At 43.2% G+C, this 144,179-nt stretch overlaps 1 protein-coding gene across 1 annotated transcript; it reads right to left on the reverse strand.

Moving 5' to 3' along the window:
- Positions 1–29,812: 29,812 nt before the first annotated feature.
- LOC132569104 (uncharacterized protein K02A2.6-like) lies at positions 29,813–117,376 on the reverse strand. Its single transcript, XM_060235285.1, has 6 exons — positions 116,909–117,376; positions 74,832–75,935; positions 73,755–74,498; positions 43,528–43,818; positions 30,762–30,989; positions 29,813–29,893 (listed from the first exon to the last, which is right to left on the reverse strand). Exons 1-6 carry the CDS (start codon positions 117,374–117,376, stop codon positions 29,813–29,815), a joined length of 2,916 nt encoding a protein of 971 aa, XP_060091268.1.
- Positions 117,377–144,179: the final 26,803 nt, after the last annotated feature.

Here is a 144,179-nt window from a genome sequence, read left to right on the forward strand (position 1 = left end):
AAAATCAAGTCAGATTTCCTTGTTAGCGCTTTTTAAAAATGTGATCTGCGTTCATCAATAACAAAATTAAGTCAAGTTGTATTAAGTTGTGTTAAGAAATCAGCCCATAATAATTTCAGTTGGGTTCAATGGTTCATCCCTCAATTGGGATGAAACTCTCAAGTGATTGATTTTTTTTTCCAAAGGGATCCTTCCTCCCAAATTTAAGATTTCTCATTATATAGATTGAATGATGCTGTTGATCTTTGCCTCCTAAACCCACCTCACAGAACTACAGTTCTTATGTTTTGCAGCTAAGAGTAGAGTTACCAGGTTCCCACTGGATGTGGAAGATCTCCCACCCTCAACTTCCATTTCTTGCCACTGCTTAGTGGGTGCCCCCCTCCAAAAAAAGCTTTTGCAAGAGGGGGGCTCACAAGTGTCATCTCAGACACAATGAGGTTGCTTCTGGCATGAACCAGAAGTGATATCATCATGCTGTCAATATGCTAGCATTCACCCAAAACTGTGCCTGACAACCTTAGGTTACAGAGATTGATGAATTCGATTCTGGTTTAATTTGTTAAATTTTAAAGCATATTAAATAACTTGAAACAGATGATGATGGTGGTGGTGTGGTGGAGGTGACATCGACGATGATAGTGGTGGTGGTAAAGTCTTTCTTTTCCATGCATGTTTGGCAGCACAGACTTTTTGGAGGCTTGTGTTTCATTATCTCTGTGGCATTCACAATTCATCTCTAAGTTGTGTAATACTACTTTCAAGGTGGGGTGGGAAGCATGCATAGTGGAAAACCCCTGTGAGGTACTTTTCAGCACCTTTTCAGAATATGGCAAACAAGTTACAAAGACAACATTTTTTTATGGAAGAAAGCTAATCACCAAGGAATGCCTGTTTTTTTTTCCTTCTTTGACTTCTTGTCCCTCTCCCCCCCACCTCTTAGTTCTATTGCATGAGCATTAGACCATCTTATGAAACAATTTATGGGATCCAACACATAGCATCCATGTGCCTGAGCTAATTTTAAACCCTATTGGGTTAATCTCTTAAAATCCTACAGCTAAAACATTTGCCAGCTTTTCTTCAATAGTTTCTGAAGCCACAGGAGATTCTCATGCCTCATTTCTTTCACAATTGATAAATCTTGGCAAAGCTGGGAAGCTTTGTGAAGGAAACTCTTTGGGAGTCAAAACTAATCGGGGCAATCTTTCTCTTTTATTCCATGTTCTTGATAGAAAGCAGATATGTCCAAAAGTTTTGTCACTTGTCTAAAATGATTGCAGAAGTTTTATGAGAAGAATAATAGCATATATTCTGACTACACAATTTGTCAGTATATGACATCTCCATGTGGCTATTTTAAATAAAACAATAAATAGTAACTTCTATATTATGTGACATTCTAAGAATACATTGGACAGCTCTTACTGGCTGAGAGATGAGCTATGAAGGATCTTTCCAGCCCAGAAAGAAAAGCCTTTCTACCTTTTCATCTTCTGAAGCTGGAACATATAAGCATTGTGACTTTCCATTGCTTGGAAGCAAGTATGACACTACAAAAGCTAGTAGATTAAATCAGGGGGGGGTTTGTATCAGGAACTTTTTTGCATATTAGGCCACGTACCCCTGATGTAGCCAATCCTCCATGAGCTTACAGGGCTCTTAGTACAGGGCCTACTGTAAGCTCCAGGAAGATTGGCTATATCAGGGGTGTGTGCCTTAATATGCAAAGGAATTCCCGCTATGAAAAAAAGCCCTGGATAAAAGAAGACCGCTTTAAATTATAACTGTGTGTAGTAAAATTATGTTATTGAATTTTTTTTACTTCCTGATATGAAATTCTGTAAACGACTATCAATAATCTGAAAAAAATATTGAGATACAAAATCTCTTTTTTTGGTCTAGTTTATAAATAAACTTGGCTGCATTCCAAGCTGCTCTCTCTTCATACCATTATATTTTTCCAAAATTCACCTTTCAGCAACAGTGGCAAGAAATCACTAACAGACCCCAAAGTTTTACCAACAGAAACCTCCCAAGATAGAGATCTGGACAGCAGCATAGTATATTGATTAGAGTGTCAGATTGGGATCTGGTTGACATTTGTCCTGACTTTGGGCTTTTCTATATGCTTGATTTACTCCTGATTTTCTTGGCAGTCAATCTACAAGGACCAGCATCAGCTTAGGCATGGTTCTTCTATACATCTACCCTCTCTCTACATGTTCATAGTTGTGGAGTCAGTTTATTTTCTTCCATACATTACTCAAATAATTATGATTTTCAAGGGAGGCTGCTGTCATCATCAGTGGTGCCATGGGTGGCATCACAGCACCCTTCTTTTTTTGAGCATATGTAGATGATGATCGGTTAGATGGCTACATCTTTTTTAAAAAATTGAAATAATACATTAAGGAGCCCCATGGCGCAGAGTGGTAAAGCTGCAGTTCAGCAGTCCAAGCTCTCTGCTCATGACCTGAGTTTGATTCTAGCGGAAGTTGGTTCAGGTAGCTGACTCAAGGTTGACACAGCCTTCCATCCTTCTGAGGTTGGTAAAATGAGTACCCGCTAGGGGGGGGGGGGAGTGTAGATGACTGAGAAACCCAATGGCAAGCCACCCCATAAAAAATCTGCCGTGAAAACATCATGATGCGATAGAACCCCAGGGTCGGAAATGATTGGTGCTTGCACAGGGGACTACCTTTTTTTTTAACCTAATAATATATTGATATATAAATATACTGCTGCAATTATAGTTCAAGCAGATTCTCTGAATTCACTGCTTTCATTTTTTAAAAGTCTCTTATCCCATCCCTTGCAGTGGTGTGCCCTTTTCCTTGTATCACATGAGCGATGGAGATGGAGATTTACTTTTTTAAAATGAAAGTTTGGTATCTGCTTGAACTCTCATTACAGCAGTACATTGATATATCAATATCTTAGTGCCTTAAAAATAACAAAAAATGATACCATGACTTCAGGGCATAAGGTGGAGAAGGAATGGTTTGACAATGATGACAATTCAGTCACTAAAAAGTGGGCTGAAGATGTGTGGGAGTGGGACAAAGAAAACTGACTGATTACACAGTAGAAAAAAGGCCACTCAGAATCAGCTTCTGTGGGGAAAAAATTAGGGTAAAAGTGGTGTCAAAGGGAATAGAAAAAACCTGGAGGAGGGGGGACCAAAACGAAAGGCACAAAAATGTATGTGAAAAAGCCATGTAGAACCCCCACCTATTCATCCCTGGTGGTTTCAGAGCTGTTTTTGGAATTAGGGATGTGCATTTGGTTTGGCTGAACTGAATACAACCCTGAATTCCAGCTGATTCAGCTGCATTTGGTGCCACATACAGCCAAATCAGAATCTCTGATGCTATTTAGGTGCTGAATACAGCCATTCAAATGGCATCAAATAAGTATCTGGTGGTATTCAGGGCTCCTGAATAGTGGCAGGAAAGGGGGTTTAAAAGTTAAAGGGAGTGCATTTACGTCCTTTCCTGCTGTTTCTGGGCTTTTCCTGCCACTTCCTTTGCTTCTCTAGGATAAGGAGGGAGGGGTTCCCAATAGCCAATCACAGCCATCTGGTATTACTGCCAGCTATGCCAGACAGCTTGGCAAGTTGGGAACTCAGCAAGTTGGGAACTCAGCATTAGGCAGGTGGTACAGATAATTCCAGGAGTTAAAGAAGAAGAAGAAGAAGATATTGGATTTATATCCCGCCCTCCACTCCGAAGAGTCTCAGAGCGGCTCACAATCTCCTTTACCTTCCTCCCCCACAACAAACACCCTGTGAGGTGGGTGGGGCTGGAGAGGGCTCTCACAACAGCTGCCCTTTCAAGGACAACCTCTGCCAGAGCTATGGCTGACCCAAGGCCATGCTAGCAGGTGCAAGTGGAGGAGTGGGGAATCAAACCCGGTTCTCCCAGATAAGAGTCCATGCACTTAACCACTACACCAAACTCGCTCTCCAGAAGCACCAACAGCACTGCAGTGCACAGGGGCTTCTCCCCCCCTGCAGTATCTCAGGAACAGGGCGCCTTGCAAGGCCACAGCTGAGAACAGGGGGCGCTGTAAGGCCACAACTGAGGGGACTGGGGAGGGAACCCCCTGGAACAGCAGGCTAGAGCTGCAGGGGGTGCCAGAGATGCAACAAAGCAGGAAAAAGACCAAAATGGCTCTAGCAGGGACAGACCCAGTTGAAACCCACAGCAGAAGGTTGGGGGATTGGCCATCAGCTTAGCCCAAGGACCCCAAAATCCAGGGGAGAGAGAAGGGGAAAGTGGATAAAGGAAGCATGATAGGTCCATAGTCCTCCCTTGGTCCCTGGAAGTTGAATGGGGGGTGGATTTTCTCAGTCCAGGAGAAGCTCCTTGGGGGTATCAGGCCAACCCAGCACCATGGGCCCACACCTCAAAAATCCATGGATCCACAGTACCAGAGTAGGTGGTCAGGGGAAGAATAAAGCTCCCACTTTCAGGGAGCCAGAGGGTACCCCCAAGCTCTCTAGAGACACCTCCAGTTAAAACCCACACCCGCAAACCGCAAGAATCCACACAGAAGACAGCAAAGCTGGGGATTCAGTAAGGAGGGTTGGCTACCTGAAGGGGTTCCTTGAGAGTAGTGAGTGCAGTGGCAGGGGGACTCAGAGGGAAACCCCACAAAAGAACGGAGTCTGGAGACACCCCCCCCCACCCTCCCCAAGCAGGCAGTGCTGCAGAAGGAGTCTGATCTTTTTGAAACTTGGGAATTCTCTTGGGGAGAGGCTCCTGCAGCTATACTGAAAAATTAGTCCCTCTCCTTCAAACCCTTTCTCCCTCAGCCCCTACTACATTACACCCTATGTTTTGCCATTGACTTCAATAGCCAATATGGTATAATGGGGCCATATATTCAGGAATAACCAAATATATTCTGAATCAAATATGGTGGCACCAAATATGATATTCAGGGATCTTTGCCCCTAAATACCCCAACATCTGAATTTTACTCTTTTTTTTTTTTTTTGTACACCGCTATTTGCAATCCCTCCTTTTCCAAGTAAAAATAAGTAAAGCTTTCTTGAAAGGACAGCCTGGAAAACTTTGCTCCCCATCAATCAAGTGCAAGGAGCAAGCAAACTTGTAAGCTGCTTCCTAATAATGATATTTGATGTTCAGGGCTGCCTGCCCACCCAGCCATCCATCCCTTTACCTTGGCTTGGTGAGAACAGGCTGCCACTTTGGGGACAAGCAGGGGTTTTGGGGACTCTTCCAGATTGGCTAAGAATTCTTTTTTACCTGCTTTACTTTGCCTTTCAGGTTGTTCTAATTAGGCCTGGTTAAGACTGGTTAGGCCTACTGGGGTGGGCTGAAGCAGTTCAGGCTTTTAATTTGGCAAGCACACTGAAGCATCTGATGATAAAGGGAGGCTCCTTAATCTGGCCTATCATGGTTTGTTAGCTGGGGGATTGGCGAGGCTCCTCCCTTGGGGTTATGGCTTCACAACTTCAAACCTCAGTGTTCGCCAGCATGGGAGAGAGGTTGGCAAAGAAACAGCTCCTCTCAGCATATCATAATATGTAGGCCATTAATAGTGATTAGCAGAGTAATGTCATCTTGCACTTGGAGCTGTGATGGGATTGCCCATTAATACAGGCATGCCCCCAGTGGGCCCAAAGATTGATTGCCTGCACTGAGGGTTGGGTATTAATAAAGCTCAGATCAGTTTAGATAAATAAATCCCAGTAGAGCACATTTATTGTTTGTGGAATTTTTATTTGGGGATGGTGGGGCAAGTGCTATTGCTTTTATCTATCTGTTTTTTAAAAAAGTTCCCAATAGGGATCAATCAGCAGGGTCCACCATGACTTTCAGGTGCAGACATTTGCACCCACCCACACACACAAAAAAATATAACGTCCCCAAATATATATCCAGACACAATATAAAACATCTAATTGCATATTTCCATAGAACAACCAGGGCTACTTGGAAGAATAATCCATCATATCATTGACATTATGATCATTTTAAACAATATTAACAGTCAGGTATTTTTTCCAATAACTTGCTAGAATAGTTAATTTGATTTTAAGATTTCAGATTATATTGTTCTTTCTCATGAATTGTTAAATTGCTTTTTGTTTTATTTTCAGAACTAATTCCATTTATTTCATTCTTGCCTGCATTTACACCAGTATACTTATATATATCTATACATGCACACATCTGGAAGAATGCAGAATGCTGGAGAATACATTGCATTGTTGAAAAGTTCACAAAGCAGCACTAATATCCATTCACTTGTTACATATTGGAAGCAGTGTAGATCCTGCTCACATTTGGACTGTGCCAAGTTGTCAACATTCAGTGGTCACAGTGATCTTTCTGTTCAATGAGTATGTTAAAATGACCCACTTAAACTGTAGCAATCTTGCTTAATACTAATGTCCTTTCCTCAAGGGTATTATCACAGCAACTCATTTGTCTCAATTTCCTTCAAGCTAAAGTTCTTAAGCAACACTGTGAAAACAGCACCTTGTACTTTACCTTAGCAAAACCGGGCGTTTATATTCTTTTTTGGCTGTTAGCATTCATAGCTGTAATGCCACTTCTTTCTGGAAGTATTCCATGTTAAGTAGGCTGCATGTTTGTATGATGATGATGATGAATAGAGTTTTTTATACCCTAATCTTCACTTCCTGAAGCATTCTTAGAGCCTTCCTCCCCCCACAACAGACACTCTGTGAGGTAGATTGGGCTGAAGGAGTTCTGAATGAATGATGACTGACCTAAAGTCACCCAGCTGGCTTCATGTGGAGAAGTGGGGAATCAAGCCCAGTTCTCCAGATTAGAGTCCACTGCTCTTAACCACAACACAAAGCTGGCATAATGCATTTTCATATTTTTCTCTACCAACAGTAAACACACAAAGATAGTTAATGAATTTTATGCAGGAGGAAAGTCAACTCATTTGAGCTGTGCTGTTGAAGAAGCTGCTGCACATTCCTTGGACAGCAAAGGAGGCAAACATGCAGAGGTCCATCAGTGGCTATTAGCCACAGTGTGTGTGTATATATAAAATTTTTTTTGCCACTGTGTGACACAGAGTGTTGGATTGGATGGGCCATTGGCCTGATCTAACATGGCTTCTCTCTCTCTCTTATTGGAGCACATAAAACCAGACATGCCATTGGAAGGAAAAATCACAAAACTGCAACTTACTTATTTTGGCCATGTCATGTGGAAGAACTCACTGCAAAAAAGCAATTATGTTTGGATATGTTAGTGGCAAAAGGACGCTATGGCTAGAAACCATGGAAGTTAACACCAGCCTGAACATGGAACAACTCAAACAGTACAAGATTGGAAAACATGGGGAGAGCAGGCCCATAGAATCACCAAGAGTCGAACATGACTGAGAGGTTAACAACAACACACTTTGTCTGTGATTCATTTTCTTCAATTTGTTAACGCTCATTTTTTTTACTATAACTTTAAATGCTTTGTGAGTTGTGAGTTGCTTTGTGAGTTGCTCTTGGAGAGGTGGCATATGCATTTTCTAAATAAATAAATTGGGGGGAAGGGAATTATAGCTTGCTAAATCAGATCATTTTAACTGCTTTTTGTAATCATGATTGATGTAAATAAATATTAGGCAGTTTTTATAAACTATTAAATAATGCTATAATTAATATATATTCTTACATAATTCAAGATGTAATGACTTTATATATTTCTCATTGTAATATTTTGAATTATCTTCCAGCATCATCTATTGTGGGCATGTTGCATAAAGGGCTTTGGCTTAGTGGTAGACTATCCACTTTGCAAAGATCCATATTCAGTTTCTGGTATTTCCAGTTAGACAGATGACATAGTAGTTAATGTGAAAGACCTCTGCCTAAAACCTTGGAGCCTGCTGTCAGTCAGAGTAGACAATACTGACCTTGATAGGCCAAGGCAAACTTTGTGTGTATGTGTGTGTGTTCATGTATTTAAACGCTTTCTATTACTGACTCTTCAATAAAGTCACTAAGGGGTTTTCAACATTCTCAGTTTCCTTGTTTGTGTGTTCCTTTTGCTTCAGGGTATTTTTTCTGTTCCACACATTTTTGCTCCCTCCAGTGAAAAGAGCAATTCTATATTACACTATTGCCCCCCCAGTCGGAATGAAGAAGCAGACACAAATGTTGGGTTTTAAACCGGGCCGCTTTATTAAACTTAATTACTGAGAACTGGCAGGGGTGAAAACCTAAACCAGACAAGCCCTGGGGTCAACCCCGGACCCCGCCTTGTCCAAAGGGCGAGCCACCCTGCCCCCAGCACAAGCCCGCCGTATTCGGGTTGTAGCTGAGCGGCCAGGCCTCCAGCCATACACCACCTGGGCAGCATCAATCCCCATGGAAAGATCCGCCCCAGGTGAGGCTCCCTGTGATCTGCATTCCCCGCACTGAGCCGTGTAGCCCATCTACGGTTCATACAGACCACCGCACCAACGGTGCTAGGCCATAGGTGCTCCCCTGAAAACCTGTGGCCAAACCACCTCCAGCCTGCAACCATAACAAATACCAATAACAAACCTAACACTACTAGGCAGTACAAGGTAGGCGAAAAAACACCCCCACATGGACCAATTATGTGGAAGTGGAAAAATTCCTACCTGGCCCCTAATAAGGCGACCAGCAGATGCCTGTACTGCCAAAGGGAGGGTGGGCGGGCAGAGAGCCAAAGGAGACTGCATGAGAAGGGGCGGGGAGCCGGGGCTTATATAGCCCCGACTCCCGCCCAAACTAAACACCCGTATATCGGGTGATGCAGCTCCTCCCTCCTTCCGGGGAGGCAAAAGCGGCCCCCAGCTCGAGCGCCGCGAGCCGGCTTGGCTGGGAGGGGCCGAACCTTTTATGTCCAGCATAAAACCCCTGCAGTTTATATCCAAAGGGAGAAAGGCCAGACAATGCAATATCAAATTGACTACTAGAGGGAGCAACACATGCACAACAGGGAAACAAACAACTCCACAAAGCAACAGGAACACACAAGTGAGGAAAATAAGAATGTGAAAAGCCCCTAGAGAACAGTGTGAGTCCCCTGAATAAACCATCTTGACAAATGAGACTTTATGCAACAATACTGTTTTATGTTTCATCTATTATGGAAGTTCATTTTTCAACTCATTCCAAAGGAAGACACTAATAGGAATGGGCATGAATTGGCTCATGAAGTAAAGTTCTTCACAAATTTGGGCCAATTCATGGTTTGCAAAGCAATGTTCATGGAAGGGTGCCTGGCACAAACATTCCACAAACACTGGTGTTTTTCATAGTGGTTTGTGGCAGTTGGTGAATGGGCACTGTTTCTGCTCAATTAAACTGCTTACAAAACTCCAAGGGAACAGCAGAGAGGAACTTCAAAGCAACAAGGTGGGTGGAATTCTCCAGCCTTTGACTGCTTCCTTTTCTGTCTTGAGTTTCTATCAGTTTCCTGGCTGCTGTTGTCAATTATAACTCCCCTTGTCCTTTGTCGGCTTCTATTTGACAAGCACTCTGTGAATCCATTCATCACCAAACTTGGCAGGCAGGCAGAGGAAAGTCAGCTAGAAATTCCCTGTGAATTTGGTATCTCTAGCACACCAGAGTGTGTATGTTCTACTGCACTTCATGAACTGGTTCAGTGGAATCTCTCCGGCCCCAGAGATTCCAGGCATAGAATGTGTTGGCCTGATGTGGGATGTTGGGGAGGGGTTGGCGATCTGGCTGGTGTACCGACCGCCTAACGCACCAGCCAGCGCCTTACCATCCCTGGTGGAGGCCGCAGCGGGCTGGGTGTTGGAGCACCCAAGGCTTTTGGTCTTGGGTGACTTCAATGTCCATGCTGACGACGTGGCCTCCAGCCAGGCGACGGACCTGGTGTCAGCCATGGCGACACTAGGACTCTCCCAGGTTATTACAACGCCCACTCATCAGGCGGGACACATGTTGGACCTGGTCTTTGCGGCCGGAATATCAGTGACTGATATTGCAATGGAAGCAGTGCCATGGTCAGATCACTTTGCCCTTAAGGCTCGTATGGGGGTGTCACCCAAAACCTGTTTAGGGGGAGAGCGAATTTTAGCTCACCCGCAGAGCCTGATGGACCCGAAATGGTTCCTAACGGCTCTTCGGGACACCTGGCCTACTGGCGACTCCCTGGATGATCTGGTAGAGTCCTGGAACGATGGGCTCTCCAGGGCCATTGAGGAGGTCGCACCCAAGCGCCCTCTGCGTCCCCGCTCGAAGCCGTCGCCCTGGTTCAACCAGGAGCTGCGGCAACAAAAGCGGGGACTCAGACGACTGGAGAGGCAATGGCGGCGTACTCGAGACGAAGTGACCCGAGCATTTTATAGAGAGAATTTGAAGGCCTATGAGATGGCAATCAAAGCCGCAAAGAAAGCGTTCTTTGCGGCTAAGATTGCATCCGCAACTTCGCGCCCGGCACAATTGTTTGATATAATTAGAGGATTTACAATGCTGCCGCAAGGCAGACTAAATTCTATTGAATTGGAAATAGGCTGTGAGGCTTTTGCGAATTTTTTTGTGGACAAAATCGCGTCACTCCGCCCCGACCCCCCTGCCAATTTTGAGACAGTTAGCGAAATCGAGGCCCCGAGCCTGTCTTTGGATTATACGCTGGGTGGTTTCGACCCCCTCAGCCTGGAGGAAGTTGACAGGATTCTCTCATCTGCTCGCCCAACTACTTGTAAATTGGACCCATGCCCTTCCTGGCTTATTAAATCCTGCCAGGGTGACCTTAGATATCCTATACGGGATATCATAAACAGATCCCTGACGGAAGGGCATTTTCCAACGCCGCTCAAAGAGGCAGTGGTCCGTCCCCTCTTAAAGAAACCATCTTTAGATCCGGCCCAATTGGCACACTATCGGCCGGTCTCAAATTTGCCCTTTTTGGGCAAACTTATTGAGAGGGCAGTGGCGATGCAGCTACAGACTTTCCTGGAGGATGCTTCCGTCCTTGACCCATTTCAGTCCGGCTTTCACCCGGGACATGGGACGGAGACGGTGCTGGTCGCCCTAGTAGATGACCTTCAACGGCATCTGGATCGGGGCGGCTCGGCGGTGCTGATGCTGTTAGACCTGTCGGCAGCGTTCGACACGGTCGACCATCGGCTACTGAAGGGCCGCCTCGCCGACGCAGGGATTCAGGGGTTGGCCTTACAGTGGCTCTCCTCTTTCCTGGAAGGTCGGGGACAAAGGGTCGCAGTTGGGGGGGAGCTGTCCCAGAGATGCACACTCGACTGTGGTGTACCCCAAGGGGCGGTCCTCCCCTGATGTTATTTAACATCTATATGCGGCCTCTTGCCCAGATTGCCCGAAGGCATGGGCTAGAGTGTCACCAGTACGCTGATGACACCCAGCTCTACCTACTGATGGTCGGCCAGCCGACCTGCGCCCCGGAAAATCTAGATCGGGCATTACATGCCGTGGCTGAGTGGCTCAGGCTGAGCGGGCTGAAGCTTAATCCTGCGAAGACAGAGGTCCTTTGCTTGGGCCGCCGTGGCCCGGGAGGGGGAATCCCCCTACCAGCCTTTGATGGTGCACCGCTGGTAGCGGCGGACAGGGTCAGGAGCTTGGGGGTGCTATTGGAGCCGTCCTTAAAGATGGAGGCTCAGATAGCAGCCACTGCCAAGTCCGCGTTTTTTCACCTTAGGCGGGCAAGGCAGTTGCCCCCCTTCCTGGAGCGCGATGACCTAGCAACAGTGATCCATGCTACGGTAACCTCGAGGTTGGACTACTGTAATGCCCTCTACATTGGGCTGCCCCTGTCACAAACTCGGAAATTGCAGCTGGTGCAGAATGCCGCGACCCGGCTGTTACTGGGTCTCCCAAAGTGGGGACACATTCAGCTGGGTCTTCGGACCCTGCACTGGCTTCCAGTGATATACCGAGTCCGGTACAAGGTGCTGGTTATCACCTTTAAAGCCCTATATGGCTTGGGGCCTGTCTACCTGAAGGACCGTCTTTCCCCGCATGTTCCCCAGAGAGTACTGAGGTCGGGAACACAAAATCTCCTTACTGTCCCTGGGCCGAAAGAAGCCCGCTTGAAATCCACCAGAGAAAGGGCTTTTTCTATTATGGCCCCTACATGGTGGAATCAGTTGCCAGAAGAGGTGAGGGCCCTGCGGGACCTTGTTCAGTTCCGCAGGGCCTGTAAGACGACCCTCTTCCGGCTAGCCTTTACCTAGCTTGAGAACTTAATGTAACTTGCCAGATTTCTTTTATATATATTTCGAATATTTATTAATATTATGGTTTTATCTGTTTTATCTGTTTTAAATGTTTATTCCCTTATATGTTTAAATATTGCTTAATTTTATGCTGGATCTATTGTTGGAAGCCGCCCTGAGCCACCCGTGGGAAGGGCGGGATATAAATTCTAAATAAATAAAAATAAATAAAATAAATAAATATGAAGCCTTTATAGTTTGTGATGGTTCATGGTTTGGTCTGCCACAAACCATGACTGAACTGCATTATCCTGGTTTGTGCCCATCTCTAGTCACTATGATTGGGTTAAATCAAGGCTTTATTAATTATTTTAGGAAGTTTATTTGCAATAGGTAAACAATTTACCTGAAAAGTTCACCAGTATTTTGGCAATCTTATTGGTTCTAAGTAGCTTTTCTTCATGTCTTTTCAGGCATAACAAAACTGTACCAAGAGATATTGCTTGTCAAGGCCATTCTACTATGCCAGTCAACATGAATTTTCATGTATTAATTAGCAGTAATGAGATAGTTTCTCCCCAAGCACTGTTACCAGACAGCCTAATGTGCCTGGTTACTTCTCCCTATCCTAAGATACCTCAGAGTTCTTGCCAATCTAATTAACATAATGAGCCCTCTCTAGAAATGCCATCTTAGTTAGGACCTTATCATTATCCTCTGACCAAGCCTATTCAATTCTAAACTCTTCCCAACCATACAGTATGAATCAAATTATTTAAAAAACAACAGAATGACTAAAGTCCAATTGGTTGATTTAAATGAACTTAGGCTAGAGTAGATCCCAGTAGGCAGCTTTGTTGGTCTGAAGCAATAGAACAAAGCAGTAGACAAGTTCACCTTTAAGACCAACTAAGTTTTATTCAGAATGTAAGAATGTAAGCGCATACGAAAGCTTACATTCTGAATAAAACTTAGTTGGTCTTAAAGGTGCACTTGTCTACTGCTTTGTTCTTAGGCTAGAGTAATTGTGTGTAAGTGAATAAGCTGCTGGTTTTAAAGGGACCCCTTTATTGATTTTAATGTGAATTACAATGCTATAATTATAATCATCATTTTAGCTAAGATTAAACATCTGCTTCTGGGCTCAAGTCCCCTAAAGCAGGGGTCCCCAACCCCCAGGCTGCGGACCACTACTGGGCTGCAGCCTGTTAGCAACTGGGCCACCACTCCATCCTCCGCCCCCCTGCCGCTGCCCCCCCCACATGCCTTTTGCAAAATGGCACCATGCACTATCCCCCACACACAATAATCCACCATGGCTTGCCCCCTTCCCTCCCTTCTCCAGCTCTACGCTGCCTCCCTCCTCCACGAGCAGAGGAGCGAGGAGGCTTGGAGTTAGCCCTACCTGTTTCAGCAGGGCCCAGGCTGATCCTAAGTTGTTTGAAGAGCAGGCTGGAGGAGGAGGAGTTTTGCCCCCTCCCTCACTTCTGGAAGTGAGGTGGGGGGGGGGAGAAGGCTCCTTCAGCACACTATTCAAATAACTTAGAATCAGCCCAGCCCTGCCAAAGCTGCCCAAGCCTCGTCACAGCGCCCCTCTGATTGCATGGGGTGGGGATGAAGCTTGGCTCTGCCACTTTGGCAGGGCCCGGGCTAATTCTAAGTTATTTGAATAGTGTGCTAAAGGAGCCTTCTCCCTCCTCCTCACTTCCAGAAGTGAGGGAGGGGTGAAATTCCTCCTCTTCCAGCATGCTCGTCAAACAACTTAGGATCAGTCTGGGCCCTGCTGAAGTGGATAGGGCTAACTCCAAGCCTTCTCTGCTCGCATGGGCAGGGTGGAACACAGCACAGGCACTGGGGAAGGGAGGGAAGGGGTGGGCTAGGGTTGCCAATCCCTAGGTGGGAACAAGAGATCCCCCGGATTGGAGGCCCTCTCCCTGCTTCAGGGTCATCAGAAGGGGGGGGGATGTCTGCTGGGCATTCCATTATTCCCTATAGAAACTTATTCCGACATTATGGAGAATTGATGCATGGGTGTCTGGGGCTCTGGAGGGGCTGTTATTTGAGGTAGAGGCATCAAATCATCAGCTTAGCATTAAGTACCTCTCCCCAAAATACCCCCCAAGTTTCAAAAAGTTTGGTCCAGGGAGTCCAATTCTATGAGCCCCAAAAGGAGGTGCCCCTATCCTTCATTATTTCCTCTGGAAGGAAGGCATTTAAAAAGTGTGCTGTCCCTTTTATGTGTTGGCCAGAACTCCCTCTGGAGTTCAATTATGCTTGTCACACCCTTGCTCCTGGCTCCACCCCCAAAGTATCCTGGCTCCACCCCCAAAGTCCCCAGATATTTTTTAATTGGACTTGGCAACCCTAGGGTGGGCTGTGGTGGTGGCAGTGGCAGCAAAACCGGTCCCTGGTGCCAAAAAGTTTGGGGACTACTGCTCTAAAGCCCTAAACTACTTGGGGCTAGAGTACCTGAAGAAGCTTCTTATCCTTTCATTTAAGATGCCTCTCTCTCAAGCCCATAAGAGGTAGAGGGAAGTGACCAGAGACAGGTATGTTCTGTGGTGGCATCTCTCTTTTGGAACATTCTCATCTCTGAGGCTCACCTGGTGCCTTCTTTACTTTCTTTTAGGTGCCAGGCCACATCTTTTAATTAGGGGGTTTTATCACCTTTTCAGTAGCCTCCTTCTGTTTTATGGATAGTTTTTTTTATGCTGCATATGCCCATTGACTTGTTTTAATCAATTTTAAAGTATTGTGATGTGATGTTAATTGTAAGACTCTTTGAACAAGATTCTAAAGTGGCAGCATAGAAATATTCTAAAGTTGGAAAAATCAATCCGTTGGCAAATAAGATGATATATTCTTAAAGAAACATTTTTTGTTTGTTCTGACATCCTGATTCTGTGCTCTATCATCCAGACATGGTGACTTAAAAGTATGTGAAATGTCTCCAGAGCTTTTAAAAAGAAAGAAAAGCCAACAAATATATTAAATAAATGCCTTTTGACATCTGGGGGACACCATAAGGCATGGGCACCAATGGTTCCTTTGCCTGTATCATCCATGGCATTATCTGATTAAGAGACTGAGAACAGTTCCACCATCTTGGACTTTACACATTTGTTGTAAATAATAACACAATTACATTTTTGAACTACAGTTCAGAATAGACTATCCCCCCACCCCCCGGTAACTGGAACATTTTTGCCCTGATCCAATTAAAGTTAGTCATGATTAAAGTCTCATTAACTAAGAAAAATTATTTGGCACTATTCATTGAATGAATACAATGAGCAGCTGAGCTGAACATAATTTGCTTCTTTAGTTTCAAAATTGTCTTTCCTTCAAAGAGCAGAATACTTCTTCCAAGAGAAGAGGGGTACATTTAAATATTGCTCTTATACCTTCCCTGTCTCTTTCAACCTCCCACCCTAGTTCCAGTGTACCAGATACAATTCAGGCAACAAAAGCCCAGTTTCTGAAATTCAGTTATTAATAGCAATTCACCTTGGCACATGCGGTTCAAGAGGGATGTTTGAAATATGCTGAACATATTTTGAAGAGTTTATTAGCAAATTATAAAACCAGCAGCAGACTATTTGGCTTCAACAACTGAAAGTTTAATCAATCTACATTATCCAGGTTAAATTGTTCCTTTTCCAGGGACAAAAATTAAGAAATAGTTATCTGTAATTATCAATAGCATATGTTTCTCACTATGTTTATGTACCTTTCTATAATGTTGTTTATCACAAATGAATCTGCCAAAAATGAAACTAATGACATATGAAAATAGGTAGGTAGCAAATAGCATTTTCATTCAATTAATCTGTTGGGTAATAAACTGATCATTGTTCTCAGGTAATAAACTGATCATTGTCGTCAGGAGACTTGTGGCTGAAAGGCAGAACTGCAGACGTAAGGTTTAAAAAAAACCCAGTATGGACAAGACTCCAGTGAAACAATTATTGGATATGTACATCACAGTGCAGGCCATTTAAAGACAATTTTCATATATTTCTAAATATCTGCAATGTGGGCATACATAATACAAATAGGACTGAGAAAAAGGCAACATTTTTCATTCACTTCAGTGATGTCTCCATGGCCTTTCTTTTCTCTGTTGTCTGTTCTATAAGGTAAAAATAACCTCATTTGATCAGACACAGGATCTGTCTAGCCCAGCATCCTGATGTGAGGGACATAAAAGTAGGGTAGAAAGGCAATAGTGTTCTCCTACTGTTTTCTCCCCAGAATCCTGTACTCAGACATGTACACTCTCTCTAATGGAGATTCCATTTCACTATAATGGCTAAAAGCTTAATTTATCAACATTCATGAATTCATCTAATTTCCTGAAAGATGTGTAGGAGTGAATTTCATAAATTAATTATGTAAGAAGTACTTTCTTTTGCCAGTCCTAGGATCTGTTGCAAATCAATTTCATTGGTTGACCTTGAGTTCTAGTATTACAAGATAAGAAAAGAAAATTCTTTTCTTGATATCACAAATCATACTATAAGCCTTTATTGTGTAAGCCAAAATGCCCTCAAAACCAAGTTGGGGAATTAGTCAGGTGGGCACCTGGCTCACTCAGGATCTTTTACCTGTGTATACAAGATTAACCGTCCAGAAAAGTAATGCTTAAGAATATTAGGGACTCTAATTTAGTAAAATCAATTAAAATTTATTAAGAAAAATATAAGCTTCTATGCAAGATAAAATACTCATAAAATCACACATTCAGTCCTAAGATAGACAGACAGACAGACAGACAGACAGACAGACAGACAGACAGACAGACAGACAGACAGACAGACAGACAGATAGATAGATAGATAGATAGATAGATAGATAGATAGATAGATAGATAGATAGATAGATAGATAGATAGATAGATAGATAGATAGATAGATAGAGGAACACATGGGTAGACAAACAGGGCAATATTTACCTATAGTCTTCAAGGAAGGCTCCAATGGCGACAAGCGAGGAAGTGGGAGAAGGACCCGAAACTGATCAGGAATCGGGGATGGATCTATGCAGCGGAAGTTGGGATACTGCTAGAAGCACACCTGTGGGTAGCTAGTCCACAGATTATAAGGACTCTCTTGAGCCCTTAGGGGATGGGAGGTACGAGGGAGGAGAAAGGTGGTCAGCTGGTGCGTGACCTCACTAAAAGGGGAGGTTTCGCAGTGACCATAAGGGCTGGACTACTGTGACAACCAATAGAAAGTTCATTGGTGGCACCTAATTGGGTGCTTGCTCTTGACCAATGGACTTGCCTGGATCCTGGATACCTGAGTGAACTTTCAGGTTGAAATGGACCAAGGGGAGGCTCCAAAGTGACAGTTGGGAAGAATAATAGAAGTGAATACTGGGTGGGGAATACTTAAGACTATTAAACATCTAAAAGGGTGACAATAGTCAAATCATGGCCTAGGTAACACGCAGTTTACACAAAGGAGCTTGGCTCTGGCTGAAGATGGTCTTCCTCTTCTTCTGTCTTCTCCTGGGCACCAGTTTTTGTCTAGAGTTTCGTTAAACAAAGAAAGTGGTGGTTGGACGATTAATCACTCCAGGGGTGGGTAGGTTGCTTGTAGGCCAAAGGTGACATCTGGTGTGTACATGAGCCATCCGCTTTGCTGGAATGGAGTCGAGCCTGGTAGGAAGATGGCTGCATGGTGTTAGCCCTCCACAGTGGATTCCATGGTCAGAACTTCATAACCGTTCGCCTGGATAGCTCCTGGCGGCACAGTTTCCTTCGCTCCAATGCTGGGATGGATGTCATACGGAACGACGGGAAGCCTTCCGTTCTCCTGGTGGGCACTCTTGTACCGGTCTAGAGTGCCTTTGTAGTGTTATGGCTGCTAGTACTGCATAAGTCCCTTTTGCCCCTGGATAGGTTTACCCACACTCTCTGGCCAGACGTGCACGAGTCACTTCTCCAGGTGCTCTGGCAACCAAGCTGGTAATCACGATGTTCTGTAAGGGGGCTTTTCCTCACAATTGCTGCTTTCTAATAATCTTATTTTTTACAATAAACAGAATAAATACCTAAATCTTCCTCATAGAGAAAGTGCTCCAACCTTGTAATCCTTTCAGTTGCCCCTTTTGCCATCTTTTCCAGCTCTGTGATGTGAGACAGGACAACCAGGACTGTATATAATATTCCACACCATTCATTTATTTATATACACCTCATATAGAGTGATTTCAACTCACTTTACCCATCACCCCTAACACTGAATTTGCCTTTTTTTTAGTGCTGCTACAAGTTGATGTCTTCATTGACATGTTCTGCACAACCTAAAGCAACCTTTCCCAGAAAGTCACTGCTAGATCAGATCCCATCAGTCTATATACTGAACTGGGATTTTCTACCTCTATGTTTTGCACTTGCTTAAATTTAACCTCTTCACTTCGTCTGGAGAACACTTCACTGGGTTATCTTCCGCAACCATGAGATTGATTGATTGATTGATTGATTGATTGATTGATTTCCCTTCCCTCCTTTTTTCTATTTTAGATTTTTTTTTTAAATGAGCATGTGTGTGTGTGCATGTATGCACACCTGGAAGTCATGGTGACCTCTGGTGACTGACCCCTACAGGGGCCTGGAGGATATTCAGGAAGGTTGCTGAAGAAAACCTTCCCCCGCATTCAGATTTCTGGAATTCCAAGGAGGTTTCCCATCCAAGTACTTGCTAGAGTTGACCCTGCTTAGCTTCTGAGATATGACAAGATTGGGCTTGTTGCCTGGGCTATCCAGGCCAGAGCTAACCTTTAAAAGTCTTTCCAAGATACTTTCACTTTCTGCTTTCACAGTCTGCTTAGGTTTTCAGAATCTTGAACGACTTGGTGTCATTCACAAATTTGGCAGTTGTACTCATTTCTGAATCTAGATCACTTCTAATAAGCTTTATCTTACTTTGTGTGCAGCTCTCCTCATGTAATCTCATACACTTCAATTGTCAAAACACAAAAAAATTAACCTTGGTTTAGCTATAGACAAATCAACATATCCCAGGAGTGGAGAATGGTTAAATAGCAATCAAATGAGCATGCCAATCAGGGCTTTTTTTGTAGCAAAAACTCCTTTGCATATTAGGCCAATCTTCCTGGAGCTTACAGAAGGCCCCATACTAAGAGCCCTGTAAGCTCTTGGAGGATTGGCTACATTGGGGGGGGGGAGGTGGCTTAATATGCAACGGAGTTCCTGCTACAAAAAAGCCCTGATGCCGATTACTTTTGTGTTATTATTTTCAGTTCTGTAATTCTAACCCCACTACATTGTTTTGTTTATTAAATATCCTTGCTGTTTGGTTTTTTAAATTTTGTAATTGGCCTTGCATCTCAGTGAAAGAGGTGGGCTATAAATGAAGATAATAATAACAACAAATTATAATTGCTTGATAATGTAATTAGAAATGTAGGATTCAATTGTATTTCATAGGAAACAATTGCAGGCATAAAAGAGCCAGTTTGGAGCAGTGGTTAAGTGTGTGGATTCTAATCTAGGAAAACCAGGTTTGATTCCCCATTATTTCACGTGCACCTCCTGAGTGACCTTGAGTCAGTTGCAGTTCTTGAAAGAGCTTCTCTCTCAAGATCAGTTCTCAAGGAAGCTTTCTCAACCCCAAGTACCTCACAGGGTGTCTGTTGTTGGGAAAGCAAGGGAAAGGAGATTGTAAACTACTCTGAGTGAAGGGTGGGATGTACATTGAATCTCTTCTTCATCTTCTAAGGGTGGGAGGTCTTGTAATTGTAAATCACCTCACAGCTTGCAGTCTTTATATCATTGGCTACCCGTCAACAGCCTGAATTATTTGGTCGTCTGTGTCTATAACATAAATGAACATATAATAAAATACAGTGGATAATTCTTTGAACAAAACTTTGAATCTTCAGTGATATTGGTCTAGCTCAAACGAGTTGTTATGTAATAGCCATTTGGGTTATCTCTTCAGCTTTTCTCTATGGACAATCAAGAGACAGAATCCAAACAATTGCTCCCACTGATTATCAAGCATAATCATTTCTTTTCCCCTGCATGGAATAATAAATAATTATTCAGTTGTAGGTATTGTAACTTGGAGGCAATGTGATGTAACAATGGAACCAGAACTTTTCACCCTTCTTACACTCAGACAAGGGCTACAAAGTAGCCTTCAGGTGAAAGTTTTAAGTTACAAAAGTAATACCAGTATGTATAGCAAGGTGGCTTTGTTTTGTTCTGCTGCAAAATTGCATCAGACATTTCATTCGTGAGAATTCTATTGCATTATGTTTTCTATGTTGATCCGTTTAAAGTTTCTCAGTCTGCACTGCCTTTATCAAGTGAAAGTTGAGATTCTAATTATGAGATTTCATGGCTTTGCATTTCCATTTTCACTTACCAGAATCCATGTCCTTCTACTTTTATACATTTGTAAAATGCCATTACAAGGATAAAGTAAAGGCTTGATACATCTGTTTTCATTGTGAATCATGACAATAGTCTTCTGTCATTTGGCCAAGGAGGTTTTTTCCCCTTTAAAAAAGACACACACACACTTTTAGTCTCAGGTAAACTTTTAACTCTTAAGGATATCTTTACACAATTATCTTCTGTTTTGACATAATTATTGTTTTACTGTCCCCCCCTTTAATTAAATCTAGGCCTCATTTTTGGCAGGAGCTCATGGGAGTGGAGCTCCAGAACCTCTATATTTTATTGTGTTCTTTGTTACTCCCCTCCCCCAAATACTTACTTCTGGACCCCATTATTCAAACCCCCTGTGAGAATTTTGCTGAACTCTAAGTTTTGACAAGCTTTCTAGTATTTTTCCCCACAAAAAGGAAGGAAAAGAACCAAAACATATAAAGCAGACAGATTGAAATCTTAATCATGCCACTGTGGCCACATAGGAGAAAGTAATTTAAAAAGTATGATGGAAGTAAGGTTTTGTTATGACAATTATAATACAAGAAACATTTTAAGGTAGATGCTGAGTTGATGTAATTTTGTAGGACTGGTGTCAGTTACTCACCTGATTAGCTCACAATGTGTTCTCCAGTTGCTATCAACATGGCTGAAGTTTTGACAAATCGTTCAATGAGGGTTTAATAATTTGGACATTTCCAGTTATGCTAAAAATGGACACATTTACCTTTCCTGCAACTTCCCCCCTTCCACCTCCAGAATTATCTCAGTGTGTAAGGGTGAGGTACTTGTGAATTTCCTGCATTGTGCAGGAGGTTGGACTAGATGACCCTGGAGGCACCTTCCAACTCTATGATTCTATTATTCTTTCTGTTGCACTGTTTAGAGTTTAAATACCCTTTCCATGGCATTCTTGCATGTTTCCCCTCTCTGCATCTTACCACACACTTTAATGTTAAGATACAGTTTTGGCACTAGGCTTCTGTTCTGTGTCTATTCCCTGGAAGGTATAAGATACTTCATAAGGCATAATCATAGTCATGGACTTTAAGTGCAAACCTGAGTTCATCCCCATTTAGCTTTAAAATTTACTAGGTGACATTGGAGTCACTTCCTCATAACCAAACATATCTCACAGGAATTCTGTGATAATGAAAGGGAAGGGACATTTAATTTTTTTGAGGCTGAGTGGTTGGAAATGTGATAATATGAATCTAACTACTTAGTATACAGTTCACTTATGAAAACAAACATTGTAGGCCACAATACATCACACAACCGCTGAGCCAAACTGACTCCACCCCCCACCTTTTTGTTAATTCTTCCACTAGGTTAGTGACTTAAAGTCCTTATCAACATTAACTATCACAGAGTCATTCAGAATAATCTATATTTATACATTTTGTAGTTGTGATGGCATGAACATTTTTATCTGTTCATCTATCTAGCTCTGTCTGTCTTACTCCTGGAGAATTACTGAATGACCTTTGAGTATATTAGGAAAAATGAGTACTCTCCCTAAGCCAATATGAATTGTCACTGTTGAAACACTGTGCTCTCAGCTGTGAAAATATTATCACAGGTATTGCACTTTTCTGAATGTTGATGTGACATACTCTATGCCCTTAATACCATTTCAGAGACATAAATACCATTTGTGAGAGATTCACATTCAGTTATATGGGGTTTTTTTAAAAAAAAATGTTTCTTGGAGTTCAACAGAATTGGTAAAGAATTTTGGATTCTGTCTGATATAGTAATACAGTTGTCTCAAGGAGCTTGAATAAACTCAGCTGAACTAAGGATGAGCAAAGCCAGTGCCTTTATTTCAGTGAACTTCTCTGCTTCCGATTTTTATTTAAATATTTACATCCCACCTTTCCCTTTTAGCTCAAAGTAGTTTTTAATTCCAAAGTTTAAATAATACAAAACTCAAATATACAATGGCCTTACAGCTCTTAAAGCACTTATATTCTTTAAGATTCACACAAAATCTGTAGAATGTTTTGGCTTTCCAGACCTACTCCAGAATATGAGTTCATGACTTTGTAAAAGATAAGACAATATGACTATTTTTGTTTATTTTTTCCTGTTGGCATTACTATCAATTTCAAGGGGTTTTTTTTGCTATTGATTACTCTTTTTGTGGTTTTTTATGTCATATATTCACAATGAACATAAAAATAAATTTAGAAATGGTGTTGATTTTAATAGAGGGAAATTGTGTGAGAAATGACAGTGAAATTAAGTATGCACAGATAAATTTGTTACAAGAGAGAAACCAAAATCACATGCTAATTTTCAAATCCAACCATATAGCTTTTAAAATGTGGTCTAATCTTTAATTTTTCCCTTCATGAAATATCAAATGAATATGAATTATTTAGGTAGATAGCATTTGCCTTTTGAATAGTTGTAGATTGAATGCACACTGGATTGTGTATATCTGCATATTAGGCCATGCCCCCTGATGTAGCCAATCATCCTGGAGCTTACAATAGGCCTTGTACTAAGAGCCCTCTAAGCTCTTGCGGAATTGGTTACATCAGGGGGCATGGCCTATTATGCAGAGGAGCTCCTGCTAGAAAAAGAGCCCTGTGCACACTAATGCAAGGCTGACATATTAGTCCTCAGATTCACAATCTAGTGTACTTTTTGATATGCATTCAACCTCTATTTCTCTCTTACTACCTAGATTGCAGAACATTTTCCCTATTGAACGACTAGTTTGTTTTTATCTGGAATAAAAAGTAAATGAGATAGGTGTGGGGTGATAGGCCATACCAGTGAAGCAATGGTAGCGACATCAGAAACCAAACCTGACATATTACCATGACATTCCTGTATTGAACCATTGCACACTAGTGCAGAGTTCAAGTGTTATGCCCACGCTTGTTCTGATTTGTTGGTTCCAATGCTTGGAGAGCTTGTATGCCAAAATACATTAGAAACAGTATCAAGTGGCAACATGTTGGACCAGACCCATACTGTATCAGGGGACCACTGTTGCAGAGTCTTGAAATCCTTCAAGACCTTGGCCAACAAGGAGTCAGCCGTCCTAGCGCCCAGATCGCTTTCACCCAAATGTACAACCACGATCCAGGGAGCTGCTCCCATCGAGAGATAGGCATGGATGAGGGGCAACAGCTGGCCCCAGCGCATTCCACACTTTCCAAGCCATATAATTATGGTGCTATCTCCAATGCTTAGCTGGGCACCAATGCTGGAGCTGCCGGCCCTTCTGCCTGCCCAATACACGATGGAATGCCCACAAATCAATATACTGGTGTTCTTCGTCCTTGTGCCACATCCTGCAAGGAAACCCGGAATCAGCTGTTACTGTTTCCTCACATAAACCTGATATGCCTGGGACCTCCATGGGGCTAAACCCCAGCCTGGCAGCTGTAGAAGCTGCTCCGATATGAAAGAAGTGGGTACCAAAGTTCCTTGCAGCCAGACCAGACAAGCTTAAGGCCCATCATACCACCGCCCAGAACTGGTACTGTGTCAGCGGAAGGCCACTCTCATGTTGAAACAGCAGAACCGACCTCCGGTCCATCACCCGCAGCCAATGCTCAAGCTTGCACACTGGGCATAGCCTCTCCTTCGTGTTCCTGTGAAAGGTAACTGTCTGCCCCACCCCTCTCTGGCCCGTCTTGGACCGACGTACCCTCAGTGCGACTGTGTCCACCCCCAGCCTCACATCCATTATCAATAAGGCCCTGTCTCTGTTGTCCCACCGTGACCTTACCACCAGCTCACTTATTCACAGTGCCCCAAAGAACGCCATCAATTTGGCCACCTTAAACAGTTCAGCCTCCCACTGTGATGTACAAATGTTCCCAAATAACTGCAGCTGTGTTTGTATAATCTCTGGGGTAAAGGGCTGCCTGTTTTCTGGCACTGGTGATGCTTCCCTGACCCAGCCTTCTAGCATACATCTCAACCTGAAGTCCAAGCACCTGGCTTTTGATTGAAAGGCTATTGCTGCCAGATGACCCTTAATGGTTCAGACAGCCAGGCCCCAGTTCTGCAAGAAAACCACAAACTGCATCAAATGTTCCACCAGCACTGGCCACTGCAGCCCAAGCCCTTGACTATTTCAGAATCCCTTAAAGGCATCCTGATACCCCTTGTATGTCACTTTTGTACCTGGGGCTAGCGATGCTGCAACCGCCCTTTTGACTTTATCCTGCCAAGACTTCACAATTCCTCTGACATTGACTCTGGGTCCTTGTTTGCATTTGGGGCCAGCTGCCTGATCCGTTCCCCCTGAAAGTAAGACAAGGCATCAGCGATGTTGTTATGAATGCCTGGCACATGCTCAGCCACAAACAGGATATTAAACTGTAGGCAGCGCAACACAAATGCTCTTACCAGTCTCATGACCGAGGTGAGCTTGTTAACCACCTGCACCACTGCCTGGTTGTCGCACCAGAACTTAACCACCTTGTTCTGAATTTGGATATGCCATAAGTCTACCACTACCACCATGGGGAAGAATTCAAGAAAAGTCAAATCCCTTGTGTGACCAGATACTGCCCAGTTTTGTGGCCAGCGCCATGCACACCAGCTTCCTTGGAAAAAGACACCGAACCTCAGGCTACTTGAGGCATCTGAGGATATCTGCAGGGAGGCCTCAAGCAGTGCAGATCTGTGCCAAAAAGTCACCCCATTGTACCATTTAAGAAAGCTGAGCCACATGTATAGGTTGGCCTTGATCCCTCCAGAGTCTCGCACTCTGTGCTGAGGGTTAGAGACCCCTTTTAGGGCATTGCATGCTCTCCGCATGAATGCCCGCCCTGAAGCCACTACTCTGCAGGCAAAATTCAAATGGCCAAGCAGCACCTGCCATTCCCTAAGGGTCATGCTCTTCTTTGAACAAGCCTGTTCAAGCAGTGTCACCAGCCTTGCCGCCTTGTCTTCCAGCAAGGCGCAGAGCTCCCTTTCAGAGTCGATTAAAATGCCCAGGAAGGACAATCTAGTGGCAGGTCCTTCATTCTTCTCCTTATTTATTTATTTATTACGTTCGACTTATATCCCGCCCTCTCCGCAAGCGGACTCAGGGGGGCACCCCCAACTCCATGCAAGGGGGCACCCCCAACTCCGTGGCCATGTTCTAAAAAATATCCATGAAACTGGAACATTGATTAGCACCCCCCCTCCCCCCCATGAACAAGAAATCATCCAAAAAGTGCGTGACCAGGTTGTTACCTACCCTGCGGTTGAAAGCCCATTCTAGGAATGAGCTAAATTTCTCAAATGCTGCACAAGAGATTGAGCATCCCATGGGCAGGACCATGTCATAGAAGAATTGCTCCCCAAAGGCAAAACCCAACAGTTAAAAGTTCCCTGGAACGCCGATTTGATATCATATTTTCCCATTAGTACGTCCCCCCCACACCGTGTCATCATTGCCACTGTACTATCAAATGATGTGTAGTACACTGCAATCAGGTCTTCTGGGATCCCATCATTCACTGAGCTCCCATGTGGGTGACATAAGTGATGAATCAGCCCATATTCCCCTGGGGATTTCTTAGGCACCAGCCCAAGGGGAGATATGCGCAGCATAGCCATAGGCAGTTCTGCGAAGGGGCCAGCCACCCTACCTTCCAGAACCTTTTTATCTATTTTCTGTTGTACAATGTGTTCCAACCCTCTTACAGACCGTAAGTTCTTAGCCATATAGTGTTTACTTTCCCCTTCAAGAGGGATATGGAACCCCACCCAGAACCCTCTTCCAGGTAAACGGCATCCTTCCTCCAGGGGTACTCTGGTAGCCAGTTTTGTAAAACCTCAAACTTGATTGGGCTGCATGCCCTTCCCAGCAGGGCCCCATTTTGCCTTCCTGGAGCCACCATCATTGCCCTTGCTGGCTTGTCGGCCCTCCCAGTTTCTGCATGAAGCCGCTGGGTGATAGCCCCCAAAGGTGCTGCAGTTGTGCCAGTTTGGTGTAGTGGTTAAGTGTGCGGACTCTTATCTGGGAGAACCGGGTTTGATTCCCCACTCCTCCATTTGCACCTGCTGGAATGGCCTTGGGTCAGCCATAGCTCTGGCAGAGGTTGTCCTTGAAAGGGCAGCTGTTGTGAGAGCCCTCTCCAGCCCCACCCACCTCACAGGGTGTCTGTTGTGGGGGAGGAAGGTAAAGGAGATTGTGAGCCACTCTGAGACTCTTTGGAGTGGAGGGCGGGATATAAATCCAATATCTTCTTCTTCTTCTTGTGCTTAAATTTTAATGACTTTCTAGAGCACTTTGTGGCATTGAAGTCCCAACAGACGAGGCAGGGTTGAACCCATGACTTATTGCCAGCTCCTCGCCCCACGTCAACATGTGACCATGCTACTAGGTGTCCGCTATCAGCGTATCTGCCCTGCACCGCTGCTGCAGGGCCCAGGCATTGGGACCAGAGCTGCTGGTGCTCCCTGCCCCAAGGGAGGGCAGGGTTCATTGCTGCATGTGAACGGAACATTTCATCATATCATATCCAAGCTGCCCTGGAGTATTCTCTGTATGCCCTGTGGATGAGGTCCTGATATTTCACCAACATGGGCCCCAGGTTGGGGTAGGCCTCCAACACCACCCCTATGTAGATGGTATAAGCCGAGAGCCAATTGTCAAAGTTCTTGTCAATCTGCATGTTTTTAAACTTCTTGAGCTCCCTCGGATCGTCCTTGACACTTGTCTTCAGCTCCACATCCCTGAATAATAGTGTGAAAATCTCCACATATTCCCCCCTCCAAATCTTAGCTCTCATCTCAGGTTGCAGATGACCCCCCAGGGGAAGCAAGTGTTCCATATAGACGTAGGGTTGATATCCAGCCAGGTTATGTGGTGGCTTGTCCTGCTCTGGCAATGGGCCTCGCCACACACTCCCCACTGATCCGTCTCTTGCTGCCCCTGCCGCAGTACTGATCAACCCTGTAGCAGGTTGACCTTGTCCCCACCCCATTGGAAGCCCCCTAGGTGTGAGTGCTGCCAAGGCCGGTGGGGGTCCACCTGCCTCACCCACCCCCAAGGACTCACTGCTTTGTGTCTGTTTTCCTGTTGCTGCTCCTGCATCTGTTGTCTCCTTAACCGCCTCGTCCTCTGACTCCTGCAGCTGGGCCAACCTGGCATAGAAGGCTTTCAGCTCCCGCTTGCGTGCCATAGACCTGGTGCGCTTATCAGGGGCCAGCATCACCCCCCTTATGCTTCTCATCCTTGGCTCTTTCCATTGCCTCAATCTTGGCTGCTAGGTCCCACAATGAGGGCCCTTCCTCATCCTCTGAGGAGGAAAGGGCTACTGGCACCCATCTGGGAGTCCTCTTCGCCAGGCCACCCTTTTTCTGTACTGCCTTCTTGGCTGGCATTCTGCGTCCGATGGGAAAAAAGGGGGGTGGCCAAAATTAATAAAGCATAATACGCAGTAAGCCATCAGGTCCTGGTCCCCTGCCCCAGGAATAGCCCCCTCACACACATCAGTAGTCCGGCACTTTAGCCAGTGCTGTAAGACTGCCCCGGCAGCCCTAACAACACAAGTCCAGTTGTAGGGATGCTGGGTCCATGCTGGGAAATTACCTGGGGACCAGTGCTCCCTCTAAGCTGAGTAAGCATGAGCTAGTTTTAATTCTTATTCGCATTCTTATTCTCATTCTCCTTTTTAGCATTATTATTTAGCCTTCTGCTATGCCTTTATCATAGCTCAGGAAGGGTGAACCCAGAGCACAATAATTTATGCAGTAGCTCGCGACTTCACTGCCAGCGACTCACAACTTTAATACTAGTAACTCACAAAGTAGAATTTTGCTCATAAGACTCTACAGCTTGGAGGGAACGTTGCTGGGGACTTATGGGGTAAATGCAGGAGCGGGCGGGGTTTGTGGAAGTGAGGGTCCTTGACCGGGTACCATTCTCCAAGGTCCCCCCAACAAAGCATCCAGCTTCTCCAGCAGAGCCAACCCTTGCCAGTTGGTGCATAGTTGTAAAAGTGGGCAATCTCCCCGCCACCCCTGGAGGTTGCCACCCCTCACTGTGATAGTGCCGAGATGCCCTGTATGAGCCTGGGATCCTCTTTGACGGCTGTCAGAGCACTGCCACTGATCCCAAACCCACGGGAGGAATAGATCTCTGCCATCTGGTTAAAAGTGTGAGATCTCCAGGCCCCACCTGGAGGTTGGCAACCGCAGCTGCGGCCATGTCCAGGGGCCTAATGCTGAGCCAGACCTTTAGCCCTTCTAGGTGGTATTTCTCCTCCTGTAGCCCCCTTCCTGTCAGCCTCTTTGTTACTGAACTGAAGATGCCTCAGAGCACCCACCAGCACCTGCAGCAAAAGTTTTTGGCTCCCCCCACTTCTTCAGACTCCTGTTAACGCAGGATTGCTCCTGCTCAGCCACAGCTGCAGAGTTAGGTGGCTGCTGAAATGTGCTTTCTTCTGCCTGTGACTTCAGCTTCCAGTTGGCCCCTGGGCAAGCTGGAGGGTGGGGAGGATGACGTTCATCTTTGGGAAGCAGACAAGTGCACCTTTAAGACCAACTAAGTTTTATTCAGAATGTAAGCTTTCGTATGCTCTTAAGCAGACTTTTCTCCTGCTTTGTTCTATTGCTTCAGACCAACACGGCTGCCTACTGGGATCTATTCTTTGGCAAGCGTATTCTTCCCTCTGCTCGGCTTCCCCCGGTAGGGAAAAGCTCACTCCCCTTTCATGAAATAGCATCCCTGCCTCAAGTCCCAGCTGCTCAAGAGAACGTGCTCTCCAGCTCACACAGTTCCTGTATGCTAAAAGTGCAAGGATTTTGTGAAATGACTGTGGAAAGGCTGGGGGGGGGGGGGCAGGAAGAGATAGAGGCACTGGCTCCAGCTGCTTTTCCCCTTGCCTGCGCTCCAACTCCACACGCAGCACTTTGTGGCTGCTTTGTCACGGGCGCACCTGCCTCCTTGGCTGCCAGACTCTTCATGGGGAAGGGGGCTACCATATGCTTCATTCGCCCCTGCTTCTCCCCCACCCCCGGCACCACTGCAGCGGCCGCGCCTGCTGGACAAGGTTCCCCTAAGGGAGGTCACCTTGTCGCCTGCAGCAGCGTAGCAACCGAGTGGGAGGGAAGGAGAAAGTGCCGCCATTTGCCTTACACCAGTGGCAACCTCGAGACCCCTCATGAGGAAGTGGGTGCTCGCTGCCAGTCTCCCTCCTCCCCTGCTTGCCCTGGCTATGTCCCGCCTGAGCGCCCTGTCACCATTGCTGCAAACTGAGGGCCCGAAAGTGCCTGCCGCCTGTAGAGGTGGAGAGACTGGGAAGGAAAAGGGGTCCCTTAAGCCTCACTCATGCTCTGGCACCCACTTTGGCTGACTTTCCTGTAGGCAAGTGCCTTTGGCGAGAGACTACCTTGCGCGAAATCCATGGCAAAGAAAAACCACTCCCAAGGCTGCCCCTCTCCCCCTGCAAAGGTTGCCGAGCTTCCCTCGGGACCTTTCCCCGAAGTCTCTCCAACTTCGCAAATCCACTGGAATAACACCACGTGGCCCGACAAGAGTTCTGTCCACAATGTGGACGTCTGTTTCCAAGCTTGCTTCGGGAAAGACTGATCTGGTAATGGTGTTTGCTGCCCTACCTGGCCAGCCAGTCACCTCCCGGATTGGCTAGATCTCCCGTGCCATATCTGAATAGGCTCATTCAACCCCTCGTGGTTTCATTTGAGGAAATGGGGTGTAGTCAATCTCCGCGGCTGCTCTATGACACCCACCGGTTTTTAGCGGGTTTTTTTTTTTTTAAATATTTTTATTAAGATAAATTCCAAGCAACACCACCACAAAATAGCTAGAAAAAATATATATACAGCATTATATAAAATAATCATATCAACCTAAACTATTCTAATACATCTATTACTATAGGAGCTAATAGTAGAAAAAGAAAACTAAAAATATATAATTTGTCTGTATATCAATCGACATTAGAGGGGGTTTTTTTCCCTGGAGTGTTGACTTCTTTGGTCAGTACAATGCTCTCTCTCTTCCCCCTGGATTGGTCATAGCTCCAACATTTATGCTACCTCCCTGCCCCACCTCACCCTGCCCTCCTATGACCTGAGCAATTATGTGGGCCAGAGGTTGGAACATCACATCCTGAGTCTGCTGCCCCATCTTTGCTGGTCTTACTCCTTTCACTAGGATGACTTCCATCATGCCCTCCCTGGCTGGCTGCTCCCAGGATCTTTCTTCGTTGGGTGCCACCCTTGCTCTGTCCATGCCATCACAGTTTGGATTCTGCTGGTCACCTCCATGCTTGGCCAGCTGGCTCAATAGCTTCTGAGGCTTGCTCTTTCCCAGCATCATCTGTGTTATCCAGTGCCAGATGATGATGTCATCAACTGGAGGCCTGAAGCTCTGGAGGCCAGGAGGCAGGTGGCAAGACCTATGTCCAGTTTCTGCAGCTTCTTGCTGATCAGGATCCCATCCTGGGTGTTCTAGCTGAGTCAACAGTGGCTGACTGAATATGAGGCTCTTGCAGTATCAGGGAAATCTCCAGGCTGCTGCAGGCATCTCAGCCAAGTACAGGACAGGCGCTCACCCTGGACACCAGGTTTAAGTTCTGAATAATTAAGTGAATAAGGAAGCAATCCTATGAAGTTTTATGTGGAAGTAAATTCAATTTTATTCAATGTGACTTACTCTCAGGAAAATGTTCCTGGAGTCTTAAACAGAAATAATCTAATGCCTAGATGATAACAGTGAAGGCACCAGACAAAATTGAGAAGGGAGTTCCATTATGAGGCTGCCACCACAAAATGACCATTTGTTTAATAAGTATCCTCTGAATCTCAAATGATGGGAGCACTCTAGGGCTGCCAGGTCTCCCACTTCAATTAAACCATAGAGTTTCAGTGCAACCCTAGATTTTCATTCTGATGCAATGATGTTACTTCTGAACTTGTGCCAGAATTGGGAAATTTGCATATACCTCATGTCAGCTTTCTACTGCTGGATGCTAGGGGTGAGTTGGCAAATTTAGAAACATACAAAGAAATGCTTCAGCACATAACGTTAATTGCAGAGCAGGTATACATAATACCCAGACCATGTACCTATTTTGTTTTTAGTATTTAGTGTACTTTATGTAGCATCTAATTATAGATCTGGTAATCCTTAATCAGGTTAACATTAGTTAATGTGCTATAGAAGTTCAGGTACTTTTTTCTGTAAATTTGTGAAAATTAAGTTTAAATCACTGGAAGGAAAAATAGATAAGAGGAGAAAGTCTTTGTTTCATATGCAGACAAATTATGGTGCAGCAGAAAAGAAACTGATATTCAATTGATCCCATTTGTTGTGTGAGAGTTTAGAATTATCTTTATCAGCTTTATTTTGCATCTTTTGAGGACAAAGTTCTATTTCTTAATCAAAATCTAAATTAAATCTTTGGTCTGTATTTTTTTTTCAAGAACAGTATTGGGTATAGCACGTATTAAACCTTGATTGGTTAGTTTATGTGAATTTTACATTACAGTGGCAGGTGAAGTTCATTACTGCATGAAAATTAATTTCTTCTTAAGGTAGTGGTAATCTATCCTAGTAGTACACCAGTGGCTGATTGTAATTACCATATGATAAAAAATATACTCTGCTAATGTATTGATATGGTTTTCATGGGGACATGATGCAATTTTTAAACCAGGTTAATGTTTTAAAGAACAAAATCACAGTAACAAATATTAATACACTGTCATGTAGGTGATGGACCTGGACTTACTTAGGACTGTTTTGCAGCCAAAGGGTGAGGATTGCAGCCAAGGAAAGAGGTTCTGCTTCTCCAGCTGTCACAGTGGCTCAGAGTTTTGTGGCCGTGAATGGGATCTCCTGGGTGGACCTGGTAGAAGCCTCAGATGTCCAGGTAATCACTAACCACCTTAGTCAGCCTGGAGTTGAGGTTTCCCTCTGGTCCACCCCTATGCTTTATTAGACCACACAGCTTCAGCTATCAAGGGAGGAGGATAAGCTGAGAGCAGCAAGAATAATTGGCGGTGAAGAACAGTTGCAGCAAGTTTGGAAGTGGCTTCCCACAGTTCACAGAGGCAATAGTGTGGATTGGTGACAAGCAATGGCATGGACTGATGGCATGCATAACAGGATTTGGAAGTGGCTCAAGAGGTGGTTCAGGATGTGGGTGGCTGTGGCTTGAGAACTTGGAGAGGAAGCTACAGAGTCCATGAGGTTTACTTTCAGCAGCTCAGTGCAATGGCTTTCCCACCCGAAAAAGCTGAAATCTTGCTGGGCCTGAATAAACCACCCCACCATTTTTCTGCCCCCCTCCTTTTCTGTTACTCAAATTAGTTGTCTCTTATTTAATTGGGGAAATTTAACTCAATAGAGACACAGCAAGAGGGGGTAACTGGAAATCGCCACTTATGTATAGCAGGATCTTTCTCTTAGAGAACTCTAAAAATCAATCAATCAGGTGCTCGACTGGAAGATATTTTATTGAAAAATAACAGAGCAAAATACAAACAACACACACTAAGAGCTAGCTGAGAGGAAATCAGTGAAAAGTGAGGAGAGCAAGGGAGTTTCAAGGAGGTGATATTAACCATTCTAGGAGATTGAGGTCCATGAAAAAGTCTGTGAAACAACCAGCATTTCATGGAATAAAGATGAGAGGAGGCCCATGAGTGTATGGTAGAGAACACACACATACTACCATGCCGTGTTCTTCTGGGTGATGTCATCACACCACAGGTACTTTGCATATGCAAAAAAGATCCCCTGCTGGGAGCCAGGTAAGACCTGGCAACCCTAGCCTGTTACCACAGCAAAGGAAAGGAATGCCATTTAACAGAGCAGAAAAGCTACTGACTTCACTGTCCTATCTAACTGTCTTCTTGTTGTCCCCTGCAGGATCTTCTTTGTATACCAGACATTGCCTATTTCAACAGTTTCAACCATGGTTTTCAAATCCCCTTTACTGGGCCCCACATTTCAATGGAGTCTGGCAACTTAAAATCTGCTCATGACATACCCAGTGTTGTGGCTGCCAAGTTGGCCAAAGTCTGCACTGTAGGCCAGATGTGTGCATTTATTTATACCCCACACTCTCCCACCACAGTGGATTCAGGGCAGTTTACAACATTTAAAAATACAATAAATATAAATAAATGATGGCAATAAACAAAACATCAACACTAATTAAAATACTGACCCTTCAGATCCCCTCCATCCTAATCTTAGGATTTCACCACTGATGTGGTCCCCAAGAAGGCTACAGGAAAGTTCAGACCAGTGTTCCCTCTAAGCTGAATTAGTGTGAGCTAGATCACAGATTTTTAGCCGCCAGCTCACACATTTTTGTCTTAGCTCAGGAAGGATGACCCCCAGAGCACAATAATTTATGCAGTAGCTCACAACTTTAATGCTAGTAGCTCACAAAGTAGAATTTTTGCTCACAAGGCTCTGCAGCTTAGAGGGAACATTGGTTCAGACTAATCCATCATGTATCATACTCCAGGGATTCTTCCATCAATGAAGCTATCTCACAAAAGTTCTTTTCTAAATATTATGCCTTTGACCATGCTGTAAGCCTAGTCTGGCCCCATGGCCTTGGACCCCTCAAAGCCCAATGCAACATTCAATCAGCCATCTGCTTGTCTGTCTGTCTGTCCACCCCAGAGTTTTCTGACTTTGGGGTTCTAAACTAAATGACCAGTGTTATGTGGACAAGGCCATGTCCATGGGCTTGGTAGTTTGTGCTGTCTTTGGATCCTTGAGCACCTTCCTGGATTGAATAGTCAAAGACTGTATCTGGTTGCCCCACATCACACACTACCTTGACAATGCCCTGTTCACTTGTGTGATGGGCAACACTGCCTATGCCACCCACCTAGTCACCTTCAGGCCCTGGTGAAGATGCTAGGTGCTGCTGTCTCACAGCAAAACAGAGGGCCCCTGCATACAGCTGGTGTAGCAGGGAAATCTCTGACTCTGTTGGAGCCAAGCTGCCTGCCCTTTAGGCCCTCATAACCTCTAACACAGAAAGTGCACATTGAGGGAGCTTCAGGCATTCCTAGGGCATCTTATCTTCACCTGCAGGGTTGTGTCCCCTGGATGGATCTTCTGTGCTGGCCACCTAAGTTGGCTTGGAGGGATGAGGCCAGAAGAGGACCTGAAAAACAGAGTCTTCCTTCTACTATGCCCCTCTCCCTTCCCTTTTTTTTTGTATTTGTGTACCTGCCTACAAGCTATGGTGACTTCCAGTGACCCCTACTGGAACATGGAGGACATTTAGAGAAGTGGCTTGATACAGCCTGCCTCTGCCTCCCAGTCCTGGTATTCCAAGAAAGTCTACCACTCAAGGACTTTCTAGGGTCAGCTCTGCTTAGCTTCTGAGATATGATGAAATCAGGCTTGCCTGGGCTATCCAGATCAGGGCTGCATGCTCCTCTCCTTTATTAGGTCAAGCAGCCAGCAGGCCCTTACTCTCCATTCCTGCCTCCATACCTTGGTTGTATGTTTGGTAGCATGGTTATTGAACTTGTTGTGTTTTATGTTTTATCATAGCTTGACAGTGTTTTAAGGAAATATGTCAGATGCATTTGGGGGAGGCTGCACCTGTATACCTGTCTCCTCCAAGGGGTCTTGGGGGTGGGTGGAGCCATACAACATCAGGCCCAGCTTGGGGGCTTTTGACTGGATCCCAGGTAGCAGAGGCTTGCATCTGTGTGGAATCACAGGACTTGTCATTCCTGGTTTGTCCCCAGCAAGCAATTGGGGAAAGATTCCAATGGCTGACAGGTGGCTTGACCAATGCCTGCATCTATACCCTATGCCACACCAATGCTCCCATGACTGTAATCAATAAAGCTGTGGCCTGGTTCTATCCCAATTTGGTTGCTGGTCTCTCCCCCCCTTCCCTCTCCCCCATGCTCTTAAGACTATAAAAGCATATACTGTAAGCAGTCTGAAGGATATGACAAATATTAATTCCTACTATATTGTGGGGTTACTCAAATAAAATAGTTGTTCATTATCATTATTTAATAGCATAAGATATAATAATGATTATTTATATACTACAATGTATAAATTGGGAATTAATTTTTCTTTTTACCCTTATATATGGTTGCATTGCCTTAGAAGTGAGGATAACATGATATATAGAATACTGATTATGCTTGTTCTCCTTTTCCTTTAACTAAAATAGCCATTCTGACTTATTTCATCTCCCCCGCCCTGCACCCTGCATATGCAAATACAGTTGTAAGCAAACAACAATAAAATTCTGTGCAAAATTATGTTGTAAATGTAACTAGAAGTACCATTTCACTGAAATGGCATCCAACAGCCTCTAGCATTTCAGATTCAATTTTCAGAGATGGCTAACATCATAGTTGGCTAAAGGTAATTATCCTAGCAGATATAATTTTGTTGCTTCTGTCTGATCAGTGATTAACTATTCTTATTACCTGAATGTTCTTTGTTAGTTTTGGTTTTGTAAACATTTCTGATGCTGTGGACTTGCAAGGGTGACTATACAGATGCTGCATTAAACACTTTAAAAATGTTATGCTGAAAGGAAAACATCATTTCTATTATAATATTGCTGTCCTCTATTTTCTCTTTGGTGTGGAAAGCCTTCTTTTTCAAATATTATTACCATATTTCTTTTTATCATTGCTGCAGAGTGGGATCACATCCTCCAATACAACAGTTCAGAAATAGTCTTCTTCAATAAATACTTTATGGTCAACTTGAGATTTAGGGCTTTTCTACCCAGTCATTCAGAGAGTCACAACCACATTTTACCCTTTGCGAAATAGTCCCTTTGAGATATTTGACGCACTATCCATCTCCGTATATTGAATGGGGGTAAGGAACCGATAAAGGATTTCTCTTTAAAAAAGGAGTTTTATCATTTGTCAGTTATAGCCATATGGCCTGTTTTTCTGTCTTTATTCTTTTTTAAAATGTGTGATGGATGGGTATTCTTGCAGTGGAGGTATTAATAGGTTTTATTTTCTCCAACATTTGTACGGATTACATTTATTTTGTACTATAGAACTTAACAAAGCCACTGAGAGCCTTACTCCTAGTTGTATACCCTGCCCTGGATTCTGCTCCTTGTAGTTTCAGATGAGCTATTTCACATTTTAAACCATCACTGGTTGTGGGCCCAGCGTTCATGGTGGGAAGAGGGAAGGGAAAGGCTAAGGGAACATTCAGGTCATTAAAAACCAGAGTTATAATCACCTTTTAGATTAAAATTTACCACAGCTTTATTGGTCACAGCTGTAAAGGGCCTTGGCACAGCAAGGGTTAAATGGATCCTGGCATAGACTGACCCACCTGCCAATCGATGAACTCCAGTCCTCTCCATCTTGCCTCCTGATGGGAGGGGGGGCGGTGGGATGTCAGGATCCTGGATTCCACAAGGACAACCACCACTGTGTGGTGTCCCCTACCACTTTGGAGTGTAGGTAACCCTAACAGCCCCACACTGGACATGTCCCTTAAAAGCCCTCACCCCAAAACATCCTTTAAGGAGATCCCCAGAAGCAGGGGAAATGGCATACAAGTTGTTTTTTCCTAAAATGGATCCAGCCCCATGCGGATACCACTATCAGAACTGGGCAGGGTCCAGTCTGGCTTCTGCCAATGCTCCTACAGCTGCAACCAAGCTGCCAGGAGATGACTACCCCTGTGTAGCCAAATGTCCTGACACCAACTGACAGGTGAACCCCATCATAAGAACATAAGAGAAGCCATGTTGGATCAAGCCAATGGCCCATCCAGTCCAACACTCTGTGTCACAAAGTGGCCAAATACATACATACATACACACACACACACACACACACACACACACTGTGGCTAATAGCCACTGATGAACCTCTGCTCCATATTTTTATCTTGAAGCTGGCTATGCTTGTAGCTGCCACCACCTCCTGTGGCAGTAAATTTCACATGTTAATCACCCTTTGGGTGAAGAAGTACTTCCTTCTATCCGTTTTAACCTGACAGCTCAGCAATTTCATTGAATGCCGAGTTCTTGTATTGTGAGAAAGGGAGAAAAATACTTCTTTCTCTACTTTCTCCATCCCATGCATTATCTTGTACACCTCTATCATGTCACCCCGCAGTCGATGTTCCTCCAAGCTAAAGAGTCCCAAGCGTTTCAACCTTTCTTCATAGGGAAAGTGTTCCAAACCCTTAATCATTCTAGTTGCCCTTTTCTGCACTTTTTCCAATGCTATAACATCCTTTTTGAGGTGTGGTGCCCAGAATTGTACACAGTATTCCAAATGAGACCGCACCATCGATTTATACAGGGGCATTATGATACTGGCTGATTTGTTCTCAATTCCCTTCCTAATAATTCCCAGCATGGCGTTGGCCTTTTTTATTGCAATCGCACACTGTCTTGACATTTTCAGTGAGTTATCAACCACGACCCCAAGATCTCTTTCTTGGTCAGTCTCTGCCAGTTCACAACCCATCAACTTGTATTTGTAGCTGGGATTCTTGGCCCCAATGTGCATTACTTTGCACTTGGCCACATTGAACCTCATCTACCACTTTGACGCTCACTCACCCAGCTTCAACAGATCCTTTTGGAGTGCCTCACAATCCTCTCTGGTTCTCACCACCCTGGACATTTAATGTCATTTGCAAACTTGGCCACTTCACTGCTTACTCCAAACTCCAGATCATTTATGAACAAGTTAAAGAGCATGGGACCATCTGTGTGGAATAACTCTTCCAAGCACTATGAAATGTCTGGATGTTGAATCCTGCGTCCCCACCATGACCTCCACATCCTTGCCCAGCCTGTCATCTTCCAAGTGGAAACACAAGAAAAAGATTGTGATAGCTACTTGCACTAAGTCATACTTATCAAAATCCCACTTGTGTTTCTACTTGTGCAAGATCTTCTACAACTAATATCTAGATACTAGAACATATAGGAATCAAAAACACTAGATGTTACCTTGCACAAGCAAAGCTTGTCTGTTTATGCTTCCACTTGCACATTGCAAGATTCAAGACAGTTTTTAATTGAGTGTTCTAAACTGGCTCACTTTTTTATATGTTTGTATTTAAATTTACCTCTTGGCAATTGTAATGTAGGTGCAGGGAGAAACAGACCACTAGCAAAAAAGCTTTGGTGGAATTATTAAAATTACTAGTGTATCTTTAAAAAAAAAAAGCAACAAGGTTGGTTGTTGCTTCTTTTAATCAGCTGATCAGTTTGTTGTTAAAGGGCATTTTTCCTCAAATAATCAGACCAGAAGAGATTTCTGCTCTTCCCACTCCATGTTTACATGATTCATGTAGTGCCCTTGGGATGTATGTGACTTTGCAGCCTTGATTTGATTGCTGGTCTTGACATATTGCTTTCAGCAATTAGGATAGCAAAGTGAGTCCTATTAAGGGATTAAAATAATATATTTCTGAGCATGACCAATGGCAGCTACTGTACTGGTCCAGCTACTCTGATGAATGACAACAATGAAGGCAAAAAAATCACATACATTTGATGTGTCTTATTTTAACTGTCAATTGTGTAATAATTTAATCACCAAAGAGTTCACATTTTAATAAAATTGAGCATTATGAACATGGGACATTTGGATTACAAGCCAACTATAATGTCTTTCAGTGAATAACAGAATCCCAGGAAATGGTGTACGTATATGTATGTACTATAAAAATTTAGATATATTTCCCAGTGTGCTGCTTTGTAGCCAATACACAGTTAAGTGCAGAAAAATATTAGTCTCATTGAATACCTCTTAAACTTTTATTGATACAGTGCAAAACATCTTAATTCTATACCTCAATTTATTTTTAGAACATATCACAGCAATCTGTCATTTAGCTAGAAAGCAATTTGTGGTACCACTATTTGATCTTTTATGATTATAAGGAAGATTTATCTTATGATACTTTTTTTCTTCTATGGTGATTAAAAATTAATGCAGTGTCCTCCCCCCAAGGAATTAGCAATTAATACAGCACTTCCCTTTTCTTGTTAGGATTCATATCATTTGTACAATAATTTATAATTAATCTTGATAAAATATTTATTTAATAAAATGTTTCTAAGGCTGCCTTTATTCCAGCTGTCATGGGACCCAAAGTGGTAACAACATTAAAAGATATATCAAAACAATAAAATGACAATAACAATTCAAAAGGATATCTAGTATGTTCCCACCTTACAACAACTAGTACATCAGATGCATGAACTGTCCAAGATAAATTACTTAGTTTGCTCCCAATGCTTAGCTGAATAATTTGGTCTTCCAGCTCTTCTAGAAATTTGGCTATGTTTTATCTTTCTTTACATCTTTTGGGAGGCTATTGCAAAGCAGAATGTTCAGGAGACAAATGATTATACCCTAGCCAAGTTGATCATCTTGGTGTGGGGGGGGGGGAGAGATAATCCATAGCAAACATAGCAAATTGCATTTATCCATACATGGACTAATAGATCCACTCTGAATTACAGGCTTCATAATTACCTAGATCTAAGCAGATGCTTGTAGATTATATTTATATTGTCAATAGGGGTGTGCACAAAAAATGACTTTTTTCTTATTTGGGTCCATTGGACCTAAAAAAATATTGCTATTTCCTGATATTCCCAAATCTTAATATCAGTATGAGAAATCTGAATGTATTCAGCATGTAAGAATGTCTTCCCTTCACTCTCTAGTGTCACACTGTCTCAGTGGCACACTTCTACAAGTGAAGTGTGAAATGTCTTCCCTTCACTTGTGGAGGCATTATGCTGAGGTGGCATGACTCCAGAGAGTGAAGGGAAGGCCATGCCGCTGAGGTAGCTTGACTCCAGAGACTCACTCACTCTCTGGAGTCACGCTCCAAGGTGGCACAACTCCACAAGTGAAGCGAAGGCATTTAATTTTAAATGCCTTCCCTTCACTTGTGGAGGCATGCCACCAAAAGGTTGTGATACTGGAGAGCAGTGTCAGCAGCATGCCTCCATGACTAAAGGGAATGCCTTCTGCAAACTGCACCACTGTGGTTGTAGCAGTGTGACCTGTTGATGTAGTTGGTCTGAATATAAGCCAAATAATATCATCTTTTATTCAGGCCAGCTATATCAGTAGCTGAATCAGATTGTCTAATCAGCATTCAGCTGAATAAATACATGAAAAAAAGACAAATAAGGTATTTTAGGGGTATTTATTTGGTTTGGTTTATACCAGATGCACATCCCTAGTTATCAATTAGAGGTCATGGAAATCTTGTTTAAATTCATTCATTTTTCCATTCCAAAGAAATCGTAAAGCGCAACCCACTGAGCAAAACAAACTATAATAAACATTTTAAAAATAATGAAATCATGACATCTTTCCAGCTATCTGACGGATTAACCTCAACTTTCAAAAAACATTCTATGTGAAGCCCTTAGGAGAAATCATTTGTAGCTTTGGAGTTGGATGTTGTCAATATATGGTTAAAACCAGTCTTATATATCCTTATCCAAATCCCCTAGTGATGTGGTAGAGGCCATGAATCACTGCCAGGCTGCTGTGCTAAATTGGCTAAGAGTGAACAAACTGAAACTAAACCCTGAAAAGATAGAGGTAATGCTCGTTGGGAAAGCAGAGATCTTAAAGGACATGGAATTCAGCTGATGCTTGCTGACTCAGTTAAAAGCTTGCTAAAAGTTCAGTTAAAAGCTCAGTTAAAAATTGTGGTTATACTGGATTACAGGAGAAGCAAGTTAATGCAGCTGCAAAAAAAGAAAGAAAAAAAAAGAGGCTTTCTTCCAACTCAGCCTAGCTTGAAAGATGGATGCTTACCTTACAGCTAATCTGGCCACCACCTGGATCCTGGTCACAATAACATCACAACTAGCCTACTGTAACGCACTGTACATTGGTCTCTTTAATCCAGTTTTTTCAATGCCCTGCTAATGTAATTTAACCACAGTCCTATCTCTTCTCTGCAATAAAGTAAAACAATACTAATAGAAACAGAAATAATGTAGCAACGTGACCAGCCCCTAGCCTAAAGACCGACTCTACCCACAAATAACATTGTTCATCAATTATGGTTCCACATCATGCAGGAAATTCACAATAGTGAAAGTAAAATATCCTTTCTGGCTCAGCCATACAATCCAGACTAAGGAAGGTAATTATACATTTTATGGAGTCTCAGGTTCAATCCATGAATGTGATGTTTCAGTAGAAAAGAGCTATAGTGTGTACCTGAGAGAGTAGAACAATAGCCTCTTTTGAGTAATTGCATGAGACTGCCAGGAACCTTTGTAATTTTGTCCAATATAATTCAACTTGTACATATTTGTTTGATAAATTTTTCCAGGAGGCCTTACTCCATTAATGTCCTATCCATTTTTTGCTTATTTCAATGAACTTTCTGGATCCACCTTGGGTGCTGTTTCTGCAGTAGTGGGAAAAGATACAGATCCTAAACTCTGGTGAGGTATTGTGGAAAAAACTAGCACTCTCCCACTGTCTTTACCATCATGAAGAAAACTGGGCAAGCTGAAAGGAGAATATGGTTGTTGTCATAAACATTACTTAGAGGGAAATCAGCCTGTTCATGTTTGCTCCTTGAACTGGTGGTGCCATGATGCTGCATGTCACAACATAGCATAACAGTAGTGTGGATACTCAATCACAAATGTAGGGCTGATATGACCTCTAAACTGACATAATGTACAGATGCAATTGCAATGTAAAATGTATATTTGACTTTAATCATGCCATTTTTGCATATCATCCATGTAGTCTAATACGATATCCAGAATGATCAGATGTTCCAACACTGATTGTTCTTATTTGCATCCTGTAGATACAGCTTACATACTTGGAATATATTCTCACATCTACTAATTGTAGAGTGCAAATAACAGGGGAGGTCGAGTCTAAGTTGCAAGTAATTACCAGAACTTCAATACAAAACTCACTAGAGAGCTGTGAGCAGCAAACAAGTTTCTGAATATTGTTGCCTTAAGTGAAGAAAAACTAACAAATCTGAAAGATTTCATCAAGTCATTGCTAACATATTGAGCTGGCATACAATGGAATAGTAATCAGCTGGCCATATCAACTCTTAGTTCTACCAGTCTACCTTCCATTTGTTATGAAACTGAATAGTTGTTTGTGTGTGTATCATGGTACCTGAAATGGAGGTTGGAGGGAACAAAGGAGGAGAAAACGTTAACGATGTCTAGAATCCCACCTCTAATATTTAATGATGTCTAGAATCCCACCTCTAATATTAAGACATTATAATCTTAAACTATGGTGCTGTCTATGCTGCATAATGTACTCATCGTTGCAGCATCCACATAATGGACAGCAGCAACACATTTTAGAGTTAAAAATCTGTTTGCCCTGTGTGGAGATTATGGATGGATGATTTCAAATTGACATCAGGAGGAAACAAAATCCCTTGAATGAATAGTAAATGGGCAGATTTATGCTATATTAATGCAAGATAGTGTCCTGCATAGAAAAGCTCTTTGTTTAAATAGTATATTTCATTAAGTGAGATGGAGTATATATTGAAAGTACAGCTTAAATAGTTCCTTCTTTATTATACTGTGAATTCAGCCATTATCCTAGTTCATGAACAGCACATATTCAGCTAATACCAGGGCCAGATTTAGGGAGGGGCAGAAGGGTTAGCTTGCCCTGGGCGCCGCAAGAAGGAGGGCAGCAGCAGCTGCAAGGCATGTGACACACATTTGCCCACCAGGTAAACCTCCGAGCTTCAGAAAAGTTGAGCAGGCTGCAGCCCAGCTGAGCCATCTGCCCAATTGTGTCTCCTCCTGACTCTTTCCCCCTCTCCATCTCTCACATGGCCGCAGGCCTGGGGGGCGACTCCACATGACTGCTCACTGAAGTTCCTGGCTGACCCACTGCTCTGTGCTCACATGCGCTGCTCCCACCCCCATCATTCTCTTTGCCCACGCAAACAGCAGCACTGCAGTTATGGTGAGAGCACATGCGCTGCTGCTGTTGCCTTCGCCTCTGACCATGTCTGTCGCCAGGTCAGGTATCGACCAGTCCTCTGTCCCCTTGTCTGCCAGCCTCAGTCTGTAGGGCGCCTCCACCCCTTCATGCCCCTGCCTGGTGATCGAGTGGGCAGAGATCTGCTGGCAGAAGCAGTGGCTCCAGGAGTCAAGGGGCAGGGAGCCGGCGGAGCTCGGCAGGAGAAGGAGAATCTGGCAGAAGGAGGAGGCAGGGAGCAAGGCAGGAGGAGAATGATTTTCGTTCTTTTAGAGCTGCTTATTTCTGTCTAGGGAAAAGAACGGGGGATAAAGATTAGCTGTGGCTTCTTTCCCCCAATGCAGGAAGTAGTGGTGAAAGGAGCAGCCAGGTTCAAAACTAGATGTGTGTGAGAAAAAAAGGCAAGAGAGTTGGAAGTTTTGGTTTATTAAAAAAAAATCTGACAGAGGACTTGGGATTTTCACCTCTCTGCCACCCGCTTCCTTAAATACCCGCCCCCACATCAAGACAGGAACCCCTTAGGCATCTCTCTGTGTTTTAGGCTTCAGTAGTAAGAGGAAGAAGAATGAGACACCACTGGCTTCTCATCCTCTCCTCCCTCTCACAGGTTCTTGCCTTTTTGTTTGCAGGGATATTTGGATGTTAAGAAACCAACCGGGGCTGTCACTTCTTTCTTTGGTCGCTTATTAGGGTAAACAATCCCCTCCTCCTCCTTCCCCACAATCTCTACTTGAAATGTTGAATTTTAATGATCTCCCCTCCCTTCCCTTCTCTGTGAGGGAAGCAAAATAATCCTGACATTCCCAGTCTGGAGCTTCTTCAAGTCTCCATTTCCATAGGGAAAGCCAGGTAGCAAACAGAACAGAGTATTGTTGTGGAGCTTTATCTTTCTCTCTCCCTTCTCATAGAAGTCATTTTCAGCCAAGCCTCTCAAAACACCAGGGTATTCCAAATGTATCTATTATTTTAAACTTTTGTCAGTTTCCTTCCTTCTCCTTTTTTTTTTGTCTTTTTACTCTTGGGTGGTTTGTGGAGGACAGGGAAGAACTTCAGCATCTACTTTGGATGTTGATGTGTTTATATAATTGGCTGGCATTTGAAATGGCAATTGTCTTCTTGGGCAGCTTTTGCACAAAGGGTACTGTGTTGGGTATGTCTCCTTGATGCAAAAACTGCTGTTTACATTTTTATCCCCTTCCTTTTCAGGAAGCTGGCTCTCATAATCAGGACAGTCTCACACTTTGTAGGGCTGGTGCTGTTTAGCAGTTATTAGTTGACAATCTGTGGCTCAGTTATTTCCTTGGCTTTCATGATATCTGATTGTGCAGCCCTAAGGCAAGCCACTTTCAATCCCCCTCCCATATCATATGGGATCAGTGGTGGTGGAATGCACAGTCAAGTCACAGTTGATTTATAGTGACCCTCTGGGTTTACAAGGCAGGAGACATTCAGAGGTGGTTTGCCATTGCCTGCACCTGCAGAGCAACTCTGGACGTCCTTGGTGGTCTCCTATCTGAATACTAACCAGAGCTGGCCCTGCTTAGTTTCCAATATATTCCAATTTTGGGCATCAGAAACTTGCCTTGGTTAACCAATGCTGTTTTTCTAGAATAAATAATTTGAATGTGGACATAACTAAGAACAATAGTATTAACCTAAGAGATTGGGGCTTGAAGGACGCTCATGAGTTCACCAATACGAGACCCAGCCCGACACATATTTCTTGTAGACATAAAACAGCATCCCGCTTAGATTATATAATTTTGGAAAAAAATAATAATATGGTGGTTAAAGAGATCAAGACCCATCCAATTTTGATTTCTGACCATGCCCCTCTAAGTATTGAATTAGAGTTAAATCTTCCCTCGAAAAATAGACCTTGGAGGTATAACAACTTGGTAATGACAAAAGAAGAGGATAGGGAATACTTAATGACACAGTTAAAATTATATTTTAAGGAAAATAGAGGAACTGTGTCAACTAATATATTGTGGGACGCTGCTAAAGCGGTAATAAGGGGCCATTTGGTTAGGAAGGAAAAAGACATAAAAAGTGAATGGTATTAAAAAAGGCAAACAAAACTTAAGGAATTGGAGGAGTTACAAAAAGAAATAGTGGGAAAGTGTAATCCTAGTTTACAGATTAGAATTAAAGAGATTCAAAAACAGTTGGAGGCCCTAGATATGGCAACAATGTGGAAAAAGGAAATAATGGTTAAGAACGACTTCCAGAGGAATAGCATTAATACAGCAAAAAGATTAGCTAATTATTTGAAAGTTAAAAAGGCAAAACAATCAATTAGAACTATTAAAATTAATAATAGTACAACTCAAAACTCTAAGGAAATCACTAAGGCATTTGAAGACTTCTATAAAAATTTATATATGAAAAAGAATATAACGGAGGTGTGGGACGCACCTAAGCTAATTATAGAGGAGGAAGCAAAAGCCTCACTGGGTGCTGAGATTACACTCCAAGAGATAAAGGAAGTAATAAAAGCGCTCAAAAAGGGTAAATCACCAGGGCTGGATGGCTTTACTTCTGACTTTTATAAAGAAATGGTAGAAATTATAGCACCTGAATTGCAGGTAGTTTTTAACGAAGTCTTGGAAGGAAAGCCCCGGACTCATGGAAGGAAACAGAAATAATTTTGATATTAAAGCCCCAGAAAGATCCGGAAGAAGTAGGTTCATATAGGCCCATTAGTTTACTAAATCAAGATTATAAGATTTTTGCTAAGGTTTTAGCAAATAGACTTAAGAGAGTTATCCCGTCAATCATAAAAGGGGACCAATACGGTTTTATTGAGGGTAGATCTATTGCCCATCCTATTAGAAATATCTTAAATGTATTGCACCATGGCCAAAAGAAAAAAAATAGCTCTGTTAAAGTTGGATGTTTATAAAGCCTTTGATACTCTCTCACATGAATTCTTGTGGCAAATATTAAAGAAGATAGGTTTAGAGGAACGGTTCTTACACGCTATACAGGAAATATACAACGGAGGTAAGGCCAAAGTTAGTCAACACTGACCACTCACAAGCGTTCCCAATTCAAGGGGGGGTAAGACAAGGCTGTCCACTATCCCCGCTTATATTTATAATAGCTATAGAGCAACTAGCAGAGCGAATTCGGAATGCCGGGAGAATAGAGGGGTATAAGTCAGGTATTGAAGAAATGAAAATTAATTTATTTGCGGATGATATCATAGTAATTATGTCTAACCCAAAAGACGGAGTTAAAGAGATTAAGATAATTTTAGATGATTTTGAAAAGTGTTCAGGGCTCGGAGTGAATATGGCAAAATCAGAAATTCTATACCTTAATGTTAATAGAGAGGAAAAACAGGAAATAAATAGGATTACGAATATAGGAATGGGAGCCAAGAGATTAAAATATTTAGGGATAGTCCTCCAAAAAAATATGGACAAAATGATAAAGGAGAACTATGGTAAAATATGGAAGAAAATAGAGAGGGATATGAATAATTGGAATCATAAAATACTAGGGATATCATCTAGAATAAGATCTCTTAAAATGTTCATGATACCAAAGTTAATGTATTTATTCCAAACGTTACCCTTAGGTTTGAGGAAAAATCAAATTGAACAATGGAATAAAGCAATCAAAGTGTGGATTTTTAATAATAAAAACAGTAGGTTTCATAAGAGAATTCTATACAACCTTAAATCAGAATTAGGTTGGGGAATCCCAAATTTAAGTAAATATTATGAGGCCTTCCAACTAAGAGCGTTACTTGATTTGAGTGAGGATAAGGTACAGAAGTGGATTAATTTCGAGAATGCGGTCAACAGTGGCATTGGAAGATTTGGATTTTTTTCCACAGTGTCGACAAAAGATCTAAAATTAGCTATAGGGCCCAGAAGAGCAGCATTAGAAACCTGGATGAAATGGTACCCACAGTGGCTAGGGAAGGTTTCAAGGTGGAGCCCCCTAGAAGCTATTGTTAAGGAGGTGCATGCTATAAAATGGTGGGAAAGGCTTAAAAACAAAGGCTATTTTAGAGTGGACGATATGTTTAGGGGTGGTAAGCTAAAACCCTTACAGGAAATTATAGAAGATTTAGGTAATCAATACTGGTTAAACATAGCAGGCTTGCATAAGAGAGTTAAGATGATCAGTGAAAAGGGAGAGCTTTGGTTAGACACTCCAATGGAAGAGATATATAAGGTAATGGCCAAACAAAGGAAGGGTCTAGTGGGGTTATTATACAGAAAAATGATTTCAAATAAAGATAAAATATTTTATCTTTATTTGAAATCATTAAGGGTTGGTTTGCACATATGTGGTGAGAGTGTGAAGAGGTAAAACCCTTTTGGGGGGAAATTATTCAATTTATTAGAAAAGTCTGCAATGTACCATTAACCATTGGCTTTAATATGATGTTGTTAAGCATAATAGGAAGTCCGGCACTAAGTAGACCCATGCAAAACCTTGTCAAGGCAATGATACTAGCGGGGAAGGCGGTCATCACCTTGGGGTGGAAAGATAAAAGTAAATGGTCAATAGAAAGCTGGCACAGCTATTTGTTTGATTACATACAGTCTGACATCGTGGCAACAATCAACAAGGATTCCACGTGGGAAGATAAAGTCAAGGAAATCGAGACCAGATGGAACCCTTATTTAGAGTGGATCTCAGGAGAAGCAAGGAAGGACATTCAGTGGAAGATCAGGACTCTGTGCCCTTGGCTGAGGGGAAAAGACTAAAAGAAGATGGGGAGGGTTGGGGGGGGGCGAGGGTTATTTGTAATTTCAACATCCATATGCTGTAATGGCCAATTGTACTAAAGTCAATAAAACATAAAAATATTTATTTAAAAAAAATAATTTGAATGTTTTCTTTATTTGGGTAGTGCGCTTTACCCTTCACTTGTTCCTCTTCCTTCCAGTATTTTTTGCCATGGAATGTCTCTGAGTTCCTTACATACTGTCTTCCTAATATCTAATGTGCATGTCTGACTATAAACTCCCTTAGCTCCCTATATCAAAAAGGAATACTATGAGGAATACTTAGCTAATGATGGATAAGATAATGTAGAAATGTTATTATTAACTATTCACAGAAGTCAACACCATTCTGTTGTTTAAAAGAGTTATTAGAAATCGATATTTAAAACATAAATCATATATGTATATATAAAGAAAAATATAAAGGGGCTCTATTTTTTACTTTTGCCTCCCCCTCAAAAAATATGTAGATCCAGCCCTGGCTAATACTATTGCAATACTGATAATCTATATACGACTAAGTGAAAATTGTGTTCTGATAAATATCAGTGACACAAGGCAAAGATGTGATATACAAGTCTCATGTGTCCAAGTCAGGTATGTATAACCAAAATGATATTTCAATAGTGTACCTCCTATTTTGGTTCAGAAAATTCATTTCTAAGCAAGTATAAAGCTAGCATATTATTTTAGTTTTGCAGTAGTTGAACCTATGTGTAACATTTATGCTTGAAAGAAAAAAAAAGAAGGAGAAGACTGGATTTATATCCTGCCCTTCACTCAGAGTGGCTTACAATCTCCTTCTCTCCCTCTCCTCACAACACATGCACAACCATGTGGTAGGCCAGTAGTGTCAGACATTGAACATTGAAATAAACTTAGATCACTTTGTTTCAAAATTAATCCATTTATTCAAGAACTAGTGGTCTGGGTACAAGCAAGTTGAGTTTGATGCGTTCCAAGGTTACTCTTGGATTTTTGTAGAGGCAGATAATAAAACAAAGAATTCATTCTCAGACCCTGAGAGACAGTTGTCTGTTTCCACATTCTGTTATCTCTTTCCCAGGAAGGCTCCCCACCGTTTACCTTGAGGCTGGCTAGCTTCAAAGGCTTGGGGAGTCTCTAGATGCCAAGTGAGAAATTCCTTCTCTGGGATTTATAACTTTCCCTCCCCATTTGAAATGCACAATACAGTCTCGTGGTTAGTAATAGCAAACAAGATGGCGTTAGTCAGGTCAATAGGCTACAAGTGAGTTAAAGCAGGTTCAATGTCTGACAAGTAGGCCAAAATACATCTGTTTTAGGGTCACATAAGGTCCCTATAGGAGCCCCATGGCACAGAGTGGTAAAGCTACAGTACTGCAGTCCAAGCTGTGCTCCACGATCTGAGTTCAATCCCAGTGGAAGCTGGGTTTAAGTAGCCGACTCAAGCTTGACTCAGCTTCCATCCTTCTAAGGAAAGATGAGTACCCAGCTTGCTGGGGGTAAAGTGTAAATGACTGGGGAAGGCAATGGTAAACCACCCATAAAACCCCCATGAAAATGTGATGTGACGTCACCCCAGAGTCGGAAACAACTGGTGCTTGCACAGGGGACTACCTTTACCATTTTAGGGGATCTCAGGATCTTTTTAGATCTCAGGTGCCCAATGTAGGTTCTTCACATCTTTATTCTTTTTAATTAATTTTGTATACAATGAAATTATTTGTTTATAATATGTTTATGATAACTCTCTCTTTCTTCATAATTTTATTCTGGAGTATCATTGCCAAGATCCACCCTAGTATAAACCAACTTACAAGGTCCTGTGTTAGTCTTTTCTGAATAATCACTTTCTCATCATAATTTAATTTTGGGGTGTCTCTGCCAAGATCCTCCATGGTATAAACTAACTTACAAGGTCTTTTGTTATTCTTTTGTGGAACCCTTATTAAAGCTAACTTCTTCTCTGAGTTCAGTTGTGCAACATTGGGAGAACTGGAGTGGAAAGTTCAACTCCAGTGGGAATGATCAGAGAATCTGTCAAAAGGATGAAATTATCTTTCTCCTTGCTGTGTGGTCTCAACCTAACCTGGAGCTCTGCACAACCGTAGTCTATTTTAGAAAGACACTGGAAAGATTATGGATCTTTTTGTTTACCCCCTGATTTAGGCTAATTATCAAAATAGAGAACGATGGGACTCAAGTAAGGGGAAATGAAATATTTGAATGACAATATGAATATAACAATCTTATGACAAAAACAAAACCATTGACAGATGTGTCATGTTCTGGAAAAGAAACAATTACCAATTTTAACTAATAGAATAAAATCAATAGAAGAAAGCATGACGTAAACAAAAACTTCACAGGGCATTAATAAAAGACATAAGGTACATTCATGATAAAATGGGGATAACATATGAGGGAAAATAGTTATTTGAAAAGGAACACCATTAAATTCATGTAAAGTCACCAAATACTAACAGTTCAGTGCTGAATGGCATATAGGTATATTCAGAAAAATGAGGAGAATAATTATATTTATAAAATACACTAAGTAGCTTTAAACATATTGAAAAGAAGGTAAGAACAGATAATTTTTTGTGCAATAAACTGAGTGCAGTTGAGAGAAATATGACTGAAGTTTGCAAATTGTTCACACATACTTGGAAGCAAGCCTGATTGAATACAATGAGACCTAAGTACAATTAGACTGACCAATATGCAAAGCACAGCTATGTATACAAATGCCTGATGCAATTAAGTGAGACTATTCAATGCATATATAAATACGTGAGCAATGAGAACAGAACAAGGGAAGTGCTGTAAAAGATTTATTATGGAGAAAAGAGGAATTACCAGGAATAAACAACTGAACGCTTGTTTATGAAGCAACATTGAGAAGACACTAAAATTTCTCAAGAGTATATTGAGAGCATGAAATGTGCTTTGATTTGTTAACTGAGAACAGTTCAGAATGCAATAGACAGGCAGACAGGCAGATATTGATATACTGATACACGCTGTCAGCATAAGAGAAGCCATGTTGGATCAGGCTAATGGCCCATCCAGTCCAACACTCTGTGTCACACAGTGGCCAAAAAACCCAAGTGCCATCAAGAGGTCCACCAGTGGGGCCAGAAGCCCTTCCACTGTGCCCCCCTCAAAGCACAAGACTACAGAGCATCACTGCCCCAGACAGAGAGTTCCAACAATAAGCTGTGGCTAATAGCTACTGATGGACCTCTGCTCCATATGCTTATCCATTCCCCTCTTGAAGCTGTCTATGCTTGTAGCCGCCACCATCTCCTGTGGCAGTGAATTCCACATGTTAATCACCCTTTGAGTGAAGAAGTACTTCCTTTTATCAGTTCTAACCCGACTGCTCAGCAATTTCATTGAATGATTCATTGTTCATCTAAAACATTTTAGATGTGATAAAGGTGGTGATTATTACTAGGGGTGTGCATATATATAAATTGAGCCAAATAAATACCCAAAAAATACCTCATTCATATTTGGGGGGTATTTCTCGAGCTGAATACAGATCAGAGAACTGATTTGGGTACTGGTATAGCTGAGGGGATATTATTCAGCTTTTATTTGTGTATATTTGGCTGCTGCTGGAGAGGTTACTTTAAATTTTGAACAGGCTATGGAGTAACTTTCAGTTCACTCCTCTAGGGCTCTTTCCTGCCTTTTGGTCTGGTTTCCAGGGCAACTATAGGGCGGGGAAGAGGCATCTCTGAAGCTCAATGGTAAAAGCACCTTAGGGGGAGCTGTAGTGCCTTAGAGCCAATAACTGCAATGTGTTTGCAAATGACATTACATTGCAGGTTTGCAGCTTTACAAAATTGTTGCTGGCTTCACATGTGAAGTCAAGCTAACTACCTTGCTTTCCCCATCCATTTCCCAGGGAACAGGAGGGAGGCAGGAAGGAGCAGTGGCAATTTGGCAAATAGGATTTCAAGTTAGAGGGAAACGCTGCTCTTTAGTCAATCACAGAAGTTTGGTCTTTTTTGAAATTCTTCTGTGCCTGGGCAAAGATCATAAAAGAAAGAGTCTGGCTGAACTAGACTCCATTGTTGGCTGAGAGGTTTGGAGAGTGTGTGGCTGGCTTCAGCTACTGCTCTGAGCCTGACTCCTCCTACTTGAGAGATTCTGCTGTGTACTTTGGATCGAATCTTGCCTGCCTGCCTAGAGAAGAGGGAAAACAGCGACTAGCTTGAAAGAACAGCATTTTTTTTTTAAAAAAAAATCTTATTGTACTGTTAGTTGTTCTTTGGGCTTGGCCTCAGGCCTTTTTTTAAATTCTCTTTGATTAGGTTTTAGTTTCTTCTGGTTTTGTGGTTTGCACTTTGCAACTTGGAGTTTTTTGTTACTTGTTATATTTGGGCCTGGTGGTTGAGGGGGGCAGGGATGAGGTCAAGAGCCTCAGGACTATTTTTGGTTCCCTTTGGTTTTATTAGATTTTACTCTCTCTTTTTTTTAGATCTGCAGTTATTTTTGTGGAGTTTTGTTGTTGTTTGGCTCTGGTGGTAGGTGCAGAGGCCTTCCTTCTGCTTTGGTTGCTTTATACTTAAATTCTTTTACTGCCTTTTTCTCGGTAGTCTCCCTCCCCAAAAAATTTCTTCCCTTTAATTTTTAGAAGGTTTGTTTTGTGGCACAGGGAGATGTTTCACTGTTCTGTGAGTGTGCTTCTGGTTTCCACCTAGGGCTACTGAGTACAGTACTCTGAGGCAGTTAATAGGTTTTTTATAATAAGGGTTTGTTTTAGGAATTGTTTAACTTTTAAAAACTTTTAAACAAATTTCAGCATAGTGCTTTAGTTTCTCCCTAACTAGTCCAGTGCTAAGAGGATATTAGAAGGGTGCGTGTCTTCAAAGCACTGGTATAATAGCTAAGATTAACTTTTTAAAAAGCAGTGTGCAGTGCTCTGAGCTTCAGTGAAAACAGACACTTTTAGACAAATTATTTCCCTTTATGTTGTCCTGTAGTTTTTCCATTTTCAAGACGGAACTCCTGCATTTTCATGAAGGAAATCAGGCTTGTTCCAATAGACTCCAGTTAGGAGAAGTTTAATAAAGAGCCTTAAAACTTTTAAATGGTTTGCTATCCATCTCAATGATAATTAAATGAAAGGCTCTAGTTCTAAAACTAATAGGAAGGCTCTAGTTCTAAAAAACACCAACATCCCGAAAACAAAAACTGAAGCAAGAGTTGGTTATGCTCATTTGGAAAAAACAAAACCCTAGTTCTGGGGTGGGAGGATTCATAAAAAGGATTCAGATTCTGTTAGGTTCAGGTTGCAGTCAGTGACAGTAGTTTAGGTGCATAATGCCTTCCCCCAAGTTCTATTTAGTTAGAAAGAATTTAGCCAGAAGTAACAATGAGTGCCAGGAAGGAAACACAGCAGGGCCCTGGGGAAAAGGCTAAGAAGAAAACCAGAGGAGTGGAGGGGAGGACTGTCCACAGCAACCTTCTACTGCTCCATCCTCTGGCCAGAGTGGTGCAATAAAGAGGCAACTCTTTTCATTGAGGCTGCCCCCTGCAGAGGTGCCCACAGATGCTGGCACTGGGCAGCAAGAGGAGGAGCTTCCTGAACTGTCTTTTGGAGTGAGGTTGGGAACAAGAATGTTCTGGCTCTGCAGCTCAGGGACTAAGAGGCTTTTGGAGGAACTAGAGGAGAGGCTGGATGCCCCTGCACTGAAGAGGCCTTCTGAGGAGGAATGGGAGGGGAGAAAGAGATGGAGGTGCACCCGAGGTGCTGCCATCTCAACTCCTTCCCCCAAAGGCATCTCTTGCTGTCCCTCCAGATATGGCGTGTCTGTCGTGAACTCCTTTCAGGAGGTAGCTCCAGGGGTTCCTGCAGCTGCTAGTCAGTGTGAATACCCCTACACCTCTGAAGTCTGGAAGTACATCCAGCTGATGGAGGATACCCACTTCACACCATGCCAGCTGTGTAGAGCCCCAATTAGCCATGGGAGATATCTCAATCATCTCACAAATATTGGTTTGTGGAACCATCTGAAGATGCATTACCAAGCAGTGCTTCTTGGGTGGGGGATGCTTCTGGGGTGCTCATGGTAGAGAAGAGACACTTGGTAGAGAAGAGCCATTGACAGAGATGCTTGGTGGAGTTGGTACTAAGTACTAGGACACCAGGTGGCGGGCAGGAACAGCAGGCAACTAAGAGGATCACTTGCCTCATTGCCCCAATAGTTGTTGTAGATGGCATTGCTACCACACTGGTACTGGGTTGTGCTGCTGGGCACCATTGCACTGGTTCTGCTGTCCTTGCAACCCCCTTCCCATCATTCAGATTATGATTCTGTGCTTGACATCAATCCTGTTGAGCTGACATTTGCCACAATGGCACTGGGTTCTGTTTCTGGGCACTAGTACGTGGCATTGGTTCTGCTATCCTTGTAGAACCCCCCCTCCTCAATTTCTACTTCAGAGATTCTCAGGTTTGGCCTTAATCCTGTTGAGTTCTGGCATTACCACAGTAGCACTATTTTTGCTGGGCACATTGCACTAGTTCTGCTGTTGGCTTTGCAAAAATGCTCCCCCTCTACACACACACACTTCACTTTCTACTGCAGAGATTCTTTGGAACATTCTGCTAGGCTTGTATTGTCTTGCTATTTCCACCCCCCCTCCCCCCCAAAAAAACCCAACGGAAAATAGGACACCTTCTTTGGGTGCCCACAGAATTGGACCACCTGGGCCAATCATTCTTGAAATTTGGGGAGTCTTTTGAGGAGAGACTCCAGCAGCTACATTGCAGATTTGGTGTCTCTATCTTAACCCCCCACACCAACTACTGAGTACACCAAGACTAGATTTGCCATTGACTTTAATAAGTTTCCCAATTATTTACTGAATCTGAATATTTTATTTATTTATTTATTTAATGAACTTATATCCCGCCCTTCTCACCGAAGTGTCTCAGGGCGGCTCACAACATAATGATTCATACAATTCCATTTAAAACATTTACAGATACAATAAAAGCATAGTTAATAAAACAAGATTAAATAAAGCCAGCGGTCTATAAGAGCATTTTGTTCCATCCAAAGATGTTCCATCTAAAGTATCAGTTAGGTGTTATAGGCCTGCCGGAAGAGGGCTGTCTTGCAGGCCCTGCGGAACTGCCCTAGGTCCCGCAGGGCCCGCACCTCCTCCGGCAGCTGGTTCCACCAGTAAGGTGCCGCTGTTGAGAAGGCCCGATCCCTGGTGGATTTTAGGCGGGCCTCCTTTGGCCCAGGGACTACCAGCAGATTTTGTGAGCCGGAACGTAGTACTCTCTGGGGAACGTGTGGGGAGAGACGGTCCCTCAGGTAGGCAGGTCCTAGGCCATACAGGGCTTTAAAGGTAATGACCAACACCTTGTACTGGACTCGGAATGTTACTGGCAGCCAGTGCAGATCCCGGAGCCCCGGCCGAATGTGCTCCCATCTTGGGAGCCCTAATAACAGCCGGGCAGCAGCGCTCTGCACCAACTGCAGTTTCCGGGTCCGGCACAAGGGTAGCCCCATGTAGAGGGCATTACAGTAGTCCAACCTCGAGGTGACCGTAGCATGAATCACTGTTGCTAGGTCATCGCGCTCCAGGAAGGGGGCCAACTGTCTCGCCCGCCTAAGGTGAAAAAAAGCGGACTTGGCAGTGGCTGCTATCTGAGCCTCCATCGTCAGAGAAGGCTCCAATAGCACCCCCAGGCTCTTGACCCTGCCCGACGCTGTCAGCGGCGCGCCGTCAAAAACTGGCAGGGGGATTTCCCTTCCCGGGCCGCAGCGACCCAAGCAAAGGACCTCTGTCTTCGCTGGGTTCAGCTTCAGCCCGCTCAGCCTAAGCCACCTAGCCACTGCCTGTAACGCCCGGTCCAGATTTTCTGGGACGCAGGCGGGCCGGCCGTCCATAAGCAGATAGAGCTGGGTGTCATCCGCATATTGGTGACAACCCAGCCCATACCTTCGGGCAATCTGGGCAAGGGGGCGCATATAGATGTTGAATAACATCAGGGAAAGTACCGCCCCTTGAGGCACGCCGCAGTCAAGCGTGTGTCTCTGGGACAGTTCCTCCCCAATCGCCACCCTTTGTCCCCGACCATCAAGGAAAGAGGAAAGCCATTGCAAGGCCAGCCCCTGAATCCCAGCGTCGGCAAGGCGGCGCGCCAGAAGCCGATGGTCGACCGTATCGAACGCTGCCGATAGGTCCAACAACATCAGCACCGCCGAGCCGCCTTGATCCAGATGCCGCTGAAGGTCATCCACCAGGGCGACCAGCACCGTCTCCGTCCCATGGCCCGGGCGGAAGCCAGATTGGTAGGGGTCAAGGACAGAAGCATCCTCCAGGAAACTCTGTAGCTGCAACGCCACTGCCCTCTCAATAAGTTTGCCCAAAAAGGGCAAATTCGAGACCGGCCGATAGTGTGCCAATTCGGTCGGATCTAATGTTGTTTTCTTCAAGAGGGGACGGACCACCGCCTCCTTAAGCGCTGATGGAAAACACCCCTCCAGTAGGGATCTATTTATGATATCCCGTATAGGATATCTTAGCTCCCTCTGGCAGGTCTTAATAAGCCAAGAGGGGCATGGGTCCAATTTACAAGTTGTTGGGCGTGCAGATAGGAGGATCCTGTCAACTTCTTCCAGGCTGAGCGCACTGAAGCCGTCCAGTACACAGTCCGAAGACAGGCACGGAGCCTCAGGTTCGCTAGCTGTATCTAATATGACAGGGGAGTCGGAACGGAGCGATGCGATTTTATCCGCAAAAAAAAAATTCGCAAAAGCCTCACAGCCAATTTCCAATTCATTAGAGTTTGGTCTGCCCTGTGGCAGTGTTGTAAGGGTCCGAATTGTGTTGAACAGTTGTGCCGGGCGCGAAATTGTGGACGCAATCTCCGCCGCAAAGTATGTTTTCTTTGCGGCCTTGACTGCCATCTCATAGGACTTCATAAACTCTCTATAAGATGTTCGAGTCGCTTCGTCTCGAGTACGCCGCCATTGCCTCTCTAGTCGCCTGAGTCCCCGTTTCAACCGTCGCAACTCCTGGTTATACCAGGGTGTCGGCCTTGAACGAGGGCGCAGAGGACGCCTAGGTGCGATCTCGTCGATGGCCCCAGCGAGCCTATTATTCCAGGACTCAACCAGGTCATCGAGGGAATCGCCAGGGGGGCAGGGATCCCGCAGAGCCGTCAGGAACCGTTCCGGGTCCATCAGGCTCCGCGGGCGAGCTAAAATAAGCTCGCCGCCCAAACGGGTTTGGGGTGGGACGTCCACACGAGCCTTGAGGGCATAGTGATCCGACCATGGCACTGCTATAGAAGCAAGATCGTTCACTAAGACTCCCGACGCGAAGATCAAGTCTAACATGTGACCTGCCTGGTGGGTGGGTGTCGTAACTACTTGGGAGAGTCCTAGTGTCGCCATGGAAGACACTAGGTCCATCGCCTGATTGGAGGCCATACCATACCAAACCTTTAATGGCATAATAGATTCAGATAAAAATACACAGAATATAAAAATTTAAACATTGGAGATAAAATCAAAATAAAACCGAGCTTACAGATACATTCAAACATGGTCAGAATTAAATTTAAGGATGTCAGCCAGAAATTTTGCCACGTCATCGGCATGAACATTGAAGTCACCCAGGATCAAAAGCCTCGGGTGCTCCAATGCCCATCCTGCTGCGGCCTCCATCAGGGATAGTAAGGCGCTGGCCGGTGCGTTAGGCGGTCGGTACACCAGCCAGATCGCCAACCCCTCCCCAACATCCCACGCCAGGCCGGCACATTCAATGCCCCTGATCTCCGGAGTCGGGAGGGCCCGGAAGGAGTAAGCCTCTCGAATGAACAGGGCCACCCCTCCCCCCCGCCCGCTAGTCCGCGACTGGTGAAAGACCGAGTATCCTGGGGGCGCCATCTGGGAGAGGGCTACAGTCTCCCCATCGCGGACCCAGGTCTCGGTCACGCATGCCAGGTCCATGTCCTGCTCAAGCATATCATACTGTTATCGGTATTCAAGAATATTGGGAAATACCAAAATGTTTTTGGTCTAATATACCCAAACCCCCCCTCAAAAAAATTCCCTTGTATGCCCCTAATTACAATGCAGACCATTGTAAAGGAAAAAGTCATAGTCCTATTGATAGTACAAGGGCTTCTATGAAGTCTACAAACTAGTTCATATCTTCCTTTCCAGCATTTCCTATACAATATCAGCTACAATTAAAAATGCATATATTTATAGTATATAGTATAATATATAGTATGTGCAGTGTATGTTCTTTGTATGCTGCAGGAGTCAACTTAAGAATCTGTCCAATAAGGCTGGAAAAACACCTGGCAATCCTTGCTTTTCACTGTAGATCCCAACATGTGCTGCTTCATAAAGTTTCTGTCAAGAGCTGCTTTCATAGGAAGAGCGGATAAGATACTGTACTATGAATGGCAACATAGCAAAATGTTCCTTTTGTGGACAAAATATTGGCTCCAACCTGTAGAGAACTGAAAAGGCAGGTGCTGTGCTATTTATGAAATTCTTTTCCTGGAGTAGCTGTGGAAAAAGCTGTTATGGCCATTTGATTTTTTTTTTTTAAAGAGTGAACTAGAAAAATGCACACTGAGTTAGAAAAATCCTGCAAGAAAAAATACCATTGACAGCAGTGCCTGTGTTCTAGAAAATGAACAGCTAGCAATGTGGCCTTTCAAAGAGTAAGAACTGAACTTTGGGATTTTTAGGAGTGAATCAAATAATGTTAGGGTATCAAAGCCTTGTGGTTGTGCAATGAAATATCTTTCAGACCTAAAATAGCAGGAATTTACTTCACTTACAGAGAGGGAGCACACAGTCTTGCACAGTACTTTTTAATTGGCTGGGAAGTATTTTCCTCTATTCCTAGACCTGGCATTATTGACCTAGGAAATTATATATAATAGGCTTCTGCTTTCCTGTCTGTCCCTAGGTGACTGTTTATTTAGCTAGAGAGGGCTGCTTGACAACAAAGGTCACATTTAAATGGTGGCAATGTGGTATCTTAAAGCAGTTGTAACAGGGCTAATGTTGTAACAAAATTGCATTAGCTTTTTGCATCCCACTGCACAGGCTCAGAAACGATCTGCCACCTTCTATATATGTTTGTGTGTGTGTAACATCTATAACAGGGCACTAATAATAAAGGATTGTATCTGAAACAGACAAGATTCAGGGGTATCACATTGAAGTGATTCCTTTTTTTGGTATATACAAAAATAAATAGGAATCTAAAAGTCCTTAGTTGCATGATGATATTGTAACTGCTCCCTCTTTATACAATAGGTTTGATATTTCTTTTGCCTCCCTGAATAGAAAGACATACTTTCCATTTTTTCTCCTCATCTTTTCAAGTATTTAAAAGGCTTGCCTCCAAAGGTCTTCAAAAGCTTCACTGCTTGGTTTACTACTAGGCCTCCTTTCTGCACTTGGTGTAACTGGAGAAACCTACTAAATAAACAGAGCACAGGTGCTAGGTTATTCAGGTGGGCTATTTTCTGTGAGGTATAATAATGAGGATGACTGAGCTGCAGGGAAGCTGTTTGAAGACCTTTTATTATATTTCATGCAGCAGACTGTAGTTCTGTTGTCAAGGAAACGGTTTCCTCTTCGTTCTTAACAGTTTTCATCTTATACTATGGTTGACTGCAAAAATGGAAAGACTGAAGGACCTTCAGATAATGCCCATAAGCATATATAATATAAAATTAATAATAATGCTGTATCCAAGGAACCTCAGTAACCCTACCTGATAATGTATTGTCCTCATGCTTTTCTCTGTGATGTAATGTGCCACTGAAACAAGTACTCAGAATATACAATAATTTAATCCCTATGTGTTTATTGCTATCTGACCTGGTTTAGTCTCATTTGACAACTTTAAGTAAATTCTACTGATCTCAGATGCTGCATCACACAGCTGTTTTTCAGTCAGGCAACCAAATCCATAAGCTACTAAGTGTGGAGTAAATTGGATAAAGTACCAGGGACCTGACACCTGACCCATCTCCCACTTGTGTATGCCAAATGCACTATTTTTTTGTATATTTGAGTGAACACCAGTGCATGCAAAATGATGGAAATGGAGAGCAACTGGATCATCTCCTGGATTTCAAAACTGTGTTTTCTGTGAAAAAATCTTTTAGTCTTTTAGTGAAAAAATTGTTTAGTGAAAAAATCTTTTAGCAATTAGACTTGTGCAAAAAATTCAGGTTCAGTTATATTGAACCCGAAGAATATTGGTATTTCCTGATATTCCTGTATCATAATACTGGTATGGTATTTGGATTGAGGAAATATTCAGGAAAGCAGAATTTGTTTTTTTACTTCATTATACACTATGGGGACCATTATAGTCAGTGGTCCCCAAAAATTATAATGGAGAACTGATTTGGGCAGGGCTTTTTTGGTAGAAATAGCCTAGTAGGGACTCATTTACATATTAGGCCACACCCCCTGGTATCACCATTGTTTCACACAGGATTTTTTTGTAGAAAAAGCCCAGCAGGAATTCATTTGCATATTAGGCCACACACCCCTGACACCAAGCCAGTCGGAACTGTGTTTCTGTGCATTCCTGCTAAAAAAAGTCCTGAATTTGGGGGTATCTGGGGCTCTAGGGGGACTGTTTTTTGAGGTAGAGGCACCAAATTTGCAGCATAGCTACTAGTGCTTTTCCTCAAACTTCACCCAGTTTAACAAAGATTCCAATTCTATGGGCTCCCTAAAAAGGTGTCCCCATCCTGCTTTGATTTTAATGGAGAGGGAAAGGTATTTAAAGAGATCACAGTCCATTTAAATGCTTTCTCCAAGCCACATAGCTTCACAGTTTGGAGAACTCCATAGGCCTCTGAAGTTCACTCACAGTAGAGCTGCACAGCTTGGAGAAAGACATTTAAAAGGACCACAATCCTTTTAAATGCCCTTTCAGTTTGTCTATCTGGTGGTACCAAATATCCCAAATATTTTTGGGGAGCTTGGCCATTTTGGATAGATAAATGATATCCAAAATCTATATTCAGCTGAATAAATAGCTGTAAAATACTGATAAGGCATTTTCTGGGTATTTTTTTGGCTTGGATCTAGCCAAACACACACCCCTAATACAGTTATCATAATACTATAAAAGTGCATTTCACTACAAGTTTGTGTATGTTTTTAGATCCTTGGAAAGTACTTTTACTGAGAATATGGGCAATAAATATTTTAATTCATAAAATATGCCTGCTTGATTTGAAATTTGTTAGGGTAATTTTGTAGGCTGACTATTATCCCATAGCTTCCATGGAGAAAGAGATAATCTGAAACATGATGGACCTTGGAGGAACTATTCTTAGGTGTTTATATGAGAGGCTTCAATAAATTTAACATTTTAGCAATAAACCATAACTTATGACTGTTCCGGCATTTTCTTTCCATTTTCAAGATTTATGCCACCCACAAAACCCTCAATGGGGCCAACATCCCTCTTTGAAAATTATAAAGCTGTTTTGGTTTTAATTTAACAGGCTGAAGTTGTTGGCAGTTGCTCCCATTCTGGGCTTAGTATCAATATGCTCACAACAAACAGGATGATTGTAGTAACTAGAAGGTTATGGATTCTCATAAGACAGAGCTAAATTTATCCTTCAGTCTTTTTAACTACATAGATGTTGAGAGAGCTGCATAGACAGGCCTTAATTATTACAGATATGCACATATGGTTTGGTGGTGCTTTATTTTTGCTTTTTTTTTTTTTTACTATTTTTGACAATATGGATGTAAATGTTTCAAGAGTTTCTTTAGCTTGATATATTACATGATGTTTTCTAAAGCAGAATAAAGACAAAAGATTATGTGGGTTGCATCTGGTGCACTTTACCTTTTGAAATATATATATGAGGCCACTGCACAAGTGAATATGAATAGATTGTATGAAATACCTTCCCTTCAGTAAATGGGACAAATTGTGAGTTGGTAGGTGACATCCTACAATTCACACTGTCCTTTAGATAAACCATAACTATTGAAAAAATTCTGCAGTACCTGATGTACTGGCAGGTGCTAGAAATATACTCTCTCAAGTATTTGCCTTGAGTTGTTCAATAAATTTATTTTAGAGGTGCTAATATTTCATATCAACTACTTAGTAGTTCAGTTCTTTCCTAATATGTGCAGATGGAAGCATTCACTAATATATTCCAGGTATCTGTTGGATGCTCACTACCCAGTCATCTACCCTATCTGTTTTGATGGGTAAAGATTCAATGGGTAAAGATTTTGATGGGTAAAGACTATACATAAAGATAAACTCTGAAATACTGGGGCAATCACAGGTTGAGAGAAGACAAAAAGTAGGTTTTATACCTACTTTTCTCTACCTTGAGGAATCTCAAAGTGGTTTATAATAGCATTTTCTTCTTTTCACAACAAGCACCTTGTGAGGTAAGTGGGGGTGAGAAGGTTCTGAGAGGATTGTGACTGGCCCAAGGTCACCCAGCAGATTTCATGTGGGAGAATGGGGGGGGGGGAGAGAAATCAAACTTGGTTCTCCAGATTAGAGTCAGCCACTCTTAACCACTACACCATGCTAGCTCTTGTAGGCATATGACTTTAACACCTGAAAAGAAGAAAGTATTTCAGGGATGAATGTAAGAAAATACCCCTAATATTCAGAACATCGTAGTCACCCGCCTGGTTGCCAGGGTGCCTGGAGACTGAACTCACTCACATCTTCTAGGAGAACGTGGATCTGGCTGCCAGACTGAAAAGGACTTATGAGTACTAACAGCCACCGCGTCTCTGGAGGAGTGCTAGCCAGAAGAACGGATGGTTTCCCCTCGCTTTATGCGAACACCATCTCTATCATTGGAGCAGATAGCTAGGAGCTATCCAGGCCATGCAGTTTTCAGCCCTGACCATAGAATCCACTTTAGGAGGCTAACACTAGCTATCTTCTAGCAGTGCCAAGACTCCATTTCAGTGAAGAGGGAGGCTCACGTACGCAACAGATGTCACCCATCCATGAGGCCATCAAGCTTATCTAGACGTGGACCCTGCTGGACCACCTAAGCCTTTGTCCAATGGAACTAAGGACAAAGACTGGTGTCAAGAAGAACACTGAAGAGGAGGAAGACCATCTTCAGCGAGCCAAGTTCCTTTGTATAAACCGGATGTTACCTTAGGTAGTAATTTGGCCATCTATTGTCACATTTTTTGATAAGTTTAACAATCTTAAGCTCCCCTCCACCCAGTGATTTCCCCCATTCTTCTCCCCAATGGTCATCCTGGAGCATCTGCACCCTGGTCCATTGTTACCTGGAGAGCCAATCAGGTAACCAGGACCCAAGCTTGTTCATTGGTCAGTTATGGGCATCCAATTGGGAGCCACCAGTTAACTTTCTATTGACTACTGCAGCCCTTATGGTCACTGCAGAGCCTCCCCTTTTCTGAGGTCATGTACCAGCTGACCACCTGTCATCCACCCCTGTGCCTCCCATCCCCTAAGGCTCAAGGTAGTCTATATAACCTGTAACCCAACTCCCCACATGTGTGTTCATCTAGCAGTACCCCAGTTCCGCTGTCTAGATCCATCTCCGATTTCTGATCAGTTGAGGGTCCTATTTCCCCCGCCCTCTTTCATCGCCATTGGAGCCTTCCTTGAAGACTACGATCGGTAATTATCACCCTGTTTGTCTATCCATGTGTTGTCTATATATCTCTCTCTATTTTTCCTAGGACTGTATGTATGTTTCTTGAGCACATTGCCTTGTATGTATGCCTATATTTTTCTGGAATAAATTTTAATTGTTTTACTTAATTGGAGTCCTTGGTAAATTTAAGCATTAATTTCTGGACATGGATCCTGTATACATAGATAAAAGATCCTTATTAAGCCAGGTGCTCATCTGACAATTCCCCATCCTCGTTTTGAGGGCATTTTGGCTTACATGAAACAATAGAAGTCTAACTGTCTTCAAAACTGCAATAACAGGGATCAACTTTAAACCATGTCAAACAACAGACCTGCATTTGAGCACAAGCTATTTCTGCAGTAATTGAACCCTTCTGAGCCTGCCTCGGCGGGGAGGGTGGAGTATAAATAAAAATTTATTATTATTATTTTTCATTTAGATGTGCATATTTCATCTGTGCTGCTAATATGTCCTTTACTGACTATTTGAATAAGCCAGAAAGTAAGAAGGATTTTTTAAAAAAGAAAATGTAATTTTATTTTAGACATTTATAAAATGCACAGAGCCAAACTCTCTCTCTCTCTCGGCTTGGCTTCGCGAACGAAGATTTAAGAAGGGTGCAATAGTCCACGTTTGCTGCAGGCTCGCTGGTGGCTGACAAGACCAATATGGGACAGGCAGGTCTGGCCACAGCGGCTGCAGGGAAAAGTCTGATTTAGGGTTGGTCCTGTAGCAGTGCGATTCTTCCTCAATCTCCTTTTGTCCTCAAGACCAGCTATGCGTGCGTTCTCAAAGGAAGAGACAGCCTGGTGGATGGTGTGCCTCCATGCTTTGCGATCTGAGGCTAGGTCAGACCACTGGCGATGGTTGATGTGACAGGTGCTAAGGAATTTCTTCAAGGAGTCCTTGTACCTCTTCTTTGGTGCCCCTCTATTTCGATGGCCAGTGGAGAGTTCGCCATACAGGGCAATCTTGGGAAGGCGGTGGTTTTCCATCCTAGAAATATGCCCTGCCCAGCGCAGCTGCGTCTTCAACAGCAGTGCCTCAATGCTGGTAACCTCCGCCCGCTTGAGGACTTCAGTGTTGGTCACAAAGTCACTCCAGTGGATGTTGAGGATGGTGCGAAGGCAGCGCTGATGAAAGCGCTCAAGGAGTCGCAGGTGATGACGGTATAAAACCCATGATTCGATAAAACCAAGAGTCAAACTATTGTTAAATCTATAGAACAGAAAGTCCTATGATAAAGTCACACTGGAAGCAATAATTATCAGTGGAGGCTGGTGGCTAGTGGGGCTGGTAGGACAGAGGGCAAGGTAGCAAACACAGGGCACAGCCAGAACACAGTAACTCTGATTTCCTTCTTATTCTTGCCCCTTCAATGCTTAGAATGCAAAAGTACCATAATCAGTAGATATCATTTAAATAAAATTAAGAAGAATCTTTTAATTTGGTTCAGTAGGTTCATATGCTGTCATACCTGATAATTTTAAGTGAAAAATCATGTGTCTTCTACCACCCCTTCTAACCAGACCTCTCCATATCCTCCTTATGACCACTAGGTAATTTCCCCGTTACATTTCTTTCTAAATTTTGTAGTTAATTTCTTTTCTACACATAATAATACCTCTCTGTGTGTGTGTGTGTGTGTATGTGTGTTAATTGCTGTTAATTTACTTCCAATTTAACAGTGATCCAATAAATTAATGACCTCCAAAACATCCTAGCATTAACAGCCTTGTTCAAGTCTTGCAAACTGAGAGCAGTGGCTTTCTTGATTGAGTCAATTCATCTCATGTTGGGTCTTCCTCTTATTCTGATGCTTTCAACTTTTCCTAGCATCATTGTCTTTTCCAGTTACTCTTGTCTTCTCATAACATAAACTATGATAAATTCAGTAATTTTATCTTAAGATAGTTCAGGCTTCATTTTTTTTTGCTTGATTTGTTGATTTGGTGGTCCACAGTATCTGCAAAATTCTCCTCCAACTCCACAGTTCAAAGGAATCAACTTTGTTCCTGTCAGTTTTCTTCATTGTCCAACTTTCATGTCCACATATGATAATGGGAAATACTATAGCATGAATTGTCTTGCTCTTGGTTGCCAGTCACAAATCCTTACATTTAAGAATTTTTTTCTTAGCTCCTTCATGACTGCCCTTCCCAGTCTCAGTTTCCTTCTGACTTCTTAGTTGCAGTCTCCCTTTTGGTTGATGATGGAGCCAAGGAATAGAAAATTTGAAAAATTTCAATTTCTTCATTGTCAACCTTACAGTTGTATAATTCCCCAGTGGCTACTCTTGTCTTCTTGATGTTCAGTTGTACTCTTGCTTTGGCACTTTCTGCTTTAACCTTCATTAGGAGTTTCAAATCTTCTCTTTTTTCTTCCATTAATAGTAACTAGAAGGTTGCCAATGCTCTCTATTCACCAATCCTGTAACTCCCTGCACTCACTGAATAGTAAATAAGTGGTTCTGTCTCCTGCCGAAAGAAATGCAGCAATACCAAGTGAAGTAATAGCAATAGTGATAATCTTTCTGGGATGAAATATATCCAAAATTAGATTTATAACAAACATCAAATCCTGCCCTTCTCCCCAGCGGGGACTCAAAGCAGCCTTGTAGTAAAACTGTAGGAGATTGCTGTCATTTCCGGGACTTTATATAACAATCCTCCTTTTGCACCTGGTTTGCCTTCCAGACCTTGATGCTTTTAGGAGACATTTGTATTCCTTTTCCCCTTTCCCTTTAAGTGCTGGGGTTTTGGAGTGTGTTTTATTATACTTTTAAAGTTAAAGCTTTATTATATTTTTAAAGCTATGGGAGTAGAGGATAAGTAGGCTTGCCAGTCTCCAGGTCTGGGGGTGGGAATCCTCTGGTTTTGCAGGCTCCTCCCTGCCACCAGCCAGGAAGCCCCGCCCCAACAGCCACAATGTGCCTTTAGATCTCAGACTAGCAAACTGCTTGTGTTTTGGAAAGTATGTGTGTGCCTTTAAATCTCAACGAGATTGAAGCTCATGTGGGTGGGGTGAGCAGGCAGAGCCATGTGTGTGAGAGAGGAAGAGAGAACCCAGCCCCTCTGTTTATTTTGCATTCCTTTCAGAAGGTGTTTATATAGTGAGAGGGTTAGTAAAGAGTTAACAAGAAACTGATTATGGGACAGACAAAAACTCCTCCCCCTAGACCTCTCTCTCCTTAAGTTGGCTGAAATACAGCAGAGAGTTAAATCCACCAACTCTGGTGAGTAAAACTATCTATACCAGGGGTGTTGAACTCATTTGTTATGAGGGATGGATCTGACATAAATGAAACCTTGTCGGACCGGGCCATGTGTGTCATAAAATGTAATGCCAGGTAGCAGAGATATAAACTTTATTAAGGACACACACAAACACAATTTTTTTTTAAAAAAACTTAAAATAACTTTAAAAGATAAGCACTCTTGCAATATTTTGTTTAACAGTTTATGGTAACTGACACCTCTTGCTCTGAATTATTGCATCAAAAACTGGAGACAATGTCTGTGCTGTAGCAGTCTTGAGCATACTGTTCAGGTGTGTGTCTGTAAGTTGCAAACCTACTTTGTATTTATTGACATTTATTGCAGAAATCTCATGGTCAATGCTTGGAGCCTAAGACCTTTTGTACATAAGTTGCTTCATGCGCTGGTCAGCCAATGGAGAAAACAAAAGCTTTGCTCTGTAGCCCCTGTAGCAGGCCTGACAAAGCAAGCTGTGATGCAGAAGGAAGCAAGAGAGATAGAAGGAAGCAGATGACAGTGAGTTGCTTGCAGGCCTGATAGGAGCCCTCCGGGGGCCTGATCTGACCTTCAGGCTGCATGTTTGGCACCCCAGACCTATACCATTGTCATGCCTGCCCCTGACCCAGCCCCTGCTAGCTCAGAGCAGGCACCTTTAACAGCCCTGGACGTAAGTCCCGAAGAAGCAAGCCGGCAGCAGGAGCCACCTGGAACTGATCAGGCCACGCCGGGCCCCAGCTCATCCCCTCCGGAATCACCGCCACCTGTTAGCCGGCTCCGTGAAAGGAGACGACAGGAGATACGAAGCAGAAGAAGTGAGGCACGCATGCGGGGGAGAAGAGATCTAAGCCCGGCATACTAATGAGTTAACAAGCCAGCACAGTATATATGTAACCTTGGCCCTAGGGCAAACTGTGCTGGCAACGAACGATCCTACTGGGACGTGACCACGCTCTGCACCCTCTTGCTTGCTGAAGGAACCCGTGTACTCCTGACCCGGCTTGAACCTTGGACTTGCAACTCTGGACTTCGACTTTGCTTTGTGGACTGGCTTAGGTATTTTGGACTGTGTTTGGCTTTGCTTTCTCTGGCTTCCGACCCTCTGCATTCCTACTACTACGCTCTCTGTTTCCTCCTTCGGCCGGACTGATTTATGGTGTCGACTAATTGGACTGTGTACGATCACCCCTGTGCTAACCCCCCCCCCCCAGCCGGCTGCGAGAGTCCTGGCCAGCTGCCGGGACGTTGGCAGCCGTCGTTCCTTATCTGAAGACTCGAGCCCTGACAACCATTGCCCCAGGGAGATTACAAAAATGTGGGCATGCAAACAGTGTTTATTTTGGCTGCTTTGTTAGTGTGTGTGTTTTCACTTTAATTTAGTGAAAGTGCAGCTACTGAGGAACAAAAACAAAAAAGAGGATGAGGAAATGACTTTTCAGGGGAACTGCTCTGCTGTTTTATTTATTTATTTGGAATGGGAACGTCTCCCAGCTCCACCCCAAAAGTCCCTAGATATTAACTGAGTTGGACCTGGCAACTCCCAGGACAAGAGCATAGTCTTTAAATCTAAACAGCTGAATCCTGGGAGGATCTGTGATGCATTTTCTCCATCAAGTTCAGCAATGTATAATGAAACCATGAATGTAATCATTGTATGCCAGGTAATATATATAAGTCTAGGAAACAGTTGTAATAGTAAACCTCAGCAGAGATCACTGCCGGTCCAGAGGATGTTCAGTGCATTGGTCACCTGGGTTGGCAGTGACTGCCCACTGTTGATTCTCCAGGGAGCTCCTGAATGCTGTGTTTTCTTTTTCTTTCTGTGATTGCCTGCTGGCTTGCTAATAAAGTATTCAAGAACTTACCACTGCACTTGTGTGCCTGTTGCCTCCAAATCTGCTTAAGGGGAAGAGAACCACTGCCTTTTGGCAATGGATTTGGTGTCATAAGCAGGATTTTGTAGTGTTAAAGTAGGAAGAGGAAAAATGTGTCTTTCCTTAAGCAAGATTCCCTAGAAAGCACCAAACTTCTTCTTTATTGTGTTGTTTTGTTTCAATTAAAAATACTTAAAATGGGGGGAAAGTTAGGGTCATGTAGGTGCCAGGGCTACCAAGGAATGAGTGCTTCTGCTACATATGCCCTATCCAACTTGCTTTATATATATTACTAGGCAGGGCTTTTATTGTAGCAGGAGCTCCTTTGCATATTAGGCCACACCCACCTGATGTAGCCAATCCTCCAAGAGCTTACAGATCTCTTCTTACAGGGCCTATGTAAGCTCCAAGAGGATTGGCTACATCAGGTGGGTGTGGCCTAATATGCAAAGGAGTTCCCACTACAAAAGAAGCCTTGTTATTAGGCATTGAGAAAAGGTGAAAAAGGAGGGAGCAGACAGCCACTATGTGTCCCTTATTAATCCTTTACACAGCAGAATTAATGGCTGTGGCTGTTACTGTTTGTGCCAGTGGGAATCCATTGAGATTTGATGATTGTGTTCTTAAGATCTTATCGGCAAGTACCATCAATGGAAGGAGATACGTGCTTGATGTAAAAGAAAAAGAAGACATCCACATGGAAAACACCTTGAATTTAGCATGGCATCCTGTAGTGCTAGCTGTTATGATAGTGCTTTTGCTAATATGTACTGAAGGTAAAGATTCAAACTCTGATACACAACAGAGAGAATTGGGACAGAGTGTAGCAGAGCTGCAGAAGACTGTTGACATTTCCAGGAGTTATGTAGAAAACAGCAATTCTCCTTTTATGTTGAATTTCCCTCACAGACCTGCAGGCATTTGTTTTCTTTTCCACCTTTCCCTTCATATGTTGGGGCTTGGGAGTGTGTTGTTTATACTTTTGAACTTATGGGAGTGGAAGTAATGACAGCATAGTTACCAAAGCTAATCAGCCAACCCTAGCAGGGCCTGTGATGTATCATCCCTGTCAAGGTCATCAGTGTATAAATAAAATCACAGGTGTAATCTATGTATATCAGCTAATACCAAGTTTGGGGAACAGTGGTAAGACTGCGCAGGATGAGGTTGGGGAAGGTGCTGCTCATTGGCCAGTTTCAGGAGTGCCATCTGCCATTGATTCTCTAGGAGGCTCCTGACAGCTGAAAGGCATAAGCATTGATGTATTTTCTTTCTTGTAATTGTCTGTTGGCTAGTTAATAAAGCCTTCAGCTCTCAACTTGTGTGCCTCTTGCCTCTGAATCTGTTTAGGGGAGAAAGAACCATTGCCTTTTGGCAATATTAACTTGATTTGATTTATTGGATTTATATCCCACCCTCCATACCAAAGCAGGCTCAGGGTGGGTCACAATACATAATAAAATACAATAAAAACATTTACATTAAGAACATTAAAATTAAACAATTTTAATGTTCATTAAAGAAGAACAAGAAGATATTGGATTTATATCCCACCCTCCACTCCGAAGAGTCTCAGAGCAGCTCACAATCTCCTTTACCTTCCTCCCCCACAACAGACACCCTGTGAGGTGGGTGGGGCTGGAGAGGGCTCTCACAGCAGCTGCCCTTTCAAGGACAACCTCTGCCAGAGTTATGGCTGACCCAAGGCCATTCCAGCAGGTGCAAGTGGAGGAGTAGGGAATCAAACCCGGTTCTCCCAGATAAGAGTCCGCACACTTAACCACTACACCAAACTGGCTCTAAAATTAATAAAATTAAGCAATTTTAATGTTTATTAAAATTAATGTTTATTAAAATTAAACAATTTAGAATAATTTGGATCTAATTACAGTGTAGTTTAAAGATGGCATTCAGTTGTACTTCCATTGTTCTCCTCCATGTTATCCCTGTGAAGTAGCTTAGGCTGAAAATGTATGGCTGGCCCAAGGTCACCCAGCAAGCTTCTTTGGCACAAGTGGGATTTGAGCCTGGGTCTCCTAGATCCTAGTCAAATACTCTAGCCACTATACCACACTGGCTGTGATAGCTCAGGGAAGTATTCTCACTTTCTTAAACTCACTTTCTTTTGTAAAGCAAGAGGATATATTTTATCCTCGTGGTCTGTGCTGTCTTTCTCCCTAGTACGGACGCAAAGTGGTTCACATAATTCTTCTGTCCTCCATTGTATCCTCACTACAACAACCTTACTTGTATACTTGTGTAAAGAACTCTACCATCTTGTGGGCAGATGACAGACCATTATTACTACTATACCATAAATACACATGATGTTCTGCAGACATAAGAAATATTTAAAGTCAGGCTTTTACCCCCAAAATCTTACAATCTAAATACAGGCAGTGATAGAGAAAGTGGGGAAAGGAATAGAAGAAAAGCTGGAATAAATAGAATGGAATAAATAAATGGAATAAAATCATGTATGTAAAATCTTAATAACACAATCATCCAATGAAGATTTGGGATTTTAGATTAGGTCTGCCTTGGTTGAAACTTTGGCACATTTTCATAGGTTTTGTTGGACTGCAAAATATTGACAAATATTATAATAAAGGGCTTCATGTTCATCTTCAGAAATGTGGGTTTTTTAAAGAAAATAAATCAATGCAGTGCATGGAAACAGTTCAGATTTCAGTATGTTTATAAGAAAGTGAAAACCATTTATAAACATGGCACAGACTGTGAAGGGTTAATGCCTCATACAGTCAAAGAGCCTTTGAGTGACAGGCTGCTCAAATGGATTTCATTTGATAGCCTTTATTGAGAAGAAAGAGTTTGGAATTGACTGCTGAAGAGAATTCAGTTTACTACTGACTGAGGACTGGAAAGGTTGGCAATAGCAAGGAGGAGTGGGAGTATCACTGAATACCCCCATTTGGGCAGAACTTCTAGTTTAGAGAAGGAATTTCCTGTCCAGTTGAAAAGGGCGATAGCAAAGAATGGAGTGATGCCTGGTTTGTTAAGAGAAGTATTTTTGATACTTGGTAGTATCCTGCCTTCTGCCTTCAGTTAAAATAAGAACATAAGAGAAGCCATGTTGGATCAGGCCAATGCCCCATCCAGTTCAACACTCTGTCACACAGTGGCCAAAAAACCCCAAGTGCCATCAGGAGGTCCACCAGTGGATAGCCGTGCTAATCTGAAGCAGCAGAACAAAGTTTGAGTCCATTCCAATGGTACGTTTAAGACCAACAATGTTTTATTCAAGTTATGAGCTGTTGTGTGCGAGCAGACCTCTTTAGATGCAGTAAAACATAATTCCCTCAACCATTACCTTAATCTTAAAGTTTGTTCCAACTCTCACAGGCAAACACGTGGTCAGTGGATGCCTGCTTGCATACCTCAGCTTACCCTGGACACAGCATCCCAAAGAAAGCCCACACCTTCTTGTTGCAAAGAGATTTTATCATCTCTCTTTCCCCTCTCACTTGACCCCAGCCAGCCTAGGTCAAGGAAGCTTTTCTGTCATCTCTATAAAATTTCTTCCTCAATTCTCTCTAGAATATAACACCCCCAATTCTCTGTTCCCTACCTGAAGAAGGAGAAAGAGAAGGGGGAAGCTTGGTCATCCCATTGTTTAAGTTCATTAAAATTTGTATGAAGGTGGGCTGAGGTAAACCTGTTTTCTGCCCAGAGGAAGAAAAAAAGCTGTTAAAGCACAAAGTGGAGGCTTTGCTCCTTGCCAGTCTCCCAGGAGAACATGCATTTTGTTATGTACCAGTCTGAGAGACGCGAGTCGGGCAACATAGTTTATTGCATGGTACAAACACGAGGTAAGAGGGAGAACACGCGGGCCGGGTCCCGCATATATACAGCTCCGGAACTATTCACCCTGCTGGCCAGTCCAATGCTGGCCAGCCGTATTTCCCGCCACTCACTGTGATTGGCGGATGACCAGCGCTCTTCGCGGAGGCATCTGGTTGTCGCCTTTGCCTCCGCGGCTTTGGCGGACTAACGCTTTATCGATGGTACGTTATAACGAAATGGTCGCGCTGTCTTGAATGATGGCGTTCTACGAACGCCATACACTACACTCCTCCCCCCTTAGTTAGTAACATAGTCCTGGAGGTAGGCGGGAGGCCGGCGCTCTCGAGTCGAACGTCGGGGGGTGGCCTGCGGAGTCGTGGTGGCTTCGGGCCCCGGCGTCTCCTCGGGAGCCTGAGCATCCGAGGGTTGCTGGCCGAGTTCGGGGGCTTGGTTTGGCCCTGCGGGAGGGGGCAGCGTCATGGATGGCGGCAGAGTTGTGGTAGGCACCTCGGGTTGGGCTGCCCCCCTTGTTTCTGTGGGTGCTTTGGGTAGGGTCCTGCGGCGCATCTGGTCGATGTGCCGGCATAGGATCTGGCCCCCCTCAGTGGATACTTCATAGTGACTGGAGCCCACGACCCGTAGCACCCGCCCAGCCACCCACTCGGGTCCTGAGGCGTAGTTGCGGGCGAACACTGGATCCCTCGCGGACCTCTGGATCCCTCTGGATCCCTCGCGGACCTCTGGGGACCCTCGTGTGTCAGAGGCTCGGTCGGGGTGTAGTCTGTCTAGCCTTGTGGTGAGCTTGCGCCCCATGAGGAGCTCTGCTGGACTGATCCCAGTGACAGGGTTTGGGATGACCCTGTTGTCGAATAGGAATGCGGCCAGCCTGTGATCCCAGTCGCCCTGCACGATCCTGCCCAGGGCCTCTTTGGTGGTGCGGACCATCCGCTCGGCTTGGCCGTTGGTGGCGGGGTGAAAGGGGGCCGACCTGATGTGCCTTATGAGGTACCTCTGTAGGAAGGCCTGGAACTCTCCCGAGGTGAAGGCGGCCCCGTTGTCCGAGACCAGGGTGTCTGGGATGCCGTGGGTGCACAGGACCCGGCGCAGGGCTCGGATGGCGGCTGCTGAGGAGGTGGATGCTACAGGGAGGACCTCTAACCATTTTGTGTAGGCGTCCACGATTATAAGGAATATCTGCCCCTGGAACGGCCCCGCGAAGTCTATGTGGAGCCTGGACCAGGGTTTCCTTGTGGTTTCCCACCTTGTGGCCGGGGCGCTGGGTGGGTCCGGCCGCGATTCCTGGCACGCACTGCATCTCCGGACCCAGTCCTCTATTTCTCCGTCCATCCCCGGCCACCACACATAGCTCCTGGCTAGGGCCTTCATCCTCACAATGCCCGGGTGCGTTTCATGTAGTGATGCAAGGACCCTTTTCTGAAGGGGAGGGGGAACCACCACCCGGCTCCCCCATAGCAGGCACCCCTTGTGGGCCGCGAGTTCCTTCCGCCTCATTTTGTACGGTTTGAACTCTCCCCCCAGGTCCCTCTCTGGCCACCCCCTCACCACCCAGTCGAGCACCCTCGCTAGGGTTTTGTCTTTCCCTGTGGCCTTTGCCACTTCGGCAGCGTGTATGGGCTGGTCAGGGAGTGCCTCTATGGACATCACCTGGTGGGCTGGTGCTGGGTCGGGCCCCGTGTCTGGCAGCGGTAAACGACTGAGTGCATCGGCGTGGCCCATCGCCTTGCCCGCCCTGTGTACCAGTGTGTAGGTGTATGAATTTAGGAATTGGTTCCATCTCAACACCCTCTGGGACAAGATTTGGGGGGTTTGACGGTCTGGGGCTAGCAGACCCAAGAGAGGCTTGTGGTCGGTCGCTATCGTGAACTTGCGACCGTACAAATAATCGTTAAATTTGTGAACCCCTGCTACGATCGCCAGGGCTTCCTTGTCTATTTGAGCGTAATTACGCTCCGCTGACGTTAAGGTGCGGGAATAGTAGGCGACCGGTACCTCCCGGCCGTCCGATAGTTGGTGCCCCAGAACAGCGCCCACCCCGTACGGCGATGCATCGCATGTCAGAATGACCGGAAGGCGCTCGTCGAAGTGGTGAAGCACCGCGTTAGAGACCAGGACGTCCTTCACTGCCTGGAACGCAGCGGCTTGCTTCTTCCCCCACACCCAAGGAGCTTTTTTGTCCAGTAACCAGTGTAGGGGTTCCGCGATGGCCGCTTTGTGGGGTATGAACGTGTGATAAAAGTTGAGCACCCCCAGGAAGCTCTGTAGCTCCGCTTTACACGTGGGGGCCGGGGCTTGTACGATGGCCCTGGTTTTCTCCTCGGTCGGGTGGATTCCCTCTGCGTCCACGGCGAATCCTAGGAACTCCACCCGCGGTACCCCCAGCAAACACTTCTCCCTCTTCACCTTAAGTCCAGCGGTTTGGAAACGACGGAGCACCTCCCTGAGACGGTTGCTGAACTCCTCAGGGTTCGGGGCGGCGATTAAAATGTCGTCGAAAAAGGGCTGGACTCCTGGGATCCCTTTGAGGAGAGCGTCCATTATACTCTGGAAGATCCCCGGAGCTACGCTGACCCCAAACTGTAGCCGGTTCACCTTGAACGCCCCCCTATGGGTCACAATCGTCTGTGCCTCGGCCGTTTTGGTGTCCACCGGAAGCTGCTGGTAGGCTTGTGCCAAGTCCAGCTTCCCGAAAATTTTGGACCCCGCAAGGGCGGCCAGGACGTGGCTGACAACCGGCACTGGGTAGGGATTAACCTGGAGCGCCTTGTTGATTGTGCACTTGTAGTCGGCACAAATCCTCACGTCCCCATTCAGTTTGACCGGAGTCACTATGGGGGTTTCCCACATGGCGTAATCGACCGGCTCTAGGACCCCTTGTGCTACTAGGCGGTCCAGCTCAGCCTCGATTTTTGGTTTTAGGGCGAAGGGGACTCTCCTTGCCTTAAGCCGGGTTGGTCTGACCGTAGTGTCGAGCGGCAGGGAGATGGCCGGGCCCTTGTAGCTACGCAACGACCCGTCAAAAACCTCTGGGAATTCTCGGCACACCTCCCCGAACCCACCGGCTATGGCCGTTTTGACACCTCAACTCTGATTCCTAAGGGGCCGAACCACGTGAGGCCCAGCAAGGTCGCCAGTGGTCGCTTGACTACCAGGATATCTAGCGGGCCTCTGAAGGACCCTCGCTCCACGTGCACCCTCGCCCACCCCGCGATCTGGACCGGGTTTTTCTGAAAGTCCCGCAGTACAAAGTCGGCCGGCCGCAGCTGTCCTTTGTAGCCGGGGTGTAACTGCCTCAGGGTCTCCTCCGCAATTATGGAGATGGAGGAGCCCGAGTCCACCTCCATGAGGCAGGGGGCCCCCTCTATGCGGACCGACACCTTAATCTTGTTGGGGGTGGCCAGGGGCAGGTTCAGTACCTGTAGCGTGGTGGAGGCCGTGGAGTGGGACTCGGCGGCCTCGTGGTGCGTGGTTGGCCGCGGGCGGTGGGACTTGGCTCGGCAAGCCCGCGCTATGTGACCGGTCTTCCCGCAGCTCCTGCAGTCCCAGGTCCTGTACTTGCAGTCCCGCCGGTCGTGGGGGTCGCCGCAACTGGCGCAGTTCACTCCTTCGTTGTTGCGTTGGTTCGATCTTTCGTTCGCCCGGGGCCGCTGTGGGGCTCGGGAGGCTGGTCTTGTAGAGTGGTGCAGCTGGAGCGCTTCTCCTTCGTCCTGGTGATGGGGGTCCAGCTCCTCGTGGTGGACGGCTTCCGACTTGGCCCTGGGGAACGTCCGGGAGGCGCGCTCGAAGGCCACGGCCTCGCTGAAGGCGCCCTGAAGCGTGAGCTCTTCCTTTGCGAAGAGCTTTTGCTGGAGCCTCTCGTCGCGGAGGCCCCAAGCGAACCGGTCGGCCAAGGTCTCTTCCAAATTCGGGAAGTTGCAGCTTCCGGCGATCTGGCGCAGGGCGGCCAGGTAGTCTGCAGCGGATTCTCCCTGGGCCTGCTCCCTCTTGTGGAAGAGGAACCGTCGGGCCACCCGCGACGGCTGCGGCAGGAAATGGCCTGTGAGGAGGCGGACGACCTCCGTGTACGTTTTCTCCGTGAGGCGGGCGGGCGCCGAGAGACCCTTTGCGATCTCGAAGGTGGCGGCCCCGCAGACGCTCAGGAGCACGTCCCGCTTCATGCCGTCCTCGGTTACTCGATTCGCCCTCAGGTAGCAATCGACCCTCTCCGAATAGGATTCCCATCCCTCGGGATTCGTGTGGTCGAAAGCTTCGATGTGACCGGTGTTCCTGCTGGGACTGGCCATGGCGGCGGTCGTTGCGAAGTAGTGATTCAGCGATGAAGCGACGGGACGACGGGTTGCCCGTGAGTCTCCTTCGTAGCCCTTGCCGAAGGGCTAAGATCCCATCCTCGTCGCCACTGTTATGTACCAGTCTGAGAGACGCGAGTCGGGCAACATAGTTTATTGCATGGTACAAACACGAGGTAAGAGGGAGAACACGCGGGCCGGGTCCCGCATATATACAGCTCCGGAACTATTCACCCTGCTGGCCAGTCCAATGCTGGCCAGCCGTATTTCCCGCCACTCACTGTGATTGGCGGATGACCAGCGCTCTTCGCGGAGGCATCTGGTTGTCGCCTTTGCCTCCGCGGCTTTGGCGGACTAACGCTTTATCGATGGTACGTTATAACGAAATGGTCGCGCTGTCTTGAATGATGGCGTTCTACGAACGCCATACACTACACATTTCTTCACAAGTTGGAAACCACTTGATAGTACATAACACACACCACTTTTTTAAAAAAAGGTTTCTGTTGTGTATGTGGAATAATGATGCTTTTACTTATGTTCCTGCCTAGCTCATATGCAGCCTTTAGGCTGGAGCTTGGGGACTTGGGAACAATGGGCAGTAGGATCCAAATCCCTGCTGCCCTGCTCCAATCACGGGCCCCCTGCTGGTTTAAATGATCCAATGGTGTCCTGGCATGGGAGCCTTGAACTGTATATAGTTGGTCCCATTGGCCCAGTAAGGCAGTCTTCTTCTAGTTCAGCCATTACCATGCTGTAACTAATAGAGAGCGCTATGATCACTGCCATCTCGTCTCCTTCTTGCATTGAACCCACTATATTATAGTTTCTATGCAATTTATTACCTATTTAGGCCTCTCTGCAGACTCCTCCAAACCCTGCATTTGCCAGCCAACCTATAACAACAGCAGTTCTAGTTCCTAGCTTTGAGTAAGTCATAGTCACCATCAGGGCTGGTGCTAGGCTTTCTGGCACACTAGCAAATCATCCACTAGCACACACACACACACCCATTATTAAAAAAAATACAGGGAAACTGAAGAGTGCCAAACTTGAAACTTTTCACATTTTTAATTTACTGATTTTTAATTTTAATTTTTTTCAAAAAAAATGTGATGTTATAAAACAAAATGTGAGAATAAGTGCTTGCTGGTAATGTCAGGAAGGAGGGTGGCAGATAGGATGAGGTGGGAGGCCAAGTCACACACTGGGGAGGGAGGGTGGCTTGGCTTTGTTGAGGGCAGCTTGGTGATGAGAGAGGACAAGGTGACAGTGGTCAGGAGCCAGAGTCATGCATCAGGGAGGGGATGCCCAGTAGTACCCCCTAGGCCAGATGGCGCCCTAGGTGACTGCCTACTTTGCCTACTCCCACACACCAGCCCTACTCACCACCTGTTTTCCCTCCCTCCTTCCATTGTTACTAAGTAGGCCAGCATACAGCATAGCACCAGTTGTTACAGAGCAAATATCAGTAGGGTGGAGAAGGAAGACATTTAAATCAGAAGAGATTAAAGATGAGACATTGAAAATAGGCAGCTATAAAAAGCTGTAACATTCTAACAAAGCTCGAGCAACACAAAGAGAGAGCAGACAATAGAATAAGCTACCTGCAGTGATGAACCAAGTGCCATCCATACTTCAAGCGAAGTACAGAAAGTGGTAATGCTTTTCCTTTAAAGAGCACCTAAACACTTCCCAAGATGGCTTGAATGGAGGTTCATATCTTCTATACATGCTGTCAAGGACACAGGACATTTCTCAAGGTTTTTCTTCATCTCAGTTAAGTGAGAGTACAATGAGTAATCATGAAGTAGGAGAATGTAATCCAAATTGAGACATCAAATAATGCATTTCTTCTTTAACAACCTTGAAGATGGATTCAGGTGGGTAGCCATGTTGGTCTGAAGCAACAGAACGAAGTTAGAGTCCAGTGGTCTTGAAGGTGCCACTGGACTCTAATATTAATTTGAGAACATGACTCACTCTCCTCCTTACACTGTAACTAGTTACAGCCTAACAAGTCAAAAGACCAAGCTTTTTTATTCCAATCCCTCCTTGGTTAACAAGTGAAAAAGCAAATCATATAAACCCCCAAATCTCCTGCTTGGCTCCTGTTGTTGTTGCCACTTCCAAAGCAATGGGACATGCAGTTCAAAGCGCTAGTGATTACCTTGAGATCCCTTTCCAATCTAGGACTGCCTCTGCATAGCCATCACTTTTCCTCCAAATGAATCTTTTTTACCAGTCCATCTATCACTTGTTAGTTCTTCTTCAACAAAATGAAATTACCCCTCCCCCCATTTTTGCCTTTATCACTTTAATGATCTTTTGTAGTTAGGAGGAGATCACTTCTTGTTCAGCCTTTAGAAAAGTTTGTAACATGGCCCTTTTTCAATTTGGATTGAATTCAGGTGTTTGTTTAATGCTGAGGCTTTGGGATACTAATGAGGGTTGTGTTTCATGTAATTACTTTGATTTTTAAGCAATTTTAATTTTGTTTTGGTGTGTTGCATTGTTTTGATACTTTATGACTCCCGTTCCTCTGACTTGTATTAAGCTTTTGCGAGAAAGGCATGAGGAAAATATATTAAATAAATCAGGGACAAATTCTGGAATTGTTCAAATTTTGGAACTTGGATTTTTTTTGGGGGGGGGGTGGAGTAGTGGATTGCCAGGCAAAATTCTAATTAAGAAGGGGAATTTGCCCACTATCAATCAGGGTTAACATTAGACAATATTAAAATATACAAGAAAACAACACAAAATAATTTTAAAAACCTAATTATCTAATATAAACAGATTAAAAAATGAGATTTTGATGAACTTCATAATAATATATAAAATAGATACAACAGATAATTAAGTTAAATTGCTGTACAGTGAAATGTTGTACAGTTGAGAAATTCTGCAGTAGAAAAATATTTTTTTGGAAAAGTGGAGGATAAGTAACAGGATATCAATTACATACTCTGAATATATTGTATTATTAAAAAGTTTGCTTGTTTTGTGCCACTTAAAAAGTGATACTAATAGCCAAGGGGGTTTTTTGAGCAGAAACACACAGGAACACAGTTTCAGCTGGCTTGGTGTCAGGGGGTGTGACCTAATATGCAAATGAGTTCCTGCTGGACTTTTTCTACAAAAAAGCTCTGCTAATAGCTAATTATCTAACCTGTATATCAAAGTCTGAAGGACAAATCATATCATTATCTGAAGGAGAACATGATTAAGTTTCCTGTCTGGCTGTCCTTTTTGGCATTATTTTGGAGATGTGCTTTGTTTGAAAGACTATTCAAGACCATCAAAAAGAACAGATTATTCTCATCCATCTTCAGCAAAGTTATCAACAATATTACTTTGCTTCTTATTTTGTGTGTATATGCATGTGTGTATTCATCATCATTTTCTCTCAATAAAAATCTTTTTTGTTCAAAAAAATCACTCAATATTTTAAATATGTGCCCTCATACAAACATCTAACCAACATAGAACAAAACACAATTTTTTAAAAATGCATGTATTACAGAAACTTTTAGTGAATAGATTTTCAAAAATATCCAGTTGTAAGCACTGTAGTCTTTAGACATGGTAATGGAATAGGATAGTTCTCCATTGACATTTCTCACACCATAATAAAAAAGAAGCTAAACTGTAAGAATTCCATTAGATTCTCCATAAAATTAATGAACATGTTATTCATGTTTCTTTCATGACTGTAAAGTTTTATTTACATAGCTGGCAATCTGGAATCACCATGCTAAGTGGTAAGTAATGTTCCGCTGGGCCTATGGTTGCGGCAGGGGGCATCCTATTATTCCATCATTTGGCCTTCCTTGTGGTGACATCATGCTTTCTTACAGTTTCTTACAGTGCTACCCTATTGTTATTACCATGGTTTAAGGTGGGCCTACAACTGGTTATTGATATGCTGTGTCCTGTTCACTGGTGGTGCTTTTTATTTATTGTTTTACTGTTAATTTTAATTTGGTGTTTTAACTTTGTTATGTAAGTTTTTATTGTTATTTTTATATGTTGTGATCCGCCTTGAGCCCATTTACAGAAAAAGGCGGAATATAAGCCTACTAAATAAATAAATAAAATAATCTGTACCATATCAGCAGTGAGGCAAAAAACATAATGTGTGGTGTAGGAATTGATACAAACTGGGAAAATGTGGTTCAATTTGTGGTTCATAGATCCAAAAACCAGACCATGAATCAAATCACATCTGAACATGAATGGCTTCATATGAACTAAACCAGTTTGTTAAGTTTGTGATGTGGCAGAATCCCCCCCTGGTGTGCTAGAGAATTCAAACCCACAGGGGACTGCCAACTGATTGTTCTCTACTTGTCTACCAAGTTTAGTGAGGATTGGTCTTAAGGTATCTGAGTTATAGCCCTCCAAAGAAGATGCCCCCAGGAAAGTGCTTTTGGGGGGATGTCAGGTGCAGCTGCAAGAATATATAGCACAAACTCTGTACAAGCTAGAGGCATCAAACTCACAACAAACCTCCCCAGAATGCTCCCCTACATGCCCTCCAAATTATGTGCAGACTGAATTTGAGGTGTGTGTGTGTGTTCAAGTTATGTCCCCAAGGAAGGTGCCTCCAGGAAAGTGCTTTTTGGGAAATGCTGAAGACACTCAGCTTTATCTGTGGCTGGATGGATGGCAGGACTCTGCCCCAGGTGCTTTGGACAGGGCATTAGGGGCTGTGACTGGATAGTTACAGCAGAGTTGGCTAAAATTAAATCCAGTGAAGACAAAGGTCTTGTACTTGAGCCATGGGGACATGGGATCAGGAATCCATCTCCCAACACTTGTGGGGGGCACTGTTGACACCAGTGCCAAGGGTGAGGGACCTCGGGGTGATCCTGGATGCCTCACTTTCTATAGAGGCCCAGTTCACCACTGCTACCATGCTAGCCTTTTATCATCTCCACCATGTTGGGTAGCTGGTTCTGTATCTCACCTCCCAGGACTTAGCTACAGTGATTCATGAAATGGTTACTTCCAGAATGGATTATTGCAACTTGCTCTATGTTAAAGGGGCTGCCCTTTAACCTGATCCAGAAACTTCAGCTAGTGCAAAATGCAGCAGTGTGCTTGCTTATGGTGATGTCTGTGCAGGCAAGCATTTGGCCAGTGCTATGCCAACTGCATTGGCTGCCAATTGATTACCAGATCTGATTCAAAGTTATGGTACTGACCTTTAAAGCTCTCTGTGGCCAGGGACCAGAATAGCTATGGGACCCATCTCTCTTTGTATATGTCCCAGAGAGCCTTGCACTCTGCATATCAAAATTTCCTGTTAATTTTCATCCCCAAAGATATCCACTTACTTAGCATCAACCAGGGCCAGGGCCTTTTCTACTATGGTCCCAGCCTCATGGAATGTGTTTCCCAATTGAGATCAGGGTCCTGTGGGGCTTGTTACAGTTCCTCAGAGCCTTTAAAATAGAGCTATTCCACTAGGTCTTTGTTTGAGGTGATGGATGCTCAACCATATTAGCTTCCCCTCCTTATAGCACTTGCCTCAGTGCCCTCCTATGTTCTTCTGTTTCAAGAGTGTCAACAGGGGACTGTAGTATAATACGGTGCTATTAATTATCATCTGATTAACATCTTGCAGGAGGCACTATGGACTGACTTGAAGCTTTTTATTTGGCCTTTTCAACTATATGGGTTTGGTTTTTAAACTTATTTTAGATTGATAGGACAGGATATAAGTCTAATAAATAAATATTGATAGGAATAAATTTGGATTCTTCATTATGGTGTATATATTCTTTGAAATGTAACATATACTTTTTAAAAAACATTTTATTCTGTGATTCATACCTTTGTAAATTCAAATCAGCTTCAGTTTTTTAGACAAGCCAGGACATAACTGCCATACATTATTTTAATATCTAAGATGAACAGTTCAGAGTATCTTTAATAAATGCAAGCATTTTTATGTTTCCTATAGCTTAATGTGTTGGGCTACAGACACTAAAAAGAAAAAAATGTCTCAGTTTTATAATACTGGAAGATCTGCTGGTTGTGAAATAAAATGAGTGAGATTTATCCCTGGAGTGATGGGATTCAAACACAAAATGAGGAATGAAAGGAGTAGCAACCTAATTCCTACAATAGCACTACTTTTCTAAGGCTCTGGATGAAAGTAGATCAGGAAGATTCATACTGGGCCTTCTTTCCTGTCAGTTAAATTTGTTTGACATATTCTGGATGTTTCCTTGACCTATTTAAAATCACAAGAATTATTACTACAAGCACTTTTACTTTCAGCACAGATTTAATTTTTTTGATAGAGTAACGTCCCACTGGACCTAAACTTAGTTCTTCTACTTCAGACCAACACGGCTGCCCACCTGAATCAATACAAAATTTAGTTTATTTTTTTACTTCCTTCTTATGGGGGTTATTCTCTTTTTTCTTTTATTCTGTTCTCTCTCTCTTTGCTTTCTTCTTATTGTTCCAGTACTATCTAAGCCATATAAGCCTTCACTGCAGTTAACTATAAATAAAATTAAAATGTAAATAAAGCAAAATCATACCAATCACATTTACAAAATAAAATAATCCAGTATAAAGTTCACATTCTAAATTCATATGGAAGGAGGCACTTTTTAAAGGAGTTTTAAAGTTTAAAAACTGCGAGTTGAATTAGCCCCCCCCCCAAAAAAAATGACTAGCAAATAGTTGTTACAGTATTGAAGAAATATGCTACAGACAACAGATTCCAATAGCTGACACCTAAACTTTTAACCACCTACCGTCAGTTTCAAAGACAATCCTAGAACAAGAATGTTAATCTCAGGGACTTCCTTTGTTCTAGCTTCTTTGTGCCCATTTGCTTTGACCTTCATGAGAGCAACATGTCCTCTCTGGATCTCTCTCCATCCTAGATCATTCTTTATTATAGTGATTTGACCAATCATATAACACATTTACATGTAAACTTCCTAGATTAGATTAGGGTTGCCAGGTATGGCTTGCAAACCAGGGGGAGACCAGTAGTGACATCACACTTCTCTAATAATCCCCAGATATTCTATGGTAAAACTATAGAATCACTGGTGATTTCTATAGATGATGGATGCCCCTCAACAGTTTTTCCCATAAGTCCTGCCATGACGCTTCGTTGTTGTTGTTTTCCTCCCTCAGAGCATCTTTGGGAAATAAGAGCTTTGGGCAAGGGATACCCTGCCTCAACAAGGATTTAGCAATCCTAGTTTAGATAGCTAGATGGAATGCTTATCATTCTTTTTTTCAGTGTGGGTTTCTCTAACTATAAAGAGTATTTACTTATTTTATAAAGCAACAAGCCTTGTGTAGACTATATTCTAAAAGTAGCCTCTCCCTTTTGCTAGGACACAGTCAGCCCTTGCTGACACCAATGACTTGAGCAAAGCTCACTCTAGATAACAGAAAACATATGTCTTCTTGTTAGAGGAAGGGTCATTGTCTGACAATATCGTATCCTACCTATACTCAAATGTTAGTGCTACAGAATTTATATTTGAAAATAAAATTATAAGAAATGTCAGAGCTGACCTTTAGTGAAGACAAATTTAAAAAATAAATTCTGAATACAATAATCTGTACACACTGTCATTAATTCAGTGCTCAAGCTTATTTTACTTTACTAATATAAGCAATAATAGTTTGAGTCCTACAAGAGTGGTTAATTACAAGTATCTTTTTCCAATAGTCACTATAGGGATTAAAGGTAATCCAGAGATGACACTGAGAGTGTGTTCACACTATACTAAATAATGCATTTTGCTACTGGATTCTTGCTATTCTTACACGTAAGAACATAAGAGAAGCCATGTTGGATCAGGCCAATGGCCCATCCAGTCCAACACTCTGTGTCACACAGTGGCCAAAAAATTATATATATATACACACACATATATATATATACACACTGTGGCTAATAGCCACTGATGGACCTCTGTTCCATATTTTTATCTAACCCCCTCTTGAAGCTGGCTATGCTTGTAGCTGCCACCACCTCCTGTGGCTGTGAATTCCACATGATAATCACCCTTTGGGTGAAGAAGTACCTGCTTTTATCCGTTCTAATCCGACTGCTCAGCAATTTCATTGAATGCCCACGAGTTCTTGTATTGTGAGAAAAGGGAGAAAAGTACTTCTTTCTCTACCTTCTCCATCCCATGCATAATCTTGTAAACCTCTATCATGTCACCCCACAGTCGACGTTTCTCCAAGCTAAAGAGCCCCCAGCGTTTTAACCTTTCTTCATAGGGAAAGTGTTCCAAACCTTTAATCATTCTAGTTGCCCTTTTCTGCACTTTTTCCAATGCTATAATATCCTTTTTGAGGTGCGGTGACCAGAATTGCACACAGTATTCCAAATGAGACCGCACCATCGATTTATACAGGGGCATTATGATACTGGCTGATTTGTTTTCAATTCCCTTCCTAATAATTCCCAGCATGGCATTGGCCTTTTTTATTGCAATCACACACTGTCTTGACATTTTCAGTGTTATCTACCACAACCCTAAGATCTCTCTCTTGGTCAATCTCTGCCAGTTCACACCCCATCAACTTGTATTTGTAGCTGGGATTCTTGGCCCCAATGTGCATTACTTTGCACTTGGCCACATTGAACCTCATCTGCCACATTGATGCACACTCACCGAACCTCAACAGATCCCTTTGTAGTTCCTCACAACCCTCTCTGGTTCTCACCACCCTGAACAATTTAGTGTCATCTGCAAACTTGGCCACTATACTGTTTACTCTCAACTCCAAATCATTTATGAACAAGTTAAAGAGCATGGGACCCAGTACTGAGCCCTGCGACATTCCACTGCTTACCGTCCTCCACTGCGAAGACTGCCCATTTATACTCACTCTCTGCTTCCTATTAATTAGCCAGTTTTTGATCCACAAGAGGACCTGTTCTTTTACTCCATGACTCTCGAGCTTATTAAGGAGCCTTTTTACACAGTAAAAACCCACTTGCAAAATACATTATTTATTGTAATGTGAATGCACCCTGAATTTCTCCTGACTCATACTCCCTTTTGCATCAAGTTAATTGCTAGGGGATACAAAAAGATGACGTATCCTTGACCCTAGCTTTTCCTCATCTTGCAGTCACTTTGGAAAGAAAGAGAGGGCTCAATCATTAACTCAAGGGAACCATTGTGGAGTTTCATTATGAGACAGCATGCCAGATAGGATTTTGTTCCTAAATTCCCCTTTCACCCCCAAAAGCAACCACTGGGGATAAATTTCATTTTCATATGTTGGTCAAGGTAAGTTTACAAGAGGTGGTGGCAGTTACAAGCATAGCCAGCTTCAAGAGGGGATTGGATAAAAATATGGAGCAGTGGCTATTAGCCACTTTGTGTGTGTTTTGTGTGTGTGTGTATAATTACAAGTATCTTTTTCCAATAGTCACTATAGGGATTAAAGGCCATTGTGTGATGCAGAGTGTTGGACTAGATGGGCCATTGGCCTGATCCAACTTGGCTTTTATGTTCTTATGTTTACTTACTGCAGGTGACACAATTAAAGCTCAAAGCCTTTACACATTGCTGCTAAGATTAGATGTTCTTTGCCTGCACAAAGAAGTATGATTTTTTTCCATCCATATCTGGAGCCATTTTGGAAGTCTGGGGGAAAGCCAAAATGTTGATCTTTCTGGAATTACTTGGTTAGGTAGTAATGGTTGTGTCCTCATTCACAAGATAAGAGAAACAGACAGATAAGTGGATGAACTTTAAATTAATACAGTGACATGACATAATTAGTCTGGATCCATATTAAAATAGGTTTAATAGATTAATAGGAATGACAAACTAGAAATGCAAAAGAAAGTGGATATTTGGACTTGTCAGTTGCTGTAAAATTTTGTATCATATAATTTACCCTTCTCAGATTTTGATGTGAGACTGTGTTGTATAATTGCAATCATTTAAAAAAGTAATGGGTTCAAACACTTTTGACATAATGTGATCTTTCTAATATATTTCTTAGCCAGAAAATGTCTATTGAACTGAGAACAAGAATCAATGGGTTTAAAATGAATGCTGATAGATTAGATTTTGAATGTAGTGAATTTCCATTTCAACTCTTATATCAGAAGGTAAACTTACAGTGGAAACCTATGTGGAGTAACTCTAGCATCTGCAAACATTGGGTTTGAACCGATGTGATGATTGCATTGTTTGAGTCATTTTACACCTTTTACTTACCTTGTGGCTACTGCTCAGTCCACATGTATAATTTCTCTGTAGGAATTTTGACATAATTTTTTGCTCTACCAAACCCAGCTCATGGGCCTTTAAAACAGACTAGTAATCCCTTCTGCTGAGAGTTTAAATTTGTTAGATGGTTGTATGTGTGTGTGTGTGTGTGTATAAATGTGTGTGCATGCGCACACGCACACATGAAACATGCACACAAATATATATACATTCTTGTGGAATTCACTACCACAGGAGGTGGTGGCAGCCACAAGCATAGCCACCCTCAAGAGGGGTTTAGATAAAAATATGGAGCAGAGGTCCATCAGTGGCTATTAGCCACAGTGTGTGTGTGTGTGTATATATATATAAATAATTTTTTTTTGCCACTGTGTGACACAGAGTGTTGGACTAAATGAGCCATTGGCCTGATCTAACATGGCTTCTCTTATTATGTTTTTTACATAAGATGTTACTGTTGTTGTTCAAGGTTAATTCTGAAGGCTTTGATTTACTAGATGGTTTTTGAACTGAGTAGACTCCATTTGAGCAATATCAAAGTTGGGAACTTATAGAAATAATAGGCAAAAGGGGGTATAGGTCTGAGCCTCGCCATTCCCAGCAGCTTAGTCCTCTCATCTGTTCATTTACCCATTTATCTGTTTCATGGCCCTTTACTCTGGTGTTCATGCCCATCCTATTGCTACTTTCTAGAGCTAGTTAAGACACTGCTATATTATTATGCTAGTAAAAATGATCACATTTAGAGGATTGAGGGACAAACTGCAGAATACCTTGTTTTTACCACAGAGTTGGAGGTAACATTAAGTTATTGACTTTTAGGAAGAGACAGACTATACAGATAAATGTTGGAAGGCATGGACCATGCAATGTTGTTTGTTGTTAGCACATACATCAGGACTAGGGGTATGCAACCCCCCCCCATTATTGTTGGGGTTTGGGTATATTTAACCCCCCCAAAAAAATCAGTATTACCCAATATTCTTGAATCCCAATACCAGTATAGTATTTGTATATGGGAAATATTTGTGAATGATGAATTTTTGGGATCCAATAGATGTGAGAAGAAAAAAATAAGGATCAGCTAGTAGAGCAGGAGCTAAGTGCTGTGTGCCACCCCAACCAAGCTGCAAAGAGGAGCCGACCATAACCAAGGCAACGGGGAGCTGTCAGCTCCTGCCGCTCCTCTGTTCTTTCTCAGTTGAAACTGAACTACAAAGAGGAGCCAGCTCCCAGCAAGGCTTCTCCCCACATGCTCTGCTGGGGCTCTGCTGAGTGAGCAGCCCAGTTTAGGCCTGACTGCTCAACATAGCCTGCCCAAGAACCAGTCCTAGAGAGACAGTTCTATCCACAGACTCTGCTGGTCTCTGCTGTGCAGCCCGATTTAGACCAAACTGCCTAACACAACTGTCCCCATCCGCCATTGTTTCCAGTGGAGGAAGGGCATTTAATGGGATTGTGGTTCATTTAAATGCCTTTTGCAAACCATGAGTGCCCTTTAACATCAATTATCCAGTGGTCCAAAAAACCCAGAATATATTTGGGATTGGTGGGGAGGGGACCTTTTTTGAATAACTGAATCAGTAGGCAACTCGGTAACCAGCTGGACAAATGCCCCAAAATACCAATAAGATGTTTATCAGGTATTTTTTGATTCAGTTTATACTGAGAGCTGTTAGAGAATTTTGCACGTAGCAGAAGAGCTGAAGGAGAGGGACAGGCAAAGCACAGGAATTAATAGACAAGAGAAACAACTGTACTCAATGGTAGATATATTTACCAGGATAGTATCCAATATTCAGAGTCGTTGCCAGGCCAAGGTCTTACACAGTAATCAGTACACACTTCAGTAGATAACAGTATACACCAGTAAGTATACACAGCACAGTAGATAACAGTATACAGCAGTAAGTATACATAGCACGATCCAAGCACAGTAGCATAGGATCCAACACCAGCAGTGTTCGCTGCCACCCAGATAGTGAGCCTCTCAGTACCCACAATCCTTACAGGCAGACTGAGCAAGCTCACTGAGCTTCCCTAAGTACACGTACCAATCATGCAATCTTACCAGAAGGTTGCATCAGCTTTGTAAGTCAGCACAAAGCCTAATTACAGGTGAGGTCATCCCACCTTACCTCAGTAACAGGTAACAGCTGGATCATGATGCAGCATGACTCAGCATGACATTGCAGAAACAACATTACTATTACTAAGATGGAGTCAGTCAGCCATTTTAGGACTGAGTTCCAACATTCTCCTCTTAATAGTTCTGTTCGTTTCTCAATCCGAGCTTTTTACTGTGCTCATTATGCTTTTCCATAGTTTGGGGTTTTGTAAACATATCTGCTGTATTGTGGCCAGTATCACAATACCTTATGTTTATCAACCCTTCCATGATACATGATCTGACATTCTGGTACCGTATGTCAGTGTATCTATTCCTTGTCTTTACTCCTTCTGCTTTTGCAATCTCAATCACAGCTTGATTGTCTTCCAGAATTTCAACAGGTTTCTCTGCCTCTATATGCAGGTCCTTTAGTAGCTGTCTAAACCATTCTACCTCAGTACATGCCGTAGAAAGGGCACAGAATTCTGCTTCAGTGGTGGACAGGGCAACCACACGCTATTTTTGTGTCTTCCAGCATACTAACACCTCTCCCAAATAAATGGAAAGACCTGTTGTTGACTTTCTGGTTGCACAGTCACTTGCAAAACTTGCATCTGTATACACTTTCAGTGCTAGCTCCCCCCTAGGTTCAATATAAAGACACCAGTCAGCAGTGTTCTTTAAATATCTCAACACTCGCTTAGCAGCAATCCAGTGATTCTGCTTAGGGTTCTGGGTAGCTCTTGCCAACAGATTACAGGCTACTGATATGTCTGGCCGTGTCCAATTACTGATATAGCTCAGACTACCAATTAACGACCTGTACATTTCAACATTACATGGTGGGCTATCAGTAACATCATTTACAAAGCCAGTCACCATAGGGGTTGAAACAGTTTTGCAATCAGTCATCTTGTACTTGTCCAACAAATCTATGATTTTAGGTTTTTGTGACAGTTTAAAACCTTGTGTAGTTTTTGCAATATCTACACCTACATAGGTCTGTACAGTACCAAGATTTCTCAGTTTAAACTTCTTACTTAAGGCTGAAACAATATCATCTGTTTGTTTCTTTGTCTTGGTTAGAATCCCCAAGTCATCCACAAAAGTAAGAACAATGCATCGTGTTTCACCACTTCCCTTGGTAAACACACATGGATCAGCAATGCTCTGGGTAAACCCTAGCTGTTTAAGTGTACCCACTAGGCATTTTGACCATTGATGACCACTTTGCTTTAGACCATACAAGCTCTTATTAAGCAACCAGTATTCCTTTCCAGTACCAGGAATACCTTCTGGTCTCTTTAAATAAATTTGGTGCTCCAAATTAGCATTTAGGTATGCCACACAGACATCCAAATGGGTAAAATGGAGTTTTTCTCTAGCTGCCACAGTCAAGGCAGTCAGAAGTGAACTGCTCTTTAACGTTGGAGCAAACACGTCGTCATAAGTCTCATTAGTCTGTCTGCAGCCTTGTGCTAGAAGCCTCGCCTTATACTTTTCCCCCCCAGACTGGTCTGTTTTCACCTTATATACCCATCTACTGCCTATGGGTTTTACACCAGCAGGTACAGTATCAGTCTCAACATAAACATTTAAACGTTTCAGGGAAGAAAGTTCATCGTCCATAGCAGCCCTCCAGTTACACTGCTCTTCATTGGACAAAGAGAAAATGTCAGTATATTTCTCAGGCTCATGTATAGCAGACATTACAGGACTAAATCTATCAGGAGCTCTTCTTTCACGTGTTGATCTCCTCAATGCAGGCTCATCAGTTGGCACATTCCTCCCGGATGATTCCTCACTGGTAGGCATCATATCCATCTTCTCCTCATCAGGCATCTCTTCTTTTGGGGTTAACTCAGCCACCTCTCCCTCCTCTGGGTTGCTAGGCATCGAGCTGACTTGTAACCGGATTCCTTGGTCATCCTCAGGACAGAATGCTGGTGATTGGGTGCAATGATTCCAGCCTTCTGATCTCTCCAGAAACGTGGCTGAAGCACTAATCACCACCTCACGACTGTCGAGCGTGCCAAAACAATAACAGCTCCCGTTTCTCTCATACCCGAGAAACCTCATACGTCTAGCCTTCAGTTGGCCTTTATGTCTGAGCTGTTGAGGAATATGAACAAAAGCTGTAACTCCAAATACATGCAAATTTGCCAAGTTAGTTACCTTGTCATGCCATAGGCTTGCTGGTATTTTGCCAATAGATGAACACCAAACTCTGTTCAGGTTGTAGTTGGCACAGCACATAGCCTCAGCCCAAAATCTCCAGGGCATATCTGCATCACGTAACATACACTGGCACATGTCTTGCAATGTACGGCCTCTCTTCTCACAAAAAGCATTATGGGTAGGTCTGTATGGAGCAGTCAATCTGTGCTCAATCCCAAGCTCTGCAAACAAACTTTGAAAATGTTTATTAACAAACTCAGAGCCTCGGTCAGAAATAATGCATGCAGGCACATTTCCAGTTTTTCTCTTAGCAAACCTTAGCCAATTCTGCATATTTTGAAAGGTTTCTGTTTTAGCTTTCAACAGGTAAACAAACCCATACCTTGAATAGTGATCTTCTATGCTTAATACATACTTGGCCCCGCCTACGGACTCCTTAAAGGGCCCTATCAGATCTAAGAACACTAGGTCAAGAGGTTTTTTACTAGTAAATTTACTTGGAATATGCACAGGAGCTTTTGAAGACTTTACCAGCTTGCAGATTTCACAGTCAAGAAATTCCTTGCAAGGTTTAAGACTAATGCCTTCTGCCTGTTCAACAGTCTTCTTTAGAGCAGGAAAACCAGCATGCCCTAATTTCCTGTGTAAAAGATGACAGCAATTATCATGCACTGGTTTATTTACACAGACGTTATTACACGTTTGTACCTTGGTATGCAAGAAGTATAAATCTTCCTTCAACATAGCCTTTACACACAAGCCATCCTTGGTCCTCAGCTCACAGCATGAGGTGTCAAATTGCAGTTTGAAACCTTCCCTGCACAGAGCAGACACAGACAGCAGATTCATCTTAAGTGAAGGAACAAAACCCATTTGAAGCTCTTTCCTTAGGCTTGGCAGGAACACTTTCCCTCTGCCAAAAACAGTTGCTTTAATTCCATCTGCTAAAACAACAGACTGGTTATCAACAGGTGTGTAAGTAGTAAACAAACTCCTCTCTCTACAGAGGTTCTCCGACGCTCCGCTGTCAATTAGGAAAGATTGAGTGTGGTTAGTTGACTTACCAGTAGTAACGAGATGCACATTACCACTCTTATCAGCAGCTGACCTCTTTTCAGACCGTCTCTCTTTCCCTTTCTGGCCTTGACAATTCCTAAACAAATGTTTAGAAGAGCCACACCGGAAGCATTTCTTCCTTACAGCCATTACATTACCTGTTTGACAGTCAGGATCCTCCTTAACAGTAAATCCACTGCCCCTCTCTGGCTTACAGACAGGCTTTCTCTCTGCACGTAGAGAGGAATTGGACTGTCTCTTGCCAAATTCATCAAGAAGCCGTCCAGTTACGACGTTCATGGTCAACCCTGTCTCAGGCAAACCCTCCAGGCTCGTTATCACAGCGTCATATGATGCATCTAGGGAACTTAAAAGTATGCACACCTCCTGTGATTCAGAAAACATTTGGTTATGCTCTCTGAGTTCTAGAAACATTCTACGCATAGCCTCAATATGAGATAACATATCTGCATTAGCTGCCAACCTGGTATGCAGAAGCTTCCTCACCAGACGTATCTGAGAGCCGACCGTTCCTCAGACGTAAATTTGCTTCAAAGCATTCCAACAGTCACGAGCCTTCTCCAGTCCTGCTATATGCACCAGCTGGGAGTTGTCTAGAGAAAGACCTATTAAAGTCACAGCCTTAACATCCTTTTTACGCAAAAGGTCTGCAGCTTTTCTGTCCTCAGCAGCTGCTATCAGCCCACGTAAAGGAGCAGCCACCACCTCCCACAGCTCTTGGTGCTTTAATAACAGACTGACCTTCTGGGACCACAGACTGCTTTAATAACAGACTGACCTTCTGGCATAGTTAGTCCCGTTCAGCTTAGTAATGCTGTGCCCAGAGAAGGAAACAACATGTGCAGCTTCCATCTCTGCTACTTATCACTGGACACCTGGGCAACTTGGCAGTTTGCCTCCGTCTCTTCCAAAACACTGTGTTGCCTCCTCTGTCTTCAGAACAGCAGCACCTCTGGAAACACTGGGAGCTCTTGGCCCATAACCAATGTTAGAGAATTTTGCACGCAGCAGAAGAGCTGAAGGAGAGGGACAGGCAAAGCACAGGAATTAATAGACAAGAGAAACAACTGTACTCAATGGTAGATATATTTACCAGGATAGTATCCAATATTCAGAGTCGTTGCCAGGCCAAGGTCTTACACAGTAATCAGTACACACTTCAGTAGATAACAGTATACACCAGTAAGTATACACAGCACAGTAGATAACAGTATACAGCAGTAAGTATACACAGCATGATAGATAACAGTATACAGCAGTAAGTATACATAGCACGATCCAAGCACAGTAGCATAGGATCCAACACCAGCAGTGTTCGCTGCTACCCAGATAGTGAGCCTCTCAGTACCCACAATCCTTACAGGCAGACTGAGCAAGCTCACTGAGCTTCCCTAAGTACACGTACCAATCATGCAATCTTACCAGAAGGTTGCATCAGCTTTGTGAGTCAGCACAAAGCCTAATTACAGGTGAGGTCATCCCACCTTACCTCAGTAACAGGTAACAGCTGGATCATGATGCAGCATGACTCAGCATGACATTGCAGAAACAACATTACTATTACTAAGATGGAGTCAGTCAGCCATTTTAGGACTGAGTTCCAACAAGAGCAACTCCTAATTAGGACTTCACAGGATGAAGGTAGAGTCAGTAAAGGCTGATAGGGAACTTCCTAAATCTTTCCTTCTATCCATTCTACTGCTGTACCTTTGTTACTCAGTAGGCTACTTTTAACAGTTCCTCCCTCCAATCTGTTTCTCCTCCCCACCACTTTGTCCACCTTGATGGCTTTGCTCACTGTAATCTCTCTACATCCTAGCTTAGTTAGATAGCTAAAAACATCTACTCTAGTGTTCCTTTCAAATATATATGTCTCCTATAATAAAGAGCTTCTATTTGTTTTCTTGAATAAGAAGTCTCAGTGTGAATTTATTCTTCAAGCAGGCAAGACATAGACTTGTGATATGGAAAGCTTTTATCCATTTCTTCTAGAAACAGACCTGGACAACAATGGATTACAGTGGCTTTGGCCTTTGAAATCCAGGTCAACCCTCCACTGGGAATTTCCCTCATAACTTAAATGTCCAATTCACCCTCAACCTAATTACCTTGTGAAGATGTGTCCTGAGCTCCTTGAGGGAAGAACATTCTTAATGCTGGAGAATTCAATACAGAGCCTTCCTTTCCCTGATCGGATATAGTTAATTTACACTAGATCTGATCCATTTGTCCACCTAGTGCAGCGCTTTCTACAACACTTCTCAGGGATCACTTGGTGGACAAAGAGCTTTCACAACCCTTTCACAGGAGATGCCAGTGATTAAAACTGGGAGCGTCTACATGGCAAGAAGATGTTCTACTACTACATAGCTGCTGCTATAGGATACTAATAGAAGAATGTCTGCCTTATAGAATTATATATCTTCGGTGTAGCCAGGAGTCAGTAGAAAAATAGGTGGCAGAGCTCATTAGCATAACTCATTAGCATATCCTACCACCACCCTAACCAAAAGCAACCTGATGCAAGAAAGGAGAGCCCCAGGTGAGCAAGGCCTTTAGAGATCCAGCCAGCCAAGCAAGCTTCACTTTCCTGGGGCTCTCCTTGGCCACCGTCCCCAGTCAAAATGCCAGCAAGCCACCCAAAATCACATAAGAAGTGGAGAAAGAGTGGTGTGGGCTTCATCAGGGGTTAATGAGGGCTGCTGGGGTGTGGCAAAGCTCCTGGTGGCTGGCTGGCTGCCCACTCTCCTAATCCAAGGATTGTTATGCAGCTGCACCTACTATTCAATGGACAAGGTAGGTGGGGAGGAAGAGGGGGAACCATCAGAAAGGTTCAGGAGCTGTGCTCCTGTGAGCTCCTGCTGAATCTGAGGCCTGGGTGTAGCCAGTTTGGTGTAGTAGTTAAGTGCATGGACTCTTATCTGGGAGAACTGGGTTTGATTCCCCACTCCTCCACTTGCAGCTGCTGGAATGGCCTTAGGTCATCCATAGCTCTTGCAAGAGTTGTCCTTGAAAGGGCAGCTTTCTGTGAGAGCCCTCTCTGCCCCATCCACCTCACAGGGTGTCTGTTGTGGGGGAAGAAGATAAAGGAGATTGAAAGCCGCTCTGAGACTCTGATTCAGAGAGAAGGGTGGGGTATAAATCTGTGATCTTCTTCTTCTTAATACACCTCTGAGACTTAACATTCTGGCATCCATGGGCATTCAGTATTCACAGCCAAATGAGAACAGAAACTGGACATGGGCATGACAGAAACAAATATGGGTTTGTTTCTGTATACAATGGTTACATCTGATTGCCCCAATGACTTTTCAGATTAACAACATTGGTGTGTACATTCTAATCCTTGCCAAGATTTCATAATAATAGACCCATCATTCAGAAACTGCTCAGCAACAAAACAGGTGCTTGCTTATTGTTCTTTTCACAAAGAGAAAACATCACAGTTGATTATTACACTGTGTTCGCCTGGCTTGTAGTAGTAAGAGGCACTGCTGGTGAGAGTCAGAAAATGCTACATCAAAAGGACTTGAAGTATAAATTTGGCTTGTAAATCAGGACAGATTTTCTGACAGCAAGGACAACCTGTCAGTGAACAGCTTTTGTAATGAGCTGTTCAAACGAGATTAGATGAGATGAAAGATGAGTAGTTTACTGCTTCCTTTTGAAGCCTTCTTGCATGAAGGAAGGGTGATAAAATGAATTTAAAAGATGCTCTTCACCAGATTACTAACAGCATGATATATAAATATACGGTCATCTTTATTTTTAGGAATAAAATTAGGAATTGTTTTTACATGACATAAACACATGGGGGAATAGTGTATAGCAGGGGTGGCCAACAGTAGCTCTCCAGATGTTTTTTTAGTCTACAACTCCCATCAGCCCCAGCCAGCAAGGCCAATGGCTGGGGCTGATGGGAGTTGTAGGCAAAAAAATCTGGAGAACTACCATTGGCCACCCCTGGTGTTTGGCTTGGTTTTGGCACTATTTCAACATGTCTCAAAGTATTTCTGTATTTGTTCAAAACACTTCTATCCCACTTTTCTGATACAATATCCTCCAGGGCAGATTATGAGTCACATGAACACACATGAAGTTGCCTTATACTGAATCAGCCCATTGGTCCATCAAGGTGGGTGTTTTTACATTCAGTTTTGATCCAGAGTTTCAGAGTATTCGAATCGTTTGCCACCGTTCTACTTTCATTTCGTACCATTTACGTTTGTGATTTTTCTCTGCTCATCTTGCATAGCTAAACTTTTATATTTGCCTCCTTAAAGCATATTTATTTTGCTGTCTTTTCCACCAGCCTGCATTACCATACAGTGAGCATTAGGGGGCGACAAGTGTTCTTTTTTTAAAGGACATATATTAGGCATGTCTTTCTGCATAGTGGCACACAGCGCCTATCTGGTCTCGTCAGTACTTAGAGAAGTCATCCAGACAGGAGGAAAACCATCATGTCCTCTCAGTACTGCAGCTTTACCACTCTGCGACATGGGGCTCTCACAAACACCTCCCCCCAAATTCTCACTCGCTACTTTGACTCTCAGCCTCCACGCCCCCCCTTAGCGGGGTGGTTTGCCATTGCCTTCCCCAGTCATCCACACCTTCCCCCCAGCAAGCTAGGTACTCATTTTACCGACTGTGGGAGGATGGAAGGCTGAGCCAACCTGGAGCTGGTTACCTGAACCCAGCTTCCGACGGGATCAAACTCAGTGTAAAAACATCCATTGTCTACTCAGAATGAAAGCAGTTCTCCAGGGTCTCAGGCAGAGGACTTTCACATCATGTACTACCTGGTCCTTTTAACTGAAGAAGCCAGGGATTGAAACTAGGACCTTCTGCATGCCAAATGGATGCTCTACCACAGAGCCACGGCCCCTCCATCTAATACAACAAAAGTGAAAATGGCAAGGAAACAAAGGCTAAGGACATTTAAACTGATCAATATAAAACATAGGTAAACAAGACAAATTTAGGATGATATCTGAAACATAATAAAGACAATGGGGAATGAATTTTTCACACATTCATTTCACACTATGACAGGTCTTTTCTACAGAGTGAAGGGACTCTTATGATTTTTGGGAAATGGGTTTGTTTGGAACTGCATGAGTAAGGTTTTGAGTTTGCTCCCATGTGTTGAGCAAGTAGACCATGGAGAGCACTGAGTTTTGTGGTGAGCAAGTAGATCATGGAAATACTGAGGCCAAAATTGTATGTAAACAAGGAAGATTTGTTTATTTACAGGTTGGTTTTAAAGAACAGACCAGCAGCATAGGTATCCAGGTGGTCAAAGGAGAAACCTGGCTGCTGAGGCACATAAATTTAAGACAACTACCACTTTGGTTTGAATTCTCTTTCATACAAACAGGCGTTCACTGACTAGCCACAAAGATGGATCATTTCACCCACACAGGATTCCAACTACACCAGACTGTCCTTTCCCAAGAGACTGCTCATTATCAGAAACAGGCCTGACAATCCAGTATCCTATTCTCTTCCAGAGGTAGAGTTAAACTACCCTGCCAGACAGAGCTACCCTTTTAACTATCAGGCAGATTCAAACTAATCACTGCACTGTCCAACAGACAGATTTCAGCTATGCCTGCCACTTCCCTGAAGCTGAACAAACTCCTGTTGTGCTTTCCCTCCAACATTCCACCCACCTTCTGAAAGGTGATGGGTAGTTGGAGGGGCATTCAACAATAGACTCTGTTGAGTAGCTTTTTCTTCTTCAGGGGCAGAACAGCCTCCTGTCCATCACATGAACTGTGTGGTTTTCATGACATGCATATATGAATGAAGGGATAGAATAAAAGAGCTGCCTGTATCACAACAGGAAATTCCATCTACTTGTCTACTGCAATAGCCAATCACTACCCTGTGCCTCATTTGTATTTAGAAGTGAGAACAGCTGTCTCCCTGGCCTGAATTTAAGAATGGGAACAAAGAGTATTGTTGCTGGTCCCATTGATGGTTTTTAATAGGGGTATGCAATTTTTTTTACTGGTGGTCTATTAGACCTGCAAAAATGTCAGGATTCCTGAAAAATTATTGATCCAAATACCAGTATGTTATCTGCATCTGGGATTTTTCAGAAATCCTGACATTTTTCAGGTCCAATAGACCTGAACTGAAAAATAACAGTAAAAAATACCAGTCTGAACCTGGGGGTGGTTTGGCTTTTTCTGTAGCCCAGTTTAAACCAAGCTGCAGGAGAAGGCAACACAGAGCAGCACCGGCAGCTTCCTGAAGGCACAGTGATCCCAGCTGCCCTGCCCTGTCCTGCCGCCCAGTTTAAGTTGGATGGCAGGAGAAGGCAGCACAGAGCTATGCCAGTAGGGAGCTCGCAATTCCCCGCTGACCCAGCTGATCTTGAGATTGCTTCTCTTCAGGGTCAGCCCTGCCACTAGCAAACTAGGCAATTGCCAAGGGTGCCAGCCTTCTGGGGATGCCAAATTGAGCATCCCCATGTGCCTCAGTGATGTTATCAGTGTTTGTTTCTTCCCCTACCCACTCCCTGTACCTGGGATTGTTACTGCAGTATTTGGGCTCCCGTTAGCAAGATTTTCTGTCTCTCTTTTAATATTTTGGCTCTCTTATAAGGGTGAGTAGATGTATTCATGAGGGTAAGTTGGACATTTTGGGCTTCCATTCTTCCATCCCTCATAAGCCAGTGGACATGGGTAAGATTCCCCTAGGCAATATATTCGCACCAAAGAAGACAGGTAAAATAAATCTTTAGTAACTAAACATAAATATTAAAAAGTACATATCGCTGGGAGCAATCAATAGACAGACAACATAAGCAGAACACAATAGACAGACAACATAAGCAGAAAAGAATGATGAAAGGTATCTTCTAACTGAAAAATAAAAGCTGCCCCAGGGACAAATTGCTGAAAGCTGGAGTAGAAGCATAGTGATAAGTTTGTTGGACAAGTATCTAGCATACCTTGATTCTCTGCTGTATTTTTGGGGCCCTCATATTTGTAAGATCCCAATAGCAAGATACTTTTCATAGTTTCTTTCAAAAATTTGATTGTAGGGAATGAATTTTCACATTGCCAATATCAGTTTGGACAAGCCTTGAACTATTTCTTCATCTGCTGATAAGAAACCATGACTGGCACATCGATGCATTTCTGCAGCTTCTTTCTAACTGCTATTGCACTGTGTTGAATGGGCAGTCCTGTGCTAGCTAAAATCACTATAGGAGCATAGCCACTATGGAGCTACTTGAAGCAGTTAAAGATCCATAAATAATGATTTTGTAGACTTGAAATTTAGTGGGCTGTTACAGTTTTGAAAGTAGGACCTGTCTATCTAGTTGCAAATTTAAAACAGGACTAATAGAAATGCAAATACAAGACAGTTATACAACATCTGCTAACCAACCACTCCATTATTTTAACTGAAACAGGAAAACACTACAGAATAGATGCCATTGAAATTCAGTGCTGTGAGACACTTCCAGTAAGATCAATCATAGTTCTATTTCATTACCAGCATCTATTCTAGATTGTCTTATATTCCACAGCAAATTTATGCTTTTGACTTATTTGATTGTTAGTATACCCATCAGATCAGGCAATAGCAAGAACTTTATTACATTATGAATAAGGAACTTAGCTTTAGGAATTGGAAGCAAAAAATAATAAATATATGAAGAACAAACTATATTAGGGGAAACATAAATCATTGAATAAAGCCTTAATTTAGCTCATTCCCAGTCATCTTTACTTCTTTATTTCACAGTATTTTATGCATTGTCTTCTGAAAAATGAAAGCTCAACAAGCCATGAAAAATCTGTAACCTGCCTTGACTTCATATTTCCAGGTCATTACTTGCTTTGAAAAACTAACCCTTTCCCCTTCTTACAAACAATACAAATAACACTTTTCCCTCATCCCTTTGGAATGCATAGTGGCTCAGATAATGGATACTATGTATTGCACTGTTAGTTGAGAACAATAGCTCCTTGGGTCCAGTGCACATATACTGCTGGCTGCCTCTTTAACTATTATTAAGAGAGTGGGATTTGGGAACCAGCCATAGTTGCATTCCCATTCAAATTTAGCCTCTAATTAGAGTTCTCATTTACCAAAGCTTTGAAACTGTCATTCAATGTTGATTTTAAGTCTTGATTGAACGAGAACCTTAGGCTTACATACAACTCTGTCAGACACCAACTGACTGAATCACTGCCTCAGCAGCTTCTGTCTCTCACCCACTTTCCCTCCCTGAGAGCTCTGAGCACTTTGCCCCCACCCTCAGGTCACCTGACGCAGGCCCTGTGCGTCTTCAGTTTCTGGTTAACCCCTAGCTTTCCGTCACAGGGGGAGAGAGGATCCAAACAATTGTACCAAATAACTGTTTTCCAATAAATAAGTTCCTTCAGCAGTAAGGCTAACCTGGGTGTTTCTTTTGAGGGGAGATTCTTGGGGGGGGGGGGTAGCTTGTGCCACCATCAGCGGCTCATGTTTTTTTTCCCCAAAAAATAAACACAGATTACAGAAATTAAACTGGCATAATTTAACTCTTTGCAATATACCCATCTGATCAAGAAAATTAACTTTATCAATTTAGATGTAACCTCTATGAACACTAGAAAATTCAGATAAAGCATTGTCTCTTAGGATTTTTTCATTTGGTTAGCTGATTTAGAATTATTTGTATTTAGTGCTAGATAATCCTGTTAAGATATTAAAAGACTTAAAGAGTACATGTCCTTTGCATAATATGAGATAATACTTTTGTAAAATAAAATTCTACTTGCGATACCATGCTTTAAGCAAAATGTGGAACCTCTTGATACTAGAGAGATTTATAAAGGAGATGTGATTGTTCATCAACTCTGTTAATTAACACATTCCCAAAAGCACTGATTTTTCAAGTCCTTAATACTACTTAAAAAATATCTGATTTTCATTAAGAAATACTTTTTGCATTCTTGGCAGCTGTATTGACTGTGAAACTAAAATTTAATGTCAAAACCATTCAGCTACTATGGGATGATTTTGATTTCTATGAATCAAAATGTCTCAATCATTAAAAAATCATAAGGAGTTAAAAGATTCCAGGATAACCTATAAGGGTAATACATCAGTCAATGGGGACCTAAATCAGCTTATAGCATTGCTTTCCTCTCCATTTTATCCTCACAACAACAATTCCATTAGGTAGGTTAGGCCGAGAGAGACTGACTGGACCAGGCCACCCAGCAAGCATCTATGGCAGAGTGGAGATTTGAACCTGGGTCTCCCAACAACTAGTACAGCATTCTTACCACTACACCATACTAGATAACATTATAGAGTTTAAGAATCTAATATAATAAATACTTCAGTGTCTTTTACTAATGAACTGAAGTGTCCCTTCTAGCATAATGCATGTATTTCCAGAGTGGAAATACAGTTGATGTTAAATCAGTTAATCCTAGAAATTCAGCAGCAAATTGGATGTGGATGACACATGAGACAGTTTTTTGGGGTACTTCCAACGTCCACCAGCAGGCACTGGAGATAAGCATAATATACCTTTCTATGAAGGCTTATGGGTGTGCTAGAAGGCATATGAGCTGCTAGCACATTATTAGCTATATTATTAGCACTGTGTAGCTAATATAGTGCATTGGTACAAGGCACTGGTAGTTATTCAGTAGCCATGAACCTTCATGATGCTGCAATAGCAGTATTGGAATCTCCACTTGGTTACAATGTAAAGTAGTGAGTCTACAGCTTGTATAATGGTGTAAATGTGCTGTCCCCTCAAAATTACGCAACACACAGCCATTAATGTCAAAACTGCTGACAACAAAGTGAGTGCACCCCTAAGTGATAATGTCCAAATGGGGCCCAAAGTGTCAATATTTTGTGTGGCCACCATTATTTTCCAGCACTGCCTTTAACCCCCTTGGGCATAGAGTTCACCAGAGCTTCACAGGTTGCCACTGGAGTCCTCTTCTACTCCTCCATGACAATGCCACATAGCTGGTGGATGTTAGAGACCTTGCGCACCTCCACCTTCCATTTCAGGATGCCCCACAGATACTCAATAGGCCCGGCGCAGACTCGGAGGAAGGCAGCCGCTTGTCTCTTCGCTCCTACTAACGCTAAGTTGTTTTAATCTTTTAACTTTTATCTTGCCTTGATGGAAGGAATTGTTTTTAAATAATCTTATCCTATCACCTCACTTTTGATATTTGGTGCCTCTGTTTTGTCTTTCCCAAGCTCTGGTTGTTTAATTAGTCAATAAGCCTCTGCCTTCGTTTTCCTAATCAGAAGCTGCTGCAGCTAATGACCTACAGCTGAAGTTTTATAAAGTTTTATAAAGTTTTACACAGTCTTAGCCTGTCTCTCAAAGACAGGGTTTTGTTTTTTGTGTGTGTTTTTTAGAATCTTTTAATTTGAACTGAAGGTTGAAATTAAGTCAACTCCTGCAAAGCAACAAGGCGGAGTGCAGTCGGCTACAGAGTTGGCTCTGACAAATTTGGCTTTTAAAGATATTTTACGATATTCTTAGCAGATGTTATGGCTTTTATCTGTAAGTTTTAAGACATTAGTTGTTTGGTATTTGTTTTATTTATTTATTTTTTTTATTCATTTTTATCAGGACAGGGCTAATTGCCACCCAACAGAACCCTCTTAATGGCATCAGGCAAGCGGCCAAGAGAAGTGGAGGAGGAATCTGCTTCTTTGCCACTTTGCAAACAGTTCAGGATAGAGGACTTTTTTACCTTAAACAATAAGTCCAAATCTGCTCTGCCATCATTTGCTATTGAAACATCGAATCGCTTCTCCCCTTTAGAAGACGAGGTAGAGCCTGCTGAAAAGGAGGAACCGACTAATGAATTGACTAATGAGTCTGATCACGAGGATGGCGTTGACTCTCAACTCCTGTCTGGGGTGGGGGCTTTAAAGGTGCAGCAGAGTCAGCATGATAATGAAGAAAAATCCATGTCTTCTGACGAACTTGCCCCAATTACCCTTATTGCAAGCACAGTGGATTGTATCTTTAAAAAGTTAAAGAGTTTAGAAGACCAAATTCTTGACCTTTCTTTAGAACTAAAGAGACTATCAGTGTCAATGGATAAAGTCTACTTAGCCCAGCTGGATGATACCTCTATTGGAGCTCTAGCCCCTTTAAAGCGATGTCTGTCTGCAACTCAGGAGGTTGATCCCCGGAGCTCCTTTACGGAGTCTAAGGTCAGCGTGGGCCTTAAAAGGAACGTGCAACAATTGGTTCTACAGCCCAATAAGGTTTGCATCACTGTTTGTCCTTATGGCAGGAAGACCCCATGCTGGAGAAGTAAACTTTTAGCTAAATCCCATCTCTGTGAACTTCTTCATCTGAACTATCACAAAATTGACTTGATTACCATTGAATCTCTTAATGATCAGTCTCAAATGCAGAGGATTCTGCTTACCTTTCAATCCTCCAACATTCCTTCACTAATTTTGAGGCGAAAGAATTACCTATGGTCAAAGGGGGTTTTCCCTGTTCGATCTTTTATTAACTCTCAAACTAATGCTCTGCTGCCTAACCTGTCCGCAGGGGTCAGGACACGAAGTAATCCCCATCTCTTGAAGAACGCATCATCTTCAACGGCAAAATATAAGGCTGCAATGTGTCTTAAGGTATCCAGATCTGGTCAGTCCCAAGCAAACCCCGAGTTGCATAATGAGTCATCAGTGCAGCCCTCTATGGATGTGACGCATAGCCCCCTTAATGTTTCATTAGAAGATGACCTTTTGCAGTCATTTGGGAGTCTTCCAGCAAAAGATCAACAGGCGATACTCATAAGACTTGAAGGTACCAAGCTGCAGCTGCAAAGGTTTTTAGAGCCGGGGAAATCAGTTCCTTCAATCAACCTAGATCCTGCAAGCAACCCCCTGCCCCCTTGTCCCCCATCAGCTGACTTAATTGATCTGTCTATGGAACTCTCTCTAACTGGCTCAAGGGCACCCCAACATAATGGTTGTATTTTCACTGATGACTCCAGGGTTCTAGAAAGGATATCCATTATCGATTGACTACCAGCTAGGGAAGCCACAAGGAAGATCCACATCATCTCCTGGAACATTGCTGGGTGGAAGAGTAAAGCGAATGACTCAGATTTTTTGGACTTTTTGAAATCCTTTGATTGTGTCTTCCTTCAGGAAACATGGGCAGAAGACAGTTTTAGACTGACGGATTTTAAAGTTTTTAATCTCCCCGCTTATAGATCTCACTCTAAAGGTCGCAGTAAAGCAGGCATGGCTGCTTTGGTGAAATCCAGCTTACCATTTAAGGTGATCCTCTTGGATCCTTGCCCGCCAATTGCCCAGGCTTTATTGCTGTCCTCCCCAGCACTGACCCTAATCATGATTAATGTTTATTTAGCCCCTTCTAATGGCGAGCTGGAGTTTGATGCTGTCTGGGAGAAATTTTCTGACTATGTGACGTCTTTGTCTAGGAAATTCCATACTGCTCAGCTCATGATTTTTGGTGATTTTAATGCTCGGATAGGCAGTAACAATCAGATACTCAATAGGGTTTAGGTCTGGAGACATGCTTGGCCAGTCCATCACCTTTACCCTCAGCTTCTTTTTGGAGGTGTGTTTGGGGTCATTATCATGTTGGAATACTGCTTTGCAGCCCAGTCTCCGAAGGGATCATGCTCTGCTTCAGTATGTCACAGTACATGTTGGCATTCATGGTTCCCTCAATGAACTGTAGCTCCCCAGTACCGGCAGCACTCATGAAGCCCCAGACCATTAGTCTGCTGTGTTCCATTGGCTGAGGATTGAGGCACTGCTTTGCAGAGGAGAGAAAGAAAGCCTTCCCTCAATAGGCTGATGGAGGGAACAGAGAAACAACCACAGAAAGCCTTCCCTCAATTGGCACTGCCTCATAGAAGAGATAAAGAAAGTCTTCCATTGATTGGCTGAATGCAGCCAGCTTGGATGGGAGATAAAGAGGAAAGCTGAATAGGCAGGGCAAGTAAGCAGAACCACCTGAGTGTTCCTGGTGAGTATGTAAAAGGAAGAGAAGCAGCAGAGTCTCTCTGTTTGTTTGGAGGAAAACTCTACCCCCTAGACGTCTCTGCTTTTGTTTTCCTGTTAGTCTGAAGAAGTTGGTTGAAATATAGCAGATAGTTACATTTAGCAGCTCCAGTGAGTCAGTTCCCCCACTGGGGTCACAAAGTGTGTGCTGTGTTTATTTTGGCTCCTTTGTGAGTGTGTATGTGTATATGCATGTTCAGTTTCATTTAGTGCAGGGGTGGAGAACCTTTTTTCTGCCAAGGGCCACTTAGAAACTTATAACATAATTCGCAGACCAGCAGGAACTCGTTAGCATATTAGGCCACACCCCCTCTATTAGCATATTAAGCCCCACCATCTGGGGTAATCAAGTGGAAGTTGAATAGGTGGAAGCTGGCTCCCACCCCCCACTCCAGTCACCCCTCCTTCCCTCCCTTCATGCAGAAACTGCAGCTGCTCCCACCAGACCCAAGGCACCCACATACCCTACCAGCCTCCTTCACAAGATGAAGAAGAAGATATTGGATTTATATCCCGCCCTCCACTCCGAAGAGTCTCAGAGCAGCTCACAATCTACTTTACCTTCCTTCCCCACAACAGACACCCTGTGAGGTGGGTGGGGCTGGAGAGGGCTCTCACAGCAGCTGCCCTTTCAAGGACAACCTCTGCCAGAGCTATGGCTGACCCAAGGCCATGCTAGCAGGTGCCAGTGGAGGAGTGGGGAATCAAACCCGGTTCTCCCAGATAAGAGTCCGCACACTTAACCACTACACCAAACTGGCTCTCCCATCACTCAGGCTCCAGAGACAGAGAGAAATAAATAAATAAAGGGAGATAAAGAAATGAAAGGGAAGAAAAGGAATTAAAGGAAATAAAGAAAGGGGAAGAAAGGGGGGGGGAGAAATGGAAATAAAGGGAAATAAAGAATTGGAGGGGGAAGAAAAGAAAATAAAGAAAGGGGGAGAAGAAAGAGAAACAAAAAGGGGGAACAAAAACATGAAAGGGAAACAAAAACATGACCACCACCACCCCGCCAGCCAACCACCCTGGGAATGGTGCTATGCAGCGTGGCTGCCCAGCCCAGCAACCCCCGCCAGCCAGCTGAGCCCAGGGAGGCTGTTGCACAGCTCACCCAGCCCAGCGATTCCCATTGGTCAGCTGGGCCCGGGGAGGCCGGTGCGCCCAGCCCAGAAATCTCTGTCGGCCGGCAAGAATTGAAGAGCACTCGGACCAGTGATCACTGCTGGCCAGCTGGGAATGGGGAGGCCAGTGCGCAGCCCCACAATCACCACCGACCAGCTGGGCCCTGGAGGCCAGCGCACAGCATGGCCCGGAAATCCCCACGGGCCAGCTGGGCCCCGGGAGGCAGCTGCGATCCAGTCCGAGGGGTCTTGCAGCCGTTTACAGCCCACAGACTGGATATTCCCCACCCCTGATTTAGTGGAAGTGCAGCCAGCTATTGGGGTACAAGGAAATGAAAACTATTCAGGGGAACTGCATTGTTGTATTTTTATTTATGTTTTTCGGGGAGAATGGGAAAGTCTCCTGGCTCCACCTCCATAGTCTCCCAGCTCCATCCCAAAATCCCCTAGTATTTTCTGAGTTGGAGCTAGCAACCCTATAACCAAGCTTGGTTCTGTCAGTAAAAGTTGGGGGGAGACATTTTTGAGGCCTATTTTAGTCATTGAGGGACAGCTCATTGGGGCCAGTCCTGACTAGGGTTGCCAGTTTCAGACTGGTAGGAAATTCATGGAGATTTTGTGGTAGAGTCTATGGAAGCCAGACTTTAGTGAGGGGAGGGGCCCTAGCTGAATATAACACCATAGAGTCCACCCTCCAGAGCAATTATTTTCTCCATGAGGAAAGAGATCTGTTGTCTGGAGTTCAGTTGTGATACTAGGAGATCTTCAGCCTCCACCTCAATGTTTTCTGCCATAAACCTGGAGAAAATGGCACACTCTGAATCATATACCCTGCTGAGGCCACCCCCCCACCCATGTCAGCCATTGTGACATGGCAGTTCCACAGCTTTGGCTGTAGAGACTGACTGGGTGACCCTCTTCTCTGATAACCTACCCCTCATTTCCCTACTTTCTCAATTTCCCTTCTCAATAGCTGCCTTCTTGACATACCTTACCTCCCTCTATCTTTCCCTTCCCTTCCCTCCCCAGCCCCCCCCCCAACAAGGCCACAACACTCACCCACAACAAATTTCCAGCACCTGTTTCTCCTCACAACAGGCCTTATTACTAGTGATTCTATGTTTCTGTGATTCTAAGTAAATGTAAGCCCTTTTCCTTGCTTTCACATATGTTCCTGGTCAGTTGCTCTTTTAAATCTGCCTGTCTCATTACAAAAACATCAGTGGAATCAAAATAAAGCAAATACGTATGTGTTTCAGATAGTAGCTATGTTGGTTTGCAGTAGAACAGCTAGATTTGAGTCTAGAAGCTCCTTAAATACCTTACATTAGCACCTGAGAGTCAACGATTGTGCTCTTCAACATTGTTGGCATCTAAGGTGCTACTGGACTCAAATCAAGATGTGTGTGTGTTTGTGATGCTAAGCCTCCACACACACACACATACAAACACAAGTACTTTTCAGTTTGTGGAATTTATAGGCATTCTTGCCTATAAATATTGAGGTTGCTCTAGTTCCTGAATCTGTTGTAGTATAATCCCAGATCCCTTCTATCAAACTGTTCTGTTCACCCAGTTACATTACTAGATGCAGAGCAGATATCTTCTCAATAGAGGCCATCACATCAATTTAAAAAGGTTAATATAATTTGCCATCTGCCTGTTTGGGATGAACCAGTCTGCACTGGGTGAATTGTTTTAGGTGATCAATCTTCCTTCCTTCCTTCCTTCCTTCCTTCCTTCCTTCCTTCCTTCCTTCCTTCCTTCCTTCCTTCCTTCCTTCCTTCCTTCCTTCCTTCCTTCCTTCCTTCCTTCCTTCCTTCCAACATTTTATTGTTGTAAGTGAGTTTTTACGGCAGGATAAGTAAATTGGAGGACTTTGGGGGAGTATTACTGTTTGTACTGGTTAAGATAAAATAAGAGAACTGGATAAAAACATAATAGCAAAGTAACCATTTTTATGTTGTAGTAAAACAATTTCATTCACAGAGCTTGAAATCAATGAATGTTATCTATGTGCTAAATAACATGGATAGATCACTTCAAAATGCTAGCAATAATAGTGAATTTAATAAAGCGCCCACTGTTTTCCATGTACACTCTCTGAGGAGCAATGGGACTGATATTTCAATTACCAAACAGTGCAAACCTGAGTAGAGTTACTCCAGTTTAAGCCCAATGATTCCAATGGGCATAGACTGGATTTTTTTTTTTTTTTTACACAATCAGATCACAGATGACTTATGGCAACCCTGTAAGGTTTTCAAGGCAAGGGGACACTGAGAGATAGTTTGGCATTACCTGCCTCTGTGTCATAACCCTGGACTTCCTTGGTGGTCTCCCATCTAAATACTAGCCAGGGCTGACCCTGCTTAGCTTCTGAGATCTGAGCCTGCTTCGGCGAGGAGGGCGGGGTATAAATAAAAATTTAATAATATTAATAATAACTATATTAGGCAAGCCTGCACTATCCAGGTCAGAGCTAGAATGAAATAGAATCACACTGTAAATACACCAAATAGGGTCACAGTTCATTTGAGATTTAAAGCAAGAACACCCCCAGCTAATGTCTAATTTTCTTCAATCCAGGTATACCTAGGCTGTAAATTAGTAAACCAGTGACAAGAACTTAGTGATGGAAAGCTAAAAAGAGATGTGTTGGCAGCTGACCAGAATATGCAAAATACTATGACAACAGAAACAATCTGCTAGTCAGTCTTGAATGGGAAGCTGGTAAAAACCTAGGATTGGGAACCAGTTCAACATTCAGAAGTTTTGACCAAAAATGAAAGTGCTGATTGGCCCCATTGCACTTACACTGCCTCATGCCTGATATTTTTTTTAAAAAAAAAATCCCATTGAAAAAGAATGATAAGAGAAGGATAATTACATATGGCCTTAATTGCATAGCATACATTGTGGAGATAAACAGCATTTGTCATTTTCAAAAGAAAATAATCATAATTACTGTATAGCCTTCAGAATACTTAATTGTCTTTGAGTAATTATCCCTTTTTCCCCTCTATACCATGTTCAGCTTAGTTTGCACAATAATTAAAGAAGTACAATACAAAGTAAAGTGGACTGCCAGTTTTTTTAACCTTTGGAATTTTGGAATTGCTCTTTACTCTGTTTAAGGATTTCTACTATTAAGTTTAAATGGTTCCTATATAAATGAGCTTTGCCTATTCACTTTGATATCTGCCAAACATGTTTCTTACCTATGGCTTAGTCAATTAATGAGTAAGAAAATCACAAGTTTTATGCAGTTTATGATATACTACCTCTCTAGAATTCATTTATGTCATTATTTCTTGCAAGAGTAACAAGTCTGTCTTCCAGACAATAAAAATAATGAGAATTTCACCACTACAGTGGGATAGGTAGGGATCCTTCCGAACTCTCCTTATACAAATTTCTTTCCAGATTTTGAATTCTTGGTCTGATTTTAAAGTGGAACTGATGCAATAAGAATCTCCAATTGCTCTGTTTTTCCACACAACACACTGAACATGCACAGCTTTTTTTTTTTCTCCTCTTCATTATTAATGTGCATGTATGCATTAATGAAACACCGTAAAGCAACAATCTTGATTTAACTATATATAATATACATCATTATGTAGCAATGCACAAGAACTCATATACATTAATAAAGTATTTAGGGTTGCCAAGTCCAATTCAAGAAATATCTGGGGACTTTGGGGGTGGAGCCAGGAGACTTTGGGGGTGGAGCCAGGAGACATTAGGGGTGGAGCCAAGATCAAGACTGTGACAAGCATAATTGAACTCCAAAGGGATTTCTGGCCATCTCATTTAAAGGGACAGCTGGGAGGCTGGCAACTTTGGGACCCAGGCAGCGTGGCTTGGAGAGGGCTGGGCCACAGCTGCTGGCTGAGCATCGGAACACCTCCCCCCGCTCCCCGGCATCCTCGTCGGGCCGCCCCAGGAGAACCGGCCCTACTGCTGTGCTCCTCATCCCGGCAGGCAGGGGCTGCTTTCACCGTTCCCCCCAAACTTCATACTTCCTGCTGCTGCTTTCAAGCTGGAGTCCGGCTTGCAAATGCAAAAGTGTGGGGCCTGGCTTGCAAATGCAAAAGATCGCGGGATCCTCCGCATCACCTGGAGCCCCTTCAGCCGCCTCTCCTGCTTCCTGGTCCGGGAAGGGGCGGCTTCTCCCTGCATTGGTCAGCCGAGGAGGCGGGGGCCAAAATTTGACAAGTGCCAGGAAGGGAAGGGGAGGCTCGGTGTGCTTTTGCAAGAGGAGGCGGAGACGGAGGGAGGGAGGGGAAGGATGCTTGGCTTGGGATTGGTGCGGGGCAGGGCGACAGCCCAAGTGTTACCCGGAGCGCAGGAGGCCAGGCCAGGTGGCAGAAATGCCGGCAGAAAGTTTGGGCTGCAATTTTACCTCAGAGGCGGAGCTGTCCAAATGCCCCATGAGCACTGCAAGTGGCACCAAAATTGGTGCCGTTGCCCCCCCTCCCCCTGCTTCCAGATTTTTGGAGAGCGGGGGAAGAGGCTGCAAATCCAGGGGTCCCCCACCAGGGCGGGAGGGTTGGGAAGCCTAAAAGTATTGCATAAAAGACCTTAATGGATTGTGTATGCTATTATCAAGAGTCCCTTTTTTGGCAATCCTATTAATGCATATGTGTGCACCAATAATATATACTGTGCATGTTTGCTTTCTGAATATATTTTACAGAAAGCAAACTTTTTCTATATATGGCAGTTACATGATTCATAACTTCTGAGTATAAGTATTTGTTTAGTTGTTGTTATTATTATTATTATTATATTGGATATAAATCCTGATTCAAAACTTATTTTTGAATCTGAGGATACAGCCTTCTGTGAAGAAACCTCTGAGTTCAATCATTCTAGAGCAAAAGGCCACCCTAAAGAAGAAGATAAAGTAGAAGAAGACCAAACTAGAAAAATTAAAGACAAAATGACAGAATATGCCGGAATGACCAAATTAAAGGCCAAATTAAACAAAAGACTAATAAAAGGATTTGAAAAAAATAGGAAAACAGCTATACTAATTATAGACAATGATGGAAAATGAGTGAAATGAATTTTTACTTGCTTTGATCTGTATTAAAGTTATAGAAATGCTGTTTTTATTCATCAATATACTAAAACTTATCAGTACATTTAACATAGCCAGTATTATGTACAGAATGGACTTTCTGAAATAATGTTTCATATAAAATCAGTCTTTAATACATATACAGAGCTATTCTATTGCTATATTCTTCTGAAATATTTTTAATATTGTCTGCCTTTGTATTGTGGTTGTAATAGCTATATTATTAAGATATATCAATATTCCAAAGCAACATAAAATTAGTTTAAATTTTAATAGTTTAATAAACAACTTCTGGGCCTTAAGTTTATATAGTATATCAAGATTATTAACTATCTGCTGATGGAGAGCCAGTTTGGAGTAGTGGTTAAATGTGCAGACTCTTATCTGGGAGAACCGGGTTTGATTCCCCACTCCTCCACTTGCACCTGCTTGCATGGCTTTGGGTCAGCCATAGCTCTAGCAGAGGTTGTCCTTGAAAGGGCAGCTGCTGTGAGAGCCCTCTTCAGCCCCACCCACCTCACAGGGTGTCTGTTGTGGGGGAGGAAGGTAAAGGAGATTGTGAGCCGCTCTGAGACTCTTCAGAGTGGAGGGCGGGATATAAATCTAATATTTTCTTCTTCATCTTCTTCTTGATGTAGCAGATTTCAATTAGTATTGATAGACCACTTCCTGTCCATTTTATTGTTGATCATCCTTGTATATATATATATATATATATATATATATATATATATATATATATATATATAATATTTTTATATATAATATTTTTATGAAATTCTCATTTCCCTGCTCCCTTTTCTTTCTGTACCTCTATTTTATCTAAAAAATAAAAACCTATTTTAAAAAAGAAGAGGATGAGCAGCAGCTAAGCTTCAAATCCATGGCCTCGTTATTGGCCTCTCCAGTATCATTTGCATGCTAGAATGCCTTTTGATATCCAATTACAATACTATTCCCTGCCAGCAGGCTGCAAATGAACTCTTTTCCAGCTACACACTCAATCACTTGTGAGTAGCTTTAATTGTTGTTTTTCAACAAGAAGACCAGGGAATTGGGCTCATGACTGCTGTATCAATAGAAGCAAAGTGTGCAGAACCTGTAAATTGTAATAGTAAGCAATAACATAATAATGGTGATTATGGAAATAAGGAGCATGAATAAGAGAAAAAAATTGATCTTTCTGTAGCACACACCTAAACACCTCTACATTACTCACTGAGTAATATATAGCTTTGAGGGTTTGTTGTTATATTTGGGCAATGTATGTGTTTTCTTGATTAGAGTTATTTATTTTTCATGATATGGCTGGGTAGTTTTCAGAGGCTACCCACAGTGGCTACAAATAGGGATGCCAGCCTCCAGGTGGGCCTGAGCATCCCCTGGAATTAAAGCTCTTCTCCAGACAACAGAGATCAGGTACCCCGGAGAAAATGGATGCTTTGAAGGGTGGATTTTCTGACATTGTACGCAATTGAGGTCCCTGCCCTCCCAGGATCCAGCAATCCTATCCCCCCATCTCCTGCTGGTGGGCAATCCTTGCTGCAAAAGTGGCCCAGGCCTCAGCTCCAAATCAGTGTATGCAGTAACTGAACTTATGAGGAAGAAAAGTCTCTCTCTGTATTCTAAAACAAACTGGATTTTTAAAGAGCCACTAATATTAACTAACATTGCTAATTTTAAGCCAGATGAGATCATCCAAATGAACATTCCTAGTATTTATGAGTTAGCATCCAAGAACTAGACTAGTCCAAGAAACTTTCAGATTGCTAAACAATAAATGAATATTCTTATTCAATGTGTACCCTGGACATGTTTGGTGCTTCTCCTACAGGAACAACATACTTTCAAAGAGAAGGAAGTATTACAGCTCATCAAAACCACCCTCATTCCCTGCTTCTACTCCAGGCAGGGCCAGTGCCAGGCTTGCTGCCCTAGGCTGGGAGGGTGGGGGCTACTCCTCCCTCCTGGGTGTTTTTGGGAGGATTAAATGGAAAAGGGAAAAATACAATTAGGCAGCAATCCTAAGGATCCTTTTCAAGCAGACCTGTTTAGGATTACACTCTTAGAAACAGAAATATTTCTTCAAAATCAGACGGTGAGCAAGATATGGCTGAGTAATTTCTAGTTTATTTATTATGTTGACATGAGATGTGCTAAGAGAGGAATTTTATTTTCCCAGTTATAATCAAGATTATTGTTTCATGACAATCTGTAGATTAATAAAACATAAGAAACAATGGATAAAATCCCACCCCCACCCCACAAAAAGCTTGCAGTGATGTGATAACATGTTAGCATTAATGAAGTGTGGAAAAAAGCAGCTTTTGGAGAATTGCGCCCCCGAAACATTATGGCCATTAGTTGCTTTCAAGCTGACTTTAAACAATTATTCTCCCATAAAGATACTTTGTGAAAAAAGCCTTTCAGAAAGAATGCTTTCAGAAAGACAATCTTCTTGTTTATTTGCAAGCTAAAGTAGGTAAATGCCAAAAGATGGTATATTTCACTTCAAAAATGACTTGCATAAATATTCAACATGAATGTTTAGCTTTGCTGCTCTTAAATTCCAAAGTAAGTTTTAAATGGATTTCTTCAGGCCTATAGGAAGATAGAGGAGGGGAAGTGAGAAATTACATCACTATATAGGATATTTTTCATTGTTATTTACTCAAGAGTTCTGTAAATTTATCTCAGGTTTTTAATCCATTCTTTGTTGAATTGCCTTTTTCTCTCTGTACCCCATTGCAAACCAGGTATGCACTACTAAAGGTAGTGTGAATGTCTGGTTCTTCTGTCTACCTTCCTTTAATGTCTACTCAATAAAATGTATTCTTTCTACATATCTCTGTCTCTATGACTGCCTGCCTGTCCTTGGTTCCCCCATTACCCAGTCTTTCCACATTCTTGTATCCAATTATTTCCTTTTACTTCCCTCAATCTCTTATTTTCTGGGCTGGTGTCAGTACACATGTATACTTCTTGTTCCTGGTTCTAGCAGCAACAGTACAAAAGGCTTTCTCAACTAGCGATTCACATACTAATAGAATTTTACATATGGGGACCCCACAAGGATCTGCAGGGAACATTTTATTCTCCTTCCCATACTATTTCCTTTTTCCCTTCCATGAAAGCCCCAATAGCTTTTCCCCAATAGCTTCCCCAATAGGATGGGGTAAACTTATCTTAACAGTAGTATGTGTGAAATGGATCTCGGGGTCTTAGTCGACCATACACTGAACATGAGTCAACAGTGTGATGTGGTGGCTAAAAAGGCAAATGCAGTTTTGGGTTGTATCAACATAAGTATAGTGTCCAGATCACATGAAGTGATGGTATCGCTTTACTCTGCTCCAGTAAGACCTCACCTGGAGTATTGTGTTCAGTTTTGGGCACCACATTTTAAGAAGGATACAGACAAGCTGGAACAGGTCCAGAGTAGGGTGATGAAGATGGTGAGGGGTCTGAAGACCAAGTCCTATGAAAAAAGGTTGAAGGAGCTGGACATGTTTAGCCTGGAAAGGAGGTGATATGATCATCATCAAGTACTTAAAGGGCTGTCATATAGTGGAATTGTTTTCTGTGACCCCAGAAGGTAGGACCAGAACCAATGGGTGGTGGGCTCTCCTTCCTTGGAGGTTTTTAAACAGAGGCTAGATTGCCATCTGGCAGCAATGAAGATCCTGTGAATTTAGGGGGAGGTATTTGTGAGTTTCTTGCATTGTACAGGGAGTTGGACTAGATGACCCTGCATGTCCCAACTCTATGATTCTATGATAGATCCAATTTATATAAAAGTCTTCATGACCAGACAGCTGATGTTGAAGTTCAAATAGCAAAGGGAAGAAAAGGTCTGGGACATCTCTGAACATTGACCAAAACAGAACAAATAAACACACACAGGTCTCTCCCCACCCTCCTCTTCTGTTTGTCTGAAATTCTCTTGTACTGTATTTTAACTATTACTTATATGTAACCATGAAGTGAATGCAATCAGGAAGCTTTGCTATGCCAAACAAATTAATGCTATGCATCTATCCACATTTGTATGCACTATACACTTAGAAATGCATAATGTTTCCGTTATTGCTAGTAACCAGAAACTCCTGAAGGGAGTTTGGGGAAACTGTGGATATGAAGAAGAGTGACTATTACAGAAGGTTTAATTCTAAGATGGATGCTGTAAGGAGATAGGCCATGTCAGCACTGCTTAGGGTTGCCAAGTCCAATTCAAGAAATATCTGGGGACTTTGGGGGTGGAGCCAGGAGACTTTGGGGGTGGAGCCAGGAGACATTAGGGGTGGAGCCAAGATCAAGTCTGTGACAAGCATGATTGAACTCCAAAGGGAGTTCTGGCCATCACAGGAGGACATTTAAAGGGACCGCACACCTTTTAAAAGCCTTCCCTCCATTGGAAATAATGAAGGAAAGGGGCACCTTTTTGGAGGGCTCTTAGAACTGGACCCCCTGGTCCAATCTTTTTGAAACTTGGAGGGTGTTTTGAAGAGAGGCACTGGTTGCTACGCTGCAAATTTGGTGACTCTACCTCAAACAAACAGCCCCCACCCACAGCCCCAGATAACCACAGTTCAATTCACTATGGGAATCGCTCTCCCTAGGGAATAATGGAGCACCCAGCAGTCATTTCCCTCCCCCCCCACCGCTTTCTGATGACCATGAAGCGGGGTGGACTCCAAACAGGGGGATCCCGTGCCCCCACCTGGAGATTGGCAACCCTACAACAGATGCAGGAATAAGATCTGCAGTCTTGGAAGGTTCCACCAGCCCCACATTTGTCTGCTTTGTTTCCTGCCTGCCGACGGGCTGGAAGAAGGATGAGAGAGGAGGGGGCGAAGCGGCGGGGCGAGCAAAAGCAGCCGGGGGAGGCGAATGGATTCGGGAGAGAGATGCAACTTGCAAGCGGTGGGGCCGCAGAGCCAGAAGGCAGGAAGGAGAGCGACGGGGACCGACGGAGGCGGCGTTAGAGGGATCAGAGCAGCAGCCCCGAGGAGCCCAGAAAGGCCGGGAAGGCGACAGACCTGGAGGCTCCCAGCCCGGTTGCACTGCAGGGCAGGTTCCGGCCAAGGCCTCCGCGGCCGGAGAAGCAACCAGGGCTCGGCGCCGGCAAGCCAGCTCTTCCAGACTGGGGCCGCCGCGCAGCCGCCGCTCTGCCCAGCCAGGGGGTGGGAAGGGAGGAAGCCGTCGCATGGCAGGCCCTAGAGCCCGGCGGCTCTCCCTTTGCCTGGCGCAGTGGTGGGCACACTGGCTTAATATAGGAGCCACATAGAATAAACATCACATGTTTGAAAGCCTCAAGACATGAATGTCAGCGGTAGGTAGGTAGGAAGGGGGGGGCGGCGGGGGGCGTCGTCCGCTCGGGGATGGGGCGCCCGCCGTTTCCCTCCCTCCCCCGCTTCCGTTTTGGGGGGGGCGGGGGAAGAGGGTGGAAATCCTGGCGTCCCCCGCTAGAGCGGGAGGGTTGGGACGCCTAGCACTGCTAGGTCAAAGTAGACGTGGGTTTAGAAATTGTTCCATCATAGAACAACCTGATCCAGCAATGTTGGGGTATTTTTGGCTAGAGAAAACCCAGACAGGTTATGTGTTTTTTCCGTGACCACATAGTGGGTTTTTTTGCCAAAATAGTCTGTCATCAAGTTGGTAAAGATCCAAGAGTGGTTGTAAGAACTTGACTGGGTTAGAAGAGTGGGAAGTTGTTTGTTTTTTACAATGTCCATTTAGTGTTGTATCTTATTCTTGGGATATCTTGGTTTGTCTCAGTTATTCACAAATCTTCAATGAAAAAAATAGTTCAGGAACAGGTATTTGTCCACCATCATTCACAGTTAAGGCAGATATAAAGAGTTTTATGTCCTACAGTTTTTCTGTTCTCCTTTTGTAGCTATCTTGCATCTAATGATTCAGCAATTCCCCTGGTTAGTTTTCATATTCTGATTATTTAAACAATTTCTTGTTGTTTGTCCTAATACACCTAACAGTATGCTTATTTCTTGTCTTCTTTTTTGCTGGATATTTTGGGGTTTGTCCTAACATTTTATGATTGTCTCCAACACTCATGGTGGCCATTTTGCAGTGGCACCTGTTATATTCTCTCAAGATTCCAAAATTGCCTGAAATCGCAGCAAGGTTTGGTCAGTGTTATACTCTACCCCTTCTTTGAGATAGAGAAAAGCACTGTTTTCAACATGACTGTACATTGGTTTTCTCCAATCCTCTAGGTTGGATATAGGCTTGAATCCCTTGTCAATTTCTACTATAGGAAAGGACTGTGATTTTTACCAGCTCCCCACTGCTACTGTAGACTTTACCTTCATAATGTTTTTTGGGGGGAAGGGTTGCACTATTCCTTAGTTACAGTATTTTTGGGAACATTTGAGGCTCCATTGTGGGGGGAGGGGGGGAGTAAAGAAGTCCTGTTTGACTGACTAGACTTCCTTTCACTGTTCTATTTCCAGAGCTCAGTAAGTCTCCCCAGGAGTTATCAAACAGTTCACTAAATCAAAGAATCAATTACTGAAACATTTTTCCTTTCATATTTCATTGGCAATTCTCCCAGTCTTCCTATATGCTGAATAAATACAACAATAAATTAACAGTGAACATTTTAAAAAAATTAAATGCAAGAACTTATGTCCATTACATGGGTTTTTCTCTCTCAAAATGATGAAATGTTCATTAGCAATGCTCCCTCTAAGCTGTGGAGTCTTGTGAGCAAAAATTCTGCTTTATGAGTTACTGGCATTAACATTAGGTTTGCCATACCCCAGGTCCAGTGGGGGTTCTCCTGCTTTCCCAGGCTCCTTCCCGCTCCCAGTCAGCTGGCCGGTGGGGGGAAGCCCCGCCCCCACAGCCACCATGTGCCTTTCCACCTCCAGCGGCTTCGGATTTCACTTGAAAAGGCTTCCTCTTGGGTGTATCTGTGTCTTTAAGGCTGAATGGGGGTGGGGTGGAGTAGGAAGAAGAACATGGCTGCTCCCAGTGGCTGTGAAAGCAGCCCAGTCCCTCCGTTGGTTGCACAATCTTTTCAGAGGTCCTTTGCATAGGAAAGGTAAGCTTGAACCTTTGGTTGCTCTGTGTTACTTTGATGAAGTTGGCAACTCATGAGTAGATATGCCAATCTCCCGCTTCAGAGTCATCAGGAACAGGAGAGGGGGAGGGAAATGTCTGCTGGGCACTTCATTATTCCCTATGGAGATCAATTCTCATAGGGTATAATGGAGAATTGATCTGGGGGTATCTGGAGGGGCTGTTTTTTGAGGTAGAGGCACCAAATTTTCAGCATAGCATCTGACTCTCCTCAAAATGCTCTCAATGTTTCAGAAAGATTGGACGGGGGGACAATTCTATGAGCCCCAAAAGAAGGTCCCCCTATCCTTCCATTATTTCTAATGTAGGGAAGGCATTTAAAAGGTGTGCGGTTCCTTTGAATGTGATGGCCAGAACTCCCTTTGGAGTTCAGTTGTGCTTGTCACAACTTTGCTTATGGCTCCACCCCCAAAGTCCCCAGATATTTCTTGAATTGGACTTGGCAACCCTAATTAAAATTGTGAGAGAGCAATTTGGCTGCTGCATAAATTAGTTTGCTCTGGAGCCATCCTTCCTGAGCTAAGACAAAAATATGTGAACCGGAGGCTAAAAAACTGAGCTAGCTCACAGTAACTCAGCTTAGAGGTAACACTGCCCATAAGTATGTAACTATCATTTTCTTATTACAATCTAATTGTTTTGAAATCAAGTTATTGCTAGTCAGTAATATGGCCTTCTGCGCTGCATAACTTGTCAGTTCAAAAGCTGAAACTACCACTGTTAACAAGGCAATAAAAATGTTAAAGGACAAACAGGATCTCAGTTTATTTTGATGCAGTAAATCCAGTAAAGTAATGCTATTTCTAAATGAGGACCCTTGAGTACAATCCTGTCCTCTGTTTTACAGCTAACCAACAAAAGTCCAATAACAACACTGTGCCTCCTACTTGTTGTAGGAGAGCCTTCATTTTCTTACTTCTATTTCATCTTTTTAATCCAAATTAATTAGTGATTTTAAAAGGCAGTCCCAACCATACTAAAATTATCAGGAAGAAAGGAAGAGATATGCATAGTATAAAATTTTGAAGTACATTTTAAATATCATTTTAAAGGTAATTTTGCCCCTTGATCAGACTGAAAAACTCAGGTCAGGTACATTTAAGCATTTCAAATTTCTGTTGGTTTCAGCATTAAAGCTAAAAACATTATTAAATCCTGCCCACTGAAATCTTGCCCACTTAAATTATGGCCACAGAGCCCTACTCCTCTGGTTTATTGGAATGCACACCAATTATGTTGCACTTTCTGGACTGTTATAGATCCACAGACTGATTATAGATCCACAGGAATAGCCACAAGACGTGCTGTTGCTATGTCTTTTTTCAGGTTCTGGAAATTGCAGCAGTACAGTGAGCATAAGGACTCCTGTGGAATGCAGTGCAAATATTGGTGTCTATAATGCTTTTTGAATATTCCAGGGTCTAGTGAAGGTACAACATAAGGCCTACCCATCTCACCAACACTGCCACCAGCTGAATTATAGTATAGTGTTGCCAATCCCCAGGTTCCAGCAGGGATTCTCCCACTTTCCCAGGCTCCTTCCTGCTCCCAGTCAGCTGGCTGATGGGGGAAAGCCTCGCCCCCACAGCCACCATGTGCCTTTTCACCTCCAGAGGCTTCAGACTCCACTTGGAAAGGCTTCCTCTTGGGATGGTGTGTCTGTGTCTTTAAGGCTGAATGTGGGTGGAGGCAGAACAACATAGCTGCTCCCAGTGGCAGCCCAGACCCTCTGTTAGTTGCACGATCCTTTTAGAGGTTGTTTGCATAGGAAAGGTAAACTTGAACCTTTGGTTGCTCTGTGTTACTTTGAAGAAGTTGGAAGTTCAGCACCTCATGAGTAGAGATGCCAATCCCCAGGTGGGAGTAGGCCCTTCCCCGCTTTAGAGTAATCAGAAACGGGGTAGGAGGGGGGGGGGAAATGTCCTCTGGGTGCTTCATTATTCCCTATGGAGATGGATTCCTATAGAGTATAATGGAGAATTGATCTGGGGGTATCTGGGGCTATGGAGAGGCTGTGTATTGAGCTAGAGGCACCAACTTTCAGCATAGCATATGATGACTATCCTCAAAATGCTCTCCATGTTTCAAAATGGTTGGACCAGGGGGTCCAATTCTATCAGCCCCAAAAGAAGGTCCCCTCATCCTTCATTATTTCTAACGTAGGGAAGTCATTTAAAAGGACTCCACCCCCAAAGTCTCCTGGCTCCACCCCCACAGTCTCCTGGCTCCACCCCCAAAGTCCCCAGATATTTCTTGACTTGGACTTGGCAACCCTAGGGCAGGGGATCCCCCAGTTTCTATAACTTTGTTATATCTGGGCTTGTTTCTTATACCTTGCTGAATAGCAACTGACCGGGGTGGGGTGGGGGACATGCCTGGACATATTCTCCAAAACAATAGAACAACAGACCACTAGGATTGTAGAATCTGCAGGCTGATCGGACAGGCTGCCACAGACAGCCAATAAGGTGCCTGAGGTCAGTTTAAACCTTCCAATAATTTGGGGAATGTGTGGAGTTTGAGTGTATATAACCAGGCTGATGCCTGTGTTTTGCAAATTAATTTTTGCTGGAATTACAACATGTCCCGCCCAGCCCGGGTGAGGACTGCGCGAGGGGGACCCCCCGATGCCCGCCAGCCATTCCCGCCCCCTGTTGCTGCCCCAAGAGCCTCCCACACCTTCCCAAGCCTCCGCAGCAGCCCTACCACTCACCTGGGCTTATGGAGCACCGACAGCCGCCCGAGCAACACCCCACAGCCAACATGCTCGTCTCCGGGTCTGAGGAGCCTGGCCGGAGTGAGACGTCGGGGAGCAGAAGGGAGAAGCCAAGCCCAGTGCCAGGTAAAGAGGAGGAGAGCCGCCTGACCCATGGCGGCGAGAGACGCCACACCCCAGCACGCTGCAGAGGTCTAGGACGCCTGAGGCACACCCAGGCAGCCCAGCCCCGGCACGCCTCTCCTGGGCGTCTGGGGCTTTGAAGGGGGGAGGAGCCAGGGAGGGGCGGAATGCAGGAAAGGGGAGGACTGGGACGGGAGGATAAAAGGGAGGAAGGCAGGAGGTCAGAGAGGAAGCTGGCCGGTGCTTATTGAGGCTGCCTCGCGCAAGAGAGTGACAGGAGCCGCTGCACAGCCAGGAGGGGAACGGGGGCCTGTGGTGAAGTAACCTGGCTCCCACCCCTGCTTCTGAGACCTCTGGGGAACACCCACAGAGTGCCTGAGGGGGGTCGCCCGGGATAGAGGGGCGACAGCAGCACCGGGAGACCGAGAGGGGCGCCCGGGGTGCGACACAGCAAAAGGAGCTGATCACTATGATTGACATCCTCATCCTTACCATTGAACCCAGTATATAATAAACTTCAAGACCAGCATTACTATTTCTCCGATTAAGCTTAAAAATAAAAGAAAATGGTGGAGATGATGCTGGGCTTAATCATGTTGTCAGAGAGACAGCATCCATCTATTCTTTATGGAGACTTCATCATATGACTCCTGGTTGTTCAGCCCTTAGAAATCTTACAGTTTTTCTCAGGGTTTGAGCACACAACTCAGTAGTCTTTTTGGTGGCAGTAGACTAGTAGACAAAATACTTGCAAAGCCTTCTACATTTGAAGGTAGCAGCACCCAGTTATGGAATTCAATGTGCTGATGAAAAAACTAGTCTTCTTATAATGTTTTGTTTCAGTACTGACTACTCTTTGGATGGAGAATAAATGTATGTATATAAATATATATATACACACACATACACAATAGATATTTTACTTGTATAAAGTTTGGACAAATGCTAGACTCACACCAACAGTATTCTATAGTAAAGGAGCTATACTTTCATTCTCCAAAACTAAACCTGAGATGTACAATGAAAAGGAAAGACATGGAGCTATAACAGCATTCTGAAAAGCTGTTGCCAGTTTCACTCTCCATTCCTTTTCACTGGTCACTTGCTGACTCACCCAGAACTAAGACAAACAGAAAGCTTGAATTCATTTCAATATTATCCCACTGAAGTCATGGGACTGTATCAGAGGAGCAATCTTTCTACTCCTTTGCTGATCAGGTTGATTTGCTAATATAGATTTTTAAATTGAACCTCTCAGTAAACATATTCATAGCTGAGGCATCACTCTGTATTCTAATTTTTATGCAAGTCATTTCTGTTGGAACAACATACTGTCTCCATCTGACAGTTCAATTGACCATCCCTCATTGTTCAGTAAAAACCCTTTGCGTAACTAGCATAATTTGGTAGGGTTGGCTTATTGCTTAGATTTCTGGGCAACCTCACAATATTAGCTTTTCACAGGGCTAAACAATGTGGTCACTTCAGTGTTACCTTATAATTATAGCAATTATTAATGTTTGACACTGTGTTTGACAAAATAAAACAAAGGATTTATAGGCGGAAATGGCACTTTGGCTTGGGAAAATAATACAATGGCAATGTAGTGGCTGGAAATTTTGAATTTTCTTTGAAATGTAACATTCATTTCCTTTTAGAAAACCTTTTCTCCAGTTCCTGGTCTTTGTTTTCAATATTGAATACCAAAAAGAAAATATCTTCACAAATAATTTAGTTATTACATCATTTTGTTCCAGAAAACTGATCTTGTTATTACATCAATTCAAATAGAGAAGAGAAATAAAAATTTAAATAGAAAAATGCTCTCTGGGAAAATAAGTACATCATTTGAGCAGAATGCAATGAATAAAGTATTGAGGGTGTGAATAGCTTGGCAACATCAACGCAGGGCAACATCAACACAGGGCACTATCAATAAAGCAATCATTTGTAATTGAATGGTATGTCCACACAGGGAAAACCCACTCTCAAATAGTGGCTGTAGTACAAATTGCACAAAATTCAACAGTGTACTAATGCAGCCTTAAATATGTTGAAATCTCAGTTATTTCTTCCAAATAATATAGCTTAATTTTCAGTGCTTTGGCACTCCCAGGTCCTCAAGTGCACAGCAAACTATTTTAAAAAAACATTTTACAAAAATCAATTAAATAACAATTTCTGACGGAGCACTGGCTTGCCACAGCAAGAGTCAGATTTAGAAGCAGGACTTCTGGGCAGAAGGTGTCCTGGAGCTGAAAGAGGACAGGGTTAAAGTGGCATCTGAGTTGTCCTTTTGTCCCACAGCTAAGTTGATGTTCCTCTTGAGATCCCCACAAGCTTCAGTTGTATAGAGAAGGAGTTTCAGGTTAACTTGGTCCCACCCAGTTCTCTCTTTGGGAGTAGAAAGTGTAATCTCTTGTAGTTGGATTCCTTGTATGCCTAACAATGATTAAATTTAGTTCATCTACCATTTTCAAAAATTTCCAAAATAGTTGAGGTCCTAGTTTTTTCTCAACTTTAGTAAATTTCTTATCTAAGTCTTTATCAAATACAGCATTAAAATCCCACAGCAAACAGTGGTCTGGATAGTCATATTCTTGAATCTTTTGGTATAGCATCTCAAAGATTTTTTCCTGTTGGTGATTTGGAACATATATGTTCAATAGCAGAATTTTCTTTCCCTCTTTTGGGATTTCCACAAATTCGGCCCCCACCCTGCCGAGTGGCTGATCGGCCGCTATAGGCTGGGGGCCGTCCATTGCCTCCCCGGAAGGATGGCCTCTTCCGAAGCCATCCATTGCCTCTTCCGGAGCTGATTGGGGGCGTGGGCAGCCTTATAAGGCCGGCCCCGGTGTCACAGTTTGAAAGCCGCTCTCGGCCCGCCCGCCTGCCCGTCATGCAGTGTAGGCAATAGGCTGGTCACCTTGTTGGGGGCCAGGTAGGAATTTTTCACCTCCAAATATATTGGCCGGTTTGGGAGTGTTTTCGCCTACCTTGCACTGTTAGTGATAGGTGCTGGCAATTGGCTTGGGTGGTGCTGTTAAATAGGTTGGTCACTGGCTGTTTACTGTTGGGAACATGTTGTATGGGGTACTGGTGAGCTCCCGTGGCACTGCACCATTGGGGTGCATGGCCTCCCTGGGGTGACTGTTAAGCTGTACAGCCCAAGGTTGGCTCCAGGGAGCCTTGGGATCCCATCACTTGGAGAGTGTCCACATCACAGACTGCATGACTTGGGGGACGGTGGAGCTCAGGTGAATGGGATCTCGTGGCCTGGCCAGCCAGGTATGAGCTGTTGGGTTGGCTTACACCTGGGACTCGAGGCTCGCCCAGTTCTGGGTTAAGGAAGTGGTCTGGTACTGACCCCTGGCTTGACTTGTCCCCACTGTTTTTGCCCTTGAGTTTAGTTAAATAAAGTGGCCCTTTAATCCATTCCTGTGTCTGTCTCGTTATTCCGACTGGAGAGGCAATAACAATCTGCAATCTTCAACCACATAAATTAACCACATAAATTCAGATAATCTTTTACATATGTGGCTAGACTTCTCTTCTTATGTTTAAGGTCTGAAGCAAAAAATGTCTTGGAGACATCACTAACAGCAAACCTCAGTCAGATGCAAACTGCTTTGACAAAGTTAACTGATCAAGTTGCTGGCCTAAGTGTTAAAATGGATGATTTCAATAGACAATTGCAGGAGAACACACAACAAACCCAGAAAATAATGCAAAAGGTGACTACATTAGAAACTAAGGTGGATGATACTGTTTTTAAGATGGATATGTGACCAAAACAAAAAAATCAGATGGCCATCCTCTTCTTTCTGTCCCATGGGGTCATTTGGCCCCACTAGATATTTTCCACCCCTCCAACTGAAGCTATCCCTGTAGCAACTCCATGTGAGTCAGTCATGTCCCCATGGCCCTCCCTTTCACCATGCTAGGCCACCATCCTGCATTGGGGCCAAGTACAGTAAACATTAAAAAGAGGCACAAAGACAAGGCAGCTTACAACAATAAAACAAAACCAATTAGTGCAATAAGACAAATCCATAAAAATAGTCAACCCAGTAAAATATATGTCAAAATCATACGCCAATAAAAACAAGCCAAGCCTTTTTAATGATCCAGGATATAAATACATATAAAATAAGTTGAACAAATCTAAAGCAATAGTAATAGAAAAGGCCTTAAGCTAGGAGCAGACCATAAAACAACCCTTAAAACCTGTTATTTAAATGCCTGTACGAAGAGAAATATATTGTCTGGTACATAAAAGAAAGTAAGGTAGGCACCAGGCAAGCCTCAACAGGAAAGACAATCCAAAAGCAAGGTGCCACCTTCTCAGAAATCCTGTTTCTGGATGCCATCTACTGGGTACAGAGCTTCAGGAGAAGATTTCAGTGGGCGGGCAGGCTGGATAATAAGGGAGGAATCTTTCAAGTGCCAGTTCCCAAGCCACTTAGGGTCTTACAATTAAAAACCAGGACTTTGAATGAGAAGTCTATGTTGATCTTTCAGAAAAGAGGTGATACAATCCCTGTATCCAGCCACTGACAATTATGTGTTCCAGGCTGAACAGTTTTCAAAGGCAGCTCCATATATTTCAATAATCTCATTATATTTCAGTAATCTCACTTGAATGTGAACAGTATCAGGAGTATGCATTTCAAAATATTTTGTTTTATTTTTGTTTTGTTATTTTAGAAAGGGTATGATTATTGTTTTTTCTGGAATTTCTATATAGGTACCATTTCCAAAATCTGTTTGCCTAGGCATCCCCCAAATAAAGACACTAGTCCACAGCATGGATTTACACAGTTTATCTAAATAATTTATCTATGCCATAATCATAATACTAAATATGCTAATATATTGAAAAGGAGTGGGCTGTGCTAGGCAGCCTAACCATGACTGGTTTTGCTGGGCAGGTCTACCTTGGCTCCAGATTTGGCCAGCAGCTTCCACCAGTTTTATTTTTCCTTGGCTACACATGATGTGCTCAGGCTCCTGCCCTGAGACCAAGGAAGGCAGGTGTGCTCCCTAGACTATCCCCCCAAGGACAGAAAGGGGGCAGTGGACTGCCCCTTTCATAACTGAATGGTGGGGTATACTGTCCTCATGGGTGTGATCTGATCCACCTACATGGAGTGTGGGTGGCCCTTCCCCAACCACCTTGGAAATATACAGTATGTAGGGCCCAGGTATTAGAAAGTGACTCTCCCACTATCGTTTATGATGAACAAACAGGCACAGCAAAGAGGCCAGATGAGATCTGAGGCTGTTGATCATCAGGCCTCACATCAAGGGCAGGCCTATCCAACCAAGGTAACAAAAGGAGGGCTTAGGTGAAAGGTGGTCCATGGGGTGTGCTGGAAATATAACCAGGGGAAATGCCAGTGGTCCCATTGTAAATTTGAATACAACTGCAAAGGTTGTTTTGGGCTTCCACTGGCCTTTCCTGTATTTGTGGTCATAGCAGACTGCAGTCCTTTTCAATCAACCAATTCCCCTCTAACTGCAGCAGGAAGGAAAGCAGGTCTAGTATCTTCCCTCCTTTGCTCAGGCTCCTCCACTAACATTCTGTCTTTTTAGTTGCTGCAGAGACCCTCCAGTCAGTCTGGATAGTTGGCCACAACTTCATGCACTGGCCAGGTAACTATATGGCAGCAACCATCTGTGGCCAGCTTAACATAACTTCCATATGAGTGGCTAACCTGTGGTTCAGGTGGTATGAATTAAATATATACTGGAGGCTGGTGGCATGTCTGAACAGGAATAACAGTACATCTTTCCTGTCCTGCCTTATTCTTCTTCTCCGTGTGGTAAATTATAGGCAAAATAACATTAGCAAAACCAGAGGACTGACAAATATATTGAAATATGCTGTGGAGTAGCATCTATTCATACTTTGGATTTCAAAGTTGTGGGTAGTATTGCACTTTGTAAAAAAAGAAGAAGTGGCTGCCTGATTTAAGATCTACTGCCTTCCCAGAAAGCTTAGGAGAGATCATGCCAGTGAAATAAATAAATAAACACCAAAGTTCTTACACAGCACCTGATGAAATTGTTTAGATTCTATCAGTTTCTCAATTTCCACCTCGAGGTTTAAGGGCATTGCTGTATTGATGAATATCCTAAAATATAATTGATATGTATATGTTCTCCAATGCAGAGAAGAGTAAAATGCAACACAAGAGATTGGTTTCAGAAATAACTTTTCCATTATGTTTGCAAATGGTAAGAATAAATTTGTCAGCATCTAATTGCTTCATTGTATATGCCGGAGTTCTTCTGACTTTGTGTAGTAGTCTCGTTGCAATAAATAGAAATCATTTGCTTATGCTTCTTGCCTCTGAATATTTTATTATTTGTCTCACTGTCTATGCTGTTTTCCATGAGATCTTAATCAGATATATCAGCCACTCTTTGGGCTGTCTTTTTATCCTTGTATAGACATATGGGGCACTTTTCCTTTTTTTGATATTTCCTAGCTAAGGGCTAATATTTCTCAGTATTTCATTTTGCTATTTTTTCCTCCCTCAAACTCACTATTTCCAAAATTTTACTACATATTTCAATCATGAATATAATTATAAAAGACAGAAAAGTGATAAACTAAGAAAGGCATGTGCTGAATATTCTCCACCTTCAGTTTTGGGGCTGAAACTAGAGTTTCCTCTCAAAATACTTTGGACAAATAATTGCCCTTTTCTTCTTCACTGTTTTGTACCTTAGTTCTGCTTCCTTCATGAATTAGTGATGTGGGAGAACAAGAAAGCTTTTTACCAGTCATAATGACATTATTGAAGCCAAGTGAGGGGGATTTGAATGACTCAGATATGAATGCTTTTCATAATTCCCCAAAACTTTACAAAAACTAGTGAGTAGTTTTAAGCTTAGCCTTTATCAAGGCAACAATTAACCAATCAGTTCCACTCCAATGCACGCTCCTGCACAAATTTACTTATTTCAACTTAATGATTTTGCATAGCAAAAGATCCATTATTTAGAATAGTCCTTGATTCCAAATAAGTATATTAAGCTCTGAGCATAACCTGAAGTCTTGCCTTGAAGACAGAAATATATACCAATTTCTCACTAGCATTGCTCCACTACCACGCTTCTGTTTTCCATTGGTGCAAGTGATTGGTTTATCACCAGTTGTTCTTCAGGCACATTTTGATGTGGGGCTCCCTCCAGTTCCCCTCGTGGTTTCTTCATCCTTAAAAGACAGATCACAAAGCTACAAGGGGAAGTGGAGGAAGCCCCACATCAAGATGTGCCCATGGAGCAACTGGTGGGGGAATCAGTTGCTTGCACTGGGGAAACAGAAGCCTGGGGGCAGACCAATGCTAGAGAGAAATTGGTAATAAAAACCAGCTCCTTAATTTTTTCAGAAAAATCAGTTGCATCCCAGCCTGTAGGGTAGATTGCTATGGAAACTGAAAAATCTCTTTGTCTATGAAAGAATACACAAGAGAATCATTTGGTTCCTGAGCTTGGCCCAAGAGGGACCATGAAGGCCAAGCTCAGGAAAGCTGTTCAAGAGTCAAATACTCTCTGATCATTCCAAAAAGATGTACTTCAAGAGGCTCCTGGCCACTGTACCTTTAAAGATTCTTGTTTGAGCCATTACCACAGTTACACCTATGTGAAGTTGAGAATTGACGTGGGGTAGTGGTTAAGAGTGCGGGACTCTAATCTGTAGAACCAGGTTTGATTCACCACTCCTCCACATAAACCCATCTGGGTAACCTTGGGTGAGTCACAGCTCTCTCAGCCCAAAAAATAAATCTAGCTTACCACCAGTTCCACATAGCTATCATACAGAAATAAATGAAATACTTCACTATTCTTTACACCAGGCTATGTATTTAGACTATGGATAATTTTGAATTTTCCCCAAATCCCATTTCAATTTCACTTCTGCCTCATGTGAATTGAACCAGCAGTGTTTTGTTTTTACACCATTTTCTGTGTTTTCATATTATTACAAAGTGTACACCTTTTTCAGTGTTAATTGTGCACCAATAGATCTGCATTTTGCATAGGCATACTTTTATATCTTTATACATATGCCTATATATACATTCTCTGTGTGATGGGGCATATAAAAACATATGTTTTTACAGTAAAGGGTTCCCAACCTCCCACTGGAGGCAGGATTCCTCCAGTTTCAGGGCCTCCAAACTGCCAGCACAAGATTGGCTGGTGGAGAAGCCCTGCCCCTGAAGAGCTCCATCTGTACCTGATGTGCCTGGTGTGATAACATCACCTGGAAGTGCCATGATTGCGCTAGGCACATTTTGCGGGGGACACCCGAGCATTTTGGTAAAAAAAACCTCTATGGTGCCATAGAGTTTTTACTAAAATACTACAGCATCCCCTGTGTGACATGCCCGGTGCAACTACATCACTTCCAGGTGATGTCATCACACCACACATAAAGCATGCACAAGAGAAGTAATCCCTACCAGCAGCCAGGAAAGACCTGCCAACCCAAATACAATATAAAATGATCCACAATGCCAAGACTTTTTTTAAACAAAAGGACTAAAATACCTATAAAATATAAATTAATACAGAAATAAATGAAATTGGAAATAAATAATTAGTAAATAAATAATTAGTAAGGCCAGCTATTTCGATCTACTAAACAATGACAAAACTCGAGCTGAATTTTATAGCAACATCTCATGATATACTGTGCCCAATGATTTAATTAGTTCTTTCCCAAACACCCAGGACTTGTGTCAATGGGAGTATAATGAAGACACATTATTAGACAACATGTTAATAACCCAGTCTAAATCTGCACCATGGTATCACAGGATTAAAAAATACCACTCAAGAACTTCTTACTTATCAGACATTGCAGTACATAACTTAAGAGCTGCATTCAGTGCACTTTGTTTTCAAACTGAACTGCTGTCTGGAAGATATACTAATAAATGCCTACATCAAAGTTGTACAGCACAATGGAATGTTTTAAATGTAATCGTATTTTACTGGTTAAAATTGTAATTACAGATGTCTGAATTGACTATTAGCTGCCCTGAGTCTGCTTGCAGAGAGGGCGGGATACAAATCTAAAGTAATAAATAAATAAATAAAACCACAGGAACAATGTGTATGCATATGCTGAACTGCAGTGGAAGATCTCTTTCACTGTATAATGGTGTGCCCTTTATATTCAGACCTAAGAAGCAGATTCCTCTTTGGAATTTTAAGCCAAGTACACAACTTACCTGACAACGAAAAATTGATTTTTTTTTTATTGTTGGACACAAACCCCTTGGTCTCATGCAAGATAGCACTTTTTGCACTTGCAGCTAGAAAAGTTAGATCCAAGGTGGCTCCTAGTAACGCACCATATTGAGCTCCATAGTTCAGCACAGCTATTATGATTTTGAACATACCAGTGATGTACTTATGTAATTTTAGAAGTGTACAGTTTTAACCTGAAGATCTGCTTTTTAGCTATGATTTTTTGAATGTAAACTTTTATACTATAATTTTATATTGTAATGGCCAATGGCCACATTCAATAAAACTATTAGCTACCTACCTATTTAGAGTTGTGAATAGTTATGGTGAAAATTAGCAAACCTGATTTACTGAGGGATGAATTTGTGGTCTGGGCTGACAGACAAGTGCAAGAAGGCAGCTGCTCCACTTGGCTGTGCAGATTCAGTGCTCTGGCTCCATGCCTTGTGACATCACAAGGGTAACTGCACTCTTTCTGGTAAGAGGTATTCCTGGACAGGAGCGCTACTACATGTGCCATGTCAGCTTTCCCCATGGTCATTTAAACAGCCACAGCCAGGTGCCTCTTGCTTTCTCCAGTGCTCTTCAGCTTGGTGAATACAGGAAAGTTCCGGTGTTGTGACCACACGCTTTTTAGCAAAGAACAGAAGGACGTTCCCATGGAGCTCCACTTTGCAAGTGCTAAGAATTAGTATGATGTTTTTAGAGCTACAGCCTATTCTGTGTTCATGCTGAGGGCATGCTAGTGGATGCATTTTCTTCCAGTTCTATTTAACTGTTTTCTCTGTTTAGTGGGCTAGCATGCAGCATGGATTTATTTATTTATTTTATTTATTTATATTTAGACTTATATCCCGCCCTTCCCACCGAAGTGGCTCAGGGCGGATTGTGCAGTAGTCTTTGATTTGCAAGCTTTGTTTGGTCAGTGGCTTACTTGATGATGGTCAGTTTGGCTTCATTGAAGGGGGAAGTTTGTATCTGGATCACTGATCTGGTTTCTTGCATTGTGTGTGAATTTTTAAAAGAGCAAGGGTGGGGGGAGAGTAAAGGAAAGGAGGACAGTAAGGCAAATAGCCTCTAAAGGCAATAGCCTCTAAGGCAAATTGTACTTACTAGATTGTTTTAATGTTGTTAAGTTAGTGTTTACTGTTTTATATTGTTAAATTTAAAGGCTTTTAACCACTGTATGTTTTTATAAAATGTTGTTAGCCGCCCTGAGCCTGCTGAGGTGGGGAGGGCGGGATAGAAATAAAAATTATTATTATTATTATAAACCCCACCCCAGGCTTGAGCTGGTTGCTGTTTGACTTGTGGGTTATTTAGTGTCTACATAAACCACTGGCTTTGTTGTATTTGTGAAGGCTACTGACTGGGCTGTTTTAGCTGTAGCTGCTGCAGGTTAGAACCAGATCATATGGCATCTTCATTGTTCGTTGTGCACTGCCCTTCTAATTTTTTTTTTTTTTTAAGAAAAGAAAAAAGAGGAGAGATTGTTGCTAGTCACCTCTGTAGCCTCTAGTTTTTTCAGCTCTAGGGCAAGCAATATAAACAAATTGACAAGTCTCTGGCTGTTGTGGTGATATTTAAATATATAGTTTCGGTGAGGCTAATTAGATTTTCAGATACATATAATCAATATAGATTAATTAGGACTAGCCACTGTGATTAAGTTTGTGTGTTTGTGGTTTGTTAGGTAAAACAAACAGGTAAGTTCTAGTAAGTTTGTCAGACAATTAAGCCATGGCTTCCCAAAAAATGGAACTGGGGCAATAATTGGTTTTAAACTAATTTGTAACAAATTTGACCTAATTTGTAACAAAAACATGTTTTTGATAATTTGTAATAATTATGCTGTTTGTGTATTGAATTTAATATTCCCCCGCTCCTAATATGTATTTATTTGACCTTTTAAGTTCTTAATATTTGGCCTGAAACCAAGTATTCCTTCATTATCCAGGCTGACAGCTCCTGTCTTTCTCAATTTCAGTTGCCAGCATTTTGTGTAAGTGCCTGTTGGCTATGGGTTTGCTTTCAGTTGATTACAGCATCCACTCTTTTTGCATAGGAGCAGCCACTGTGGCTTCTGAAGCTGGGCCCTCACCAGATAAGATTAGAGCCATTGGGCGATGGTATGCTGTAGTATACCATACTTATATTTGCTTTCAGTCCAACTAATGGTAAGTAATGTTTGATTCTAGCCCCTACAGGTGTGTGAAGGAAGGTCTGGATTATAGGGCACAGCATTGTTTTTTGGGCTGGAAGATATGCATCTTTTTTCTGGCTAGAGAAACTCGTTGGGCCTTTACAACCACTTGGAAATAGCCTGGGTAGGCCACAGAGGAATGCACTGGGCCTCTCTTCTAGATACCATTTTCACCCAAGTTTTTAATCACGGTCCTCCTGTTGTGATTCATCCTAGTGATTCATCTAGGAGAAAATGACATACCTGCTGAGAAAGATGCTATGCTGCTGCACTCCATCACATCCGATCTTCAAATCCTTGCATTGCATCTGCCAACCATGTAGTTATTCTGGTCCAGGTTTTGTTCCCCCAGGAGGTGGACCAGGAGGAGGGATTTATTGGGCAACAGGCAGGTTGTTTAATTCTGGATCTGTCCTGTGCTCCGCCCATGCTCCTCGTTCTGTTTCTAATAAAGCCATGGCCAATTTTTATGCAAAAAAAAAAAAATGGTCTGATTCTTTGTTCCTTCTGCATGCTTTCTCCCTAATAGGACCTTGGCCGGCAATAATAAAGATGAGTAGACTGAAAGTTAAAGTTAAAAAAAACTTTGGGCAGGAAATCAGTATATTTTCACTGGTTCACAACAAGCTGTGCAAAGAAGATTCATGAAGATCCACCCTAAATGAATCATATGGTCACATTTGCTAGCTATGACAGTGCAAGCTGTATTTTCAGTGTGCTAAACAAGTGGATCTGGTCTGAAATCAGGTCACTTAGACTAGATGACAGCAACAGTTAATACTATTTTTTGTTTAAAAACTGTGTACATACAGCTTATGTTATCTTTTCCCAGCCTGAAATTCATTTTTTGAGATATAGCCATTGATTCCTCTTATTTTTTTTTCTCTTTCAAAAAAAGCATTTTCTCTTTAATTTCTTTTTTTTGTTTGTTTTCTGTTACATCTTTGTAACCTTTTGTAACCAACGTTTTTTGTATTTTACATGCCAGTGTGTTTTTATTGAGAATATATTGAGGATATGTAAAGCCATTCTACCCACTCTTTTTTGGTTTGGGCATTGAGTTGAATTCTTTGGGAGGGAGGCTGGGCCTGCATGCATGCCTCCCCCTTTTGGGGGCTCCCATAAGTGGCAGGGGGACTATGGCCAGTGCCCACATGTGTCTTAGTATCCTGTCACTCCACAGGTGATCCCCCAGCAGGCAGGCTGGGAGATTAATTAAATAATTATTATTAATCAAATAATCCATGGTGTATGTAATTGCAGCGCTGTATCTGGGATTAAAGGTGTAAATTGTTGGTTCACACTCTCCAAGCATCATTTCTTTCAAAGAGCCAGTCTGGTGTAGTGGTTAAGTGTGCGGACTCTTATCTGGGAGAACCGGGTTTGATTCCCCACTCCTCCACTTGCACCTGCTGGAATGGCCTTGGGTCAGCCATAGCTCTGGCAGAAGTTGTCCTTGAAAGAGCAGCTGCTGCGAGAGCCCTCTCAGCCCACCCACCTCACAGGGTGTCTGTTGTGGGGGAGGAAGGTAAAGGAGATTGTGAACTGCTCTGAGACTCTTCGAAGTGGAGGGCGGGATATAAATCCAATATCATCATCATCTTCTTCTTGTTGCTACATATTAATTATTAATTAAACAATTATTAATGATTAGCTTCTGGAAGTAGATTGTGCATATACAGTATAGCAATTTGCTGCAATTGTAAGATTAAAATAAAAGACACTTCATCAAGTGCTCCTTTTAGGTAGTTTCTAAAATTCTAAAACAATGGGAATATAAAAGAATGAATACAAGGGATCTGTAGAACTAAGAAACAAACAAATGCTGCTTGGAGAGTGTTAACCAACAGTTTACACCTTTAATTCTAGAAGCAGTGCTGCAATCACATATACCATGAAATAATGCATACAATGATCACATATCATTCAGATAGCACAGACGTTTTATCAAGAGGATAATACATCACATACATAAAAATGAAATATATTATTAAGATGCATACAAAATATATTAAATCAAAGATTTTTATACTTTAGAACGTTATGCTTTCTCTGGTTGCAGCAAGATTTATAACACCAGACAGCTATCATGGGCAATTAGCCTTAAACAGAGCTCTGTGTGTGCCGTTTCTCTTATGAAATAGATCTTCACCTAAAAATGTCAATTAGGTAATAGATCTGATCATGGTAGGCAGCCCAGCCTTAAGGATATATTCTGCCATGAGCTGCAGACAGAAGACAAGAACATAAGAGAAGCCATGTTGGATGAGGCCAATGGTCCATCCAGTCCAGCATTCTGTCACACAGTGGTCAAAAAACCAGGTGCCATCAGGAGGTCCACCAGTAGGGCCAGGACACTAGAAGCCCTCCTACTGTTGCCCTCCCCCAAGCACCAAGAATACAGAACATCACTTCCGCCAGAGAGTTTCCACTATAACTTGTGGCTAATAGTCACTGATGAATCTCTGCTTCATATGTTTATCCAGTCCCATCTTGAAGTCATCTATGCTTGTAGCTGCCACCACCTCTTGTGGCAGTGATTTCCATGCGTTAATCACACTTTGGGTGAAGAAGAACTTTCTTGTATCCATTCTAACCCGACTGCTCAGCAATTTCATTGAGTGTCTGCAAGTTCTTGTATTGTGAGAAAAGAATAAAAAATATTCTATGATTCTATGGTTTCTTTCTCTATCTTCTCTATCCCATGCATAATATGGCCCCACCCAGCCACGCCGCTATTGTGGTTAAGGCTGGGGGCCGCATTTGCCTCCCTGGAAGGAAGGGAGACTAGTGAGCCTTCCCGGCCATCCAAGGATTGCTGAGGCTTTATAAGTCCCAGCCCTGCCCCTGAGCACACAGGGTGCTCTCCCCTAGGAAGGCTTTTTCTGGGTAGGGAGGTCTGTGCAGGGGAGGGGCAACCCAGACCCAGCTGGTCCGATATTAGCCATTGTGGATGACTCATGCTGGGTGCAGGGTGGCTCTCCCCATACAGGACAACGTAGGGTATTATGCACCCTTGATTTGTCCTGTTGTTTAGTTTGCCCCATGCCGATTAAAATATGTTTAATAACATGGCCCTGTTTATTACCCCAAACTTGTGTGTTTGCTTCCTTATTCTGACTGGGGGGGGGCAATCTATCATGTCACCCCTCAGTCATTCTCCAAGCTAAAGAGATCCAAGCACTTTAAACTTTCCTCATAGGGAAAGTGTTCCAACCCTTTAATCCAGGGGTGTTGAACTCATTTGTTATGAGGGCTGGATTTGACATAAATGAGACCTTGTTGGGCCGGGCCATGTGTATCATAAAATGTAATGCCAGGTAGCGGACATATAAACTTTATAAAGAGCACAGACACACAGTTGAAGATTTTTTTAACTTAAAATAAAACATGCTTAAAATATTAGCACACTTGCAATATTTTGTTTTACAGTCTCTGATAAATGTCACCTCTTGCTATGAATTATTGCATCAAAAACTGCAGACAAGGTTTGTGCTCGTCCAGGGGAGGGACGATGGCTCAGTTGTAGAGCATCTGCTTGGTAAGCAGAAGGTCCCAGATTCAATCCCCAGCATCTCCAACTAAAAAAGGGTCCAGGCAAATAGGTGTGAAAAATCTCAGCTTGAAACCCTGGAGAGCCGCTACCAGTCTGAGTAGACGTTACTGACTTTGATGAACTAAGGGAGGTCTGATTCAGTAGAAGGCAGCTTCATATGTTCATATATATGTTCATATGTACTGTACCAGTCATATGTGCTGTTCAGGTGTACACATCTGTAAGTTGCAAACCAACTTTTGATTCATTGACATTCATTACAGATATCTCATGGTCAATGCTTTGAGGTCAAGACCCTGAGGAACATGAAGCAACTGAACACTGTGAGCTTTGTACAGAAGTTGCCAGTTTGGTGTAGTGGTTAAGTGTGAGGACTCTTATCTGGGAGAACCGGGTTTGATTCCCCACTCCTCCACTTGCACCTGCTGGAATGGCCTTGGGTCAGCCATAGCTCTGGCAGAGGTTGTCCTTGAAAGGGCAGCTGCTGTGAGAGCCCTCTCCAGCCCCACCTACCTCACAGGGTGTCTGTTGTGGGGGAGGAAGGTAAAGGAGATTGTGAGCCGCTCTGAGACTCTTCGGAGTGGAGGGCGGGATATAAATCCAATATCATCACCAATATCATCATCACTAGTCAAGAACATGTGAGGGCACCATGGCACAGACTGAGGGCTATGTACTTGTCTACAAAACCATAATTTTCCCCAGAAAAAATGACTACAACTAAAAAAAAAACTTCCCCCCAAAAAACTGTTACAAGAACAGAGAGACAGCCATGTACAGTGGTCAGTGTCAGCTTACTAACTGGGAAGTCTAAATTCAAGACCCCCAATCAAAGGAAAATGTGAAAGAAAAATTAAGAAAATTTGTTGGGTAAACCTGTGGTGGAACACATTCTTAACCTAATTTTGATATTTCTTTTCTAAATAGTTCACATACTTTCCTATTGAGAAAGACTGGAGGGCATGAGTACAGTGAAAAAGAGGAGGGGAACCCAGTTACACCCATAACAAGCTCAACAAACACACTCTCTCTCTCCCTCTCTTTCTGTAGCAAGGCAAAAAGCTCATACCTTCACTAAAACATTGCTACTCTTAAAAGCACTCTTTGTAGCTCTCCTGATGGTGGGGACTGGCAAAAGAAGCTCTGGCTCTTTCTTTCCTTCCCTGGGGCATGAGGAGGGGGAGGAGCCTCAGCCATTCATTAGAAAGAAGAGAGGCTTGTCTCAGAAGCTCTATAGGGTGATTAATTGAGCCTGGCATCTGCTTCTCATCTTACTTCTGGACTGGGGAGGTCAGAAGCCAATCCCTTCTCCCCCACCTTTTTTTTTTGGCGGGGGGGAGAGAGAGTAGAGAAATTATCTGTCATCTCTCTTCCTGTCATAAACATCTTTGCTCAGATCTTGCAAACCAAAGGTCATGGCTTTCTTGACTGAGTCAATCCATCTCATGTTGGGTCTTCCTGTTTTCCTGTAGCCTTCTCCCTTATCTGGCATTATTGTCTTTTCCAGTGACTCTTGTCTTCTCATAATGTAACCAAAGTACAATAGCTTCAATTTTAGTCATTTTAGCATCTAGGGAGAGTTCAAGTTTGATCTAATTTCATTTGATCTAATCCACATATTTGTCTTTTTAGTGGTCCATAGTTGGGGTGTGAAATTTTTTTCTTTGTATTTTTCAGTGTGGGTCTCTTGGACACGCACAAACACACACATTAGGATTCCAAAAAGAGGATCCCAATATTGGAAAAATATTCAAATGCAGAATTTTTCAGAAATCCCAATTTTTGGGGGATGGGGATCTAATAGACTTTAATTGAAAAATAATCAGAGTGAAAAGCAGCAGCAAAGTCACAAAAAACAGGGCTGTTTTAGGCTATCCTTTTAAACTGGACTACCCAAAAAAAGCCCACAAAGCAGCTGATCCTGCAAAGAGAACTCTTCCCACAGGCTTAGTTTGGGCTTTCTTGGGCATTTCAAGCTATCCAAATGAGCTCCAGCTGCGCCAGTGTGGAAATTCTCCTCATAGGAATAGCTGTTTTGCAGGCTGTTTTGGGCAGTCTGGTTTAAAACTGGACTGGCTAAGAGAGCCCCAACTGAACCAGTGGGAAAAGTTCTCCCCACTCGATCAGCCACTTTGCCGTCTATTTTGGTCAGTCCAGTTTAAACCTAACTGTTCAGGAGAGTCCCAGCTGAGCTCATAGTAGAGAGTAGTTCCCCCCATTCTCAACTTGGCTTTTTTGCAGGCTGTCTCCCGGCCCCGGAGATCAAGGGCATTGAATGTGCCGGTCTGGCGTGGGATGTCGGGGAGGGGTTGGCGATCTGGCTGGTGTACCGACCGCCTAACGCACCGGCCAGTGCCTTACTATCCCTGATGGAGGCCACAGCAGGATGGGCATTGGAGCACCCGAGGCTTTTGATCCTGGGTGACTTCAATGTCCACGCCGATGACGTGACCTCCAATCAGGCGATGGACCTAGTGTCTTCCATGGCGACACTAGGACTCTCCCAAGTAGTTACGACACCCACTCACCAGGCGGGGCACATGTTAGACTTGGTCTTCGCGGCGGGAGTTTTAGTGAACGATCTTGCTTCTATAGCAGTGCCATGGTCGGATCACTATGCCCTCAAGGCTCATGTGGACGTCCCACCCCAAGCCCGTTTGGGCGGCGAGCTCATTTTAGCTCGCCCGCGGAGCCTGATGGACCCAGAACAGTTCCTGACAGCTCTGCAGGATCCCTGGCCCCTTGGCGATTCCCTCGATGACCTGGTGGAGTCTTGGAATGATAGGCTCGCCGGGGCCATCGATGAGATCGCACCTAGGCGTCCTCTGCGCCCTCGTTCAAAGCCGACACCTTGGTATAACCAGGAGTTGCGGCGCTTGAAACGGGGACTCAGACGACTAGAGAGGCAATGGCGGCGTACTCGAGACGAAGCAATTCGAACATCTTATAGAGAGTTTATGAAGTCCTATGAGATGGCAGTCAAGGCCGCAAAGAAAACATACTTTGTGGCGGAGATTGCGTCTGCAACTTCACGCCCGGCACAACTGTTCAACACAATTCGGACTCTTACAACACTGCCACAGGGCAGACCAAATTCTAATGAATTGGAAATTGGCTGTGAGGCTTTTGCGAATTTCTTTGCGGATAAAATCGCATCGCTCCGTTCCGACTTCCCTGCCATATTAGATACAGTTAGCGAACCTGAGGCTCCGTGCCTGTCTTCGGATCGTGCCAAATTGGCACACTATCGGCCGGTCTCGAATTTGCCCTTTTGGGGCAAACTTATTGAGAGGGCAGTGGCATTGCAGCTACAGAGTTTCCTGGAGGACGCTTCTGTCCTTGACTCCTGCCAGTCTGGCTTCCGCCCAGGCCATGGGACGGAGACAGTGCTGGTCGCCCTGGTGGATGACCTTCAGTGGCATCTGGATCAAGGCGGCTCGGCGGTGCTGATGTTGTTAGACCTATCGGCAGCGTTCAATATGGTTGACCATCGGCTTCTGGCCTGTCGCCTTGCTGATGCGGGGATTCAGGGGCTGGCCTTGCAATGGCTTTCCTCTTTCCTTGACGGTCGGGGACAAAGGGTGGCGATTGGGGACGAACTGTCCCGGAGACACGCGCTTGATTGCGGAGTGCCTCAAGGGACGGTACTTTCCCGATGTTATTTAACATCTATATGCGCCCCCTTGCCCAGATTGCCCAAAGGTATGGGCTGGGTTGTCATCAATATGCTGATGACACCCAGCTCTATCTACTTATGGACGGACGGATGGCCTGCCTGCGCCCTAGAAAATCTGGACCGGGCGTTACAAGCAGTGGCTAGGTGGCTTAGGCTGAGTGGGCTGAAGCTGAATCCGGCGAAGACAGAGGTCCTTTGCTTGGGTTGCTGCGGCCCGGGAGGGGAAATCTCCTTGCCAGTTTTTGGCGGCGCGCCGTTGATAGCGGCGCGCAGGGTCAAAAGTCTGGGAGTACTATTGGAGCCTTCATTGACAATGGAGGCTCAAATAGCAGCCACTGCCAAGTCCGCATTCTTTCATCTTAGGCGGGTGAGGCAGCTGGCCCCGTTCCTGGAATGCGACAACCTAGCAACAGTGATTCATGCCACGGTCACCTCGAGGTTGGACTACTGTAATGCCCTCTACATGGGGCTACCCTTGTGCCGGACCCGGAAGCTGCAGTTAGTGCAGAATGCCGCTGCCCAGCTGCTATTAGGGCTCCCAAGATGGGAGCACATTCGGTCAGGGCTTCGGGATCTGCACTGGCTGCCAATAACATTCCAAGTCCAGTACAAGGTGTTGGTCATTACCTTTAAAGCCCTATATGGCCTAGGACCTGCCTACCTTAGGGACCGTCTCTCCCCACATGTTCCCCAGAGAGTACTACGATCGGGTTCACAAAACCTGTTAGTAATCCCCGGGCCAAAGGAGGCCCGTCTGAAATCCACCAGGGATCGGGCCTTCTTGGTAACGGCGCCTTACTGGTGGAACCAGCTGTCGGAAGAGGTGAGGGCCCTGCGGGACCTAGGGCAGTTCCGCAGGGCCTGTAAGACAGTCCTCTTCCGGCAGGCCTACAACAACTAACTGACACTGAGAAAAATTTGGATGGAACTAAAATGCACTTAATAGACCGCTGGTTTTTATCTTTTTATGTCTTATTAATTATGGTTTTAACCTTATTATGTAAATGTTTTAAGCTGAATTTATGTGAGTTTATTGTGTTGCAAGCCGCCCTGAGCCACTTCGGTTGGAAGGGCGGGATATAAGTAAAAATATAAATAAATAAATAAATAAATAAATAAATAAATAAATAAATAAATAAATAAATAAATAAATAAAGGGATTGCAGAAAAAAGCACCAAAACAGCTGAGCACCAGGAGCAATCTGCTCCAGCACCTCAGCTGATTGGGGGGTTTGATGGTAAATCCCAAATATATCTGGGTTTGGGGGGGGATTTTTTTCAGTCCTCCCAAAAAATCTCAGATGCATTTGGGATGCCAAAATATACCAGAAAATATCTATTAGGTTTTTTTGAGGTATATTTTTGAATTGGGTAGATCCAAATGTACACCCCTTGTTCATGGTATCTATAAAACTCTTCTCCAGCACCACATTTCAAATGAAACAACTTTCTTCCTGTTAGCTTTCTTTATTGTCCAACTTTCACAACCATAAATAGTAAAGGGAAATCCCTATAGATTTATTACAATTGTAAATTTGAAGTTATATTTGAGTTATATTATTGTCTGGCAATTCCAATTTCTTGATATAATTATATAACCCAGTAATATATTTTATTGTTTTGAATGTTACCACCAAATAGATTTTTAATAAAATTTGGCTAATTTTTTTTTTAAAGGGAACAAAACAGTTAAAGGAAATGAATTATACATCCTTATACTTGAAGGTGAAGGAGAGCCCTTGAATAATTAATTAATACCCCTATAATAATGAATACAATGAATAAGAGCATGCTTTGCCTTCAAAGTAGGGTGTCTGATGTAACTTTCCGTTGGGGCACTGATCACTGCCTGAACAGGTGTGTGCCTAAGCTGGCTGACTAAGATAAGGAAGCGGCCTCCTGGAGGCATCTTGCTGTAATAGATAAAGGGAAGCAATGATGTCATGGAATTTTACCAGAAAGAACTCCGTGAAGGCGGGATTGTTGAAATCATATAAGCCTGTGTTGCCTACCTGCTTGCTTGTAAAGAAAACTGTGTGTATTCAGGGAATTCATCTCTGTTCCGTTGGGCCATGCTGCCTGAGCTGAGTTCTGCTTTGGTACCAGAGTAAAACCTCGCTTCATACCAGAAATTCTGTGCAGACCTCGTTATTTTTTCTGCTACAAAGGTATTTTCTAGTTCCATCATGGCTGTCTTTTTTAGTCTCAGGTATGAATTTTGACTTAGGAAATGTTGACTAATCATACTTATGGAGAAAACAGCAGTTCGAAAGTTATTAAGATAATATAATAGTTCAATTTGTACAAATGTGGTCTCTGTTCATAAATTACTGAAAGAGAATTTAACCAGAAAAGCCAACTAAACTTGCAATTCTTAGTAGTATATGAGTGACCTGAGTCCTTCAGAATAAAAATCTTTTACATGAGATATCAAGCCCTTAATTACATACTAAATGGGATACTGGAAAGTATTAGTGGCTGTAAGATTTTGCAGAGAAGATGGTTAATAGTAATTGCTTAATAGTAATTCTATTTTTTTTAATTCGTGAAGCTTTCTTTCTTTATACAACACTGTTTATTATCTTTTATTAGAAGAATCTAATCTGTGAACACATGATGATGCCTTATACTTTCACATCACTTATTACATCATCTTTTTACCTGGAGATTAAAAGGACCTTCTTCATACAGAGCATATACTGTACACTTTAACCCCACCTCCAAGAAGACAAAAGGAATAATGATAAAAAGCTTGGGAATTGAAAAGGGAACTGGAACATATTTGAGAGATATCTGCACCTCATGAAAGCATCCTTGAAACCAAGACAAATTTACTGCCTAAAAAGAGAGTGACATGTTTTGAATCAGATCATGGTTTACACTTAATCCAGCAAGCAATCAACCAGCAAAGATCAAATCTGGAAATTTATGAGACGAGGTACAGAAAGGCATAACTCACACATGCACCACCACCCCATTTGGTTCGTTTTTTTTTTAATTTAGAAAAAATAAATCTGCAAATTAGCAACATGCTATTATTTTATCTTTTTCCCCAGCATGTCAGACTTTAATACATTATTCAGTCTGATTTGCAGTCCAGAATTGCAAACAAATTATTATTAGTGAATTCTGTGTTTAGGACTACATATTACATGATCTTCTAAGAACAGATTTTCTTTTAAAGAAAAAGGATTATTTTAATCAGCAAGAATTGTGCTGCATTTTTACACCTCATGGCTGAGTAAAAAAGTGGACAAGTATGCTGTACAGCATGGAGTGCTTAATCATAGCAAACAAATGGCACATAATTAACAAAGGTGGAGAAACATAACAAGCATTTGCTGTTATTTGTGTCGTCTGTGG

Source organism: Heteronotia binoei, chromosome 3 (genome assembly GCF_032191835.1).
Source record: "Heteronotia binoei isolate CCM8104 ecotype False Entrance Well chromosome 3, APGP_CSIRO_Hbin_v1, whole genome shotgun sequence".
In the NCBI taxonomy this organism is placed as follows: Eukaryota; Metazoa; Chordata; class Lepidosauria; order Squamata; family Gekkonidae; genus Heteronotia; species Heteronotia binoei.

Bases quoted from the DNA above. Each gene is read 5' to 3' on its own strand.
- LOC132569104 (XM_060235285.1), bottom strand. From the start codon at position 117,376: ATGCGACGGCTTCCTCCCTTCCCACCCCCTGGCTGGGCAGAGCGGCGG. The intron at 74,499-74,831 runs GGTCTGCTAGCC...GAGTTCAAACCG, and splicing joins CCGACCACAAGCCTCTCTTG to TACAAAATGAGGCGGAAGGA. The intron at 29,894-30,761 runs GTAAGACCAGCA...TTTCCTTCCCAG, and splicing joins AAGTCATCCTAGTGAAAGGA to TCTCTCCACCTCTACAGGCG.